The sequence below is a fragment of the Anarhichas minor genome, unplaced genomic scaffold (genome assembly GCF_050575085.1).
Source record: "Anarhichas minor isolate MPS153535 unplaced genomic scaffold, ASM5057508v1 ptg000096l, whole genome shotgun sequence".
Taxonomy (NCBI): Eukaryota; Metazoa; Chordata; class Actinopteri; order Perciformes; family Anarhichadidae; genus Anarhichas; species Anarhichas minor.
Window position 1 is genome coordinate 146,976 of NW_027466542.1, and position 104,843 is coordinate 251,818.

At 39.5% G+C, this 104,843-nt stretch overlaps 3 protein-coding genes and 2 long non-coding RNA genes across 8 annotated transcripts; 3 read left to right on the forward strand and 2 right to left on the reverse strand.

Moving 5' to 3' along the window:
• Window positions 1-19,933: 19,933 nt before the first annotated feature.
• LOC142939303 (uncharacterized) lies at window positions 19,934-30,420 on the reverse strand. The gene is made up of 4 exons (XR_012949951.1): window positions 28,899-30,420; window positions 28,659-28,779; window positions 27,493-28,461; window positions 19,934-24,198 (listed from the first exon to the last, which is right to left on the reverse strand). It is a non-coding gene; the product is annotated as an uncharacterized LOC142939303 (long non-coding RNA).
• Window positions 30,421-31,546: 1,126 nt separating this feature from the next.
• On the reverse strand, window positions 31,547-50,710 carry tut4 (terminal uridylyl transferase 4). Of its 3 annotated transcripts, none has more exons than XM_076082578.1 (31): window positions 50,554-50,703; window positions 50,338-50,441; window positions 48,727-49,286; window positions 48,499-48,641; window positions 47,604-47,720; window positions 47,297-47,474; window positions 47,086-47,174; window positions 46,922-46,973; window positions 46,071-46,140; window positions 44,740-44,866; window positions 44,170-44,289; window positions 42,090-42,272; window positions 41,743-41,917; window positions 41,124-41,629; window positions 40,407-40,557; window positions 39,186-39,272; window positions 38,614-38,717; window positions 38,460-38,517; window positions 38,258-38,361; window positions 38,075-38,164; window positions 36,769-36,882; window positions 36,590-36,667; window positions 36,239-36,416; window positions 35,957-36,004; window positions 35,682-35,764; window positions 35,458-35,573; window positions 34,308-34,462; window positions 34,050-34,147; window positions 33,018-33,492; window positions 32,173-32,343; window positions 31,547-32,076 (listed from the first exon to the last, which is right to left on the reverse strand). In XM_076082578.1, exons 3-31 carry the CDS (start codon window positions 49,208-49,210, stop codon window positions 31,988-31,990), a joined length of 4,443 nt encoding a protein of 1,480 aa, XP_075938693.1. In that variant the 5' UTR covers window positions 49,211-49,286; window positions 50,338-50,441; window positions 50,554-50,703; the 3' UTR covers window positions 31,547-31,987. The 3 variants fall into 3 exon arrangements, with proteins under 3 accessions (XP_075938693.1, XP_075938694.1, XP_075938692.1); XM_076082579.1 differs by having other exon boundaries at window positions 50,338-50,437; window positions 50,554-50,677; XM_076082577.1 differs by lacking the exon at window positions 50,338-50,441 and having other exon boundaries at window positions 50,554-50,710.
• A 1,308-nt stretch (window positions 50,711-52,018) lies between these two features.
• On the forward strand, window positions 52,019-57,219 carry gpx7 (glutathione peroxidase 7). 2 transcript variants are annotated; one of them, XM_076082620.1, is made up of 3 exons: window positions 52,019-52,191; window positions 56,084-56,345; window positions 56,749-57,219. In XM_076082620.1, exons 1-3 carry the CDS (start codon window positions 52,060-52,062, stop codon window positions 56,910-56,912), a joined length of 558 nt encoding a protein of 185 aa, XP_075938735.1. In that variant the 5' UTR covers window positions 52,019-52,059; the 3' UTR covers window positions 56,913-57,219. The 2 variants fall into 2 exon arrangements, with proteins under 2 accessions (XP_075938735.1, XP_075938737.1); XM_076082622.1 differs by lacking the exon at window positions 52,019-52,191 and adding an exon at window positions 55,798-55,978.
• A 5,690-nt stretch (window positions 57,220-62,909) lies between these two features.
• On the forward strand, window positions 62,910-66,654 carry LOC142939330 (uncharacterized). Its single transcript, XR_012949956.1, has 2 exons — window positions 62,910-63,541; window positions 65,881-66,654. It is a non-coding gene; the product is annotated as an uncharacterized LOC142939330 (long non-coding RNA).
• Window positions 66,655-80,332: 13,678 nt separating this feature from the next.
• Window positions 80,333-82,271, forward strand: LOC142939347 (glutathione peroxidase 7-like). The gene is made up of 3 exons (XM_076082625.1): window positions 80,333-81,030; window positions 81,136-81,397; window positions 81,801-82,271. Exons 1-3 carry the CDS (start codon window positions 80,989-80,991, stop codon window positions 81,962-81,964), a joined length of 468 nt encoding a protein of 155 aa, XP_075938740.1. The 5' UTR covers window positions 80,333-80,988; the 3' UTR covers window positions 81,965-82,271.
• Window positions 82,272-104,843: the final 22,572 nt, after the last annotated feature.

Below are 104,843 nucleotides of genomic sequence, written 5' to 3' on the forward strand. Positions count from 1 at the left end.
CCTCTCTGTATTCATTCCAGTGTACATTTTCATGTTGACTGTACCATGTCTACACCATGCTGTTTTGCTTTTCTGATGTTGCACCGTGTCAGAAGAGTGAATCATCTCACTGTGAGCAGGAGGCTTTACTGCTGTAAAACACGCATCCTCCACATTTAAACCTCAGAAAAAATGCCCAAGAGCCTAAACACTGCATCGCCTGTGTGTTTGTGTCAACGTGTATGTGAGTCTTCATTTGGACGGTGGGAAGGTCAGGTGAGGTGCAGGTAGAAAGACAGATGAGCTCATACCGCTGACCAGATGAAAGGGGGTCAGCATGTCTCTGTGGCAAAGCTAAGTGCTGCAGACTGTGACCCATGTAAGCTTTGGTTTTTACCTGGTTCGCTGGTTTCACCACCGTCACCTTCAGCAACCATCGACCTGCCTCCACCTACATGCAGTGAGCAAGAGAACAGGCATGTTAGTGACTCTGTCCACAACTCCATCTGTGTCTTATGAAAAGATAAAGCAATAAGGCAGAAACAGAAGTCATGTAAACACGAGAGGACAGATGATACAGATGCCCCAAGGCTCCAGCCTCTCTAGGTCCTATGCAAGATTTGATTCCCCCATGTATGTACACAGCAATTAAGCCAATCATTGTTGGTTTAACTGTTAACCAGAACAATGTATGAGGTGTCATGTTACACAGTTTTAACAGACACCCGCCAGCCTATAAGAAATTATTTTTTCATCGTAAAAGTGTAATTACACTTAAAAAGACACTCCCTAAGTTTGTTACACCCTCCCAGAACTTGGTATTTCTCATTCAATTTGGTGTAGCTCTTTAAAACTGTCATAGAATTATGTTACTCTTAATAAATCCAAAATCTGTTGCAGTGCCTCAAATCACCAAATGTGGTATTAAATGGTACTAAATTGTTCTCATAACACAACAATTCACCACAGCACCCCAAAAATGAAAAAAATGTTCACAGTATAACATCCGCCACATTTTTGGTCACGATCCCTAAATTAGTTTTTAAGGCCCATATCCCAAATGTTGCAATAACAACCACCAAAACATTTAGCATCATCACAAATTGTATTGCTGTTAAAATAAAAAGTCTAAAATCTACAAATTTGTTGTAATGATCCCAAAAATGTGTTGTCATCATCCCAAAATTTGTCTTGGTATCCTGAAGTCCATAATTGTTATATAATGTCCCCAAAAGTTTTGTAGCACCCACATATCCAAGAATGTGTTATCATGATCCAATCATTTGTTATAATGCACCCAAATACAAAGAAAATGTGTAATACCCCCCCCCCCCCCCCCCTCAATTTTGTTACCACTATCCTAAAAAGTGATTTGGTGTCATAATTCCTAAATTTGGTATAACTACCCCAAAAATTGTTCTCATAATCACAAATTATCACAAATCCCCCCACTGCTCAAAAATTAAGGGAACACTTAATCATCACTGTATAACACCAAGTCAATTCAACTTGTGGGATATCAATCTAGATAGTTAGGAAGCGTAAGCAATTGTGAATCAATTTCACCTGCTTTGGTGCAAATTAAAGCACAAGTAGATAGTTGTGGCATCAACAAGACAACCCCCCAAAAGGGAATTGTTTTGTAGGCGGTGGCCACAGACCATTTCTCTCTCCTTGTCCTTCATGGCTGATTTTCTCTAGTTTAGCATTTTGCTAGTGCCCTTGTCACTACTTGTAGCATTAGGCAGTACCTACAGTCCATTCAGGTTGCACAGGTAGTCCAGCTTCTCCAGGATTGCACATCCATAAGAGCCGTCGCAAGAAGGTTTGCTGTCTCCCAACACAGTCTCAAGACCGTGGAGGAGATACCAGGAGACGGGCCACTACATGAGGAGAACTGGACAGGGCCATAGAAGGGCAACAACCCATCAACAAGACCGGTATCTGCTCCTTTGTGGAAGGAGGAACTCAAGGAGCTACAGAAGCTACAAGATTGTCAGAAACAGACTCCATGAGGGTGGCATGAGGGCCCGACGTCCTCTAGGACCTGTGCTCACAGCCAAGCACCATGCAGCTCGATTGGCATTTGCCAGAGTACGTCAGAATAGGTAAGTTCGCCATTGGCGGCCCGTTGTCTTCACAGATGAGAACAGGTTCACAATTTGCACATATGAGAAACGTGAAAGAGTCTGGAGACTCGGTGGCTAATATTATTATTTGGCGGTGGGTCAGTGATGGTCTAGGGAGGCATATCCTTACAGGGTTGCATAAACCTCCACGTGCTAGCCAACCCTGACTGCTGTTTGGTACCAGGATGAAGTCCTCAGACCCATTGTCAGACCATGGCTGGTGCAGTGGGCCCTGGGTTCCTCATGTGGCCAGATTGTGTATGAGGTTCCTGGATGACGAAGGCATTGATGCCATTGACTGGCTTTCACGTTTCTCAGACCTCAATCCAATTGAGAACCTCTGGGACATTATGTATCGGTGCAACCGAGCCGCCAAGTATAGCGCCACAGACTGTCCAGGAGCTCACTGATGCCCTCATCCAGGTCTGGGAGGAGATTCCCTAGAACAGCATGTGCCGTCTCATCAGTATGCTCAGACTTTGCATACAGTGCATACAGGCACGTGAGGGCCATACACACTGGGCCACATTATGAGTAAGTCTATGATTTCAATTTTTCACTTTGATTTTCCCTGGGATTTTGAATCCAGCCCTCAATAGGTTAATGCTTTTGGTTTCCATTTAGCGTTCTAATGTCATTTTGTTCTTCACAAATTACATGATGAAGATATCAATATATTAATAAAGATTTATAACTTGAATATTTCGTTCATTGAGATGTGTGATTTAACTGTTCCCTTAATTTGTTTGAGCAGTGGATCAATGCCTCCAAAATTGCTGGTTACAGCCTCAAAACAGCCTCAGAATTAGTTGACTCCCTCAAATCTGATAAGTTGTCAACTTTGTTGTCACAATCACACAATTTCTTGTAATGCACCCAATTCTAATAGTATATAGTAAATGTTGCTGTCATTAACCACAAATGTTAATGACTGTAAAATCTCAACATGTGATATAACACTCACCATTAATTAGTGTCATTATTCCAAGATTTGTTGTAGCACCCCCACAATCTAAATTGTTCAGCTCCAAAATCAGCAAATAAGAATTTCTTGGAGGTCAAATTTCTCTCAGATGATATTTGATGATTGTGGGGGCAATATTGGGCCTCATAACTAATTCCAGGTGGGCTTCTTTAAATACTTAAACTATAAAAAAGGAAAATGTATCCACAGAGCACATTTTACATTCATTTTGGGGCCCCCTGCTGCTGCTTAACGTGTCCTTGTCCTGATCTGCCCCATGTGAAACATTACCGATTGAAATCTTTCATTTTGCTTTAAATCACTCGATGTAATGAGCTGACTATCAAGTCAAGTCAGCACTATGATACCTAAAAATAGACTTATTCATTCATTCATTCATTATGTATTGCCCACAGGACGCTCTTCAAAAATAGAGAAACAGCAGACCTGCTCTCCATTTCTCCCACAGACACTTGCTGATAGTGTAGTTTGTCAGGACGTCTTCCTCGCAAGGTCATTGGCTGAGAGCAGAACTACAGGGATTTTACAATTTAGGATTTTTATTTTTTGTGAGAGATGACTAAATGCTCTCCACAGTTTGTTGGTTGGGCTTTACCCAAACAACTGTCCCTGTACATATTTAATTAAGAAAGAGTCTCATAGTCTCTTAGGTCATCTATTAATTAAGATGTTTGTGTTCTGTTGTTAGTTTCAGGCAGCAATTGTTCTGTATTTAAAACAGTCTTCAATACACTACTGCAATACTTTAATACATCCAATAATATATATATATATAATATATATATAATATATATATATATATATATATAATATATATATAATATATATATATATATATATATAATATATATATATATATATATATATATATATATATATAACTCCAATTCTCTCCATGCTCGTTTTAGTAAATGTATGCACACACACACACACACACACACACACACACACACACACACACACACACACACACACACACACACACACACACACAATAGGGGTCACATACCGACAAAATCATTAACTACATCTTTGACCAGGTGTCCAACTATCGCATAGGCTACCGCCACCATCACCAGCGCTGCCATAACCAGGTAGAGAACCGCTTTCGGTAGCGGGATAGAGTCTCGTGCAGGTGTCCGGTAGTCTGTGTACAGCATGTCACTCTCGGAATAAGAGTACTGAAAGACGTGCTCCATGCCCGATGTGTGGTTGGAGTTGAGAGGCGGGTTACTTGCGCTCATAGCGCTGTCCGGCTGCAGAGCTGTCACCATGGTGGCCGTCACATCCTCCGCTTTGTCGATGTTTACCAAGCCTGTAGTTTTATTCATCAGAGGTAAAATCTGAGACAGAAAATAGCTCCAGTCCTTTATGGCACTTGTGTTACATAAAAACATTGTTTCTCTCGTGCAATCGCCACAAGGAGGTTTAAATTTGCAGGGTTACCAAAGCGCAAAAAAAATCGCTGAAGTGGCAACACAATGAGATACACCAGACTCTCCAAAATTGTCTTCTTTGAAAGTAACAGATTGATTGTTAATTCAAATCCAACAGGTTCCCTCGGATGCCAAAGTGTCCGTCTGACAGGAGCTCATCAGCGCCGCTGAAAACTTACCCAGCTTTCACTGACGAAACGCACGGCGCCTCATTCATTGGAGGCTGTACGACGTTTTACGCACCACTAAAGGAATTTTGATTTATGTCAATAAGTGAAATAAAAACAATACGGTACAGTACAATAGCCTACAATGACACCCAAGGCAAGACGCGTGCCAAAACAATGTGTCGTCAATTTCCTCCTGACCTTAAAAGCGCGTAAATCTCGGATGAAGGAGCCAGGAATCTGTGACTGCGTCCCCGCGGCTGTCACATCCAGTGATGATGATAATCACACGTGAGAAACTGCAGGTGTCACGACGCGTGTCCAGTGCTGAAATGTGCGCCTGGTGGGAGAGCGTGGACACCGGGAGACACTTGATTGCCTTTCCCGTCGACCTCACGTGAAACACTGTTCCTCTGAAGCCTGAGGTGAGTTCAAGTCTTTTTTTCAGCCAGAGGCTGGCTCAACGATGAACAAATCAAACGATGACTGTTGATGTAATTTCCAATGAGCACCAGTGGAGCAAGATGAATGAGATGGACTTTGTGGTCGGAACTTGCACAAAAGTTCAAACTATAGACTTAAGAACAATAAAAATGTACACAATGTATGAAAAGGATGTGGACAAAGTAAACTGTAAAAAACAAAAACGAAAATGAAGCCAAAGACTGAATCTGAAATGTATTCAGCTTTGATGAAAAAAATATTTATCTGATCAATAAAGCAGTGGGGCCGCTCAAAAATAGACTGATTGGAAGGAAAATTAGTTATACTGACTTGACCGATATTTATGCAGTTATTTGTTATATCCTGCTGAAGAAAAAAAAAAAAAAACTCCCTCTGAGTCTGGAGCAATATTAGATATTTAACCCATTTCCTTAGGTAGGTCTTCAATAATTAACCCAAACAAAGATGACAACCAGAAGCTGGGCCGCCATCTTTGTTTGGATTAAGGAGTTAAGATAAACGTTGTGGAATTTGTTGTCTTCAAACCCCCCCCCCCCCCCCCAAAAACAATGTTCAGTGAAAAGTCTTACCTGTAGGTGGTGCTAGAGGAAAAGTCAGGGCATCACCAAGGCTGTTAGGATTCATCCTCTGGAGATCATGAATATATGTAGAACATTGAATGGCAATCCATGCCGTAGTTGTTGAGATATTTCATTCTGAACTAAAATGGTGGTGACCTACATTGCCATCCGTAGAGCCTCGCCGCAGTACGTAATCATCTGTTACAGACAAAGTTGATTACTTCTGTGTAGCTGCAATGTTCAAGTGGTACGATGTGTAGTTCACAGTAGATCACAGTATACGTGTCATTCACTTGTCTTTTTGATTCTGTTGTCAGGCAACTGCACAACTTTAAAATAGAGATTTGGTCATCTCACAACAGCAGAACAATGTTGTTGTCCGCACAAAAAAAGAAAAATTCCCTTTGAACAGAGAACAGCTGTAAAACTATGTGAACAAACGTGCTGTCAGTTATCTCTGTTGTATTCCCTGCACCTCTGTGGATCCGAAGACTGTTTCTCCCCTCTTCCTCTTTTCCCGGGAGGACGAACTAGACTCAATTAAGATCACATCAGCCGTTCAAAGATTGGCTCAGAGGAAATATATTGGACTCACTGACCCTTAAATCAATCATGGTGAGTCCAGTGAGTCACTGCGGACGCCACCGTGGCCTTCAGAAGTTCAGCTGTCACAGCTGAAGAGGAAAGTTTTTTTAAGATTTTCTTATTCAATCAACAGTTTCAAAATGGAGGTCATTTTCTCTTAGCTTTACTTGTTCACTGTGGAAAGCATATGTGTTAACAATGCAATATAGAATAAATTAAAACAATGGTCAACTCTAAATTATGTTCATATTTACCATGAATCAGGAACACATTACATTAAATGGATCCATCACTATGTGAGATTAGGGGATTGTGGTGCCATAAATTCCTGCTGTGATTGGTCGAGGCATGTCCGACTTGTATACGTAAATCCTGACCATCACATCTCGTGATCTTCCATGACGTAAGGTAATCAGGGAGGAGTGGGCAGAGACAAACCAACCATGGCGTCCAAAATGTCTCAGACCACTTCCTTGATGTTGTGAAACTTTAGGCAGGAGATACCAAAAAAAAAAATAGAAAAATAGTCTAATTTCACAGTTTGTATGTTGTTAGGCACTCCAGATACCCTAATGCATTTGCACAAGCACTGAAAAAGTGAGTTTTTTTGTGATATGTCCCTATGAGGGATAATCCATGGTTAGGCAGTGTGTGAAATACAGGGAGTATTGGGGGGTCTGAGACCCCTTGGTTGACACTTGAGACCCCCTGAGGCAAGTGTGCTGTGCGTATTCTTGTGCAGAGCGTAGTTGTTGTGTAGGTGCGTGAGTGGCCTAGTTGTTAACGATATAAGCCTTAGTGATGTGTGTGTTTCTGTGTGTGTGTGTGTGTGTGTGTGTGTGTGTGTGTGTGTGTGTGTGTGTGTGTGTGTGTGTGTGTTAGATTCGCACACTTTGACAAGGTTGTAGTGGATTATGCCATCATTCACTCAAACCAGGGGCTGGAGTCGAGACGCCGAGAAAAACAAGTGCGAGCAGGTTCAACATGTAGTAGACAAGTCAGTAAAGTCTGTTGGATTTAAAGGGTTGTATATTACTGCACAATGTGAACGGTAACTATGAAAGTGTATCTTTCCAAAATGTTGTGCATAAAACTATACAATATAATTAATCTTAGTTTGAGGGAATAATTTATCAAATGTTTTTTCCCCCCTGCACCTACAAAGCTCTGTATGATAGAGGGAGGCACACTGGAGACTGTAAGGGAGAAGGGGGGGTAGAAAAAGAAATTTGAACAGAGAATCCTATCCATTCCTGTGTTAATCAGCAGGGATTGTGTGGAGGACACACCCCTGTGATCATGTCCTGCTGAATAACAAAGCATCTCAGTCTGTGCAGCTCTGGTTTATCTGGCTGCCTGATGAAAATTACCCCTCAAACTGGACTCATGTACTTTAATCAGATATGAACCGAGCCAGACAAATGCTCAATTCCACCTCTTTGCTCATCCACTCTCTGTATCCTCCGAACCCCCTCCCTCCATCCTGCAGGCTGAATTAAGCTCTCTTGTATCACTCTTCGCCCCTCATCCTCCCAGACGGCATGGATTGGAAGTCATTTTCTCTCCCTAAAACCATGAAGGTCACACTCTTCCTTGCTCATGTCAGATCCTGATCCTCAGAAGCCCTTAGGTGAGCTGAGTCTCAAGAAGTGGATTCGCTCTCAGTGAACACTCTCCATGATCCTTAACCCTTTGCCTTTTTGCAGGACATTGCAGGAGTCCTAGGGAGGTTTTAACATATGGAATGTCTTCCATGATAGGCCTCATCACGAGACTCCTGTTAATGTACAGTTATCCTATTGGACATTTGTTTTTATGGGTATGGAGGGAGAGGGGTGTGGAGACAGTGTCAGACTGTCTGGGAGGTTATTCCTTAAAAAGGGGGTATTACAATCCCTTTGCCTGAATATCTCCAAGTCTTGTGTGTGTGTGTGTGTGTGTGTGTGTGTGTGTGTGTGTGTGTGTGTGTGTGTGCGTGTCTGTGTGTCAAACTGCACTAATAAGTAAGCTCATCTCAATCACCTTTTTGTGCCTGAAAAGTGACTACTCAGTTACATAGGCTTTGCATTGAGTTGAGGTGCTGAGGTGCACCTGTCATACAACTTCTTTTTAAAGATAAAACAGAGCTCCTATTGCTTAGAGATTTTACGGGAGGAGTTAGGACTCCTTGATGAACAGATGAACACGTGTATCATGTATCATCACATGTGTGACATTTGTGTGTTTAGTGTTAAAAAAATTGACCGTGAAGGCAGTTTGGAAATCTGGTAAAGTTTTCTGTTTAATAAATACATGGCGAAATGCCTGTACTTTCGTGTAAATGTTCACGTTACGCCGTTAACAGGTTACGCTTGCGCATGCGCGACGGCCAAGATTCTTGGCGACTCACATGTGTAGCTTAGTGTGCTTCCCTTCGCCACATCCTACCTCTGTGAGATCGGCTTTTCTGCTGATCTAAATGCAGATCTAAGCTCAACACTGAGCATGAATTGAGAGTGGCCGTATCAAGTCTGCAACCCCGTTTTAAAAAGATTTGTAGTGGAAAGCAGGCTCATTGCAGCCACTAATACTGATACAACTTGATGGCTCACACAATTTAGTTTTGTTTTGCACAGGTAGAACTTTATTTGCATTGTTCTAACAAAGTGATTGCACATTGTATTTGTCAGAGAAGGTTGACCATAGGTTGCAGGAGCTTAGAAATTAAGTTTATATATTACTTAACAGTTTTCCCAATTACATTGTGGAAGCAAACATAATATCTGGCTGGAATATGTTCATATGTTCAATGTTTTTTGAGTTTCATCTCCTGCACCAGACTTTGACCGGTTCACATCCTGAGTCCTGTTAGTGGTAAGGTTTATGCAACATAAGCATTTTGGTGAAGGTTAGGGAAAGATCGTAACAATTGTTAAATGTTAATAAGAGCTTTGTGTCTCAGGTCACTTCAGACCTTTTCTGTATTAAAGTTTAATAACGCTGTAATCACTGGGAGAGGATATTGTATTACGACATTGGATATTTTGGCGTGAAATCAAATGAAATACGTTGTCAGTGAACATTTTATTGATATTTCAGTATCGATTTGCTACCTACGTTAAATAACATTCCCTCGTATTGTAGATAGCAAATGTGCTTCACTTTTTGCTCAAAACAAATTTGTTTGCAAATTAGGTTGATTTTTAGGAGATACTGTTGGTATTATTCATTTCACAATGACATTTTTACAGTAACTAATGTAAATAAACCAAAAAATACATCCAACACACATCTAACAAACTGCATACAAACTGAGGTCTGCATCATGTGGAAATTGAAAAGATGTTAGCTGACAGTCAGGCTGTGTGGCTGTGGAGGGATGAGGCAGGTGACATGAGGCAGTCATGTTCCTCCCTTCCTTCCTTCCTTCCTTCCTCCCTTCCTTCCTTCCTTCTCTCTTCCCTTCCCTTCAACTTCTTCTCTTTAGATGTTAATACCTGAGTAAAACTGATGAATGAATATTTTTGTCGAAACATAAATCAATCTAGATCCATATATATATATATATATAGATTTACATTTTGTAAGCTTGTCCATAATGACATTGCTTATTTGTGTCTCGGTGACGGCACATGTCGGGTCCAAACAGCTACAGGTGACACAAAATCTGGATTTAACTCTCATGATCATGATCCTCTGACATGACGAGCAGTGACTGTTGCATTGCATTAATCACATGGAAGAGATCCCCTTTCACTAGGAGATTAATTTCAAAAATGGACATCACTGTATTATCTCAATATTTCAAATGGAAGAAGTCAGGTGAGCATGAATTTAGGAAGTGAATTTGTTTTTGCAGATGAAAAGTCTATTTGGCGGATTGTTTTTATCTGCCACAGCGAGGTCAAGCTGCCTTTTGTGTTTCATTCCGTTTGCAGCAGTATTTTGAGTGTTCAGTACAATCTCTTCCCTCTGTCCTGCTTTTACTTTACTGCCAGGTGGTCTTTTTATGCGGAGGACCAGCTGACATTTGGCACAGACTAACTCCCTGTTCACCTTTGAACTTTTGTATCGCTGCGAACACCTTCAACCCCATGGCAGCTGCGGCGGATGCACACGGAGGGATCAGATAAAAAGTACCAACAGAATGACCATAACTGAGACTATTTCATATTCCAGTTATTAAACGTTCACTATCTGCGATGTGATACGTAATCCATTAAACAATGATTCAATTCAATACACATTTTAATAATCTAATCTACTGAGCCAGGATATGGTTCAAATAATATCAAATAGATGAAAATGTTATATTTCATTTTTACATTACTTCAACGAGCACATGCGAAACTGCTCATTGGCCTGTTCTTATTCATCTCTTAACTTTCTATTCACCTCAAGCTTTTTCTGAATTGTCCTGCTGTGAACAGCACATTTTTGAAACAGTTAAAACATCAGCTTTGAGATACATGGGGACAAAAAAAATCTGCAAGAAAATCAATTTTTTTTCAGCTACGTTTTTCACCGGAAAACAGTAACAACCAAAAAAATAGCTTAAAGTTAAGTTGCACAGCAAAGTTTATATACGTTTCCTCCCAGAATAGGTGGCATGGCTCTTTGAGCTAGCTGGCTGTTAACAAAGTAACTACACCTCACGAGCTCAGTCACAAATGGGACTTTAAATTAACACTGTTTATTTTATACAAGGATTTGTACCACAAACCTGGTAGGGTTTCTGGTAAGGGGATCTCTTCCATGTCTGGAACAATGTATCTTCAGGCAGAGCAGGTTTTGTAAAAAAAGTACAACACAGCTAACAAATAGTTTCCTAGTTGTTTTGAAGGGGAGATGAAAAATGACAGAGCAAGTTTTTTTAGTTTTAATGTTTTATTTCATCAGCTGGGGCTCTGGAGGTTAAAGTTGGAGCAAAACAACACTTTGATTATAAAAAAGAAAATATATGAAATATGCCTGATGAAGGTCTAAAGACTTAAATAAGAAGACTTTGTATTTGTTACCATCCCCCAAAAACGTGAAAGTACAAACATCTTTTTGTTTTTAATCCTCATATATGAAACTATCCTTTTTTTTCTGGCACTGGGTACAGAAGTGCAGGAACTACTGTTGTATTCTGGCGCTGTCTTCAGCTCGGACGTGACACCATGCAGAAACAGTTTTTTACCTGAACATTAATGGGGATTCACCCTTTTTCCTAAATGAGTTCCCAGAGGGTTTCCCAGGACGGCAGAGCTAATTACTCTCTGTGATGAGCAATAAAGAGACCCTGTCAGTGTGTGAGCTGATGTTGGGATGCGTCTGTCCCACAGCTGAACCAGAGGCACAGCACATCTGGCACAGGGAGTCCCCCTCAGCACGTCTAATGATCCAAACCACTTCTGTAGCACCAACAGTTTGTGTTTCCTCCAGTGGATGAGTGATTGTAGTTTCACAAGGCTCACAGGAGCAAGCATGACGAGCCTTTATGTCTTTCCAGCTTGACAGCAGGAACCAAAACAAGCACCAGACTCTATAGACTCCATTAAAAGCTTTGTCAAAAAGTACCACGCAAGGTCAAGATAGAATCACAAGGTTTGTCAGAAAAGACAAAGCCAACAGGATAAAAGAGGCATTCTGTCGATATCCAACCCTGTCGTATCGAACGATTCTGCAAAACCCCACCGCGCTATGCTCAGCTCAGTCTGCGCATTGCAACTAACTGCTCCAAATAATTTGATTTAGATACTGTAATTGGTTTAAACCTATGATGTGTTTAAAACTGTCTGGCAATTAAACTAGACAGTAAAGTAATAATCAATGGGATTGATGATTAAAAGTCTGAAAATAAGAGTTGTGAGAAATTGTTTGGCCTGTGAAGACATGCTATTGGAACAAGGATTTGGAGGGTACCAGACATCAGTGTGAAAAATGATAACATATTAAAAGCATACCTTAAGGATTACAATGGTAACACAACCATAGAGGTGGTGAAACGTTGTCTGACGGCTTGACACTGAGCCACAGTTGCCACAAAAGGATCGTTTTAATTCAAACTGCTCACGGGCACCTTTTTATGTGGATGTTTTTACGTCCATCTCAGTGTGGGAGAGGTGGACACACACAGTAAAGTACGAGTGAGTGACTGCAACCTTTCTGTTCGTCTCACTGATAGTAATGTCACTGTGATCAATACTGCGTTAATGCATTCCCCCCGCGCTCTCTCCTTCCAGTGGACTCAAAGGGTACCCGTCTCAGCCCGTTTAGCAAAGTCACTCTGGTTCTCTAGTCACCTCCGTCATGAATCATTAAACAGACGATCTCGCCTGTGCTGCTGCATCCGAAACATGTTGGGGGGTTTCCCTGACATCATAGTGTTCGGGTCAATTCACTGCAAAATTGATTTTGTTACTTAGTTTCGTTGTGTTTTGTTGTTAATAGACTTTGCGATTTTCTGCTTCATTCTTAGTTTACTACCTGAGAATGAATAGTAAAGAAAAGTATATCAAAAGGCTGTACTTTTAAAAGTCAACTTTTTTTGCAGGATATATTTATTGCTTCATGCAATTTTGCTCTAGAAGAGATTTATTTTTTGATGGTCCCTCCCCTCCATCTCAGATGTGATAATGGAAACCTCTGGCAAATGGAATTGTTTTGAATAGCCCTTCCAGGCTGTCTTTTCCCTGATGAAACACATTTGTTTCTGCTGCTTTCCCTCCTCAGACGTCCTCGCAGGGAAAATGGTCTTTTCACAGCTTCCCCTCGAAGTGTCAGAAAGATAAAATCTGCCCTGCAGAGAATTTAATTATCACAAATGGTGAGCTGGCTCTTGCACAGACAGGGCCGCCCTGTTCACTTACAGAGGGAGATTCCACGAACATCATACTGAACCACCTCAGTACATTTAGTCTGAAGTTTTCTAACCAGCAGGTTGAGTCTATCATAGAGGCGAGCAGGGTTTACAGTGGATCAAACTTTAGGCTTGGACTCTTACTCTGTCCCACAGAGTTGTGAATCACATGCTTGGATTGGTGCAATTAATTCAATTTTGTACGAGGTGGATTCACAGAGGATTAATCCTAATGACAGGTGATCCTCTGACCTTTCCTCTTGCACCACCAACAGTGTATATCTCAACATCTACTGTGGGTTGGCATACAATTTGGTACAGACATTCATGGTTTCCAGATCATCTTTTCCACACCATTAAGTCAAAATTTAAATTTGACTTTTGTATGACTAAATTCCGCCAAAGCTAATGGCAACCTACGTACTTAAGTTAATTTACGCAATATACTGCACTTCTTTCACGCACGTAACGTAGATGAACTTGCGTAGGTTACTTAAGTTACGTAACAAAAATACTTATTTCAAGCCAAACAATGATCTGTTCCTAAACCGAACCAAGTTTTGCTTCCGAAACCGAACCGCTTGACACCAGTAACCACGTGTTTGAAACTGCAACCGTTATGTTTAGGTATGGGGGCGTTTTGATTTGCTGCCATTGGTTGGGTCACTAGTTTAGGAAACGCTCATCTGGGTTGTAATAGAGGGGAGGAAGAAACGACTGATGTGGTTGTATTGGTTGGAGGACTTGTTGAAAATAAACTGCAAATGAACGCGTTTAGATATGGAACAATAACTTTGCGAGATCGTCTTGAGGAGAGAGGTGAGCTGCAGGAGGAAGCAGTCAATATATTCAATACATCACAAGATAAGGATTGTTGTTGCTCATAATGTGACCCCAACCCATTCTCCATAATGATGCCATTCATCAGTGTTTGTAGGATAAGGACTGTTGTTGTTGTTGTGTAGCTGTTATATAACGGTGAGAGATTAATCTCACAGTAGTTTAGATTTATGTGGATGAACATCCAACCTTCCCGCGTTCGTCATCGCGTGTCATTCAGAGCTGGGTTCCCTCGAGGTGAACACTGTACTCCTCTTCGTCTCCTGCCATTTACCGTCCCATCTCTGCAAAGTGATGCAGCATAACGATGGGAGGGACTGAAACAGCGAGAGCACACAGAGCGGGACGTCGGGACGGTAGAAAATTCTGTTCAGTTATGTGGATTTACTCACAGCAATCACATTGGTTTAATGTTATTACAGTGACACTGATGGAAATAGCTGGCAGCCTACACGAAAATGTCACTGACCTCGCATTTAGGAGTACAAGTAAAATTGGATCTCTAGCTCTGTGTTGGAGCCAGAGCCATCAATGGCAAAAATCTTCCCGACACTAATCAACATCTTAATTTAATGCATTTGGTGTTTAGTCGGAGTGCGTGTCTCATTGTGTACATCGGTGTTTGTGTGGTAATGTAGAGCCATGCACCAAAATGAATAGAGTTAATCATCTCTGTTAGCTGAGCGAAATTATGCTATGAGATGAGATTTTGCCAAATATAATAGTTGCAGTGGTGGCTAATAATTTTTTTTCGGCCCCATATTTTAAGACCAGGACTTAATTTTCTTATTATCTTGAGGTAATAAACTGGATTTTATTCCAACTACATATGGTGTTCATAATGGTAACATTACCTGTAGGTCTTTGAGGGATGCTTCTTTGTCTAAGACTGAGAGGGATGACTTCAGGATGAAGACTTGGACAGCGCATGAACAACAAAACCCATGAATACCTCTAAATTGTTTTCACAAAATGAAATATTTAAATTACGTCATAATCTATGAAAAATGGGCCTAAAAACAAACATAAGTATCACTGTAAATCCTGAAATTATATATTATTTTAAAGAAATTATTTCAATAAAAAAAATTGCTAATATCAACAATGTTTACACTAGTTGTAGATCACACACATATGTTAAGTCCTCAGCCAATGGCAGTATGTTCTGTGTTGTGACTGAATTTCAAAGCATTTATATTTTGCCTCATTGACTTATTTGCATGAATTTGCAGATTTCTTCACTCAAGTTCAAACATTTTCCAATTTTGCCTAATTTCATGGCCTCCAGAGTGAACCCATGTCCACATGAATCTTTAATTTGGCTTTGTATGAAATGGACTGATAAGATGTACTTTTTACTTTGAAACTTACCCTCAGAAAAAGGAGGGTATAACATGGAGACATGTCTGTTCTCAACATCCCCATTCTTTTGTTTTAGAGGGGAGGCTGCTGTGAGTAAGACGGAGGATATATTGATAGTGATGGAGTCAGCCGTCAGGGTTTGGCAGGGCCGGGGAGCCCTATCTCACTCTGACAAGGTCTTAAATGTCTGCTTGTCCAAAGGTTATGGATTCAATTTCCCCCCCTCTCCAATTCTACAGAGGACAAACCACAACCAGCAGCACCACCGATTCCAATCTAACTGAGGGACTTTTACAATCACTGTGTGTGTGTGTGTGTGTGTGTGTGTGTGTCCAGTACAAAAGTGAAAAGAGTTATGAATTAGTAAAAAGAACAACAAATAAAACACAGATGGAAAAAGTTAAGTTATGTAAACAGAGTCATGCTTTATGTCAGCTTTTGTTTTGAAAGATTATTTAAAAAAAAAGCTATTATGAGTCAAATGTTTATGTGCACCTTTAAAATGGTATTCTAATGGCAAGCTTTTGTCTTTAGAAAAAAAGAGACAATCCCAGTAAATTGACAATGATATCCAAAAAAAGGAAAGCAGCAAAGCAGCCCATAATTTCACTTAAAAGCTGGTGTAGGAGCCAATAATTATGTCTATGTATTTATCTCTGTTTATTTGCAGCCTATATATAAAATGCAGCTTTTAACAACTAGAGACCATCTTGCTATGGGATCACACGTGCTTTTGAGCAAAATAAGGATATCAGCATGAAAACATGCAAACGAGCAAACATGCTCATGATGACAATGTCAAAATGTTGCAGGTATAATTATTTCCATGTTCGCTATCTTAGCTATGCATGTTAGAATGCTAACATTGCTAATTAGTACTAAACACAGCATTCAGCTGAGGCTGATAAGAATGTGATTAGTTTCCAGGTACTTGATCATAAACCAACGTAGTGGACAAGTTACAATGTTGCACTGATGATGGCGCTAGAGTCAAAGTGAAGGAATCACCAAAGTTACTACGATTCATCCTGAGGAGAACTTAACTTTCGGAACAAAGGTTCATGCCAATCCATCCGATGTTTGTAGAGATTTGGACATTGCCATCCATTGAGCCACGTCGACTAATGTTTGACTAACAACAAATTAATTCAGCGTACGAGTGGAAGAAAGACATATTACAGTGCCAAAACCTAAAAGTCATACTTTAACTACACCCCACAGTATTTTCATTTAAGGTAGTTTTGTTGTTTTTAGGAAAAATATACCATATTAAAAAAGTGCTCCTCAGTTCATCAAAGGAAGGTGAGCAGTCGTGTGATACCGACACTGTTGAAGGAGAAAAGGAGCTCCTGCTGCCTGCATGGCTCACAGCTCCTGAGTGCAGTAAAAGAGAGGTATAATGTTATTGAGGACCTCCACTCATGCGCTTCATTGACTCTCACCTCCAATGCAGTCATAAAAAGTCACTTCCGCTCAGGTAAATCACTAAGTGCTGAGGTGCAGAAGTGAACAAAGCGTTGCAAATGAATGTCTCTTTTACGTGATAACACAACCAGAGAACATCAGTATGTCAACTTCAGGAAATTGGTTTGGAAACAGTCAATAAGCAAGATGTCAAAGCACAAACAAGAATCTATCGCATAACAAATGACCTATAAACCGACATGAATATCAACAAACAGGTGCAGCTAAACATGGACAGGAACCCCCGTTCATGTCCCGAAAAAATGCTCTATTCATCAGAATAAAATGTGAATTCATGAGAACAAGATCTGTTGTAGTGGGAACCAGTTGAAAGAGATCTCGCTGGCAAAACATACATATCTGGGTCTACAAAAATAACTTGTTCTAAAAATACGAGTCTTGTCCCCAGAAGAACTTCTTCCCACAAAATACAATCTTATTGTAACTAAATAAACAGTAACTTTAGTAGCAGCATAAATAAAGAGCTTATAAGGGATGAAATAAATTAACTCCTCCAACTCAATTAAAAAGTGTGCGCCATGATCAGGGGTGGACTGGGTCAAAAAAGCAGCCCTAAAATTTTACTCCAGACTTGTGTACAGTATATATACATATACACACACAGGCAATTTACATTTTTTTGAAAAGTTACTACATAGGCTAACTTCTTATCTGTCCTCTTTCTGAATTTTTCCAAAAAGGTTTATTTAAGATTAAAGAAGTAACTTTTTTTGTCCTCTACTCTTGTGTCACTCGGGGCTGATCTTGTAGATCCTTGCATCCTCGCAGCCACATAGAGATGGGAACTGTAAATTACACTTCACCGGGATTCTCATTATGTCAAAGAAGCTCCATGGCCAACTATCCCCGGGTTATTTGTTAAATTGCTGATTTGTTTGGTAATTCAGTATATTCCACTAAAGTACCAATGGAAAGGAGGGCCTGAGCTAGAGGTCTCATAGGTCTAAAATCAAGTTTTTAGACCTTAAATAGTTACGATGAAATCAGGTTCACATGGTGTACATGCCTGAACTAATGTCAATACATGGAATGATAAACCATATATTATTCTGAGATAGAAAAGACTAATTTTGTCTGTAGTGCTTGTGACTGGACTAGACTGTTTTCTTTAACTCTGGTTGCACCCTAATCTCCATTTTGTTTTCGGATTCATGGGTTCAGTCTTGTTTTTGGTGGATGGTAGAGGCGCATGGTGGACATTTACCAGATTTTTTATATACATAAAAAAGAAATTCATCACAAATTTTGACCAAGTTGATGTACAATTTGTGGTTAGACATGGAAGAGATAATGTTAGGGTGTAGCCTCCAGATAATTATTTTGGGTTAAGTGTAGTAATACTAAAGTGTGTGTGTGTGTGTGTGTGTGTGTGTGTGTGTGTGTGTGTGTGTGTGTGTGTTGACAACGATGCAAGATGCAGGTAAACTGTCCCCGTCGTTACTCTACACATGATGCAGCCCCCATTTTGATAATCTAGCTCCTACCTGAGCATTATTAATCCATTTTTAAACTCACTGGTCCAATTAATAAATACATGACATCAGATCACTGAAGTGATGAGCAGACTGACACTCACTGCACTGATTACTGATAAAAGACAATGAATATATGTGGGATAGATGAGGACACAGCATCTGGCCCTTTCACGCCTCATTGAGTTGATGGAATACTAATAAAAATCCATATGACAACAGCATACTAAGTGTTCAATTAATATTCTAAAATATTCATGCGCTGCATGTGGCAGAGACCTGTTCGAGGCGCCCTCGCAGGCAAAGTGACGGTGCTGTCTCCCCGGTAAAGAGGAGGTGACCTTACTAACCTTTTTTCCCTAAGCTGTGCGGCCGACAAACCAGCAGGCTCTGCTGGACGCTCCGAGTCCACACGGGCCACCGTTCGTTGTCCTGTCGCCTGACTGCCGTCCCGACGGCCGATAAATAATCTCTTCTGGAGCCTTTGTTCCTCCGGGCTGAGAGGCCAGAAGGAGCTAATCAATCGATTTGAAGATGAATCAAAGTCCAGAGTGGGAAAGTGATAAAAAAAACAACTAACTTTTGTTTTGTTTTGTTTTTACAGCCTTTGTATAAAGGTGAAGATGCGTTCTTTCAGATCAAGGTGTTGTCTTCAACAATAACACAATTTTTGAGCGGCGATTGTTGAAGGTGAGGTGGTATGCAAGACTGGAGATTCTATTTGTCCATGATGTTGATCCTTCCTGAATTTCAACCAAGGGGGTTTTAAGATGCCTAAACAGATGTTTTTTCTGGACAGCAGCTCTCACACATCACCAAATAAAATGAACTCTTGGTGGCAAAGAAAAGTGGCGTATCTCTGATCTCTGGATTCATGCTCACGTATATGTTCGTTAGGAGCGACTAGTTCTCCCAGCAGAATCCTCCATGCTGCTAAGAGTCTCTGTGAGCTCCCTTTAAAGAGCAGAACCTTGTCCACCAAATCTTATTCATAACCATTTGCCATAAATCATTTTTTCGGACAGGAGGAACTTTATTATACTTCGAAGAAGATTTTTCTATTGTCTGCATCGAAAGAAATAGGAACGATCGTGGTTCTTAGAAAGTCGTTTTGAGGGACTTTTTTAGCTCCTATCAGTAGAGGAAGCCTACTCTCCCAGCACAACAGGAAACGAGTGACGGAGGAGTACGGTGGTTGGTCGAACACATGAGCCAATGCAACACCTGCAACCACCACTTTTAACAAAAAAAAACTGAAGAACACTGACAAATCACCCGACAGTGATGTCCAGAAGTTAACTAGTTAATAAACATGCAACCGCTGAGAAAAAGAATGAGTGAGAGCCACAGCTCACCGAGCTCACCCAGTAGCACAAAGCACACCCACTGAGCAGAAGCTGTTTCAAACTGACATCGCAAAAGGAACTTTCATAGCGGCTATTGTGCTTGCATTTATATGATTGTGGCATGTAACACAGTTGCTTATTTATTCTTATATTCTATAAACTTTTTCAGCTGAAGATGTGTGCCGGCTTCCGTCACTTCAGCGTTCCTGTATAGGTGGTGCAAACACAGCTCCCCAGAACTGTTTGGTCCGAAAACCCCAATAGTTTCCTTGAAATAAATGTCACTGACTGAACCTTAGTTTTCTTTAAATGTTTTATTAAAAAAACAAACATTTGACAGACAGAAACGTTGGCAGAGCATCGTTTGTGTGCATCGGGGACTGAGTGATGTCAAGAAACAATTAGCAATACATGAGCAGGAGACCACAATGACAGCAACCTATCAGAGGACTGTTGCATGCGTGATAGAATCTCACTGTAATCTGGGTTTCCCTGTCGTCATTACTCTTTTACAACTCTTCTTTACAACATCTGAGGATGGAATATAGAAATAGTCTCTGGAGAGACACACACACAGGAACACACACTCAGCACTCACATTTATTAAATGTGTCTGTCTCATGGGTATCCTCCGGCAGACAGATAAGAGGCAGCAGAAGAAGCCCAGAAAGACCCTCTGCTAGATGATTGTCGATTGTTCAAAGTCGATCTACGTTAGTCTGCATGTGAACAGCAGCCTTCCTCTGGGCTCAGCCCACTAACATGTTGTGTTAGTTTAATATTTCATTGTGCAAGCTGCACCGTATTCATTTGACGAAGGTGGCTTTATTAGTACAGCGAGTGGTGGAGAAATGAGTCTAATACTGAATGCCTGAAAAGCTTTTAACACTGAGGAGTCTAAGGTAAGTTTTACAATTTTACTTAATATTAAAATGGGAATAGAACATCAATAATTATACCATAAAAAACTAAAGGTGAAGAAAAGAAAACTTTAGAAGTATTATAACCAAATTTGATCTTTCACAGATTAAAATGTTTCTTGTGCACGTGCAACTTCAACTTTTAATTTAAGGGAGACAGTGAGTATTCAATTTACTGTTGTGTACCAAACTATTTCTTGTTCTGAACGATTGTCAGGCCAAATTATTTGGCATAATAACCTCTATAAAACTGCAACATGACATTTTAATGTCATGGTTATTAGTGAGCTCGTGATGGATTTCACATTTGAGTATCTCTTCAAAATGTTTTGGAGCGCTGCAGGACCTCTCAGCGGGTCAACAAGACAACAACTCCTCCATAAAGAGCTTTAAATACCTGCTTTCATCTTCTGTTCGTGGAAGGCTCCTAGAACGTCCAACTTGTTTCATGCCTTTGATTATAAATCTATAAATGAGACAAAGATAATAAATAAAACCCAGTAACCTTTGAACATCCATCCATCTATTAACTATACCCACTTATCCTTTAGGGTCATAGAGGGGGGCCGGAGCTAATCCCATGTGACATTGGGTCGAGAGGCGGAGCCCACCCTGGACAGGTCGCCAGTCAATCACAGGACTGACACAGACTCACAGTCACATTTACGGGCAATTTAGAGTCGCCAATCAACCAAACCGGCAGACTCTGGACTGTGGGAGGAGAAGCAGCTCTTCGCGGCAGCTTAATGAGAAGTTTCTACCAGGTGTGATAAGGAACGCAGAGCCCCTTTACAGAAAGCATACCTTTCTATAAATGATTCACTGCTCTTAACGTGTAGACTCTCTGCTCTCTGCTTTTAAGAGCCCCACAAAGCCCAAGCAGTGTACAATACCAGAGCGAAACGTCCACCGTCAGAAAAGAGATTTTAAAATCTCTAAATTGCGAGTGACCCCAGGCCGCACAGGGTTAAAGATACGCTGTGCGGGACTATATATTGGTGTTTTTGTCCGAATAGCCGGCTGCTCTGTTGCCGTGGCCGATATTATCTGCTAAGCTGTCTCGCCCTGTCAGCGCCTGCTGCATCGTAGCGTGCGGCCTTTTGAAGCAAAAAAGCAGGTCACTTTGAAAGCTTACAGCCCCTCCCTGTCCACGGCAGAGGGGTCAGGAAAAAGCAATTTGCATTTTTAACACGGGGAACAGTGTGAGTGGAGTGTCGCTGCTACTCGAGCTCCCTGAAGGGCGGAGCAGAACCCTCCTATCACATTTGACACCTTCTTAATAGAGAGGCACGGCCACGCTGCAGCCTGCCTAGAACAAAAACTAGATGTATTATCCTGTACTGAAACATGCATTTGATTTAGTATGTTTCATTATTTATTTTACTGTTCAGTAGAACTGTTCTAGTTTAGAATCTGCCTCCCGACATAATTAGATTTTTGTTTACTTCAATTTGACCAAATCATTTTAGTACTTGAGGGATATATTTACACTTTGACCTCAAGCGACAGGCAGCCGTGCACTTCTGCACATCCACCGAAGACTCATTTCCTGCTGCATTGTTTGATTTTTGTCTGCCAAATTTGAAGATACACTAAATGTGCACTTGGGATACGTTTGTCTTCAGGGCTTATTTTAACCCAAACCACGATCTTTTCCTAAACCCAAGCAGATAGGTTTGTTCCCTAACAATTTTTGGCTGATAGGGTGTTGAAGGCAAACTTCTTCCATGTGCACCAAATGCTTTTCATGTTCATATAACCTGTGATATCATGGGACATAATCTTTTGATCAAATCTCATACATGCAACAACAATGATCAAACGCATTTTTGTTATTTTGAATTTGAATGAGATTCTTTAAGGTTTTTAGACTCTTAACTGTGTCGAGGGACGGAAATGTTAGTTCATGACACCAAACCAATATACTGTACATTTCCTCCCCTACTGGAATGGGTAATGGCCTAAAGACAACAAGAGTGCATTTTTCATCCATCCAAAATATGTGTTTTTTTTGGAGTGTAACGAGCATTAAAGCCTTGCAGGTTGGCAAGCGTGGCTGCAGACTTTTTTGTACATGAGGACCATTGGAGTGTTAAAGGACATTATAATGTCAAATATTTCCTGTGCTGGTATGTCGTAGCACAGGGCATTTATAAAAATGTTAAACGACGCTGCCATCCGAGCCAGAGGAGGGACTGCTGATGGATGGCTCGGAGCGCTGCAGGAGTGTTGGAGATGCTGGACGTGACGCATTGATCAATGTGTCTGTCCACACAGCCGGTCAGAAAGATGTAGTGCCTGCCATGTTCAGACCCCATTGTTTATTAACCCAACACATCATTTGCACGCAGGCGAAGGTTAACGAGACAGAGATAACCCGTTAAATGACCAATTCATCATTCAAACAAATTGTAGCTCCAATTTTGTCCTTTTCTCACATACACTTCTAGACAGACAAACATGGAGGTTCAGTCACTTACGAGCACATCTACACAAAAACGTCTGATAAAACCCTTCAGGAGCTGCTCTATTTTTTCTATACTTTCCTCCTTGTGTAATTTGTCTGCTTTATCTCAGACGAGGGATTGAGCTGGCTTTTCGGTGCATGTTTAGATAGCCCGGACATCCATTATCAGTCCGAGGCAAACCTGATTTAGGACCTCAGTAAAATAATTACTCAGGAGGAGAGGAGAGCGCCGTGATTCTGTCACCTTCTCTTCCAGCCTCGGCCCCCATTGCTGCTCTTTAATTGGGCCGCTAATCAATTAAGGCCTGCGTGCGAAAAGATCGTCTCGGCCAAGTGCATAAATGAGGGCGACAGTCGGAGCTGTGAGACACACAGAGGTGACTAAACGGAACACATTTTAAGTTCAGTTTCATACCATCCCGCTGCTCACAACTTTGCTACACAAACACATGAATCACAGAAATCACTCTTCTCTTAATGACTGCAGCTGTTTATCCTGATCTTGTTTCACTTGAGTTATTCATTTCGGGCCTGGATAGTGATCTTAAGATCACCACTGGGTCTGAATACTGAGGTTAATGTGTTGTGGTCTTTCTTTAGTCCATAGCTTTAGCTTAATAGCCTCACCAGGATCGTTAGCTCAGCGATCTTACAGAAACTACTCACCACCTTTCCAAACCCTCCAGAAATCTATTATAAAGAGACATTTTAGATGCAAATGAAGCATGAAGGCGGGTAACGCTCAAAACCAACTCGTTCGTACGGTGTGTCGTCCAAGCATGTTGGAAAGCAAAAGTGTTTACAGCTGTAAAGAACAGCCATACTTAGGTGGGTATAAAGACAGAAAACAGGCCTGCAGTTGAGCATTTTTCTAGCTATGAGACAATATGGAAATATGATCCAGGAAGTCCAGTCTGAGTGACAGATTAATGTGGTCAAACCACGGATGTATAAAGAGAACTGGATACAGCGATGGCGGCGGGGCTATGTTCATTATGAAAGTTGCTCAGTGGCGCATTAAGCAAAAACCTTTGTCTTCCGAGTACAAAATCATCCGGATCTTCTGGCCATCTCGAAATAAAGGCTATTCATGTGTTCGTACTGAGACGTCTCGAGCAGCGGTGCACATCTTCAAACGGTCTCTCCTCGAAGGCTTACGAAAAGAGACGAAGAAATTCTGCGATAACAGGAAAAAAAAGAGAGCTTGAAAGAGAAGTTGAAACCTTGCTTATTTTCTCACCTCTTCACACCATCAAAGCTAACGCAGCTGTAAACGCTGGGCTAACAGGGTCCTGGTTTAGACACGCTATGCTATGCTAGGTTAGCTCCACTTAGCAGTAACAGGCAGTTTGTTTGGCGGTTGTACTGTATGTCAGGTATTTTGAAATATCACTGTTTATATTTACACCTATGTGCATTTAAAATATGAATGTAGGCCTAACAAGGAATTGGTATATGTAAAAAAATAAAGATTGTTCATTGCTTTTGGTGATCCTGCTTCCCTGGACTGCTGTTGATATAAACAACATGTGAGCTCCAACACAGTAGACATCATTTCACAGAACCGACAGATGGACCTTTGAGGATTCTTCTGTCAGTAAACTGCTCTCCCCTCACGGCAGAAAACATCCTACAGCTGTTTTGCTGCTGCTTGCTTGATCATTAAGATCTAGATTTTGTGTTTGACTTTCACACTTTCAGCCGCAGCAGGACATTTAAAGAGGTCTGTGACGTGGAGGGACTGACAATGCCGAGAAGAACGAGCGGCCATTTCCACAGTTATTAAGACCGTTTAATAACTTGATTCTTGGAAATCAAACGGCCAAGCTGCAGGCCGTTGCTCCAGCAGCTGTGTCTGGCAGTGTGCCAGACACAGCGGTCCACCTCCTGCTTTATTCTATGAAAAGATTAGAGGGCCGCCGAACTTATTGACTCAGATTTCTCCTAAAGGTATAGAGTAATTAATGCAATTAGGCCCTCTATCTCCGCTCAGGCCTCTTATCAACGCCGTTTCCTTATCGCTTCTGGAAATTTAATTAGAAAAATCTTTCCAATTAATGATTTTGCATAATTAAAGTTAACTTCAACCAGTTGATTCCCTTGTTAATTGCTGGCCAGAGGCATATAAAGAGAAGAGTTGGACAGCTGGACGGAGGTGGAAAGGAATAACAGTATGTATATTACTTAAGTGCTGCACTTAAAGCTCCACTCATCAATATCCTTTGCCCTGTGGTGGCCAAAAGTGTATTAAAGTTTAAACTTTACTTGAGTTTCATTTCATTTCGGAGGGAAATATTGTACCTTTTACTGGAGATGTTTATGGGCCACGTCCGAAAGGGACCCGTGGAAAACCTACCGGAAACTGTATCAATTAGATTTTATTTTTAAGGGACCCATCACAAATCCGAGTCCATCTGGTTACAGTTACCAAGAACTGAGTGGACCCGTAAAGACCTCAACTACATTTATTTGACGGCTGACATTATGAGTGACTTTAAGATTCAGATTTTTACAAACAACATGAGATGAGCTCAACAACATAGGACTGTTGCCAAGTACAAATCTTTTATAATATTTCTAGCTGTGCTCTGCAGCATGGCACTGTGGGAGGCAACGTCGATGTGTCTGTCAGTGCACCACTTTTATCCAGATTGAGATTTCTCAACAACTACTTGATGTATTGACATGAATATTGAAGGTTCCTTGAGAATAAATAATTACAACTTTGGTGATCCTGTGAATTTTCTTCCAGCACCAGCAGGTTTAATTTGTAATATGTAAATTACCCTTGTTTTAGTTTAAAGCTGGGTTAGGTAACATTGGAGAAACCAGCAAGGGTACAAAAGATTTAAATAATTATCCAACCGAAAAAAAACCCCGCCTTTTGTTGCCCACTCCTTTCAAATGAAAGTAGCTAGCATCACAAGCTCCAAAAGTCGCTACATCCAGCAAGAAACACTGACAGCCCGTCCCCTTCAGACCTCCCTCCGAAGCCATTCCCTCAAAATTATCATAATGAACGTGAACAACAAACATGGCTGTTGTTAGTACTCCCAGCCGTTAAACTATCAGCTTGTGGAACACTACGGCGACATGCAAAGTGTGCACGGGGAGAGTGCGCGCAGCTAGACAGGTGGGTAGCCCGTCCAATCATTACAGTCCTGCCACAGCCACAGCCACCAGATTATATTTTCTGTCAGAACACTTGATTTGATCTTAATTATTGATTTCTGTCAAGATGTAAAGATAATTTCAACAAATATAACAAACAATAATTCCAAAATACATTGCACTTCCTCTATTGTCTGACTTTCAGAGATGTATATTTCAGGAGGATTCCCTCTGCAGAGGGGCATGAAGTCCTTATGAATCTAAAGTCACCATTTACTCCTGTCAGGGATTTTCATTTTTGATGCATTGGCCCTAAACCCTAGTTGTTTCCTGTGAAGATGGAAGTTTATTTTGAAAAGACAGTATGCATGTAACAAGCGAATACAGACTCATGTTGCTGGACTTTCGCAGGAAAAATGCACGAAAAGTGAGGAGTAATATTTCGTAAGATATCAATAAAACGGGGATGAATTTATATCATTGTATAAAGAGTGACATGAGAAGATCAATCTCATGTCTAAGTTAAATCAGCTATAATCACTATTTTAAAGTGATTAGTGACTCGTCTAAAACATTTAAAAAAGGAATAACTTCAATAGAATCATTCTATACACTGTAGCTTCTTTACATTCTATTAGAATGTAAAGAAGCTACAGTGTTGCCTTTTCTTTTCTTTCCACAAGAACGTAATTTTGTCAGGTTGATAAAAAAGTCACTTTACTTCCTGACATTGTTATTTGATTAAGGTGATCACTGAAGGTCACTTTTCACAATGAACACTTTTACTTTTTTCATTTTAATGTTAATACTTTACATTCACTTAATGAATAAATAACACTGCAGGAATCCCATTACTTTCGATGATGGATTTGAGTACTTATTCTATCTCTGCAGCGTGATACGTACACATCAGAAACAAACATGCACACAATAGAGACGGAAAGGAAAAGAGACAACAAATGCTCATAAACTGAATGCCATATTTCTTCATCTGGCATTTAGTTTCACCTTTACCTGTTAGTCACTTCTCTCCTCTGCCTTTTCACATGTTTTTAATAATGCCAGCCAACTCAAATGCAAAACACGCTCATAAATCACAAGTGTGTGTGTGTGTGTATAGGTGTGTGTGTGTGTGTTTGCTGAAGTGACTCCCAGTTCTCTGCAGAGTGCTGCAGGGCGTCAGGGGTGGGAACAGAGAGGTTACTATGGAGCGGAAAGAACAAACAGGAAGCCCGACACCTCAGGAAACTGGTTCAGACACACAGCACAAGATCCACTTGGTCATAGAAAAGTAAACTGGAAATGAAAAATGGAATAATTGAAAGTAAAGGATTATTGTAGCAAACTGAATAGAACCTACTTGTTGTGCTGTAGGTGCGTTACGGTCCTGGCTTCATCGTGTCATTGAGGTTCGAGCCCTCAATCAGCTGTGTGATTGATGCATCTCCTGCTCCTTGTCCGTCTGTCTGTCTCGTTCTCCAGGGAATCCTGATCACATCACCTGCATCTTGGCTCAGAAAAACACGTCTGGAGCAAATTCAATCCCCAGACTTGTCAAGATCATAGGCAGTAAACAAGTCAAGCAGTTTATCGAGGAGCCACAAGAGTGAGTATTAAGATGTGCAGGCATTTGGATTCAAGATACTTGATTGTTGACTTAATGTATGAATTTATTTAATGCTTAATTACTGCTTTAGTTTTTCTATCCTCCTGTATTTTTCACGGTTATCCTCCTATTGATTAAATATGGGAGCTTTTCCTTGTAGAATAGAATAGAAACCCTTTTTATTGTCATATACATATAAACAAAATTTGACTTCTGCATTTGACCCATCCCTGTATATAGGGAGCAGTGGGCTGCCAATGATAGGCGCCCGGGGAGCTGGGGGTTCAGTGTCTTGCTCAGGGACACTACGACACGTCCCAGTCGAGGATCAAACCGTTGACCCTGCGGTTACCATACAACCCTCTTAAGCCAGTGAGCCACGGTCGCCCCATGTTATCACAGAACCAATGTTACTTGCCATGTATTTTTGATAATTGTATCATTTTGAAGCCCTTTGATGCTTTAATTGTCATTATGGGATGTACAACTGGAGTTGACCTGATTCAAAAATAAAAATAAAAATCCCCAAACAGAGATTCTGGAGAGATGTCGGAGAAAGAAGAAAATCCTCCAGTTGACATATTTAATGATGATTTCCAGAAACCTCCAGGAAAAACAAGATGAGCTGGTGTCCAGGTCTCTCAGACAGCTGCAGCACACAGCAGACTCTCTGCACTTTGGGCTGTGACCAACCAGGTATATGGATGATATACAGGAGAACATCTAGAACAAGATAGAATCATTTTAAAAGGTGCTAGATCCGAGATTAGGTGCATTTCTATTGCCTCTCAACGGCTTTCAACATGGTGACAGCAGGCCGGTGTCCGTGAGTCCCAGAACTTCTAAACTGTATGTAACTTAATCTAGGTGAGTGTAAACACAGTAGACATACTGAAAGCACATGTGCATGGAGGCTTTACTTCACTGATGGTATTTGTGTTTCTCTACAGGTTGTGTGCGACAGCGCCCTCTGGTGATCGCTCCCGGTCCTACATTCACCCAAAGACTCTCCACAGCTCTGATCACAGAGCAGCTGACCCACTGGAGATAAAAGAACATGTTCTCCTGTGAAATACAGCCTTACAAATACAGCTTTCAATAACACTGTATTACAGTAAAATGGTCATGATTGAAAAATTAAATATGTCGATAAAACCTACCTCATATGCAGATTGTGATCTGTTGAAGGTCATACAGCAAGGAGAAGAATGCGAAACCTCTATTTGTGTTACTGGGAAGATCAAGGCTGTGTTTAGTTGGGATACAAATTTAGACACGTTTTGATTATTGTTTAACTTCAAAATGTTTTAAGCTTTAAGCATTTAATTTAAACTTAAAAAATACATTCCCCTTTTATTTCTCATGTTTTCCTGAATCTTTAAATGTAATCGCTCGGATTGCCTTTTATTTATAGGGGTACGATTACTTAAAACAATATCCTAAATTAAGTTCTTAAAACTCTTTATTTGAAAGCTTATTGAGGAACATATACGCAACATTACAGCTTCACTTTGCTCTGTTAAGGATTCATTTCCGTTTTAGTTTCCGATCCCAAGCACAACCTCTCTAAATAAAAGCTTTTAGAGGCTTGTTAGGTATATAGAATAAAGGTTGTTTTCATTGGGTCCTGACATCTTCCAGCTCTATGATCCACATCACAGATTCATGGTGTAGCACTGTTGTTAAACTGGACTGGACTGAAGATAAACCCTCGTATTTATTTCCCAGAAAGGTGTGTCTGAGGATGGAGATAAGACCCGGCTCTGCTCGGCTGACAGAGAGGAGCTGTCTGCTTGGCAGCTCTCCTCTCTGAGAGCAACAGAGGACGGGGTGTGGCAGCTCATGATCTCACCTTCAGTGGGACTCTCAATCGAACCGACATCTGGAAAAATTACGTTCCACTGAAATTACCGACATTTTCTCTGCTTCTGTAAATGTTTTCTGATAGAAAGGATCCGATTGAGGTGAGGTAGCAATAATAGTTTAACTGCACATGCATACAAACCTTTTCTTACAATTTCTTTTGAGTTGAGCGAAAGGAAATTGTGTTTTTCGCCACACGGGGTCGGGCTCTGAACGTGGAAATGTTAATCAGTGTGAAAATCCAACACTTTGGTAGAGTTAAATATCTTAACAACTACTGGATGGATTGCAGTTCGTTTTTGGTAAACTAGACTGGTGTTGACTAGTGTTACCACAACAAGTCAGTTCTACATGTCCAACACATGTCCAGCAGTTCCAGATAAGACCGCTCAAATTGTGATACGTCCTAAACAACATTCTGACGGACCCTGGGAGAACTCAACAAAACAGACAGACGGAAGCTCCACAATTCAAGCAGGGAGGAGGCGTTCTCTTAAATGTCATACAAACCAACGATGGGGCAGGATTTCTTCCTCGCTCACCAACTGCAGCGCTCCTCAGCAGCCCTGAGATCTGTGCTGCCACCAGTAGCCATAAAGTGCATCGCAGCAACACTACAGAGGAAAACGGTTAAAAGGGTGCTATATTCAATATTCAGAGCATTAATATAGCAGCAAACTGCTATTTGCTGCATAAAGATATAGTGGAGTAATGTCTACCTGAGCAGAAGATGAAGTCCAGTCCCGCATGCTTTTTGTGCATGCAAGCGTGTCAACACAGCTGCTCTGTCAGCACTTTTGCCACTGTTTGCGCTATTAGCACCATTAGCTGCGAGTCGTTGCCTCAGCCGTCGCCATGTTAAAAGCTATTGAGAGGCAATAAAGAACGCTCTCAATGCACCTTTAACTGTATGCATGTTAATATGCGTATGTGCTAAACAAGCGCTTGATTGTGGGCTTATGCATGTCAACAAACTTACATGTCAGGAACTTTAAACCACATCTCAAGGTCTTCCTCAGCAGATAGTTCGCCTAAGACATGACTTTGGTCACGTGATTACAGATGGTGGTAAAGTTGCGGTTAACATCTTGTAGTTAACGGCCTTGTGCAGCTGCTAGAGTGACTGTAGTCTATTTTCAGAGCCACAGCGCTGCGACACCTCAAAGCACTACAATGCATTACATGTTGTGGTAGAAATGATTGTGTATGAGTGGAAGATTTGTCTACCTATACAACATATAAGATTATTACCCTTGTAATCATTTGGCACACAAGAGTCTCAGTTAAATTTACACCTTTATAATCATTAACAACCTGATTTCAGGCGTTTAGTACCATGTCTGACTTTGTGCGTACATTAAGAGGCCATGTTAGTTAAGGGTGACATGTTAATCGCAACACACACCCGCCAAGCTGCAGAGCATTGCGCCATTTGGCGCGCAATAATTGACAACCGTAGGACACACCAGATGGGTCCATAGACACATTCGGTGAAAGTCCCCAATCTGGGGAGCAATCGAGTAAATTAAATTGGTAAACGTGACAATGGTAGCCTGATTCCAGACCTCTGAATCACCGTTCACATCTCCGATTCCTTCAGCGATTCAAATGGATGTGCTGTTGAACTCACTGACAATCGACCAATCAATGCTACGACATCATCTTCCTACGTAGCTAAAAAAACTACCTCGCAACATCCATCCGAAGTTAACAGCTCCTAGATATGGATGTTTTGTCCCACTGCGAGATGGTTCCGGTTCATCGGAATGGAAATTACTAGACTTAATGTTTGAACGGCGTCACACAAATAAGGAAAGGTTCTACAAGTAGAACCTTCCTGATGCTTCCTGAACCTTTAAAGACCTGGTTTGGTTATTGTGTTTAAAACCGCACAGTATCCAGGATCATTCACACTGAAGAGATGAACCCAAACGACACAATAAAGTTGTTTGCTTTTTTTTCTTTATTTTTTGGGGGCTTTTTGTATTTAGGATTTTTTCCCTTTTTTCTTGCTATCCCTGCTTTTGGCACTACATACTTAAGGATGACATGTTAGATTGTTTTTAAAACAAACGTCTATTCAAAGCCTTCATCTTGTGGCGATCAAAGTATGAATACAGCTAATAAAAATAAAGGTTTATATTTTTCCTCCTTACTTTACACATAAAATAAAAACACTTTTTTGGACCCCCTCAAAAATGGGGGTATTACAATATCTTACATTTGTATCACAAATCAATGTAATGAGACTGATAATAAAACATAAAAACTGTACAAAAATGAGAAATTCATTTTAAAAATTCTTGTGATCGAATGATGCAAAAGAGTACACAATTTTGCTTTGCTAGGTTACTGACCATGAACTGAATTAAAAGGAGATGCAAGTTCACTTCTTCTGTTGAATGAAATTCAAATTTACTTGATGTCGGACGTGGGGGACCAGGGGGAAGTTGGGATTCGGATGCACCACAGACCCTGGTGAAAGAAAAAAATCCAAGTCAGCACAAATGGAGAACTTGTGTTAATCTATTCCTGTCAGCGGCAGTAAAATAAATATCTGTCATGTCTGACCTTGGGCCATGAAGGGTTTTCCAGGCTGGTAGCCTCCGTTGCCCTGCTGGATGAAGTTCTGGGGCATCCGGTAGGGCCAGGATGGAGGCAGGGCGTACTGTGGTGTTTTATTGTGCTCCCATAACCGAGAGCCTTGGCTTACGCCTACAAACTGGGCTGGGTGGCTCGACTCTGTGGAGACAAAATCCGAACACAATCACTAACTCAGAAAAAAAAGACAAAGTTCAATCAAATCTAATAATGTAATATCCCAGTAATACCCTCAGTGAACACTGTTCCTTCACCAGTGATGTTGTGAACCGTTACCATCAGCCTAAAGAACTGCATCTGACAGCATTTAACCCTTCACTGTCTAAAATGATGAAGGTTCACTCATGTGTTACTGTGACCTACCTCCTATCTGTGTTACATCTGTAAACAAGAGTAACGTGTGTAACTACTGTTGACATAGTAGATAGAAAACAGTCAAATACAGTTCTACTTCTGGGTGACTGCAGGTGATGGTACAGAATACTTAAATTAATTTGAAAAATGAATCACAACTGTCCAAAGTTCTGCTGAAATGCGACGTCTGTATGTCTCGTTAAGGGGGCGTGGCCCCGATCGGAGTGAGCGTGATGTCACCTTGTATTTCAGGGGATCACAGATATATGGTATTTAAATTATTCCTTGATTTTCTCTGTAAAAAGGCAAATAACTACTGTTGCAATTAATATTATAGACTGGGGACAAAATCAGATATGTAATTGTATAATTAGGATGACATGTCAATCTGTATTTAAAGATACAGAAACAGGAAGACAAAAAGACATAGAAGGTGCCACCAAAGTTCACCCAGTGAATACCTGACTTGACCACAGTGCCATTGCCCATGAGTGACCCAGGTTGTGCCAAGTGGTTGTGCCAGTGTCCTTCCCGTCCTGGCCCGAGGCCCAGCTGTCTCCCCGCCGGCTGGGCGAAGATGATGCTGGGGTCGTTCAGGTTCATGGGGCTGGGGTTTCCCCCTGAGCCTGTGGGACTCCCGTTCCCCGACGCTGAACGCAGGGCGAATTTCAGACCGGGCGGGGAGGGGCCGTTGGGAGAGGACGTGGTGAGGACTGGTCCGTGTATGGGCCAGGAGGTGGAGGGGAGGTACTGGCCTGGATGGGAGGTAGGGAAGCTGAAGAGAGACAGGGGGACCTGGGGGTGAACAGGCTGCTTCGGGGGACCAGCGGGACCGGTCTTAATGTGGGAGGGCTGAGGGGAACTGGAGGACTTTGAGGAACTCTGAGGAACAGCTGTAGGCTGCGGGGAGTAGGGCGGAGTCTGCCGACTATCGGACTATTGACAAGAAGAAAGAAAGAGGTTTTTAAAAAACTGCGGAAAGTCATGCTTTTTATTTTTATATTCAAATATTAATTCATTCAACTGGGAAAACATAATTAGATTTCCAAATTCTGTTTCATTAACAGCTTTGCAGTATCAACAGAGGTTTAAAAGGTCAAGTTCATCCAAATTAGTTTTAATTGCCCACGTTTCAAGATATCATTGTGAACCAGTTTTATAGGGATTATTAATTATGACAAACTTCGTACACACCCAAATGTTTTGACATGTGCATAGAATTTTAAAACCAAAAAAATTCTACACAATCTCTCAATCACTTGTAATCACGTTCTCAATTACATTTCAGCTGTGAGGCCTTCATCGAGTAAGATGACACAAAACACTAATTCTCGCAAATATCATCTTTCGCTTCTATGGGCCCAACAAATTCCATTCACTTTTTTTGTATTTGGATGGAGGCAGAAATCTCTACAGGAGTGAGACATTATTTGTATATTTATTTGTAATGTGGGTGAACTGACCCCAGTGTAATGTCTCACTATTGTACTCACACATTCAGAGGGCTGTCTGGTCCGTCCAGGACAGTCTGCAGCTGTCTGGGGAATGGGGATGGACTGGGAGCTCACTACAGTTCGTACCATGTGAGGAACTGGGGAAGAATAAGAATGAGCAGTGTTATTTTCACACCCTAATGGTCTGAATATCAGCTGTGTGTCACAACAGTTAACCTTTGTTAACAAAGCGCCTCTAACATTTAGAGAAACACTTTGCGAGGTCGTCTTGAGGTTGGATGTGGATATTGTGGATACCTGGTGCTCCGGCGGTCCTCTGTTTGAGGTGGCGGTACTCAGGACAGTCCCTCCTCACGTGCCCCATGTCCCCACACTGGAAACAACGCCTGTCCTTCGGCTCCCGCTCCTCCTCTTTTATGTCCTCGTCTTTGTCGTTTTCCTTCTTCTTCATCCTGGCAGAGGACAAAGTTCAGGGCACATCAAGAAGGGAAGAATAAATCTGACACATTCAGCACAAACACATAAATGAGTGTGCAGACATTCAAACAAGAATAATAACAATAACAATGAAACAGGCTCTTATAAATATCAAATAGACCTCTGTACACCCTCTACTACCAATCCTACAAAACTCTTCCAACAAAAAAGGTTAAGATGTTAATTGAAATTCCAACAAAATTCGTATATATACACACACAACAGTTACATATTGATAGCTTCAGCTAGTTATGAGACAGTTATAAAAGAAAGTGCACCTTTACAAACACCACCTATTGAACAGTCTAACCTCACTAAGTTGGCTGAACTTAGTTGGACCGTCAGGAAACAGTCAATCTCTTCCTGTTGCTCGTCTACTCGTTTCTGAAGTTTTTCCTTCTCAATCACGTGTTTGTCTCTCGGATTTACTTTTCGCTGTCACCTGTTCTTTGTTCCCACTTTGATGGGAAAAGCTAATTTGAGCTGATTTTTATTATGGAAAAACGTATGACCTTAATCAAATGTACATGTTCTATTACAGCTAAGTATAGTAGCCTTATCACAATTAAAAAAGGAGAAAGAAAATTAAACTTGAGTTGATTTCAACATCACTAATTGTGTTTAAATTCACAGCTACTGTATGCTGGAAATGACAACACTCATTCGTTAAGAAGAGAGAGAGAGTTAGAAACAAACAACTCTCAGACCTGAAACCATAATTGGAAAGCTCCAATGACGCAGTATACTTAACATACAGATAAATAAAGAGAAACTGGCTATTTAATGTTCATTGACACTTAATGAACCTACTCGTAGATCATCTAAATATGACTCGTGCTTCTGGACATCGAAAAAAAAAAAAATCACTGTTGCTCCCTAATATGTTTTGATGTATAAAAAAAAGCTGTGGACAGTGATGCTTTGAAAAAATAAATGTAATACATTTTATATATAACAAAGAGGGGACAACCTGCGTCTCTTTGGACAGTCCTTCATGTAATGTCCAATCTTCCCGCAGATCCTGCAGCACCTGTCATTGGGCGCCAACTCGCCGTCTGTCAACACCTTTGAGTCAAAGAAGTAGTCCTGCAGCAGAACACAACGGAAACAGCAGCTGGTTTAGACAGTTTCCTCAGAACACAGAGCATTCAAATTGGCTGTTTATTCAATTCGGTTGGTTGGAGAGTGACGTACCACTTCGGTCCCCATTACGGGGCAGAACGGAGTCCCAAACAACTTTCTCCCGTTTATAAAGGCCTTCATGATGAAGTTTGTCACTAGAGGAAGCAAACAAGGAACATTTTCACACCGTCAGTAAATTGAAGCAGAAGCTGACACGAACACCTGCTTCTTCATTCAAATAGTCATAAACTGCTAGAGAGGCTGGACTGCCAGAGATCAGAAGTCTCTAGTAAAAGGAAAAAAACACATCTATGACAAGAAAACATATGATAGACTAAGGCACTTACTTTTGCGAGAAACTCCAGCACCAAGATTATGATTCAAATCAAAGGGATCTGAGGAGAAGAACAGATGAGTGAGTGGAAGAGCAGATCCTGGAGTGCCTTGGTAGCCAAATGGTTGCAGCGGATGCCAGATAACCGCAACAACCAATGTTCGATTCAGGCATTTATTGCATATCACACCCCTCTGTCTCCCCCAGTTTCCAGTCTGTCTCTACGCTGCCATCCGTCTAATAAAGTCGAAAAATGCCCCAACATAATAGTTTATAGTGTTTGTAGTGTGCGCACCTTCAATAGCGATGCATTTACTGGTCCACTGCTTCTCAAAGGTGGTGAGGCGTTTCCTTTGGCGGATGCTGATGACGTGCTCTTTGAAGTCAAATTCTTCAGTGTAAAAGCGAAGGAGACCCAACCACAGCTCTCCCACCGACTCCGTGTTCGGCTGCAGCTCTGAGAGATGCCGACGCTGTGCGGACAGAAGAAACACACTTAGTATCTATTTATATTTAATGCTGAGACAGCAGAAGATTTGTGACAGGAGAAACGGCAGATTTGGACTACATTCAGATAATGGCATTTAATGCACTACCATCTCAAATTAAAGATCATCCTTTTTAAAGTCCGTTTTATTTAACTCACCAGATCCTCAAGGTCATCACAAAAGAAAGCATTCCAGCCATCTACCATCCGCTGGGGGACAGTGTTCCCATCAAAGATCTAAAAAGACATCATACAGAGCTATTTATCATGTTTTAGTGAAGGATAAGCCCTTTATGTTTGAGTTCATTTCTTCTGAGTCATTAGTGAGGGGCCGGTACCTCCTGTAAGACCGGAATGACTGGGGGCTGCTTCTGCTGCAGGAAGTAAAGCACCATCAAGATGTAAGCGTAAGATGAGAGGCTTCCTCTGGACGCGTCCCCAATGTCGCAGCGCTGTGAGCACGGAGGGACGTTAGTTAAAAAAGCAAGAGAAAACACAGCAACACTTCAGTGGCTTGAGGTGCTCCTCAGAAACATGCCATTAGGTGTATAGTACATGAGATATGAGCAAAAAAGGACAGCTGCAGCTTTCTGGCACCTGCAACCACACCCAACAGTGATGTCACGGTGTCCTGGGCGTTCAGTTACTCTTACAGTTCAAACTTAGCCTCGTTAGTGTGGGTACCAGTACGTAAGTGTTACTAAGTGGAGATTAGTCGCCTTTTAACAGACAAATTCAAACATGATATGTTATAAAATAATTGATAAATGGTGGAGCTTTAACTGTTGACTGAAGCAATCAACAAAACAAGACACGAGCCAATGGACACATGGAAGAGAGACAAAGCTATTCAGTCGGCCTGGAGTTAAGGTTATTTTGTCATAACAATGTAGTTACGGCTTAGAGTGAGCAGAAGAGGTCATATGGAATATAGATGACATATTTGACAATGAAATGATTATTATTATTTCAAAAAGTGTAAATTGGAGTAAAAATGTACAGGCGTCACTTGGTAAATCTATGAGTGACATTATATAACATGGAGCCAATAAGGTCCGTTGGGTTGCGCGATTGTTCCCTCTCACTTTAAACTGCACTCTACTCATTCTGAAAATGTATTTTTCCATGTACACATACAAGAATGAAACGAAGTTTAAACTGGATTGGCTGTTTTATGTTTGGTACATCGCCCTTTGAAACTGTTATATTACAGCTTGTGATACTGCAGTCAAACCCAGTTAGCTTACCTTTCATTGTAATTGACTGCTTCCAATTTTTTCATCCACCGGATCTATAATTGCCATTCACGAGGGCTCGTTACAATACTCGCTGTTAACTGTCTAAACAACTGACATTTCATGGTGCACTTACATTAAGTAAACCACTAGTCAGAAGACATTCCACATAGATTTAACACTGAATTTGCAAATAGCTGGAGCGACCCAATCCAGATGTCTCAATGTTGTTGTTTTTTTTTATGTCAGGAAGCCGTAGTTATGGGATATATTCAGGCAGTGCTCTTGAATGTCAATACAATGTCGACAAACACGTTTGAAGGAGGAACTAGGACAGAAAACTACAGCGCAAACTGTCCAAAAGCAACCAGTTAAGGGTTACTGTATCAGTCAGACAGCTTTCACATACCTTTGCAAAGACCTTCATTGTGTATCCCAGGAATTGCACACGTGGATCCAGGGCTGCATACGTAGCCAGCATTCTGGTGTTGTGTTGAGCCTACACAGATAACCCGTCAAAATGGATTCATACAGCACTTCCAATAAAGAAAAGACTTTATATAACAGTGAACAAAGGTTCTGCTTCACTCACCAGAGTATTGTAAAGGCTAATATCGCCCTCCAAACCACTCTGTCTGTGTTCAAACTTCACAATAGGCACTTTAGCTGTTGTGATAGGCAAGATGTTCCTCAAACCTGTGATGTTGGGAAAAATGGGAGATCACAACCAGTCAGATTCAGTCCTTGACACATAGAAATAGATCTAAAGAGATAATTAGTACGTGTTAATTCACCTGTATGCTTCTTCAGCACTTTTGCGAGGCCTTCAATGATCTCTTTGCAGTTCAGCCTCTGTTCAGACAGATCAAAACACAAATGTAACAGTGGAAGACTATCTCTTCTCTCAATGAGGAAGCGTGAGCTACATTAAATGTTTTGTCCGCCTACCTCTGCAGTCTCGTGGCCCTCCAGAGTCATGCAGATGTCGAGGTCACTGTCGCGGAAGCCAAAGCCATTCTTGGAGGAGCCAAACAAGCAGAGCTGAGCTTTATCTGTGGATTCAGGCACAGGAAGAGTTTCACATTTCCATCCAAATGTAAAATAGACATTATGTCTATTTTAACAAACAAATAACAAACAACTGTTTCTCCAATCATAGCCAGTCTGTTAAAAGTATCTTTAACAGAAATACTGATTCATTCACTCCGATTGATTATTCTTAACTAAACTTGTGGTTTAAGCTGTTGTTATTGAAACTCAACAATTCGCCCTGACTTTTCACAATAAAGGCCTTCCAGGGAAGACATTATGTCTTGTGTACAGCTGGAAGGCCTTTTAACTTGAAATGTACAGAGCATTAACAACAACAAATGAACACAACAAAAATGGGAAAATAAATGGAGGGCTTGCAGATAAAATGACATTAGAAAAAAGGCCTGGTTCTCTCTACATTGAAGGAGTATGCATAAAGGCTGTGGTTCAATACTTGTAGTCTATAGTAGTTCATGCTTAATGCTCACCATTGTACTCCTTCCTTATGAACCTCTCCAGGCTGCAGAGGATCTGCTCCCTCTTCTGCTGCTCAGCATGTGTAGGTGACAATTCATCTAAAAAACAGAACAGAAATTCAATCAGACAGAGCTGCAATGCTTACTCGTTTAATCTCATTAGTCAATCAAAATAAAATTAATCGCAATTTTTTCGGCGATCTCAATTACAGGGAAATAGATATTTTGGAGTTCTGGTCTGACAAAATTGGACATCATTAATCATTTAAACTAATCAATAATCAATAATCAATCAAAAATGAAAATGATAATTTGCAGCACAACAACCCTTTAATACTGATTATCTAACACTGATTAAGTGATACTGGGCAGGCTTACTTGCAGTGGATAAGAGTAAACCTACTAGTTTAGGTTATAGTTGGGAAGTAAACGTAATGCAGTTTACTTTTAAATGGGTTTAAAGCAGTGGTTCTCAACTGGCCTGGCTGCGGGACCCACCATCACCCCTTAATGACAAGCTGCGACCCAAATCGAGAAAAATGTTCAACTTCTCAAATGTATTTAATGAAAAGATGGTGCAGTTCGAACCTGAGCTGAAAATCTAGTAGGGAGCTCTCTTGTGCAGAGAAATTGTTCCTGTAAGTCCCCGTCCCACACATGTTTCACGTAAACGAGTAAAACTGTTTTGTTTGTTATGTCTGTAGATTCGTCCATTTGTAATGCAAAATGACCACTTGCCTAAATTCGAGCTGTGGTCTGTTGTTTGATGTCATCCGACATGTCTTCAATTATTCTACTTATAGTGTCATTTGACAGAGGTATAGTGTTCAGTTTATCCTCTGCTGATATTATCATTACAAGGCATACAAGGCAAATATTGTTAAGGAGTGTGAATAGACGGCACTCTGCATAAAAAAAATCACCTTCAAAATAAAAGCACAGGATTTCTTTTTTTTTTGGCCAGGCAGTGGCCCGCGACCCACTGAAAACGGGTCCGCAACCCACTTTTGGGTCGCGACCCACCAGTTGAGAATCACTGGTTTAAAGTATACACGAAATAAGACACGTTCTCTGGCCCAATGGTTTTTTTTGTCGTCCTTGTTTTAGCTGCATGTCTTCTTTCTGTGTAGGTACATTGAGAGCAGCGTAAAACCGGAGTCAAATTACTTGTATGTTCATTGCTACCTTTCAGAAAAGAGTCAAGTGAAAGAAAGTGCACCGTTGACTACATACAGAAGCACAATTTGCAGAGCCCATCGAGGATATCTCTGAAGCGGTCGTTCATAGGAGGCAGAGGCTTCAGCTCGATCTTCTTGAAGTCTTCAGGACACTCGTCCTTCAGGTGACCATCTCGCTTGCACATGCTACACACAACAGTTGGGGGCTGGAACGACAAATTTCAAAGACGATAAATGTAATGATTGGCTACGCATGACGGACTCAAACAGAACAAACTGAGTGCAAGATAATGGCGTGCACGTATAGAACAGCATTGTGACAAAACATTTGTGTGGGGCAATTTCCCCATGTTGGATGTCTTAAAGGTTGCATTATGCTCCGACAACCTGAAGCCTATATATATATATATATATATATATACATAGACTATGTCATCATGTGTCAATAATCCAATAAAGACCCTCCCTAAATGTAAACATCTCACCTAAGTGACCTGAACCCATCAATGCTGACAGGATGATGCTTCTCCTAAACTGCAGCTATAAACGTGGGAAAGGTTGAAATCTACAATTTATGTCTTTTTCTTCTTCTTTTTTTTACAGTTCAGAAGCTATATTAAATAGTATTAAATACACAATTTAGGATTTTTGGCAGTACAATGGGTTACAATATTTTACCATTGTCAAAGAAATTTTTTTATTTATACTCAAATCAACATCAACAAATACTTGATTTTATGCTGGATTACAAACGGTGAATGGTGATAATTACCTTCCCACTAGTGAAAATCATCTTATCAAACACATAGTGAAGATCCTCTGACGTAACAGGCCCGTCCTTATCTGAAATACTGCTTCCCTCCACCTCTTCCTCTTCCTTGTCACTGTCCGGCAGGCCGTTGGGGCAGAAGGACGGTTTGTTCCCCTCATGGAGAGCCATGTCCATGAGGCTTGCATCTAAAGTCTTCTCATTACTTTTTCTGGACGGATCTGATGCATCTTCATCATCACTGTCAGGCTCCTCATCCTCCTTAAACCCTTGCTGCCCCCCCTGAGAGCCTAGGCCTTTTCCATCATCCTCTTCTTCGTCTTCTTTCTCAAGCTCTTTCAGTTTTGCACCTTGCTTGTCTGCCTTCTTGGCTCTCTGGCGCCCCCCAGGGCTCCTTCTCTGAGGGCAAGCAAAGTATTTGTAAGCCGTACGTAAACGCTCCTGGATGTACTCAAACACCATTTGGCTGTTCAAGCTTCGCGCGACATTCCTCTTCAAGGCAAAAGGATCTAAAATGTAAAAACAATAATACAGAGTGAATTTCTGATATTTCTCCAGACCAGTCAAACCATTCAATTTTTTAATTTTTTTTTTTTTTTTTTACAATGAAGTAGTCTCTCACCTTCAATGGCGAGCCTGCGGCGAGGCCAGTTCTTCGCTTCTCTAGAGAGGAGCTCCTTTAGGCGGATGCTGATGATGTATTCTTCAAGAGCAAACTCCAGTGTGTAGAAACGTAAGAGCTCCAACCACAACTGGCCCAACGACACACCTTTACCCAGGTCCAAAGTTAGGCGAGTCTTTAAGGGACAGTAAAAGAGGCATAGTAAAAAGCAGGGTGACACAGCAAGAATATCAACACTGCCCGCCATTTTTCCACTTTTGCTCTCCAAAAGCATGATTTGAAATCTGAATCAAAGTCAGTCTAAATTGCTCTCTTATGACATGACTGTGTGCTGCAGAGAGACTCACCAAGCCTTCTGAGTAATAAGTATCAGCAGCTTTTTTCTGCTCTGGTTTGGGTCTGCCTTCTCCTCTGGCATCGTTTCGGTTGTCCGTGGAGCTTGGAGGTCTGCGCTCCCACCGGACGAACGCGTCCAGCGAGATTCCAGTTAGATGATACTCGTCCACATGTTTCACATCAAAGTCCTCGATCTGAAAGAGGAGAATTAAGTCAAACAGAGAAGACAATTAACATTAAAACAAAGAGGTGACTTTAAAATAAAAAATAAAAAAAAGAAGTTTAAACTCTGCATCTCCTTGGCAGGCAGGTTTTCATGCTATATCGTGATGCTACTGGTGAAGGCTTGGGGCCTTGCTACACTACACTCCTAGTGGTCATCTCACAGCTCGTGTTGCTGCCTATATCAGCATTTAACTTGACAAGTTAAATGATTTCATATCCAAACTGTACAATGCCCAAAGAATATGATGTTGTTAAGAAATACGCAAACATCATTTTATTCTTTACAAAAGGAATATTTGCCAATATATTAATTATCAACAAATATTGATTGTGTATAATGTCTGAAGGCATCAAGGTTAGAAATCTGAATTCATATTGTTGTGTGCAGACTTACAGTGTAATGAAAATATCCACAGGAGGAAGAAGACTACAGAAGACTGTCTGTGCTTTTTGTAACCTAAGCAGGAAAGTGATAGTCGCCCTCTGATGTTAGCATTTCTATCTCAGTGAGAAGTGGTTCAAATGTCCCCACTTTTAAAATAATTATTTCTATTTCTTTCACAACTTTAGCCTTTATTGAGACAGACAGAGGACAGACTGTCTGAGGAGACAGAGGAGGAAGTCATGTTGTAACAAAATTCCCCTACCAACGACTTTGCGATTGCACACGCTGCATCTTAACAAGTAGGATACACGGAAGCCTCGCATTTTCATCCACCCAGCCCACCGTGCATTTTTTGAGGAAAGCGCAAAAGCCCTCCAGTTTTAGAAAGTTCAGCTCTAAGTGAATAAATGCCCTCCATCACTGCATTATGTCCTCTGCCGTGCAAGCAGAAAAGCACATGTCGAGCACGAAGAAGTGAACTACAACTACAAAAGTGAAGGAAAGCCTACTGTTGCCGTCTGATCTCACAGAACAGGAAAGCAAACATTTGGGTCACTTGAGAGATTCAGGATAAGTTTTAGATTGGATTGTTATGTTAGGTTATAACTATTACAGTATAGATTTGTGACGTATTTATTTTGGACCTGTTGATGTGACTGTTTGATGGGGTAGCAGAGTGTTTCTGGCACAACTTCACCTACATTAAAAGTGCATGGAGAAAGGAGTTGGGTGTAGTTACAGGTTCACGGGCACATACCACACCAAGCAGTGATACCAGGTGTGGAATGTTGTTGGAATGAGGGCTTGAAACTTTCAAACATGGCGAGAAGCAAAACACTGGTTTTCAGGCTGGTTTTCTTCTCTTTAACATGCAACTTCAGAAAACCTTTGTTTAAGTGTGTGTCCATTATCTATTTGTATTTGTTTAGGTTTCCATATCATTCTGTAGCTTCCCACTGCTGTTCTTGATGTATTCAAATCTGAACATTCAATTTTGTATGTTTAGCATCACAATGCAATATATCAGATTCAGTTTTCTGTCAGAAATGGCTGTCTGATGGCAAGGTTAAGCGGTGAAAGTGGAAATCTGGCAGACACGGACACACCTTCACATCTAAATCTTGTGTTCGACCCAGGTTTCCCAACACAGACCTGAGACCTGTCAGACATGTCATGTACATGACGCAGACTAAGAATGCGGATCATAGTATGAATTCCAGTGAATGGGTGGACAATGTCTACATTACACCTGGGACACTTACACTATCAATTGTGTTTTCAGAGAACTGTATTAAATTGCAGCTTGTTTCCCAGAAATATATTTAAATAAATAATATATTTTAGTTTGTGCTCTATTTAAAAAAAGAAAAAAAAAAGGGGGGGGGGGGGGGTAGGCAGGATGGCACTTACAAATAAGTACAACTGTCTTCCCTGAGTGGAAAGGTGGACTAAGACCTGAAAAAACCCAACACTTCACATACCCAGCGGCCCAGGTAGACGGGGAGGATAGGCTCCTTCTTCTGCTGCAGGAAAAAGATGACCATGAGGGCTAAGGAGTACGAGGGGATGCCCCCCTCAGCCTGGCAGTCAACATGACACAGCTGTGGAGATAAACATACAGGGGGGAAAAAATGCTTTAGTCTGCATTTTAGCCTTATTCCATTTTCTATAATTGGCATTAGGACATATAGGTAATATAGATTGTTTCATAAAATTAAATTAAAATAAATACTAAAGCATTGCCATCACAAAGCGTTTATGTTCTGTCTGCTTTAAAGTCCAAGAACAGTATACTATTTGTGTGTGTCATCTAATTAACATACTAATTAGTAAAAAAAAAAAAAAAGGATTTATAAGAATTGCGTTAAGCAAACTATTCTTTTTAATTTCCAACCTGCTGACACATGTGTTTGTACTTCAAAGGGAATATCAGTTTTTGCTGAAACGTGTAGGAAAATGCATACAAATAAAAATGACTGAACACACTGAAACCCATCAGAAGCTATTTATCGCTTCTTCTTTCAGCCGAAGAGAGTCGGTCACAGCCTTACCCTTGCCCAGTAGCGGAAGGCCAGCACCAGGGGGATTAGTCTGGGTTCCAGTTTAGACAGGGCTGCCAGGTGATTGGTGGTGAGACAAGCAACGTCATTACCTGCACTCACTTTACACATCAGGCCGCTGCACAGGCACAGAAGTGAGGGAAGACCACCATGAAAAGTTGGATGAAATTCTTAAAATCGACATTGAACAGAACCTCAGTCTAACTGCTGCAACGGCTCATTGAGGGGATAAGATATAGATTATGTTTTAACCGAGAATATATGAGAGACACAAGTACGCAAGACTGAAAGCTTTACTGTGATGTATTACTCTTTCTTTTTCGAAAACATATTCGGAAGGCACCAAAGTGGTGCCAGACTATAAATTAGTGTTGGAACTGCAAACCTCAAAGGTAAGTGGGAGTCAATATCTACTGTAACAATGTGCAGTTTCATAAGTACACGGAAATGAGATCATCTAACACAACTAAGTGAAATGACACAATCTAAAAGGTACCATGTTGCAATGCTTTCCTCTAATCATCAATGTTAAGACAAAAACAAATATAAAACATGAGAACTACATACTATAAACTATCACTAAAGTAACCATGAACTCCATTTCTAGACATGTATGACAAATTATTCAAACCTCAACGACAGTAAACTGACAGAAATATACAAAGTGAACTTAAAAGTGGTGAGAGGGTGCCTGACACAGAAAACCCTGAAAATGCTTATTTTTGGTGTAATCAAGCCAGGGATGAGATCTGTTGTGTGTATTTATAGCTTCAGAGACCAATCGGTAGAGAGTGCACTCCAGGTGACGGAGGTTTTCCTCTAAAAAAAAGTTAAAATCTCAACTGCTGATTGAGAAAAGATAAGAACATAGTAGAAGAGAATGGAGACCTTCTGATGGTGCTGCAGTGTTTATTGATGTATATATGCATGCTGCAAATATGGCTACTGATTTTAATATTATATTATTATACAGCGGGTTTTATTTTCCCTCTAACTTTCCCTGTTTTTATGTTCATACGTCTTTTTTTCCCTTATTGTAAAGCACTTTGTGCTGCATTCATTGTATGAAAAATGCTACACAATTAAACCTTAAAATACATTTCTACTAATATATATATATATATATATATATATATATATATATATATATATATATATATATATATATATATATATATATATATATATATATATATATATATATATATATATATATATATATATATATATATATATATATATATATATATATATATATATATATATATATATATATATATATAAATAAATACCTGCATCAATGCATTTGATGATACACTTACTTGCTAACATCCCGACAGAAAATGGCAGGAACTTTGGCATGAAAATCTGACTCAACCTCGGAAAATTCAGCTATAGAAGAGACAGGAAAAAATAAAAAGTGTTAAATTACCTGGAGAAGAGTTGCACAAACTCAAATTCATTGCAGGACTTTTACATAAAACTGGAACCACCTGAATGAGGTCATGAGGACAAACATATTATCGTAACTCAAGACCAAAGCAGATAATGAATTTCAAAACAATGTGCTTCTTGACAACGTTCCGCTTGGTCTAATTTGCACATGCTATCAGACATATGAACCAACAAGACAAAGCCAAGAATTCCAGACGAACAAAAACAGTGGGGTTATACTACTTGGTAAAAATTAGAGCTGGGCAATCATTTTGATTAATTAATGAATTTAAATTCATGGTTTAGGACCTATAAATGGTTTAATTATGGTACAGAACTGCCATCACTTCCCTCAGCTCCTGTAGTTCATAGTTAGCATGCGAGTTCTCTTCAGACACTGTTCAACATGGCACTAGCGCTAATAAAAAGGGAGGAGTTGGTTCCCTAAAAGAGTTGGTAACGTGCCACAGGGCATGCACAATAACATGTTTACGAACAGCTTTTTTTCTTCAGGGAAACATTTTTTCCAAGAGGCATCTTTATTTGTTTTTGTTTTTAAAGTGAAGATTGGAGAAAGTTAATAATTCCTTTGTCTTTTGTCGGCCTAGTTTGATTTTAGGAAAAAAATCGTTAATCGGATGTAATGTGAACAAATCTGAGATTGTATTTTTAGGCCCTAATAACAAATCATCATGTCTCAACTCGTGTAAAAAGTGAACATGCACTGAGCAAAACTTACGGCTTTTCTTAAGGATTTCCAGCACTTGAATCAAGACCTCCGGTTGTGTCATCTGAACGGAGGAAAGGAATGAGAGAACTATTAGACCAAATGTCACTGCTGACGTATAATGTCATTATTGAAAATGCACATCATATTTTTTTATATAGCAAGAGCCGACTTACTGAGGGGGGGTGGGTGACATCGATGTTGATATCACTCGTCTTGAAGGCAAATCGGGTAAGACATGAACCATAGAGACGGAGAGCACAAGCTGGAAAACCAAAGAAAAGATATTGGAAGGATTAATAAAGACTTATATAAATACAGAATAAACTGGGCACTGAGGACCAGCAAAGTCTAATTTTCTAAGGACATATGATGACGGCATACAACCTGAGAGGTGCCTCTTGATGATCTCTTCCATCCTGATGACCACGGCTTTCCGAACCTCAAAGTCCTCCTCTGAGATCCCGTGCTGCCTCACTGTATCCAGGACGGCCGTGTCCACGGCCTTCAGCTGGGCAGCAGAGGCGGGCGGCAGGGCACGCAGCTCATTCTCCTCCTGTTTCTCCTGAAACACCAGAACCAGAGTATGTTAAAGACTTCATTCTAAACCCTTACTTTGTGCCAATTCAGAAGAATTGCATTACTCAAGCAGGTCCTGGAATGAGTGACGATACGAACTTAAATGTTCCCGTACCATTATGTTCTTCTTGTGTCTCTTCTCCTTGATGTGTTTGTGGGCTCCTTGAATGTTCTCAATGTGCACAGAACAGAGCTTGCATAAGTATTGATAGTTTGGGTACTCGGGGGACTGCTGTGAAAACAGGGAGAGAAGCAAAAGCAATCAGTTCATGCATGTTCTCTTGCAGTTTTTCCAGCTGGAAATTTGGGGATCACATGATCACAATCACAAATCCCACCTGCTCGTACTAGTTGGAGATAAAAAACAAACAAATCACAAGCACAGGGAAAAAAACAAGCTGGTGATGATTCCATGGGACAAAGTGAAAGAATGGACAGGTTGGGTTTTCATTATTATCTTTATTTATCAAAGTAAGTCAAACTTCTCCAGTGCGTCAGCCTTTTTTTTTGTCTCAACACAAAAACAGCTGTGCAGGAACTCTGGCTCCAAAAAATACAGTCTCAGTTGGAATGGTATGAAACATAAGTAGTTGTCGCTTTTGTGTGCAGTTATTTTCCGTCCCAAAATATTTTAGCTGTAATTAAGTAAGTTAAGTTCTGGGCGACACTTATATAATGAGCTCTACGAAAGTTTAAACATCCCCCATTTTTATGAATTATGGGAATAATAAGAGTTAAATTACCTCGCTTTCATTATTACTCCTTCTTTGTCATTGAAAAACACAGAAAGTATGAATTTACAATAACAGGGTCGTTATGTTTGAAGACTTCATAGTGTATTTGGACTTGGAGCAGTTGTTTGATTTAGATTTTATGACGAATACATGTCTTGAGCTATTTATCAATCTATCCATTGCAGATGTATACTGGCTGAACCCATAATGCAGCAGCTGAGATTAGCTGAACCACACATTTCCTGTATATCAGGCATGACTGGATTGTTGCCTTACTTTCAACAGTCGGTGGATGTAGTCTCTGTAGAGGCGCTCCTCTGCCTGTCGGAGGCCCAGCTGTTGCTCTGTCAGCGGCCCATCCTCCAGGGTGGGCCTCACCTCTTTAATAGACCGATGCATCAATGATGTTGCTTTCACCCCTACAAGCAACAACGACAAGGCAGTTACATACAAAGATACATTTTGGTGGAGAGACATCTCAGGAAAAACATTGTCCAAACTCACCATGGGACTTTTCTTTTGCTTGAACTACAATGGAGCTACAATGGAGCTCTGTGAGGCCTTTCTCAGGTGTACCAGGCACTACAGGAGAGCTGATCTCTCTGTTTGCCGAGGGGCTGCTGTCTGCAGAAACAGACACCCTGGTGTCGGGATCCTGTGCCACCAGCTTCTGTTGTGAGCTTGCCACCTTTCCTGTCCCCCTCTCCCCAGAACTCGTTCTTCCAGTCAGTCTAGTGAGCCTGGAGGGCCGCCCTCTTCTCTTGTCCTGGGGGACGTCTGTGAAAGTCTTGCCTGGCCCGCGGCTTCCTTGACTGACTATATTATGTTCATCCTTTGCAGTGGTGAGGTTTTCTTTGCTGCGGGTTGCAGACTTGGTACCCTCTCTCTGCGCAGGAGCCTCTTTATTGGACTTCTCACTGGACAAAGCTTTGGGTCCTCTGGGTTGAGACTGTTTGACTGATTTGACTGGACTTTTGGACTCATCCATCCCTGTCCTGCTGTTCTTGTCCCTGGTGGAGTCAACACCACGCTAAGGATGAGCAGGTAGGCAGGCCACCTAAAGTCTAGGAAATAAGAAGAGAGGAAATCATAGCAATCAGTCTAACTACAAGATTACTCTACATTGTGATAGCCTGCTGTGTCTCTTGTTTTACCAGTTCAGGTGAAGCTAACTGATCCAACACATGTGTAAACTTACAGGGCGTATGTACATTTCTTTAACTACAGAAATGTACAGAATCTCCAAAGAGGAGGCTACATTCTTCAACAGTCACATGAGGTTTGACTATGGTCAACTAAAAGGTAATTTGTTCTAAGTGCAATAAAAATAAAATTATTTTGACTCACATGGTGTGGTAAAATAAATTAATAAATAAAACAAGGTAAAGATGACAAGAAGTGTTGGGGTTGTTTTCCATCGTGAAGCTACAATAAGTAAAGGCTTTCTACCTTTTGTATTTTAACTTTAATTAAGTTGTGCGACTTGATTTTTAGGGGAATTCATTCCTTTTCTTGTGTACAAAACATGGAAGAGTTTCATTCAAACAACATTATCAAGTTGGCAAGTCTGCCAAATCATTCCAAAATATCTTGGTGTGAATTCACTTACAGAAGCAGTGGGGGTGATTTCCTGGATCAATCCACACACACAAAAAAAGATGCAACTTTTTATCCATTTAAATCTTACTAGTGCATTTCTAACACGACACAAGTCTATATCGTATCCTAAACTAAATTAGTTTTATAACTTCAGTTGCTAAAACTTTGTATATTTAGATTACTGATACAACATGTAAATCAACTGATACATTATTGTGTTATGATAGAGATTGACTATTTGATAAAGAGTGATTCCGTATGCCCTTGTGAGTAATCTGGGGCGAATGTTAGGTTGCAGTTACACGTCGCATACGTAACTGGTTGGGCTGACTTTTGTTTCAGGTAACGTTACTGTTGGTTCAGGGGAAACGAAACTGATGAGGAAACAGACTGAGACACAACACTGGGACAGTTTTAGCTCCACTTCCAAATCAGAAATGAAAAGAGGGGGCACCTCCCGCTCGCATACATTATTGACAAAAGTAAATACACACCATTAAAACCAAAAGGTGTCACCTGTGTTATGGGAATGATTCACGTTGACTTGACTTTCCTGTTAGCGGTCTTTGTAGGCTAAATAACGTTAGCTGCTGTGCCCCCGGGTCGTCCGTCTGAGCTAGCTAACGGGGAATAAATAACATTGGCACCCAGTTGGCATACAGCAGCAAGTCATTAAAAACAGAAAATAACGACTTCGACCCGAACAACACAGAAGAGCGCATACAAACTTACTTTCGGGCTCTAGGGTTGATTTCGGATTATTGTTTAGCTGTCTCCATAGTGTTGTTTTACATCCTATTTTTCAAATCCCACGGCCCTGGTCAAAACAGCAACCGTTGACGCCATGTTAATACATTACCCCGCTGCATTGTGGGAGTGTCAGTGATGATGAAGAGGGGCGTGAAGCGTGCTGCGTTCAAATACCGCTCGGAAACGCTTTACTGTAACTGCACTGCAAGCATTAACTGTGGATAAATCTTTCTTTCCTCAAAAAAAAAATCAATAAAAGTAGCCTACAGGCACACAATATAAAAATTCACAATATTTTCAGATACATTGGACGAGTGGGTACAATTTTTGAAATGTTTTGAATTTATTTATGATGTTATCCAAAGTTAGAGATATTTTGGATGTTTTTCGAATAGTATGAGTATGAATATGCCTTGATCGGAAAATATTGTTATCCTCCTTGTAGTCTATTTCTTCTTTAATTTTTGTTTGTTTGTCTAAAATGCCAAACACAATACACAATGAAAAATGTCTGTCCTTACTTGGTGTAAAATTCATACATTTAGCGTGAATGTTACTCCCAAGGGAAAATGAAGGCCGCTCAGAATGTCTTGAATCAGAGCTGTCATCTCTTTTCTCTTCAGAAACACGTTAAAGCATTACCTACTCCAAAGATATCATGTAAACCTGAATGATTGAAAATGTAACAGAGTTATTGTATCTTTCACCCTTTCCATTTCCATGATATTGATTTATCTAACAAAGAATCGCTAGTCGTTTTACTCTGTGTACACAAAGATAGACACAGCTAGTTGTAAGAAGTTCACCCATTTAGATACTCTTTTTCGACATATATAAAAAAAAAAAAAATCGGCATACTCGATACTGCAATACAACAACAAAAAATGTATGAGCCCTCTTCAGGTTATTTATTTTTGTATGCATTTGTTTTGGCATACAGTGTATGGCTGTATGCCATTCAAACCAAAACCAAATTTAGCACAGGTTATAATATATTCTCATATAGTCTCAAGTCTAGGTATCCCCTGGTTTACGAATGAGACAGAGCATAAATTCCAACACAAATGAGACCCATTTTGTGAACACTGCTCTTACGGAAGAACAACAAGTCTGTAATTAATATGCAGAGTTTAGATTTTCTTCTGTATTTTTGGCTTGTGTTCATTTGTTTTCCTTCAGAAAAAAAGTTGGCCATGTTATTTTGTCTTCTTATAATTTTAACAAAATCGCAAAAATGTGCAAGAAACAAGAAATCAAAATCAAAAAACCCAATGTGCATACTTTATTTGCAGCACTTGAGTTAGTCAAAATCTAAATTCCTTTGGCTGCAACACAAATTCGTCAACACAGCTTTTATTTTGTCATTTATGGCCGGAAGATCCAGGAAGTGTTGTCCTCTCCATCTGTAGCTTCACCGCCCGAACCAAGAAGAGCCGTAGGACTTCGAAGAAGCTTCCTCTCTATTGCGTTGGCAGTTTGACTGTAAAGATGCTTCCAGGAGCACTCACTGTGTTGCTGACTCTATTCAGCCTCATTGAGACCAAACAGAAAGACTTTTATACTTTTAAAGTTGTGAACATCAGGGGGAAGTTAGTGTCCCTGGAAAAATACCGGGGTTCGGTAAGTTTGAGGTAACATTATACATACAGTATATCGGTGATGTTAGAGTCTCACTGTAACCGGTCTCTGCATGTCAACCGGTGGCATGAATGCATTTTGCATGGAAATGTTTATTTATAATTTCTCCCAGTTAGCATTGTGTTAGTAGACGTAACTAACACAGTAGTGCAGTTTGACTGCTGTAGCCTGCTCGGGATGTCCCATCATGTAGCCCCGCTAGCCTACGTGGCAAGAGGCCTGCAGAGCCCCTGCAGCTGCAGGAGCTTCATAGAGTTTTCATTCAAAGCAGGTAGACTAGATTCGCCGTTATCCGTCTATAATGAGTTGATACAATGTAACCTGTATGCACTTCAGATTTTATTTAAATTTGGCTGGGTTAATAAATGAGACTGAACATAAGCCATTTTATTTGTAGTTAGGTTTCTTCTTCATGATGGCTTTATTTGTTGTTTATTGCAATTAGTCAACCAGGCTTTGTTCAACACATGTCAAAAGACACCACATGACAGCGAAAGTAGAACAGAATAATTTGTCGGCCGCATAGTATTTGTATCACTGTAGTAGGAAAATTCAATACATTCTATTTTAGTTTTTAATATAATCTTTAAATTGTTCGCTTAAACAGAACTTCAAAGGATGCTCCCTTAAACACCGTAAAACAAATATAAAGTATGTATCCTCCCCAATGTCCCTATTGAAGGTCTCTTTCACGGATGATTCCATGTTATTACCATACCTAGTTATCACTGTACAGTGTTTCAAATACATATATAATTTATATATAATGCACCGTTGCTGTTTTAAGAAGGTTGCCGTTGTGAAGGATTTGGTTTGTATATAGGGTCTACTCTATAATGCACATAGCCCCATGAGGTTTTCAGATGCATCACACTTGAATTGCTTCATTGTGACACTAGATGTCAGCACTATGGGAACAAAAAGAACGCATGTGCTTACTTATCCAGTGATGAGAAACTGCCTGACTGTGACCTGAAGCACGAGGCTTTAACACGTATTAACCTGCACGAACATACTCAACTTTTTCCATGACGTTTATCTGTACAGGTCCACCCATGACCACGTCACTTACACTTAGCATGAAAAGGTAAACAACAGGCATTGATCTCGTCAGACATGGAACTCTCATTCAGTGAAAGAAGTATTCAGATCCTTTACCAAAGTAAGATTACCAGTACAGCAACATAACAATACACCATGACAAGTAACAGTCCTGCATGAAAAATCGTTCATTCACTAATATCTACTTTTTTTATTTATTTATTCTTGAGAAAGTTCATTAGAAGTCTACATTTGATTCATGACGAGTTCTTAATAAACAGCTGAATTTTCTGTTAATATTTAATTATTATTATTATTAAATTGTTGTTATAATAATGAATCCCATTGTAATAGTTATAAAAATAGTTCTGAAATGGAGGTGCTTCTGCAGGAAGTGAACGCAAAACGAGCTGTCACATTAGAGTCAGTTGTGGATATTAAGTAACATAAAAAATGTATGGAATGTCAGTACTCATTGAGGTATTTACTGTCATGCAAATTACTACTATTATTTATTATATGAATATAAAGTTATGAAACGGACAGTTTCGCTATTTACACAATTTGATTGACTGTTTCAAAAATGTTTATATTTCAAATACACTATAATACAGTACAGTACTGTATATAGAATAAAGCTTACTGTAGTTCAAATTATAATTAGGCTATAGCCTAAAACATAAACAAATATTGAAATATGAATCCTATGTATTACAACTGTAGAATTGAGGAAATGCAATAACAAATTATTTTGAACAAACATGTCACCACTCAAATGTGCTCTTGAGTGTCAGTAGATGTTGTTCTTATACCTGAGAACAAATCCCAAATAAGAAAACATTGGTGGATGTCAGAGTCTTCATCAAAACTATGTAGGTGAGTTTTATGAAGAAATTACATATAACAGTTGGTGAATGATGCCCATTTATTGTTAATACTGATGCACCCAATTATAATAAGCATTTAACTGTTGTAGCTGGTGGAGGTGGGGCTAGTTAAAATGCTCCATACTGTATATGCAGTTAGGTATTGTTTACTGTTAGCACCAATAGCTCAAAGATGCCAGATTAGGCACTGCCACGTTGACAGCCGTTGACAGGCAATCAAAATGCTCCCGATCTTGTATTATGCAACTTAAATGGAGTAAGAAGAGGACAAAACAAAGTTCTGATGAACATTTGTAGTCATATGTTGGGCTTTCGACTGAATTATTGCTACATGATGGGAAAGCTATTTAAATGAGAGATTTTGCATGAGAGAAATTTAATGGGGAAGTCACTTGGTGGAACTGCTAACATGCATTTTGTAAGCGAATCATATTTGCTTAGATATAGAATCTTTCACTGCAAAGTAATCAACAACTGCAGCTGTCAGGTAAATGCACTGGCGTAAAAGTACAATATTTCCGTATGAGATGTAGTGAAGTGAAGAAATACTCGAGTAAGTTAAAGGTACCTAAGAATTGTTGTTAATTACAGTACTTGAGTAAATGTAGTTACTTTCCACTGCTTTGCTAAACTACTCACGGTGCTGCAGGGTTGTAAGCCTGGGTGTGCCAGTACACCGTGACATCACTATAGGGTGCGGTCAATTGTGCAACAAAACAACCACACCCTGAGGTGAAACAGCCATGAAACAATCAACCAGAAAGGTCAGTCAGTCTGCATTTTCAGTACAAGCTGCACTACAATGGAAGTCCATCCCAGTGACCATTAGAGAACTACAAACATACAGTTCATTTAAAGCTCAATTAAATAAATGGTTAGTTAGTACCCAGCTCTGTCAGCACTAGAATGTAACTGCACCTCTGTCTGTGTTGAACTTTCCCTCGATCTGTCTGTTGTCACCTGTCTGTCCGTCTTGAAATTACCGGTCGACCCTCATCACCTGCATGCATGTCTTTTATTGTTGTTTAGCTGTGTCTGACTGATTTATGTATTTCACATACTCTGCATGCTTTTATGTTTTGTGCCTCTGACATTGATGTTTTTTAGTGTCTTAACAAGTGCAGCATAATACATTTCTTGAGTGCATGTTTCTATTTAACATAATTATCCCTTATTTTATTTCCTTTGTGTGTGTTGACTTTGAGAGCCTCCGTGTTGCATGTCTTGTTAGTACTTGACAATGTATGAGTCTCCTGAGTGATGATACTACGTATATTAATATTCTCACTTTTTGTCATCGTTTGTGCACGCATTGTAAAGCGTCAATATTGTATAACCTTTTAAAACCAATCTTATATTCTGTTTTTAGGTTTATTTTGTAACATCTGCCTCTTGGCACTACAGATGAAAAATAGCCTTTTGGCTAACTCTGGTGCATTTACAAAAATGTTTTTATTAATGTGCACTGTCCCTTATCAAATAAACCAATAAATAAAATAAAGGGTTCAGAGGTCAGAGTTTTCTTTTGGCTTGTGTTAAAGCTGCTAAATTTGATTTTCAGAGCATTAATATAGAAGCAAAAAACTTTTTTCCTCTGTAAATATATCGTGGATGAATAGTATGTCATGTAGTAAAAATTCCTCATAGTCATAAAAATAAAATGATCTTTCCAAGCTCCATTTATTGTGTACTTATTGTTAAACTAAGATCAACCCTGGTATGAAACTAGAAAACACTTTTTCTCCTTCCTTTCACATATAGTCCTTTCTGAGATGAACACAAGCTAACAAAACTAACAGATGATGTGCACAGAGCATGTTCAGTGCATCTACACTCAGCAGGTACGTGAACAGCTGTTTACAATTCCTCTGTTGCTGTTAATTGTTGTTTTGTGACTGTCAGGACTGTTAGTGTAGTGTCTTCACGGTGTGATCCTTTGGCTTTAGGTGTCCCTGGTGGTGAATGTAGCCAGTGAATGTGGCTTCACTGAAGAGCACTACGAAGACCTGCAGCAGCTCCAGCGGGACTTTGGGCCGTATCACTTCAATGTGCTGGCCTTCCCCTGCAACCAGTTTGGTCAGCAGGAGCCCGGCAGCGACAAGGAGATCGACAGTTTTGTTCGCAGAGTTTACGGAGTCTCCTTCCCCCTGTTCAGTAAAATCGCTGTCGTCGGAACCGGAGCCAACAATGTCTACAAGTACCTTGTTGGTGAGTGAGATGTGATGGTGTTGGTGTGAGTTTGTTCTTGCATCATTTGAAGATGTTTCCTTTATTAAGCAAATGAGCCCGAGACAACCATGGTCCACTGTGTTAATTAGAAACCTGCAGGTTTCTAATTAACACAGTGGAATCTGGAGGATCACTCCATTAAAGGGCAAATGTTAGATATTCAGAAATGACAAATGACACAAATAACAAAACATGGACAGTACAGTAAGCATATACGATACTGAAATCATGTGAACAGAGGAGAAGGATAGGAAGACATTAAAATAAAGGTAAACATGTAGGTCAGAATAAATAAAAGAGGGCAGCAATGAAATGAAGGAACAAAGGAAGATGACAATAACTGATACATATTAACTCGTTTTCCTTCCCTCATTCTCTGCAGAGTCTTCTGGAAATGAGCCTGACTGGAATTTCTGGAAGTATCTTGTTGATGTAAATGGCAACGTGTTGGATGCATGGGGACCAAAAGTTTCTGTCAAAGAAATCAGACCCAAGGTAGCTGAAATGGTGCGGCAGATAATCCTAAAGAAGAAAGAAGAGCTTTAACCTGTTAAACGACACTTTGGAGTTCGGATTTAAAGAGATAAGCTGAACACATTCATTTTGCTTGTACAATCAGAATTTGTCAGACTAAACCATTACCAAGTCACATAGCAAAAGCAAGTTTTCCTTGCTTACTGAAAGCACTGATGAAACACCACTATTTTTTTCAATTTCAATATCAAGTTTTATATCAGGTGGATGTCATTTGAAGCTGCAGCTTTGAGCCAAAGAGCTCCTGTTTTCCTATTTGTTTGTCACGTGGATTATGTGTTTTCTGATTTGTTGAATAAACTTTTACTGTGATGAGAGAGAGGTATACCTGGCTACTAAGTTTTTGTAATCTTGTTTTATTTACTAGACATTTTCAGCACAACAACTTTAACTTATATAAAACAACTATTTCTTTGTGATTTCACTACATTGGGTGCAGTGAAGACGACATGACATTTTCAACCAGGTTCTGTTTTGATTTTTTTGCTGAATCACCTTATTTACAGTAAAGATAAGGTCTTATAGCAGACTATAATGTAGTTGAAGGTCTTTTCAGTTTGTATAGGTGTAGTTTTAAATAACTTGAACTCCTCCTGTGAAGCTTTCAGAATTGGATGCTGGTATGTAAACAGAAAATGAATGACATGTAACACAGTTGTAATAATGTATAATAACTCTTCATGGGAGAAGTTAGAATTGTTGATTATATACTACGCATTATTAAACACTTAAAATATCTTTATATTTGCTTAAAACTTATAATGTGTAAAACAATGTATTATAAAGTCAATGATGAGTAGGGTGGGTTTATTTTGGAAACATCTTTTGTTATATTTGCCGAAATTCTCATTACATCCCCAAAAATCTGGTATCTGTGGCTGTCACAGGACTGTAATAAGCCTGTGAAAGGATTGGATTGCATACCTGCCTTGCACTCATTGCGCATCACGGAGTCTTCCACAAGCTGCTATAGCTTCACAGCTTTCAGTACTGACAATAGCCATGTTTGTGTGAGAGAGAGGGAGGCCTAATTGTAGTGACTTTTTGAGATATTGCTGGTTGTTGCTTTCATTGTTTACCCAAGCTGTAAACACTTAATTAATAAGGCATTTTTGGTATTAAAAAAAAAAATACATTTTACATTCTACATGTCTTTTATACCCATGTTTAAGATATCATCTCAAATCGCGTGAAAAGTTGAAAAAAAAAATCTTGATTCAATATCCAGTTAGATTTCTTCAAATTGTACAGTTGCTCCAGGACCGTGAGAACATTGCCACACCTGCTTTTGCTGAATTGCCACTACATACCACCACTAAACAATAGTTGTCCTATTATGAACACAATAATGATTCAACAAGTAAGACAGTATGACGGGTTCAACATTGTCACTACCTCTGCTTCTCGGCCATTCCTTTCTGCTGTTCCCACTTCCCCAGGCCCTTACATTTCTTTAACACCTTGCAGTCATTGCCATTCCATAACTGTCCACCAGATGTTCTTTGACTTTTCCACCTGTTGTAGTCACCTGCCATTCACATTCACCTGTGGATTTTCTTTAACTTCTCTTTGTACTTGCTCCCTATTTCAGTAAGCCTACCTTAATTTTTTCAATAAATCACTGAGCTGTTCTTGTCCGCCTGGATTGACGGCATTTAGGCCCTTTCCATGCTGCCTCGCACTCACCTGCCTCATGAAAGCCATACCACCAGTCCCATTATTTACGGTTTTGGGGCAGCCCAATTTTCATCATTATCCTAATGCCATGGTTAGTTATAATAGTGAAAACAGGGGAAGCTGTATTTAATAACATTCATGGATAACTTTTAATTGCTTTGAGACAAAATGCATTCGATGACAGTGACATGACTCAACCACCACCAAAACTGTATTTACAGTCCATTTTGCACATATTTACATACTAATCCACACAAAATTACTAAAAAGTCATTTGCGACACTCTGCTTCATCTCAAAAATTAAAAAAATTAAAATTAAAAAGACCACATCCCAGCATGATATTACTTTTCCTTCCGGCTGTTGCAATTCATTAACCAGAATAATTATTTTCCTCATGGAGGAAAGTTCAGAGACAAGAGGGCTACCGGTTGTGTGGCATTTAGGTTGCATTAGTGCATTTTGGATGTGAGATGAAGTGTTGCCTTGAGAGGCATGTTGATAAAGATAACTTTGTAAAGAGTTTGAAACAAGAACTCAGGATTTAGAAATGTGTGTAACCACAGTCCTAGTAGTGAGGAGAATAGTGGAATGAACTGAGGCTAAATATTTTCGGGGCCCAGACATTTGTGGTATGCCACTGAGTGTAACCAATTATATAACAAAACATATTATATTTTTTATTAAAGTGGCTTCACATTTGTCTTTAGTTCATTATTCTTGGCCTTTTGGATAAAAACACCACAGAAGCTATACACTGTTCTCAAACATCAGAAAAGCTTTATTAAACAGGTTTTAATATACATAGAGAGTAGTCACATTACATTACACCACTGCAATATATATTCATATTACATGTAAATATTTGAAAAAGTGCAAAAAACAAAACAAAAAGAGTAGAGTGCAGATCAAGGTTATACTTTTCAATTGTTTTTAATTTTATATTTTAGCTTTTAATTTAAGATTTCATTTTACTTTAGTTAATGTCAGCTTTGTTCCAGTTTTTCATAAAGGATTAGCTTTACTTTTAATATCTTTAGTTTTACAGAATCTTTTGATGTTTTTGTGCCAGAGATGATGTCTCAGATGGAGCTATATTCACAAACAAAATAAATTATGGAAGAACTGTGTTGGAATGGCTATTATGTTTTAATCTTGTGATCTGGGAATCAACTTAAATACTCTTTCACAATCACACTCACAAGAAAACTTTTCACCTGCAATTGTATTCCGCCTCAAACAATAACTCTGAGCTGAACAGCTTCGATAAATGGCATTTGATCTACTTAAATATTTAAATCATGTTATTTAATCTCCTTTTCTCTTTTTTAGTCATCTTATTTTGGTAGTGATATAGTATAGCTCAAACACTAAAACTCAAATTATTTATTTTTATTTTTCTTTTGCTCTCATTTGTTTGTTTTAGTTTAGTTTTAGTTTTTTTTATAGGTTATCGTTTTTATTTTGTTTCAGCTGAAAACACTATTCTTCACTGCTTATTTTCATTTTTATTTTACGATAATAATCCTGTTTCAGAGTCCTTCTGGTAGCTTCATAGGTGCTTTGTCGAAGCGCCCTTGTTCTAACAGACAGCAAAGATAATGAGTCCGAGCAGCAGATGGATCATACTCAGTTTGAAACAGCAGGCGTCACTGGTGGTAGTTGTGACTGATTGGGCTGCTGTTGCTATTGGGGCTGCAGTTGTTGTTGGGGGAGCAGTTGTTGTTGGGGCTGCTGTTGTTGTTGGGGGAGCAGTTGTTGTTGGGGCTGCTGTTGTTGTTGGGGGAGCAGTTGTTGTTGGGGCTGCAGTTGTCGTTGGAGAAATGGTTGTTGTCGTCGTCGGCGCAGCAGTTGTAGTTACCAGTATTGCGGTTGTTGTTGGAGACGAAACACTCCATTTAATGACTGTATCCATTTTCAATTCAAGTTAAATTTACAACTGTTTTGAGAATTATTTCTTGTTTGGGTGTCTTTGATAATCATTACCCTCTTCTGCTTTCTGAAAATATTTCTTTTCCATTTTTTTCACCAGTTATTTTCTAGTAACACATTATTTCTTTATTTTAGAGATTGAATGTCTAGGTCTTAATAAAGGATGGTGGATTGTGTAATTCCAAGGGACAACAATGAAAATAAGTCCATGATCATATAATGTAATTTAAGTGCCTTCTAAGAATTCTTACAAAGTAGAAGTAGCCGGCCCGCCACGTAAAAAAAAACAAACAATTAAGTTGGACTTGATAATAAAAGTATCCCCATAGTCGAAATTATGAGATAGAAAGTCATAACTATGATAGAAAGTCATAATTCTGAGATAGAAAGTCAAAATTATTATAGAAAGTCAAAATTATGAGATAGAAAGTCATAATTCTGAGATAGAAAGTCAAAATTATGAGATAGAAAGTTGAAGTTATGAGATAGAAAGTCAGAATGATGAGATACTTAAACACACAGTCATAGAAGCAGCTCTTTGGCTGGTTACTGTACACTTGAAATGGAAATGTATTGTGAGTACATTGAAGACTACTTTAAACGTGGCTTTAAAACACAAGAAATACTTCACGTGGGATTGTGCAAACGCACCCTTGAAAGGATTTTAAGCTTTGAACAAAGTTATTGTAATAACTTGTTTGATATTTGTCGTTGCTATTTTCTTTAAAAGTTTGATCTTTGATAGAGTAATGTGGGTTTCTTAACCCTAAATTAAAAGGATTTAAGTTATAATAACAGAAATGTGCTTAAATATATTTTTACATTTATATAACTGCATGTACAATATGTTTACACTTGAATAAACAATAATCAAATGCAGAGACAGTTATTTACCAATAAGTTAGGAGTAGATACATTTACACAGTCTTACATTTACAACCGGCCCTTTGAGGGAAACTATGATGCTGATGTGGCCCAGAGTGAAAATGAGTTTGAGACCCCTGGTCTAAGGTTAGAGGGAGCCCGTATGGCTCTACAGATCATAAAGCCCCCTGAGATAAATTTGTGATTTGTGATATTGCACTATATAAATACAATTTACTTGATTTGAAATGAAACACAGCCTACTTTGCCTTTCCTTTGCTAATACACTGTGAGGTGTCCGGACACAGAAAATAGAGGAGTTAGAAATGAACAAGGCAGACAAGGCCCAACCCACTTGATGAATCAGGTAACGTGATTTTCAATGTTCTATTATTGAAGTAAAAATAGACAGAGTCAGTGATGTCAATTCAACAAGAGCAGGTGTGGCAATGTCGTCATAGAACATCAACAACACTGCACTGCCAACAAAAACAAGAAAGTGCATTCAGTAGAGTATATATATATATATATATATATATATATATATATACAAACAGTAAATAAGACACAAATATGATTCATAATTTTTTAAAGAAATAAGATACAACAGGACAAACCAGGGTAGAATCCAAATTACAGTGCAATGCAAGATATAAATAAATAGTTCTAAATTTAAATTACAAAGGAATACAATGCAGTCCATTTAATTGAACAGAATGTCAAGTTGCCAGTTTTACAACATTCAAAATGAAAAAATACAATAAGAACATGCAAAACTACCTGTGTAATAATAAAGTGTTCGTTTAGAACAGGGGTCACCAACCTTTTTGAAACAGAGAGCTACTTCAAGGGTACTGAGTAGTAGGAAGGGCTACTTGTTTGATACAAACTTCCTGAATAACAAAGTTGCACAGATCACCTTAATAATAATAATATATGTGAAGAGACTGATCACATGTCAATGTTAATTATTCCTCACAATAATTATTAACAATGATTGTGTATTTTGTTCAAAATCACACCTGTTATATTGTTGTACAAATTATCACTTCTAACATTTTTTAGGAAATCATTAACTGTTATATCTTCAAATCATGTCTCGTTTGTACTAACCACTACCTTTGTAACATGTTTGAACAAATCATGAACTCTGTCCCATGTTTATTCAAATTATCAGTTATGTATGATAAAAAAAATCAACTTTCACATTTTTAAATTAATCCTATTACATTAGTACTAATCACCACATTTTGGGAAGTCTGGGTCAACTTTGCATTGCGCAATGAAGCCTGCATGCCGGCCTGTAGTCTGTAGTCACTGACACCAGCTTTTTTTTGGGTACCTTTTTCTCCACGAAGAAACTAGTAAAAAGTCTTGTCTATAGCCGAGGGGGGGATCCAACCCTCCGAGGCACGCGAGTGTCTTTGGTCGCCTGCGTTCAAACCTCTAGTCTGGGCCTTTTCGATCGTACTGCGTTGCCTCGCCTCTACCCCCGCCACCCACGAGTTGTTGCCCCGCGGCCTGTTACGAGGGCGGCGGTGCGTCCGGTGCCAACGGGAAGCGTCCGCCATTCAAAACCTGAAAACCTAGTGCGGTGCGGCGGCCCCTTCCTTTTAAAATCTACATGAATGCAAGCGTTTTTGATTCAAAAATAACAGAAACTACAATTTTTAGACGGAGCTCCATGGGGACTAGTGCTCTTTTTAGAACATGTCATAGTATATATATATCACAATGAGTACATTTTAAGTCTTAAATCTTTTAAGATTTATGCTTAATATGTCTTTTGTAAATTAGCGCTATGTGTCTGCTTTCACAACTTGAAACAGCAAACGCTGTGAATTTAATTAAGAACTTTTTCCTTTTCTTTTTTCTTTTTTCTTTACACAGCAGGCGACTCACATGGTCCCTGCGGGCGACCAGGTGCCCGCGGGCACCGTGTTGGCTACCTCTGGTTTAGAACATTCCATTACACAGTATGTCAGACTGTTTCCACCCTGTCAGAACAACGCCTATCACAGCAACACCATCATTGTTTTTGCATCAAGAAAATTCTTGTTTTTCTTTCGTCTGAGGCTCACTGACGCATGACACCAAACAACAAACCAGTTGTTTATGAAAAAAGTGCTGTGCATTCCTGCACTTTCTTTCTGAAAGCAAGGTGGGAAGGTGAGTTGACAGGATGCTATTCTATGTGACAACATATTTGTTGTAGCTTGGGATAAAACCCTTCCTAACTGCACTTTATCAATGGGCTCACAGTTACTGTGGCATATATGTGAAGAATACACTATTCCAAATGGCTGCGCTGCGTGAGCAACACTACATCTTTCAGTGACATGAATTAACATATTTAGCATTAAACGACCTACTAGAACATAAAGAGTTGATTCGCTTCATTATAAGCAAAAAGTACGAGCCAGAAAAAACTAGGGAATGTAATGCAAGGCTACTATCAGTTTAGCTAGCACTCGTCAGTCAGTCTTAAAACAATACTCACGTAGCTACCAAACCACTACAGGAAACACAAAATAATCTATAAAAACTCCAGTTTATTCTGGGTCTTGTGCATTGAGTATCACCGGGTCACACTCATAAATGCCTAAATGTGAACAAGGTTAAAGAAGTGTCCTTCAAGAATATTCATAAATATTACCCTGCCAATCACTACAAGCAGAAGATTTTTTTTGTGATGAATATTCAGAAACTATTTTTGCATTGCTCTCTCACCAAGAAATTCTACAAAGACCTTTGCAGATTTGTTATCGATCATATCTTTAAAAACGTAATATTATGGGGAAATGAGGTTCTCTAAATGCTTACCATCTGTATCTTATTTATATGTTTATCATTTTGACAAATATGATATACCCCTGGCTCTTTAGTTATTGTTGTATATGTGTATACTATCCCCGGAATACAAAATCTGTGTTCTTTTGTTCAATAGAAAAAAAAACAGAGATTAGTAGCCAATTAGTGTGAAATAACATGACCCTGTGGGTTGTTGTCTTCTTGTCCTCACTAACTTTTTGAGTCACCAGCTGGCACAGATATGTAAACCTATCGCTAAGCAAATGACAAACTGAACTGAGCACTGACCACAATGGAGCACGTCGTCTCGTGTCGATATGAGGAGAGCTTGTTATCTGTTAGCAGCCGGTGCACAACAGAGTCCTGCCATGTGTTTGGCTAACAGCTAACAGGGCTAATACAGTTAGAGCTAACAGCTAATGGGGCTATTTCAGGAATTTCTTAGAAAAGTTGTCTGCAGACAGGCACTCTCTTCTTGGGTTGGGGAAGGCCCCGATGGTTGCCCTGATGGTAAAACACAACATTTCAGAAAACACATTTTACATAACAATATTTTTGGCAAAACAAAACATTTCACAAAGCTTAACGGCATAAGGAACAATTCACAACCCAAAGCAATAAGAACACACATAACAAGAAGCACATAACACAAAACACAGCATAACATCATAGCTCTTCCATCAGCCACACTTGTAGACCACAAGGTGACAGAAGAGCTCCTTTTTTTTTAAAGAGCCACTGCCTGATCGTCTAACTTGCAAAGATTTCTGAAACTCCGAATCACTGATTATTATTCGTATTACATGACAATTTCCATAATATAGCATGACCATCCCATCCATCTGTGACAAATAACAATGGATAACAAAAAGCATACATTAGACAAAGACCTCATGTACCTCATGAAGCAGTAAGGCTGGTGACACAACTTACTGACACTAAAGAAGGTAAATAACCACATATTTCAAAGATTAATCTATTTGTGCTTACTTCTATCTTTATATATTTTTTATAAGAAAGCAATACAATTTATCAATATCATAATGCAACTGACTTGTTTTGCTTTGGCTTGTGAAAGCACCTGAATAAGATTACAATAAGATCAAATGCAACAAACTAAATTAAACAGTAAAATAAAAATGGCAGTGCTGCTACAGTGCAGTGCAAGATATGAAGAAATAGCTCTAAACCCAACTTGCGATATAAAACAGTACAGTCACCTCAATGAATTGTCATTGAATGTTTGGCTGCCCGTTCCACAACATTCCAGATGATGAAAAAGTAAAGGACTTAACACAGTATGTCAGACTATTTCATCCATGTTAAAACTATTTCTATCACAGTGACACCGTCATTGGTTTGTTGTCAAGGACATCTTTATCTTGTTTTCCTTTCATTATGAGCTCACTGACACATGACACAAAACAGCAAAACAATTATCACTACTACATTTATATGACCATAATAGTGACTCTTTACTTAATCTCCAACAAATTCAGCCAATAAATAGATAAAGATGTTAAAGTTAGCTCCACCTCAATCAGTTACAACTACAGAGCACTGTGATAGAGGAAGTACTTTTACTTTTGATTGTTGTATTACTCGTTTTAATTCAGCAAAGTATCTGAAAATGTATTTCAGAAAATTGCTAACTGACAACAAAAGAAGCTGCGTCATAATATATTTTTCATCTACAGTGACAAATGGGTCAAGCACTTCTCCAACCTCTGGCATCTACAAACCTGTGTGCAGTTGCTGCAAGCCTGACCTACCTTTCATACAAAATGTTGGTAACATAAGCAGTGGACAGTCCTGTACGTTTGCCTGCTCTTTCCAGGTTGCATGCTGGAGAGGAAGTTGTGTGGCTCGGGCTCCAGCTGCTTGACATCTTGGATCCATCTTTTTCACTTATGTTCACATTCTATGTATCATTTTGTCTTATGGTTGTCTATACTGTAATTTTATAATGTGGGTCTATTCAGTACATACGACATCTATTGCTTGTCTGTCCATCCGGAGAGAGAGATCCCTCCTCAGTTGTTCTTCCTGAGTATTTTAATCATCTTTTAATTTGTTCCCTATCGGGAGGGTGTAAAGGAATGCCCTCGCTCACACATTATTATACTCTGACTGGCTTTGCGTGTGCTTCTTGTTTTTCATCAGTTGAAATTTTGTGGAACTGGCAACCCGACAAAACATTCCATTTAATTCCATTTTCAACTCAAATTAAAGTTACAACTCTTTTATCTTGCACAGCACTGTAGCTACACTGTAATGTTTTCTTCTTACTGTTCAATCTGGTTTGTTTTTATTTCATTCTATCTTTCACAAGCCATAACAAAAAAGTCAGTTGCAATATGATTTTGTTTTCCTAAAAAAATATTATGGCAGCAATAAGTACAAATAAATGTATCTTTGAAATATCTGTTACTTTACCTCAAGAGTCAGTAAAATATCTTGAAAATATGTCACCAGTTTGTCAGCTTCTTACAGTCTTTGTCTAATGTATGATATTTGTAAATCATTGTAATGTAGTTTCATACACTGATGGGATGTTTTTGTTGAATTCAGAAAATCAGAAAAAAGTGAATCAGAGTTTCAGAAGTCTTTGCAGGTTAGAAGATCAGCCATTGATATGAAAAAAATGAAAGAAATAAGCTCTTCTGCCACCTTGTGGTCTACATGGTGCTATGTTTTCTGTTTTGTAATACGTGTTATGTGTGTTGTCAGTGCTCTGTGCTGTTTATTGTTCCTTTGAGATTGTGAGATCTTATAAGTACCTGGGTGTTCACTTGAACAATAAACTGGACTGGACTGACCACACACACGCACTTTATAAAAAGGGTCAGAGCAGACTCTATCTGCTGAGGAGACTGAGGTCTTTTGGAGTGTAGGGAGCACTCCTGAGAACCTTCTTCGACTCTGTGGTAACATCAGCCATCTTTTATGGAGTGGACTGCTGGGGCAGCAGCATCTCGACAGCCGACAGGAAGAGACTAAACAAACTCATCAAGAAGGCCAGCAGTGTGCTGGGGTGTCCACTGGATACGGTGGAGGTGGTGGGAGACAGGAGGAGGATGGCTAAGCTATCATCCCTGATGGACAACACCTCCCACCCCATGCGGCATGCCCTGGCAGCTCTGTGTAGCTCCTTCAGCCACCGGCTGATTCACCCCCGGTGTGTGAATTTATTATATTACTAATATGCAAAGCTCCTGGTTAGCTCCAGTTGTACATTTACAAATGTTTTATATCCAGCCATGTTCTCCTGAAGGAGAATTTCTTTGTTTGTTTGTTTCTTACATGAATGAATGCCTGAGAGGTTTGTATTTAACAGTATATTATTTGCATCTTGCAAAAACTATTGATATGTTCTTGATCACTTTGTGTTGTGACTATTTGCCTTTTCTGAAAAAATGGCACTGATGGCCTTTCAATGTCATTTATAAATGCTTTGTAAGGCATAGATAGTCCCCACTTTAGATGAGGTCACGCAAAACACTTTACTAACGAGTATCAGCTACTGAATTAATCATTAATTAATCATGAATTGCAGTATTAATACGCGTTTATAAAGCATTTATTAACATAGTCCCATAGTTATATCAGACAAAAAATATTACAAACATAAAAAACATACAGATGTTAAGATTCTTGATAGCCTTTTTGTTATTCAAATTTGAAAGTAGTTTCACATATTGCTCAACATCCTTCAAACAAAAAGGTATGTTTTTTTAATTGTTAAATTCATATTCATGAATACATGATTTTCCCAACATCATTACCAAATGTATTATAAAAAAATGTATATTTGGGTTAGGGTTAGCGTAGCACCCAGTATGTGTGGCAGCTTCCTATATACCGTACAGTTGGCCTAACTGGGATCCAGTTTCGGGTGAGCGGCGTACAGCTGTACGGTTGTCCGCCTCACGCCACTGTTTCCAGCTGTGGGTCAAACCAGACGGCTGAGGTAGCATGGCCGAGGCTGCCCCAGCAGAGCAGAGCTCTCCATTCTCTCCACCTCCATCCTGCCAACATTCAAACCATCATTCCAATCTGAATTTCAAGGTAAATCAGCTGATATATGAGATTTTAAAGACCTTTAATTCAAAAAAAATTGTATATACGTAGATTGTCCTGATATTGTCAGTGACACTCAACATCCTGGAGTTAATTCTGAAGGGAAATTAGTGTGTTGTAAAACCACACAACCGTTTCATTTAAATTATGATCCCAATTTAGAGGGAGGATAGCTCATATAAGATTCAAAGGGCTTTAATTGAAAGGGCTTTAATATCCACATCAGGGATTAACGTGAAGCGTTGAAGGAAATGGCTGCCTAGCTGAGTCTTGCGTGGTGGTGTCTTTAAATTAACACCTACATTTGGAGTTGGCATCTTTTCACCTAAAACTAGTCAGACTTCAGGTCAATGTTGAACAAGCTGAAGACTGCATGCTGGTCAAACATTGTCAGGAGTTCTGCATGCGCTACCAAAGTTGGTAATGCTAAATCACCAACACACCAGAAAGGGGTCAGGAAATGTTGCAGAAGAATGGAACATTTTCACAGTTCTGAAACAAATATCAGATGAGCTGCAATGCCCTGAAGAAATACACACAGCAACAAATGCAGGACAAATTGATGAGGATTAGAGATGTTGAAAGGAGACTGTACTTTTTGGAAGACTCTTCGTAATGGGTGAATGACACGGAAGACCCCAGTTGGTTAACATTAGACCACAGCTCAGTTGCTCCTCGGTGCTTTGGCAGCAGTTGTTGTTGAGGCATCAGTTGCTGGGTTGGCAGTCGTTTAGTGCTGGAGTTATTGATGATGGGGGAGCAGTTGTAAGGCATTTTTGGTATTAAAAAAAATACAATTTACATTCTACATTACATTTCATATCAAATCGCATGAAAAATTGAAACCTTAAAAACAAAATATTGATTTGATATCCAGTTAGTCAATGTTAACCCTTTAGATTTCCTCAAAATGTACAGTCACTCCAGGACCGTGAGGAAATTGCCACACCTGCGTTTGCTGAATTGCCACTCCTACATACTACATATTTTGAACACAATAATGATTCAACAAGTAAGACAGTATGACGGGTTCAACATTGTCACTACCTCTGCTTCTCTGCCACTCCATTCTGCTGTTCCCACTTCCACAGGCCCTTACATTTCTTTAACACCTTGCAGTCATTGCCATTCCATAACTGTCCACCAGATGCTCTTTGACCTTTCCACCTGTTGTAGTCACCTGCCATTCACATTCACCTGTGGATTCTCTTTCACGTCTCTTCGTACTTGCTCCCAATGCCAGTAAGCCTACATTCATTTTTTCAATAAATCACTGAGCTGTTCTTGTCCGCCTGGATTGTCGGCATTTAGGCCCTTTCCATGCTGCCTCACACTCACCTGCCTCATAAAAGCCATACCATCAGTCCCATTATTTACGGTTTTCGTGAAGCTATATTTTCATCATTATCTTCATGCCATGGTTATTTATCATAGTGAAAACAGGGGAAGCTGTATTTAATGCAATTCATGGATAAATTGAATTGCTTTGACACAAAATGCATTTGATGACAGTGACATGACATGAACAAAACTGTATTTACAGTCCATTTTGTACATATTTACATACTAATTCACAACACAAAATAGTAACACAAAATTACTATAAAGTAATTTGCTTATTTAAAAAAATCTGTTTCAGAGGCCTTGTGGTGGCTTCAGGAGCTTTGACCCAGCCCCCCTGTTCTAACAGATAGTAAAAAAAATTGTTGAAGCATCAGTTGCTGGGTTGGCAGTCTGCGTTGGGGCAACAGTTCTTGTCGATTGGGCTGCAGTTGTTGTGGCGCCAACAGTTGGTGTTGGGGCAATTTGTTGTTGTTTTCGCGGCAATTGTTGTTGGGTTGGCAGACGTTTGCATTGGGGCAACAGTTGTCGTCAAAGGGGCAGTTTTTGTCATTTTGCCCGCTGTTGTTGTCGTTGGGGCAACAGTTGTTGTTTGGCTGTATTTGTTGTTATTGTGGCGGCAATTGTTGTTGGGTTGGCAGTCGTTTGGTCTACTCTATAATGCACATAGCCCCATGAGGTTTTCAGATGCATCACACTTGAATTGCTTGATTGTGACACTAGATGTCAGCACTAGATGATGGGAACAAAAAGAGCGCATGTGCTTGAGAAGTGATGAGGAACTGCCTGATTGACTGTGACCTGAAGCACGAGGCTTTAACACGTATTAACCTGCACGAACATACTCAACTTTTTCCATGACGTGTATCTGTACAGGTCCACCCATAACCACGTCACTTACACTTAGCATGAAAAGGTAAACAACAAAGGCATTGATCTCGTCAGACATGGAACTCTCATTCAGTGAAAGAAGTATTCAGATCCTTTACCAAAGTAAAATTACTAGTACAGCAACATAACAATACTCCATGACAAGTAACAGTCCTGCATGAAAAATCGTTCATTCACTAATATCTACTTTTTTATTTTTTTATTCTTGAGAAAGTTCATTAGCAGTCTACGTTTGATTCATGACGAGTTCTTAAACAGCTGAATTTTCTGTTAATATTAAATTATTATTATTCAATTGTTGTTATAATTAAATTATTAATTATTAATATTATTCAATTGTAAAACACAAAACGAGCTGTCACATTAACTAGAGTCAGTTGTGGATATTAAGTAACACAAAAAATGTATGGAATGTTAGTACTCGAGGTATTTACTGTCATGCAAATTACTACTATTATTTATTATATGAATATAAAGTTATGAAACGGACAGTTTCACTATTTACACAATTGTATTGACTGTTTCAAAAATGTTGTGTATATTTCAAATACACTATAATACAGTACAGTACTGTATATAGAATAAAGCTTACTGTAGTTCAAATTATAATTAGGCTATAGCCTAAAACACAATTTTGCTGTTTACAAATAAAGTAACATCAGTAGTGCAAATTGGTTACTAAGCTGGTTGACTGGCGTTTTCTAAATTTCTAAATATTTAATAGGCCTAATAAAAACTGTAGGCTATCACTGCCTAGTATAAAAATCGAATATGAACTATTTAAATTTGTTTTTCATATGTGTCATGTATAAAAAGACCCAAAATGAACACTCAAAGCGGACTATTGATTACCATAAGGACATTATTTATTCATATAGTAATGATTCTCTCCTAAACGTTTTGATCCATATATGTGACAAATCACTGTGATCACTATCAGCAGTTTCCACTGTAATGGAAATTCTTATTAAAACCTATCATGAATGAAAAAATATTGAAATATGAATCCTATGTATTACAACTGTAGAATTGAGGAAATGCAATAACAAATTATTTTGAACAAACATGTCACCACTCAAATGTGCTCTTGAGTGTCAGTAGATGTTGTTCTTATACCTGAGAACAAATCCCAAATAAGAAAACATTGGAGGATGTCAGAGTCTTCATCAAAACTATGTAGGTGAGTTTTAGGAAGAAATTACATGTAACACTTGGTGAATGATGCCCATTTATTGTTAATACTGATGCACCCAATTATAATAAGCATTTAACTGTTGTAGCTGGTGGAGGTGGGGCAAGTTAAAATGCTCCATACTGTATATGCAGTTATGTAGTTTAGTGTTTACTGTTAGCACCAATAGCTCAAAGATGCCAGATTAGGCACTGCCACGTTGACAGCCGTTGACAGGCAATCAAAAATGCTCCCGATCTTGTATTATGCAACTTAAATGGAGTAAGAAGAGGACAAAACAAAGTTCTGATGAACATTTGTAGTCATATGTTGGGCTTTCGACTGAATTATTGCTACATGATGGGAAAGCTATTTAAATGAGAGATTTTTCATGAGAGAAATTTAATGGGGAAGTCACTTGGTGGAACTGCTAACATGCATTTTGTAAGCGAATCATATTTGCTTAGATATATAATCTTTCACCGCAAAGTAATCAACAACTGCAGCTGTCAGGTAAATGCACTGGCGTAAAAGTACAATATTTCCGTATGAGATGTAGTGAAGTGAAGAAATACTCGAGTAAGTTAAAGGTACCTAAGAATTGTTGTTAATTACAGTACTTGAGTAAATGTAGTTACTTTCCACTGCTTTGCTAAACTACTCACGGTGCTGCAGGGTTGTAAGCCTGGGTGTGCCAGTACACCGTGACATCACTATAGGGTGCGGTTAATTGTGCAACAAAACAACCACACCCTGAGGTGAAACAGCCATGACTTTATCACAAGAACAACTGGATATCGGCTCACAAGAGGCACAGCAAGAGGGGATTGCATTATCCCACTCAGGAAAAGTGCTTTCAGTCAGTCTGCATTTTCAGTACAAGCTGCACTACAATGGAACTCCATCCCAGTGACCATTAGAGAACTACAAACATACAGTTCATTTAAAGCTCAATTAAATAAATGGTTAGTTAGTACCCAGCTCTGTCAGCACTAGAATGTAACTGCACCTCTGTCTGTGTTGAACTTTCCCTCGATCTGTCTGTTGTCACCTGTCTGTCCGTCTTGAAATTACCGGTCGACCCTCATCTACCTGCATGCATGTCTTTTATTGTTGTTTAGCTGTGTCTGACTGATTTATGTATTTCACATACTCTGCATGCTTTTATGTTTTGTGCCTCTGACATGGATGTTTTTTAGTGTCGAATATCAGCCAGATCTCAACACATGAAAGATTCAGTCAAACCCTCAACAATAATAAGTGCTGGAGGGGGGGAGGGGGGGGGAATCCCAGGACGATTCGAGGGTCCTGGGACAGAAGATGTCACGTGTACAGATTATAAAGCCCTCTGAGGCAAATTTGTGATATTGAGCTATACAAAATAAATTTAATTGAATATTGGGATACAATTTACTAACAACCTGATCTTAGTGGACTTGTTTAAGTCAGCATTTCCACTGCAGGTGAACAACACTTATCAATACAATAAGCATTTTGTTACATATATGGTTTTATGGAACAGAAATATGAGTAAACATGGTCCATTTATACTATTTATTATAGTGGGAATTCAAATTAAAGACAAGACTTGTCATATATTATCATATTATTTCCAAACGTTGCCGCTCAACAAGACTAGTTTTGGGGAATATGATGCAGAATTTGACCAATTTGACCGACATACTGTTATGCAGAGGGGGTGGTATAGCGCATCAGCTGGTGCTAACTGCTGTTCAACAACACAAAGAAGAAGAAATGCTCCATTCATGAAACAGGACTTGTGTAGTGACAGTCCACCGACCCTTCTGTACTGTGTTGTATGTCACTAGCTGGCATTGCTAATTTAAGCGCTCTGTAGCTTTTCTATCTTTTTACAACAACCAAATGAACCGAACAGCTTAAAGTGGTCCTGTGGACAGAAACTCAAATCCTCTCTGTGGACGTTTCCAGCTCTTTAACGGTGATCTTTGGACTCTTCATTGCCTCTCTGATTAATGTCCTCCTTGTCTGGCCCTTAGGTTTTGGCCCTCTCTTTAAGGTTTGTTTTGTTTTCATGTTCTTTATTTTGTAATAATTGAAACTGATGTTGAGCAGCTAGGATTTTGACCACCAGTTAGTTTCAATTAAAATGTTGCACGGTGTTTAATTTAATTCCTGAACTCCAGAGTAGTAGAAGTTGGGTTCATTTCATTCTCTTTACAGATGATGAACCATTTGATCCGAGCCACTGTATTGGAGTCAGTAGCTGTGTCTCAGTTCAGGGGCTGCATCCTTCGGAGGACCCAGCCTTCGCGGTCTACGTGGGCCGCGTCCTTTGAGGACCGCGAAGGCTGGACCATGCGGTCTCTGAAATGAGATGGCCTACGCTACAGAGGACTTCCTGTTTCCTGCCTAGAATGCCTGATCAGAAGGATTATACTGTATATACAGATATTAATATACTGTAAAGGTTTTAGTTTTAATCAGTTTTTCATTCATAGTTCTTTTTCATAATATAGTTTTTCTAAATTAATAATCAGTTAATAATTCAATCAGTTTCTATGATAACTAATTTTCAATCATTTATAGTTCTTGTAAATAAAATAATGTATTTATCAATAACTTTTTTATTTCATTCACACATATATACACCTATATACATACATATATATATTCATAAATGTATATATAAATTATAATAATGATGTGAATTAATTAAGTTCCCACATTGTTTCCCCCTTATTCATTAACGTCACATCTTGTTCCCTTGCACCTACATGTATGTGTCATCAGTTCTGTACTAGTTAACAATCAGTAAAGATTTCAATTATTTATGATTTAGTTATAATTAAATTGGGAAGAATAATGCTGCACGTTGGGGCTGTAATCTAAAGCTTTCCCTTTTTTATTTATATCAACATGTAATATTATGATTATCAATACTTAACAGTACTAACAGTAATACCTTTGAGTCAAATGAAAATCAAAAAGATATTAAATTATCACTTGCACAATATTTATTGTATATTAATTGTCGTACATTGTCAGATTTTTGAATTACATCAGAAATATATTGTTTCTAATATAAAGACATATTTAGAAAGTTTGTCATACATTGATTTTTATTGTGCTACTCTGTAAATAAACAGTATACATACAGTACATACAGTTTACATCAACATACTGTGTTCTATGTGACAAACGCATCTGTCTCCTTGACTTCTGAGCAGATGCAAAGAGCTGCTGACGGCTTCCTGTGTGTGTGTGAGGAGCTTCCCAAACCCACCAGCACAGAAGAAGCAGACGGAGACAAACTACGTCCTCTGTGCCGGTGGGGACGGGACGCTCCTCGTCCTCTCGGCTGGTGGGTGGAGCGGGTGGTGTCGGAGGGGGGAGGGGCAGGGAGGACGTAACCGTACTCACTGGGTCTCGGACTCACTGGGGTGCTGAGAGTGGTTCAGTGGTCTGTGGTGGGTCTGGGTCTTCCTGGGATGATGGTTTGGAAGACGTCTACTCTCAGTTGCCCCAGGAGTGAGAAAAAAGCACAGAGGAGTCCTGCCCTGTGAGACACAAACACAAGAGATGAATACTTTTAACTCAACTATACGACCTTTACATTGTTCAATGATGGAATCTTATTACTGATACTTCTGTAGTCTTAGTGAGGGATTACTTACTCAGCCCACTGAAAGAAAGGAGACCGCCGCTCTCCATCTGGTCCTGTAGTCCTCCATCCTTCTCATCTGGTCCTGTGGTCATCCATCCTTCTCATCTGGTCCTGTGGTCATCCATCCTTCTCATCTGGTCCTGTAGTCCTCCATCTTTCTCATCTGGTCCTGTGGTCATCCATCCTTCTCATCTGGTCCAGAGTGAACACATCTTCTCTGTTGTCTAGGAGATCCAGGATGTTGCTTCCTGTGTTACAGCCATCGATACCTGAGTAAAAGAGACTTGGAAAACTTTTCTTAACGTTAGTAATTTTTACCATACCTCTGTCTGATACAAGCCAACATATGGAGGTCACAGCAGTACACCATCAAGACCATACTTAAATTGTATCAGAGCTGTGTTTTATCCACCCTATTGTACGGTTCTGAATGCTGGAGAATGACACAAGAAGACCTCAACAGACTATCAACCTTCCACACCAAGAGTTTAAGACAAATACTGCACATTTTCTGGCCAAACACCATTTCAAATGAAGAACTGTATGACAAATGCCAACAAGAATGCATGGAGACCATCCTAATGAGCAGAAGATGGGGATGGATAGGACATGTGTTGAGAAAAGATCCTGCTGATATTACAAGAACAGCCTTACATTGGACACCAGAAGGGAAAAGAAAAAGAGGCCGACCAAGAAACGCATGGAGAAGAACTGTGGAGAAGGAGATGCAGAGCCTAAACCACTCATGGGCCACCATCCAGCGACTCGCCCAGGACAGACAGGAGTGGAAGACTTTTGTTGCTGATCTTCAACTCCCGTGACAGAATCTTTGAATAACTGTTAAGTGAGACTTTGAGGCAACTTGTGTTGAGTTACCTTTGTCTGGTGACGACATCTAGACTTTACAAAGAAAAATACACAACAGAATAACAACCATTCACTGCTAACTTACCTTTGGTTTCTGCGTCGAGCATCAACCATTTTTCAAACGGAAAATCAACAAAGAAGAGATATTTAAAAGCTCTGCTGCAGGATGCTGCCTATCGCCAACCCCGCCAGATGCGAGGGAAGGCTGTCTGGTGCTTTATCAGTCCTGCCAGACGCAAAGGTTTTACAATCCTGCAGCAAACATGCTGTCGGTCTCAATCCGAGTTGTGAGTAAAGTGAACAACCTGTCAGGATCCCTGTCTGACCCGTGTTTCACCTGCTCTCCTCTCTGGTGTCGATCCATGGGACATCACACCGTCGATCTGTCTGTCCTCCGGTGTCGATCCACGGGACATCACACCGTCGATCCACGGGACATCACACCGTCGATCTGTCTGTCCTCTGGTGTCGATCCACGGGACATCACACCGTCGATCCACGGGACATCACACCGTCGATCTGTCTGTCCTCTGGTGTCGATCCACGGGCTCCACACATTCCTGTCCTTTATGGTGGTGAAATAAAATCAGTTTGACCAGATTCTGTCTCCTGTGGTCTTGCTATTGGGTCCTGATCTTGAACTCCCATGACAGAATCTTCACTACTAACTTACCTTTGGTTTCTGCGTCGAGCATCAACCATTTTTCAAACGGAAAATCAACAAAGAAGAGATATTTAAAAGCTCTGCTGCAGGATGCTGCCTATCGCCAACCCCGCCAGATGCGAGGGAAGGCTGTCTGGTGCTTTATCAGTCCTGCCAGACGCAAAGGTTTTACAATCCTGCAGCAAACATGCTGTCAGTCTCAATCCGAGTTGTGAGTAAAGTGAACAACCTGTCAGGATCCCTGTCTGACCCGTGTTTCACCTGCTCTCCTCTCTGGTGTCGATCCATGGGACATCACACCGTCGATCTGTCTGTCCTCCGGTGTCGATCCACGGGACATCACAACGTCGATCCACGGGACATCACACCGTCGATCTGTCTGTCCTCTGGTGTCGATCCACGGGCTCCACACATTCCTGTCCTTTATGATGGTGAAATAAAATCAGTTTGACCAGATTCTGTCTCCTGTGGTCTTGCTATTGGGTCCTGATCTTGAACTCCCATGACAGAATCTTCACTACTAACTTACCTTTGGTTTCTGCGTCGAGCATCAACCATTTTTCAAACGGAAAATCAACAAAGAAGAGATATTTAAAAGCTCTGCTGCAGGATGCTGCCTATCGCCAACCCCGCCAGACGCAAGGGAAGGCTGTCTGGTGCTTTATCAGTCCTGCCAGACGCAAAGGTTTTACAATCCTGCAGCAAACAGGCGGTCGGTCTCAATCCGAGTCGCTGTCTTCAGCCGACTGCCAGTATCTTCTGTGTGGGGGGAAGCGGAGGCCTGAAGTGGAGGGTGGAGACCATCTGTAGTCATCTGCCCGGCTCTTCTTTGTGGAGGGACCGAGGCCTGAAGTGGAGGGCGCCGACTCCCTGTAGTCCTCTTCTCTGGTCCTCTTCATGGAGGATCCGAGGCCTGAAGTGGAGGGCGTCGCGTCCTCGTGGTCGTCCTCACCGTTCCTCTGCCTCTTCACACTCGCCTGCTCTGTGCGGTCCTCTTCCCTGCTCCTCTTCATGGAGGATCCGAGGCCTGAAGTGGAGGGCGTCGCGTCCTCGTGGTCGTCCTCACCGTTCCTCTGCCTCTTCACACTCGCCTGCTCCGTGAGGTCCTCTTCCCTGCTCCTGTTGGTGGGCTCTTCTGCCCTCTGGGGGACTGGGGGCGGATCATCTTCCGGCACGTCATCCATGGAGTAGTACCCGGAATCTTCGCTCTCGTCGTCCTCGTCGTCAGCGAAGATCACCTGAAGCAACCCACGCACATAGTTGAGCTCCATCGGACCTGCAACCACGAGGAGCTCCACCTGACCTGGACCCACAACGATGAAGTCCACCTGACCTGCACCCACAACGCCTGGCTCCACCTGACCTCCACCCACCACGCCTGGCTCCACCTGACCTACACCCACCACGCCTGGCTCCACCTGACCTACACCCACCTCGCCTGGCTCCACCTGAAATCCACCCACAACGCAAGAGATAAGGATCGGGAGGTTACCTTCGTCGTCGTCGAGGATCCTGATGACTTCAGGGAGGCCGTCTTGTGCAGGACGTTCGACGACGTAGTCGACACCAGCTGAGAGGGAAACATTTAAACTGTCAGGATTTCTCATAACATGAAATATTTCTGGATTACATGAAGCAATAATCAAAGTTCAAATTAGAAAAGACGACAGCAGAGCCATAAAGTAACTGGACAGCACTACACAACTCACATAAAGTCCCCAACGCACAAGAGGGTTCACCTTTAAACATTTATAGCAAACATAGTGCAGCTCTGCGTCTGTTAGTTTGAACACATAACACAACTATATTAATAATGTCGAGTACTCGTGAGCTCTGGACAAAGACGTTTATTTTGCATTTGTGTGGACGAAACGGTCACTGGCTTGCAATAAACAGCGTGAACGTATTTGTTGAACTAGCGACGCACAGTGAAACGTGTCTACATTAATCCAACATGACTAACCTCTTTAGTTTATAATTCATTATTCTCCCGGTTTATGAGTTGCATATCACAGCGCGTGGAGGAGATGCAGCACGCGCACCTGCAGCCCCGTACAGTTACTTAACGGATCGCTCTCTTGTCCCTCGAAAACCAAATACCACAACAACGAGCAAAGCGCATGTCAATGCTAAATGTTAGAGACATAGTTTATGTACTATGATGACGTAAAAGGATCAGATGTTTGTTCAATAACTCAAGTTTCAACAGTCAAACCCACTCAGGGTCGCATCGTGCCCTGGTTTGACGACGTAGGCTACGTCCTTACGCAGGATACGTCCTTACGCAGGATACGTCCTTACGCAAGCTACGTCCGGACGCTCGCCTCTAATCGTTCCATATGGTTACCATGGTGCACAACTTCAGCATTTATTAAAACTTTTATGAAAGTGTTCTATTTTCAGAAATATACATTCTAATGTTAAAATAGGAAGATTGGATGCCTTCAAACCAAAATAACTGTGTTTAATTAAACATCTATACTATTGTGAACACATTCCACACTCAAATAATCAGTTTACAGAGTGTCTGTTTCCGACAGGCCTGATAATATAGTGTCAACTGTTCACCTTTCACTGATTTCTAAACTGAGAATGCTTTAAATGCTTTGAAGGGGATGAATCAAAAACAAAAATGCTAAAATAAATGTAAACGTTGTCTTACCAGCACAGGTATGGGCCATCTCTCACAGCACACTCCCCGCAGGTGCTCCTCCTTCAGCCGAAGATCTTCAGGCGCTTCTGTTGTCCACGATAGTAGCGATCTAGTAGTTTCTCCAACAAGTTTCGTATCAAGTAGCTTTTCTCAAGAAGTTAAAAACTCAAAGAGTCAGCTCTCCACGGTATGGATATCCAAGAGGTGTTCAGCTCAAGAGTTGTTCCGCTCAAGAAGTGTTCCGCTCAGTTTCCAAGTGCAGAGTGAGCGATCAGAAAGTTCTGAGGCCTTAAGTAACCTCGGTCGGGTCCGTTTCCATGGCATTCAGTGGCTCGTGCGTGTGTGAGTGCGTGCATGTGATTAGCCAAGACAGAAAGAGAGAAATATTTTATCTTATATATAATATATATTTTTATTTGATTTATACTAGTTATTTTTATTTTATCTTTTAGTGCTCTATTACCATTCAGTACAGCTATGAGTTGTAAACATTATACAACCTGTCTCTGCTTATTCTAATACAACAAATCTTTATTGGAAACGAAATTGAGAGAGAGAGAGAGAGAGAGAGAGAGAGAGAGAGAGAGAGAGAGATTAAGTAAATATATATACATATACATTTATTTATATTTATTTATCTCTCAATGAATCTTTCTAAAAGAGCCTGGATACTTGCAATCCTAAGGCAGAGGACAGTTAACAAAAACAACAGCAGCAAAAAAAATGTCAGCAAACGTGTTTATTAACTTGCAGTAACACATATGCACATACTTTATATTTTTTTGCTTGCAAGGCAGTCACCCTCCCCTGCAGGACTATTAAGTGCAGCATAATATTGTCTTTAGTGCATGTTTCTATTTAACATAATTATCCCTTATTTTATTTCCTTTGTGTGTGTTGACTTTGAGAGCCTCCGTGTTGCATGTCTTGTTAGTACTTGACAATGTATGAGTCTCCTGAGTGATGATACTACGTATATTAATATTCTCACTTTTTGTCATTGTTTGTGCACGCATTGTAAAGCGTCAATATTGTATAACCTTTTAAATTCAATCTTATATTCTGTTTTTAGGTTTATTTTGTAACATCTGCCTCTTGGCTCTACAGATGAAAAATAGCCTTTTGGCTAACTCTGGCGCATTTACAGAAATGTTTTTATTAATGTGCACTGTCCCTTATCAAATAAACCAATAAATAAAATAAAGGGCTCAGAGGTTAGAGTTTTCTTTTGGCTTGTGTTAAAGCTGCTAAATTTGATATTCAGAGCATTAATATAGAAGCAAAAAACTTTTTTGCTCTGTAAATATATCGTGGATGAATAGTATGTCATGTAGTAAAAATTCCTCATAGTCATGAAAATAAAATGATCTTTCCAAGCTCCATCTATTGTGTACTTATTGATCAACCCTGGTATGAAACTAGAAAACACTTTTTCTCCTTCCTTTCACATATAGTCCTTTCTGAGATGAACACAAGCTAACAAAACTAACAGATGATGTGCACAGAGCATGTTCAGTGCATCTACACTCAGCAGGTACGTGAACAGCTGTTTACAATTCCTCTGTTGCTGTTAATTGTTGTTTTGTGACTGTCAGGACTGTTAGTGTAGTGTCTTCACGGTGTGATCCTTTGGCTTTAGGTGTCCCTGGTGGTGAATGTAGCCAGTGAATGTGGCTTCACTGAAGAGCACTACGAAGACCTGCAGCAGCTCCAGCGGGACTTTGGGCCGTATCACTTCAATGTGCTGGCCTTCCCCTGCAACCAGTTTGGTCAGCAGGAGCCCGGCAGCGACAAGGAGATCGACAGTTTTGTTCGCAGAGTTTACGGAGTCTCCTTCCCCCTGTTCAGTAAAATCGCTGTCGTCGGAACCGGAGCCAACAATGTCTACAAGTACCTTGTTGGTGAGTGAGATGTGATGGTGTTGGTGTGAGTTTGTTCTTGCATCATTTGAAGATGTTTTCTTTATTAAGCAAATGAGCCCGAGACAACCATGGTCCACTGTGTTAATTAGAAACCTGCAGGTTTCTAATTAACACAGTGGAATCTGGAGGATCACTCCATTAAAGGGCAAATGTTAGATATTCAGAAATGACAAATGACACAAATAACAAAACATGGACAGTACAGTAAGCATATACGATACTGAAATCATGTGAACAGAGGAGAAGGATAGGAAGACATTAAAATAAAGGTAAACATGTAGGTCAGAATAAATAAAAGAGGGCAGCAATGAAATGAAGGAACAAAGGAAGATGACAATAACTGATACATATTAACTCGTTTTCCTTCCCTCATTCTCTGCAGAGTCTTCTGGAAATGAGCCTGACTGGAATTTCTGGAAGTATCTTGTTGATGTAAATGGCAACGTGTTGGATGCATGGGGACCAAAAGTTTCTGTCAAAGAAATCAGACCCAAGGTAGCTGAAATGGTGCGGCAGATAATCCTAAAGAAGAAAGAAGAGCTTTAACCTGTTAAACGACACTTTGGAGTTCGGATTTAAAGAGATAAGCTGAACACATTCATTTTGCTTGTACAATCAGAATTTGTCAGACTAAACCATTACCAAGTCACATAGCAAAAGCAAGTTTTCCTTGCTTACTGAAAGCACTGATGAAACACCACTATTTTTTTCAATTTCAATATCAAGTTTTATATCAGGTGGATGTCATTTGAAGCTGCAGCTTTGAGCCAAAGAGCTCCTGTTTTCCTATTTGTTTGTCACGTGGATTATGTGTTTTCTGATTTGTTGAATAAACTTTTACTGTGATGAGAGAGAGGTATACCTGGCTACTAAGTTTTTGTAATCTTGTTTTATTTACTAGACATTTTCAGCACAACAACTTTAACTTATATAAAACAACTATTTCTTTGTGATTTCACTACATTGGGTGCAGTGAAGACGACATGACATTTTCAACCAGGTTCTGTTTTGATTTTTTTGCTGAATCACCTTATTTACAGTAAAGATAAGGTCTTATAGCAGACTATAATGTAGTTGAAGGTCTTTTCAGTTTGTATAGGTGTAGTTTTAAATAACTTGAACTCCTCCTGTGAAGCTTTCAGAATTGGATGCTGGTATGTAAACAGAAAATGAATGACATGTAACACAGTTGTAATAATGTATAATAACTCTTCATGGGAGAAGTTAGAATTGTTGATTATATACTACGCATTATTAAACACTTAAAATATCTTTATATTTGCTTAAAACTTATAATGTGTAAAACAATGTATTATAAAGTCAATGATGAGTAGGGTGGGTTTATTTTGGAAACATCTTTTGTTATATTTGCCGAAATTCTCATTACATCCCCAAAAATCTGGTATCTGTGGCTGTCACAGGACTGTAATAAGCCTGTGAAAGGATTGGATTGCATACCTGCCTTGCACTCATTGCGCATCACGGAGTCTTCCACAAGCTGCTATAGCTTCACAGCTTTCAGTACTGACAATAGCCATGTTTGTGTGAGAGAGAGGGAGGCCTAATTGTAGTGACTTTTTGAGATATTGCTGGTTGTTGCTTTCATTGTTTACCCAAGCTTTAAACACTTAATTAATAAGGCATTTTTGGTATTAAAAAAAAAAATACATTTTACATTCTACATGTCTTTTATACCCATGTTTAAGATATCATCTCAAATCGCGTGAAAAGTTGAAAAAAAAAATCTTGATTCAATATCCAGTTAGATTTCTTCAAATTGTACAGTTGCTCCAGGACCGTGAGAACATTGCCACACCTGCTTTTGCTGAATTGCCACTACATACCACCACTAAACAATAGTTGTCCTATTATGAACACAATAATGATTCAACAAGTAAGACAGTATGACGGGTTCAACATTGTCACTACCTCTGCTTCTCGGCCATTCCTTTCTGCTGTTCCCACTTCCCCAGGCCCTTACATTTCTTTAACACCTTGCAGTCATTGCCATTCCATAACTGTCCACCAGATGTTCTTTGACTTTTCCACCTGTTGTAGTCACCTGCCATTCACATTCACCTGTGGATTTTCTTTAACTTCTCTTTGTACTTGCTCCCTATTTCAGTAAGCCTACCTTAATTTTTTCAATAAATCACTGAGCTGTTCTTGTCCGCCTGGATTGACGGCATTTAGGCCCTTTCCATGCTGCCTCGCACTCACCTGCCTCATGAAAGCCATACCACCAGTCCCATTATTTACGGTTTTGGGGCAGCCCAATTTTCATCATTATCCTAATGCCATGGTTAGTTATAATAGTGAAAACAGGGGAAGCTGTATTTAATAACATTCATGGATAACTTTTAATTGCTTTGAGACAAAATGCATTCGATGACAGTGACATGACTCAACCACCACCAAAACTGTATTTACAGTCCATTTTGCACATATTTACATACTAATCCACACAAAATTACTAAAAAGTCATTTGCGACACTCTGCTTCATCTCAAAAATTAAAAAAATTAAAATAAAAAAGACCACATCCCAGCATGATATTACTTTTCCTTCCGGCTGTTGCAATTCATTAACCAGAATAATTATTTTCCTCATGGAGGAAAGTTCAGAGACAAGAGGGCTACCGGTTGTGTGGCATTTAGGTTGCATTAGTGCATTTTGGATGTGAGATGAACTGTTGTGTTGAGAGGCATGTTGATAAAGATAACTTTGTAAAGAGTTTGAAACAAGAACTCAGGATTTAGAAATGTGTGTAACCACAGTCCTAGTAGTGAGGAGAATAGTGGAATGAACTGAGGCTAAATATTTTCGGGGCCCAGACATTTGTGGTATGCCACTGAGTGTAACCAATTATATAACAAAACATATTATATTTTTTATTAAAGTGGCTTCACATTTGTCTTTAGTTCATTATTCTTGGCCTTTTGGATAAAAACACCACAGAAGCTATACACTGTTCTCAAACATCAGAAAAGCTTTATTAAACAGGTTTTAATATACATAGAGAGTAGTCACATTACATTACACCACTGCAATATATATTCATATTACATGTAAATATTTGAAAAAGTGCAAAAAACAAAACAAAAAGAGTAGAGTGCAGATCAAGGTTATACTTTTCAATTGTTTTTAATTTTATATTTTAGCTTTTAATTTAAGATTTCATTTTACTTTAGTTAATGTCAGTTTTCAGAGTGAGTTTGCTAGCTTTAGCTTTGTTCCAGTTTTTCATAAAGGATTAGCTTTACTTTTAATATCTTTAGTTTTACAGAATCTTTTGATGTTTTTGTGCCAGAGATGATGTCTCAGATGGAGCTATATTCACAAACAAAATAAATTATGGAAGAACTGTGTTGGAATGGCTATTATGTTTTAATCTTGTGATCTGGGAATACATTTAAGTACTCTTTCACAATCACACTCACAAGAAAACTTTTCACCTGCAATTGTATTCCGCCTCAAACAATAACTCTGAGCTGAACAGCTTCGATAAATGGCATTTGATCTACTTAAATATTTAAATCATGTTATTTAATCTCCTTTTCTCTTTTTTAGTCATCTTATTTTGGTAGTGATATAGTATAGCTCAAACACTAAAACTCAAATTATTTATTTTTATTTTTCTTTTGCTCTCATTTGTTTGTTTTAGTTTAGTTTTAGTTTTTTTTATAGGTTATCGTTTTTATTTTGTTTCAGCTGAAAACACTATTCTTCACTGCTTATTTTCATTTTTATTTTACGATAATAATCCTGTTTCAGAGTCCTTCTGGTAGCTCCATAGGTGCTTTGTCGAAGCGCCCTTGTTCTAACAGACAGCAAAGATAATGAGTCCGAGCAGCAGATGGATCATACTCAGTTTGAAACAGCAGGCGTCACTGGTGGTAGTTGTGACTGATTGGGCTGCTGTTGCTATTGGGGCTGCAGTTGTTGTTGGGGGAGCAGTTGTTGTTGGGGCTGCTGTTGTTGTTGGGGGAGCAGTTGTTGTTGGGGCTGCAGTTGTTGTTGGGGGAGCAGTTGTTGTTGGGGGAGCAGTTGTTGTTGGGGCTGCTGTTGTTGTTGGGGGAGCAGTTGTTGTTGGGGCTGCAGTTGTCGTTGGAGAAATGGTTGTTGTCGTCGTCGGCGCAGCAGTTGTAGTTACCAGTATTGCGGTTGTTGTTGGAGTGGCAGTTGTTGTGGCAGTATTACAGAAACTGGTTCCACAACAGGATGGTCCACTTATGCTTCCAACGCTTTGCAGTAATGGAAGGCTACCCAGGCTTGCAGCAGCTGCACACAGGTTTGCAGACGCACAGCCAAAAGCTGGAGAAGTGCTGGTCCCACTTGTCACTGTAGATGAAAAATCAGTTTTATTACAGAGCATCTATTGTTGTCAGTCAGCTAATTTTAGGAATAAATATTCAGATCCACTGCTTGATTAAAATGAGTATTGCCACAATGTAAAATATACTTTCAGTGTTTAAAAAGTACTGCCCCTGTCACAGTATTCTATTGTCATGTATACTTTTTGTTATTGTATTTTGACATGCAACTTGTTTAATTTCAACATCTTTACCTACTGTGGGCAGAATTTGTGGGAGATGATGATAAATTCTTAATCCGTTAAGTAACAAGTCATTATAATGGTCATTTAAATGTAGTAATGCAGGTATTGTGATCTATAAGTACTGTGGTGCAGAAAAAAGTACAATATATACCTCTGATATGTAATATAATTAACAAATGATAAAACATACATGAACAACGTTCAGTACATGTACTGCATCACTTTCCTCCATTGGTTTCATTTTCTAGATCTTGCAGATCAGATACTTTAGTAAAACACATTTTGGAAACCACGTATGACTCACCACTCGCTTGAAAGCAGAGGTCCTCCACCCCCCTACATTGTACTTGAGAAGTACATTGAGAGGTGAAGGGGTTACAACTGAAACACTGTAGGGCGTTAGCTGTCTGAGCAGCAGGGACTGAAAGAGAAAAAAACATAATTAGTTTGAGGAAGAGAGAACATTTAAGCTTCACAAAATGAAAATGTAACTTCTCAGAAGATGCCAGGATGTCAATGTACTTTTTTTAAAATCAATTTCTATCTTTTCTCATCTTAAATGAGCTACTTATCCGTCTGTACTTACACGGTAGACTGGCTGCATTACAATCATCTGTGTCGCAGCACATAGCAGATGCAACTGCATCCGAAAAACCCAAGTTGGCTGAAAATGTGTGAGAGCCTGTGACTGGACACAGGGAGGATGATGCACATGCCTTGAATATTTGCTGTGCTGGAATTCCAGGTGAAGAGGCTACAAAATAAAAAGTGCAGTTCGTCAATATTGACGGAAAGAACACATAACTTTGCAGTACATTTATTTCACTCAAAAGTAGAACATGGTATAAAGAAATGCCTACCTTGAATGGAAGCTGTTACACACATCGTCTCTGAGGAACATGTGGCTAGCACTGGGTTTGAACACTGCTGATCTGTGCAAGTCTGACACTGAAGTGCCCGAGCTGCATTTGGGAGAAAAACAGTCAATGAGTGACGATCACATCTCAAATGTCAAATCAAATATCTGAAGTTCATTGATTTTCTGTAAAGGCTGAAAACTGTTCTTCATCTTGTGTGAATGGATTTTAAATGACATGAGGTTGTTATGGTTAAAAGTCTTTTAAGTGTCTAATTTACACCACAAGACTCTTCTGCACTACTTGCACAGCCAAGTCTTGTGATGTGTATTGCACAAGTATTGTATTATGAACAATAGAAGTTGAAGTACATTTTGTAATTTACTTATTTTTCATATTTTGTTGTATTTATTATTTTAAATTGCCTTTATTTGTTTCCTACATCTGTAGACTTTTTCTTCTGCTGTTCTATAATTTACCCCCTGTGGATCAATTAAGTCTTATCCATATTCATCTTCTCTAGAATATTTGTACGGATTTAAAAAGATTAAGATTAAGAAAAAGTAAAGTTACCTGTGCTGGAGAGTACCACGTAGAGGGTCAGAGAAAAGATCAGCTTCATCATGATGAACAGGTAAGTACTGCAGATTATTTTTACTGGATACTACGCCTTCATATCCACAATACTTTATATACTGCAAAGGTGTTCCATAAATGAACAACGCATGCAGAAAAACCTTGAGGTTTGGGTGTGTTCTCATATCTTCTTTTGTTACTTGGAAAAGCATCACGTCAACAAACTCTCCCACACCCTTTTTCATTTTCAATGTTTACTCAGATAGTAAAGTATAAATACTTAATTCTTAAGTTCTACATTTAAATGAGAATTATTTCTTGTTTGGGTGTCTTTGATAATCATTACCCTCTTCTGCTTTCTGAAAATATTTCTCATCCATTTTTTTCACCAGTTCTTTTCTAGTAACACATTATTTCTTTATTTTAGAGATTGAATGTCTAGGTCTTAATAAAGGATGGTGGAATGTGTAATTCCAAGGGACAACATTGAAAATAAGTCCATGATCATGTAATGTAATTTAAGTGCCTTTTAATAGTTTTTTTCAAAGTAGCAGGAATGCACAGCAGAAAGGTTTTCTTTATTTTTAATTGGTTTGTTGTTGTGTGTCATGCGTCAGTGAGCCAAAGAGAAAAGAAAAACTAGATTTCCTTGATGCCAAAACCAGTAATAGAGTCAATGTGATTGACGTTGTTCTGACAGGGAGGAAATAGTCTGACGTACTATGTAAAGGAATGCCCTTACTCACACATTATTATGCTCTTACTGGCTTCGCGTGTGCTTCTTGTTTTTCATCAGTTGAAATGTTGTGGAACTGGCAACCCGACGAAACATTCCATTTAATGACTGTATCCATTTTCAATTCAAGTTAAATTTACAACTGTTTTGAGAATTATTTCTTGTTTGGGTGTATTTGATAATCATTACCCTCTTCTGCTTTCTGAAAATATTTCTTTTCCATTTTTTTCACCAGTTATTTTCTAGTAACACATTATTTCTTTATTTTAGAGATTGAATGTCTAGGTCTTAATAAAGGATGGTGGATTGTGTAATTCCAAGGGACAACAATGAAAATAAGTCCATGATCATATAATGTAATTTAAGTGCCTTCTAAGAATTCTTACAAAGTAGAAGTAGCCGGCCCGCCACGTAAAAAAAAAAAAATAAAAGTAAAAAAAAAATAAATTAAGTTGGACTTGATAATAAAAGTATCCCCATAGTCGAAATTATGAGATAGAAAGTCATAACTATGATAGAAAGTCATAATTCTGAGATAGAAAGTCAAAATTATTATAGAAAGTCAAAATTATGAGATAGAAAGTCGAAGTTATGAGATAGAAAGTCAGAATGATGAGATACTTAAACACACAGTCATAGAAGCAGCTCTTTGGCTGGTTACTGTACACTTGAAATGGAAATGTATTGTGAGTACATTGAAGACTACTTTAAACGTGGCTTTAAAACACAAGAAATACTTCACGTGGGATTGTGCAAACGCACCCTTGAAAGGATTTTAAGCTTTGAACAAAGTTATTGTAATAATTTGTGTTTGATATTTTCTTTAATAGTTTGATCTTTGATAGAGTAATGTGGGTTTCTTAACCCTAAATTAAAAGGATTTAAGTTATAATAACAGAAATGTGCTTAAATATATTTTTACATTTATATAACTGCATGTACAATATGTTTACACTTGAATAAACAATAATCAAATGCAGAGACAGTTATTTACCAATAAGTTAGGAGTAGTTACATTTACACAGTCTTACATTTACAACCGGCCCTTTGAGGGAAACTATGATGCTGATGTGGCCCAGAGTGAAAATGAGTTTGAGACCCCTGGTCTAAGGTTAGAGGGAGCCCGTATGGCTCTACAGATCATAAAGCCCCCTGAGATAAATTTGTGATTTGTGATATTGCACTATATAAATACAATTTACTTGATTTGAAATGAAACACAGCCTACTTTGCCTTTCCTTTGCTAATACACTGTGAGGTGTCCGGACACAGAAAATAGAGGAGTTAGAAATGAACAAGGCAGACAAGGCCCAACCCACTTGATGAATCAGGTAACGTGATTTTCAATGTTCTATTATTGAAGTAAAAATAGACAGAGTCAGTGACGTCAATTCAACAAGAGCAGGTGTGGCAATGTCGTTATAGAACATCAACAACACTGCACTGCCAACAAAAACAAGAAAGTTCATTCAGTAGAGTACAGATCTCCACCCAGTGCTGCAACGACTACTGCTGTAATGTTTGATCGAATGAATACAAACCCAAATTGCATCCCGTCTAAACTGTAAGCGTATCAGACACATTTCCACTCGCACATCTCATGTAACAGACACTATCATTTAAGAAAAAAAGGGTCAATAAAATAAATATATAAACAAACAAAGATTACACTAATATTAGACGGAAACTAACAGTCCTGCTGTGTGTTTAGTTCTGCTAGCTGTATTAGCCCCGTCAGCTGTAGCAATGGGTGCTGAAACCCAGAAGCCTCTTACAGTTTTTTGCATTTGCTTATACACTTTGGCTCATCGTGTCAAAAGTATGAATTTCTGAAACAACATTAGATTTTGTGCACACAGTCATGAATGAGCACAAAACATATTAGGCTGATGGGTTCAGTAGTATGCGAGATTAGCCATGGGCAGAAAGACAGACACAGAGATGAAGAAACAAGGACACTCACACACACACACACACACACACACACACACACACACACACACACACACACACATTTAAATTATATGAAAACCAAAGGCTATGTAAATCATATGCAAAAATACAAGACCACAGTGTATATCTATACTATATTTATTTATGATTCAATTCATGATCAATCTTTGATTAATTTTTCCATTTTACAATAGGACCCCGTTGTACTAGTATATATATATATATATATATATATATATATATATATATATATATATCAGGGCTGGGCAAGTTAATGCGTTATTATCGCCCAGACAACCAGCCCTTAGACAAACTGGTATAGGCAAAAACTACAGGGGGACTTCCTTAGGATACACTGAGCACCTCTCTCCTCCTCTTCTTCACCTCTGTCTGTATGCATTGATGTCCCATTAATGCTCATTACTAACTTTACTTCTTCCCCGGAGTATTTGTGCTTTCTCGCCTCACAGGTTCCCATGACCGCAGTTTTATCTGGACACTGGTCCTTCAACCATCCATGGCCCTGCTGACACCTACTACGATCTTCATTATTAACCCTATTACCGATACCATTAATGCACAGTACTGACCTTCTGGTGACGAGCGGCCCCCATTTGGGGGCTCCCGGGCTCAGAACCCCTCAAAATCAAATGCGGAAAATAGAATGATTATTAGCCAGTAGTGTGGACGTGGCCACTTTTTTTTTTGGATGAAACAGCAAAGTATGGACAACAACATCATATAAGTCACTTCTTACACACTCCAAACACAACTATAGGCTACTCATATAAGCAAAAAAATATCGTGGCATAAAAGCACCAAATCCGGGCCAGAAATCGGCGTTATGAGTACAGTAAATCAATGTTTGTACCCTCATGCTAACGGCTACCCAGTCATGCAATGCATTTAATAGCATTAGCACACGTGGCGGAACACGTAACTAACTTCTGTTTTCCGATCCGTATAAACACTAAACAGTTGTGAGTGATCAAACGTACCTTCATGCTGAACTCCGCCGAAAAAAATCGTAGGTATGCGCCCAAGTTTTATGAAAAATATGGATAATAACGCCGCAGAATTTCCGATCCAAAGCTGTAGTCCTTGTTGCCAACTGCATACTGTTGACTTCCGACTTGTTTCCAGAATAAGAGCGGTCAAGCAGGCTTGGGCGAGTGGTCAGACTGCCTGCGACCGGAAATTTCCGCCGGGGTACACTCGTCACTTCTGGCAACTTGATTGCTTGAAACTTTTGCCGATCACCACCAAACTCGACAGAGGTCTTCCTGAGACTCGGACGCGTCGAAGGAGGGGTTGTTTTTTGAAATCGACCGAGGATAGGCTGAGATCCAGCCACATACACACACATGAACTGAGAAAATCCTACAGATGACAGCCAAAACTGGCTCTGATGATGTTATGAATATGAATATGATTCCTATTATCTGTATTTGGATGTATTGAATCATATGAGTGATAAAGAAAGTGAAATATATAGTTATATAGTGTATAAAAGTACAATGTAAGAGCTGCAACAGCTGGTTCGAAAATGATGACCTCGCCTGACTAAAACCTCTTATTATTCACTTTATTCCACTTTATTCCACTTTAACCTTTTTTTAATAACTACTGATCAGTTATGCTATGACTTGGGAAAGTTTTAGGGAGCTAGCTGCATTATTTCAATAACCTTTTATCAATGAAAGTGCATTTTTTCCAGGCGAAGCTGAATATTTTCAATTTCAGCTGTGTAATGTCTTATTTTGCTATATTAACCAGTAACATATACAAAATATTTACACAATTCAACACATCTCACAAGTGTTACCAGTATTCTAGCATCAAAATTATTAAAATAGACCTTGTAGTTAGAGCTGGAGACTCTCTTTAGTATGGGTATGCAATTTTCAAGCAGAGGGCTAAAAATAGGGCTCGTGGGCTGTCGTCACCAGAAGGTTAATTAATGCACAGTACTGATTAATGCACAGTACTGATTTTGTCTCTTCCCCGGAGTCCTTGTGCTTTCTCTCCTCACAGGTTTCCATGGAGCCTGGTTTCATCTGGACCCTGTCCTTCCTCCTACCATGGCCCTGCTGACTCCAACTGCTAATATCACTTTTATTATTACTCGCATTACTATTTCATATTACCGATACCATTAATGCACATTATTGACCTGCTTCTTCACCAGAGTCTCTGTGCTTTCTCGCCTCACAGGTTCCTGTGTATCCGGGTTATACCTGGACCAGGTCTTGCCTCCTGCCGTGGTTCTGTCATACATTGAATGTGCTGAAATTACATTGAATGTGTTGTAATTCACTATCCTGTTCTACACATGACATCTATTGCACTTCTGTCCATCCTGGGAGAGGGATCCCTCCTCTATTGCTCTCCCACAGGTTTCTTCCTCTTTTCTTCCCGTTAAAGGTTTTTTTTGGGGGAGTTTTTCCTGTTCCGATGTGAGGGTCCTGGGACAAGAGGATGTCAAATGTGTACATATTGTAAAGCCCTCTGAGGCAAATTTGTAATTTGTGATTTTGGGCTATACAAAAATAAATTCAATTGAATTGAATTTAATTAACGAATTCGTTAATTAACGCCGACAATTATTTTATCGCGCGTTAACGCAGTTTTTTTTTAAATTATTATTTTGAAAGTCCGTTGCTCACTGCCAGCGGTGGAAGGAGGCTTCGGCAGACTACGTTGGATGCAGCGTGTGGGAGAAGTATAGATAAACAAAAGCAAGACAAGCTAACAAATGCCACAGAGAAGTGGATACAAACTGCAGGCCGACTAGTATTGTGGAAGATGTCTGTCTGAGGAACGTTCTCAAGGTGCGTTTGGTGTGAACGCACCTTTAGAATCGTAGCGAATGACGGCACGTATGAGCCTAAAGACACACCGTCACAAGAAGAATACACGAGTTGTATGAAAAGGTGAGGACTACAAAAGCGAAGGCGTTACAACGTGCACCAGCTGTTGCTCTCACTGGAGACTACTGGACATCACTGGGTAATCATCATCACCTCAGAGTTACAGCATTATATTGATGCACAGTGGGAGCTGCATTCACATGCTCTGAATGTCATGAAGACAGAAGACAGACATTTTGCTGAAACGTGCAACATTTTATTAATGTTGCACAGCAGTGGAACGTTTCACATAAAGTCAGCACACTTAGCACAGATAGTGCAAGAAACATAACTGCTACTGTGTAAAGGGAATACTGCTGTTAAAAAGCACCTTATTTGTTTAAAGTGCAAACCAAATGTTATTGCACTTTTGTTCATATAGCAGTACTTTTAAAACATAAGTGCGCAATACACTACTTTTGAATTCATTATTGAACTTTGCACATAACAATGCGATTAATCGTGATTAATCGCAGAAAAATCATGCGATTAATCTCGATAATTAATTGTAATTGTTGCCCAGCACTAATCTATATATATATATATATATATATATATATATATACAAACAGTAAATAAGACACAAATATGATTTATAATTGTTTTAAAGAAATAAGATACAACAGGACAAACCAGGGTAGAATCTAAATTACAGTGCAATGCAAGATATAAATAAATAGTTCTAAATTTAAATTACAAAGGAATACAATGCAGTCCATTTAATTGAACAGAATGTCAAGTTGCCAGTTTTACAACATTCAAAATGAAAAAATACAATAAGAACATGCACAACTACCTGTGTAATAATAAAGTGTTCGTTTAGAACAGGGGTCACCAACCTTTTTGAAACAGAGAGCTACTTCAAGGGTACTGAGTAGTACGAAGGGCTACTTGTTTGATACAAACTTCCTGAATAACAAAGTTGCACAGATCACCTTAATAATAATAATATATGTGAAGAGACTGTCTGATCACATGTCAATATTAATTATTCCTCACAATAATTATTAACAATGATTGTGTATTTTGTTCAAAATCACACCTGTTATATTTTTGTACAAATTATCACTTCTAACATTTTTTAGGAAATCATTAACTGTTATATCTTCAAATCATGTCTCGTTTGTACTAACCACTACCTTTGTAACATGTTTGAACAAATCATGAACTCTGTCCCATGTTTATTCAAATTATCAGTTATGTATGATAAAAAAATCAACTCTTTCACATTTTTAAATGAATCCTATTACATTAGTACTAATCACCACATTTTGGGAAGTCTGGGTCAACTTTGCATTGCGCAATGAAGCCTGCATGCCGGCCTGTAGTCTGTAGTCACTGACACCAGCTTTTTTTTGGGTACCTTTTTCTCCACGAAGAAACTAGTAAAAAGTCTTGTCTATAGCCGAGGGGGGGATCCAACCCTCCGAGGCACGCGAGCGTCTTTGGTCGCCTGCGTTCAAACCTCTAGTCTGGGCCTTTTCGATCGTACTGCGTTGCCTCGCCTCTACCCCCGCCACCCACGAGTTGTTGCCCCGCGGCCTGTTACGACCTGTAACAGGCCGCGGGGCACCTGCGGACCTGTGCGTCCGGTGCCGACGGGAAGCGCCCGCCATTCAAAACCTGAAAACCTGGTGTGGTGCGGCGGCCTCTTCCTTTTAAAATCTACATGAATGCAACCGTTTTTGATTCAAAAAGAACAGAAACTACAATTTTTAGACGGAGCTCCATGGGGACTAGTGCTATTTTTAGAACATGTCATAGTATATATATATATCACAATGAGTACATTTTAAGTCTTAAATCTTTTAAGATTTATGCTTAATATGTCTTTTGTAAATTAGCGCTATGTGTCTGCTTTCACAACTTGAAACAGCAAATGCTGTGAATTTAATTAAGAACTTTTTCCTTTTCTTTTCTTTTTTTTTCTTTACACAGCAGGCGACTCACATGGTGCCTGCGGGCGACCAGGTGCCCGCGGGCACCGTGTTGGCTACCTCTGGTTTAGAACATTCCATTACACAGTATGTCAGACTGTTTCCACCCTGTCAGAACAACGCCTATCACCACAACACCATCATTGTTTTTGCATCAAGAAAATTCTTGTTTTTCTTTCGTCTGAGGCTCACTGACTGACGCATGACACCAAACAACAAACCCATTGTTTATGAAAAAAGTGCTGTGCATTCCTGCACTTTCTTTCTGAAAGCAAGGTGGGAAGGTGAGTTGACAGGATGCTATTCTATGTGACAACATATTTGTTGTAGCTTGGGATAAAACCCTTCCTAACTGCACTTTATCAATGGGCTCACAGTTAATGTGGCGTATATGTGAAGAATACACTATTCCAAATGGCTGCGCTGCGTGAGCAACACTACATCTTTCAGTGACATGAATTAACATATTTAGCATTAAACGACCTACTAGAACATAAAGAGTTGATTCACTTCATTATAAACAAAAAGTACGAGCCAGAAAAAACTAGGGAATGTAATGCAAGGCTACTATCAGTTTAGCTAGCACTCGTCAGTCAGTCTTAAAACAATACTCACGTAGCTATCAAACCACTACAGGAAACACAAAATAATCTATAAAAACTCCAGTTTATTCTGGGTCTTGTGCATTGAGTATCACCGGGTCACACTCATAAATGCCTAAATGTGAACAAGGTTAAGGAAGTGTCCTTCAAGAATATTCATAAATATTACCCTGCCAATCACTACAAGCAGAAGGTTTTTTTTGTGATGAATATTCAGAAACTATTTTTGCATTGCTCTCTCACCAAGAAATTCTACAAAGACCTTTGCAGATTTGTTATCGATCATATCTTTAAAAACGTAATATTATGGGGAAATGAGGTTCTCTAAATGCTTACCATCTGTATCTTATTTATATGTTTATCATTTTGACAAATATGATATACCCCTGGCTCTTTAGTTATTGTTGTATATACTATCCCCGGAATACAAAATCTGTGTTCTTTTGTTCAATAGAAAAAAAAACAGAGATTAGTAGCCAATTAGTGTGAAATAACATGACCCTGTGGGTTGTTGTCTTCTTGTCCTCACTAACTTTTTGAGTCACCAGCTGGCACAGATATGTAAACCTATCACTAAGCAAATGACAAACTGAACTGAGCACTGACCACAATGGAGCACGTCGTCTCGTGTCGATATGAGGAGAGCTTGTTATCTGTTAGCAGCCGGTGCACAGCAGAGTCCTGCCATGTGTTTGGCTAACAGCTAACAGGGCTAATACAGTTAGAGCTAACAGCTAATGGGGCTATTTCAGGAGTTTCTTAGAAAAGTTGGCTGCAGACAGGAACTCTCTTCTTGGGTTGGGGAAGGCCCCGATGGTTGCCCTGATGGTAAAACACAACATTTCAGAAAACACATTTTACATAACAATATATTTGACTAAACAAAACAACATTTCAAAAAGCATAATGGCATAAGGAACAATTCACAACCCAAAGCAATAAGAACACACATAACAAGAAGCACATAACACAAAACACAGCATAACATCATAGCTCTTCCATCAGCCACACTTGTAGACCACAAGGAGGCAGAAGAGCTCCTTTTTTTTTAAAGAGCCACTGCCTGATCGTCTAACTTGCAAAGATTTCTGAAACTCCGAATCACTGATTATTATGCGTATTACATGACAATTTCCATAATATAGCATGACCATCCCATCCATCTGTGACAAATAACAATGGATAACAAAAAGCATACATTAGACAAAGACCTCATGTACCTCATGAAGCAGTAAGGCTGGTGACACAACTTACTGACACTAAAGAAGGTAAATAACCACATATTTCAAAGATTAATCTATTTGTGCTTACTTCTATCTTTATATATTTTTTATAAGAAAGCAATATAATTTATCAATATCATAATGCAACTGACTTGTTTTGCTTTGGCTTGTGAAAGCACCTGAATAAGATTACAATAAGATCAAATGCAACAAACTAAATTAAACAGTAAAATAAAAATGACAGTGCTGCTACAGTGCAGTGCAAGATATGAATAAATAGCTCTAAACCCAACTTGCAATAGAAAACAGTACAGTCACCTCAATGAATTGTCATTGAACGTTTGGCTGCCCGTTCCACAACATTCCAGATGATGAAAAAGTAAAGGACTTAACACAGTATGTCAGACTATTTCATCCATGTTAAAACTATTTCTATCACAGTGACACCGTCACTGGTTTGTTGTCAAGGACATCTTTATCTTGTTTTCCTTTCGTTATGAGCTCACTGACACATGACACAAAACAGCAAAACAATTATTACTACTACATTTATATGACCATAATAGTGACTCTTTACTTAATCTCCAACAAATTTAGCCAATAAATATAAAGATGTTAAAGTTAGCGCCACCTCAATCAGTTACAACTACAGAGCACTGTGATAGAGGAAGTACTTTTACTTTTGATTGTTGTATTACTCGTTTTAATTCAGCAAAGTATCTGAAAATGTATTTCAGAAAATTGCTAACTGACAACAAAAGAAGCTGCGTCATAATATATTTTTCATCTACAGTGACAAATGGGTCAAGCACTTCTCCAACCTCTGGCATCTACAAACCTGTGTGCAGTTGCTGCAAGCCTGACCTACCTTTCATACACAATGTTGGTAACATAAGCAGTGGACAGTCCTGTACGTTTGCCTGCTCTTTCCAGGTTGCATGCTGGAGAGGAAGTTGTGTGGCTCGGGCTCCAGTTGCTTGGTATCTTGGATCCATCTTTTTCACTTATGTTTACATTCTATGTATCATTTTGTCATATGGTTGTCTATACTGTAATTTTATAATGTGGGTCTATTCAGTACATACGACATCTATTGCTTGTCTGTCCATCCGGAGAGAGAGATCCCTCCTCAGTTGTTCTTCCTGAGTATTTTAACCATCTTTTAATTTGTTCCCTATCGGGAGGGTGTAAAGGAATGCCCTCGCTCACACATTATTATACTCTGACTGGCTTTGCGTGTGCTTCTTGTTTTTCATCAGTTGAAATTTTGTGGAACTGGCAACCCGACAAAACATTCCATTTAATTCCATTTTCAACTCAAGTTAAAGTTACAACTGTTTTATCTTGCACAGCACTGTAGCTACACTGTAATGTTTTCTTCTTACTGTTCAATCTGGTTTGTTTTTATTTCATTCTATCTTTCACAAGCCATAACAAAAAAGTCAGTTGCAATATGATTTTGTTTTCCTAAAAAAAGTATTATGGCAGCAATAAGTACAAATAAATGTATCTTTGAAATATCTGTTACTTTACCTCAAGAGTCAGTAAAATATCTTGAAAATATGTCACCAGTTTGTCAGCTTCTTACAGTCTTTGTCTAATGTATGATATTTGTAAATCATTGTAATGTAGTTTCATACACTGATGGGATGTTTTTGTTGAATTCAGAAAATTGTAATTTAATACGTATATTAAAAAGTGAATCAGAGTTTCAGAAGTCTTTGCAGGTAAGATGATCATGAAAAAAATGATAGAAATAAGCTCTTCTGCCACCTTGTGGTCTACATGGTGCTATGTTTTCTGTTTTGTAATACGTGTTATGTGTGTTGTCAGTGCTCTGTGCTGTTTATTGTTCCTTTGAGATTGTGAGATCTTATAAGTACCTGGGTGTTCACTTGAACAATAAACTGGACTGGACTGACCACACACACGCACTTTATAAAAAGGGTCAGAGCAGACTCTATCTGCTGAGGAGACTGAGGTCTTTTGGAGTGTAGGGAGCACTCCTGAGAACTTCTTCGACTCTGTGGTGACATCAGCCATCTTTTATGGCGTGGACTGCTGGGGCAGCAGCATCTCGACAGCTGCCAGGAACAGACTAAACAAACTCATCAAGAAGGCCAGCAGTGTGCTGGGGTGTCCACTGGATACGGTGGAGGTGGTGGGAGACAGGAGGAGGATGGCTAAGCTTTCATCCCTGATGGACAACACCTCCCACCCCATGCGGGACACCTTGGCAGCTCTGTGCTCTCCGTCAGCCACCGGCTGATTTACCCCCGGTGTGTGAAGGAGAGGTACCGCAGGTCCTTCCTTCCTGCCGCTGTCAGGCTGCACAACCAGCTCTGCTCCCAGTACACCACCCAACACTAAAAATCTGTGCATTATAAATACACAGTGCATACAACAATTATCCTGTCTGTATATAGAATATTTTTTAGTTTTTAGTTACAGTTATACTTTAGTTATTGTGGATTTTTTACTCTTTTGTTCCTACATTAACACATTAGTATGCAATTCATAACAACAGTTATGAATGTTTTTTTCTTCATTAATAAGCTCGTCTATTATGTGTTTCATGATTGTGTTTTCATACTTTATAAATGATGGATTCCCCATTTGTAAATGAAGTATTATATATATTACAAACCAATTATTAAGGAGTTGTAGAAGATTAATACGATCATTTAAAGTGTTAGTATATGATTAAGAACGTTTTTATATGTAGTAGTGAACAATGCTTTATAAAGGATGAATTAAGTGTTTACTCATACTTAACTAATGCTTCATAGTGTGTAGTTATTATAAAGTGTTACCGGATTATCTTATCTCATCTTTGCTTATTTATTTGTTAATTGATTAATTTTATATATGTTGGCAATTTGGGGACAGTTGAAACAAGTTGTGAACACAATTCACATATCATTAACTTTGTAAGTTGATGTGGTGAACATGTTACCAAACATTAGCTTATTAATGCATGTATGCAGACCATTACCATACAGTTAGTTGTGTTTTTGTCCACATACTGAATGAATTCCAATACCCATCTACCCATTACGATTTGAGCTCACCTGATGCCGATGCGTTTATTGAATTTGTTTTGTGAAAACTTTGAGAGAAAAGTAGGGAAACCAATCCACAGCATCATGTTGTTTTACACTAATTGGCTACTAATCTCTGCATTTTGTTTTTATTGTAGATCAATTCATTTAGCTGAATTTCAGGAGCAGGACCACGCCTCAGCCACTCGCTCACTTCCGGCCACACTCCTACAAATACCTACCCACTCTAAGCCTCAGCTGGCTCGTGCTTTCTGCATCCCACCCTCCCACCCTCTTGTTAAACCATTCCAGCCAAGGTTATCTCCCCCCATAGTCCATCCTCCTATCCCACATGGAGACCGGGGGATCTGCAAGGCCCAGGAGCTGCAGTGGATCCTCAACTAAGCCTTCCCCAAACTGCTACTGGCTAATCTCCACCAACCATTCCTCAACGCTCCAAATAATCGACGTAGGTTCACCCTCGGCTGAGGCGGGGTCCTAAGCTAGTGAATTACCCAATGGAACAGATTCCTTATACAGGGGATAGTATACAAATACCACAATAACGTGAGCCAGAGGTATATCAGACAAAAAATATGACAAACATAAATAACATAGAGTTTCTTGATAGCCTTTTTGTTATTCAAATTTGAAAGTAGTTTCACATATTGCTCAACATCCTTCAAACAAAAAGGTACGCTTTTTTATTGTTAAATTCATATTCATGAATACATGATTTTCCCAACATCATTACCAAATGTATTATAAAAAAATGTCTTTTTGGGTTAGGGTTAGGGTTAGCGTAGCATCCAGTATGTAGCATGGCAGCTTCCTATATACCGTTTAGATTATTTAGAGGAAGGATAGCTCATATAAGATTCAAAGGGCTTTAATTCCGAATATCCACATCAGGGATTAACGTGAAGCGTTGAAGGAAATGGCTGCCTAGCTGAGTCTTGCGTCGTGGTGTCTTTAACACCTACATTTGGAGTTGGCATCTTTTCACCTAAAACTAGTCAGATTACAGGTCAATGTTGAACAAGCTGAAGACTGCATGCTGGTCAAACATTGTCAGGAGTTGTGCATGTGCAACCAAAATTGGTAATGCTAAATCACCAACACACCAGAAAGGGGTCAGGAAATATTGCAGAAGAATGGAAAATGGAAACATTTTCACAGTTCTGAAACACATATCAGATGAGCTGCAATGCCCGGAAGAAATACACACAGCAACAAATGCAGGACAAATTGTTGAGGATTAGAGATGTTGAAAGGAGACTGTACTTTTTGGAAGGCTCTTCGTAATGGGTGAATGACACGGAAGACCCCAGTTGGTTAACATTAGACCACAGCTCAGTTGCTCCTCGGTGCTTTGGCAGCAGTTGTTGTTGAGGCATCAGTTGCTGGGTTGGCAGTCGTTTAGTGCTGGAGTTATTGATGCTGGGGGAGCAGTTGTAAGGCATTTTTGGTATTAAAAAAAAATACTTTTTACATTCCACATTACATTTCATCTCAAATTGCATGAAAAATTTGAAACCTTAAAAACAAAATATTGATTTGATATCCAGTTAGTCAATGTTAACCCTTTAGATTTCCTCAAAATGTACAGTCACTCCAGGACCGTGAGGAAATTGCAACACCTGCGTTTGCTGAATTGCCACTCCTACATACCACCACTAAACAATACTAAGTACAAGTAAGACAGTATGATGGGTTCAACATTGTCACTACCTCTGCTTCTCTGCCATTCCATTCTGCTGTTCGCACTTCCCTATGCCCTTACATTTCTTTGACACCTTGCAGTCATTGCCAAATTTATACCTGTCCACCAGATGCTCTTTCACCTTTCCACCTGTCGTAGTCACCTGCCATTCACATTCACCTCTTTCACTTCTCTTCGTACTTGCTCCCTATTTCAGTAAGCCTACATTAATTTTTTCAATAAATCACTGAACTGTTCTTGTTCGCCTGGATTGTCGGCATTTAGGCCCTTTCCATGCTGCCTCACACTCACCTGCCTCATAAAAGCCATACCACCAGTCCCATTATTTACGGTTTTGGTGAAGCTATATTTTCATCATTATCTTCATGCCATGGTTATTTATCATAGTGAAAACAGGGGAAGCTGTATTTAATGCAATTCATGGATAAATTGAATTGCTTTGACACAAAATGCATTTGATGACAGTGACATGACATGAACAAAACTGTATTTACAGTTCATTTTGTATATATTTACATACTAATTCACAACACAACACAAAATTACTATAAAGTAATTTACTTATTTTAAAAAACCTGTTTCAGAGGTCTTGTGGTGGCTTCATAGGAGCTTTGACCCAGCCCCCCTGTTCTAACAGGTAGTAAAAAAAGGAGTCCGAGCAACACATGAATAACACCCAATCTGATAATGCAGGCGTCACTGGCAGTAGTTGTTGGGAACAAAAAGAGCGCATGTGCTTGAGAAGTGATGAGAAACTGCCTGACTGTGACCTGAAGCACGAGGCTTTAACACGTATTAACCTGCACGAACATACTCAACTTTTTCCATGACGTGTATCTGTACAGGTCCACCCATGACCACGTCAAAAGTCGTGTATTGCGCACTTATGTTTTAAAAGTACTGCTTTATGAACAAAAGTGCAATAACATTTGGTTTGCACTTTAAACAAATAAGGTGCTTTTTAACAGCAGTATTCCCTTAACACAGTAGCAGTTATGTTTCTTGCACTATCTGTGCTAAGTGTGCTGACTTTATGTGAAACGTTCCACTGCTGTGCAACATTAATAAAATGTTGCACGTTTCAGCAAAATGTCTGTCTTCTGTCTTCATGACAGTCAGAGCATGTGAATGCAGCTCCCACTGTGCATCAATATAATGCTGTAACTCCAAGGTGATGATGATTACCCAGCGATGTCCAGTAGTCTCCAGTGAGAGCAACAGCTGGTGCACGTTGTAACGGCGTCGCTTTTGTAGTCCTCTTCTTTTCATACAACTCATGTATTCTTCTTGTGATGGTACGTCTTGAGGCTCATATGTGCTGTCATTCGCTGCGATTCTTCACACCAAACGCACCTTGAGAACGTTCCTCAGACCGACATCTTCCACAATACTAGTCGGCCTGCAGTTTGTATCCACTTCTCTGTAGCATTTGTTAGCTTGTCTTGCTTTTGTTTATCTATACTTCTCCCACACGCTGCATCCAACGTAGTCTGCCGAAGCCTCCTTCCACCGCTGGCAGTGAGCAACGGACTTTCAAAATAATAATAAAAAACAAAAAACTGCATTAACACGCAATAAAATAATTGTCAGCGTTAATTAATTAATGCGTTAACGCGATAATAACGCGTTAACTTGCCCAGCCCTAATATATATATATATATATATATATAAAACAGGTAACTAGTGCAACCAACATGTTAAACCCACACATACAATGGGGTCCTATTGTAAATTGGAAAAATCAATCAAAGATTGATCATAAATTGAATCATAAATAAATATATTATAGATATATACTGTGGTCTTGAATATTTGCATATGCTTTACATAGCCTTTTGTTTTCATATAATTTAAACGTGTGTTCGACGTGTGTGCTCGTGTGTGTGTGTGTGTGTGTGTGTGTGTGTGTGTGTGTGTGTGTGTGTGTGTGTGAGTGTCCTTGTTTCTTCATCTCTGTGTCTGTCTCTCTGCCCATGGCTAATCTCGCATACTACTGAACCCATCAGCCTAATATGTTTTGTGCTCATTCATGACTGTGTACACAACACCTAACATTGTTTCAGAAATTCATACTTTTGACACGATGAGCCAAAGTGTATAAGCAAACGCAAAAAACTGTAAGAGGCTTCCGGGTTTCAGTACACATCGCTACAGCTGACGGGGCTAATACAGCTAGCAGAACTAAACACAGGACTGTTAGTTTCCGTCTAATATTAGTGTAATCTTTGTTTGTTTATATATTTATTTTATTGACCCTTTTTTTCTTAAATGATAGTGTCTGTTACATGAGATGTGCGAGTGGAAATGTGTCTGATACGCTTACAGTTTAGACGGGATGCAATTTGGGTTTGTATTCATTCGATCAAACATTACAGCAGTAGTCGTTGCAGCACTGGGTGGAGATCTGCACTCTACTGAATGCACTTTCTTGTTTTTGTTGGCAGTGCAGTGTTGTTGATGTTCTATGACGACATTGCCACACCTGCTCTTGTTGAATTGACATCACTGACTCTGTCTAGTTTTACTTCAATAATAGAACATTGAAAATCACGTTACCTGATTCATCAAGTGGGTTGGGCCTTGTCTGCCTTGTTCATTTCTAACTCCTCTATTTTCTGTGTCCGGACACCTCACAGTGTATTAGCAAAGGAAAGGCAAAGTAGGCTGTGTTTAAATAATAGGGAACAAATTAAATGATGGTTAAAATACTCAGGAAGAACAACTGAGGAGGGATTCCTCTATCACAGTGCTCTGTAGTTGTAACTGATTGAGGTGGAGCTAACTTTAACATCTTTATCTATTTATTGGCTGAATTTGTTGGAGATTAAGTAAAGAGTCACTATTATGGTCATATAAATGTAGTAGTGATAATTGTTTTGTTGTTTTGTGTTATGTGTCAGTGAGCTCATAGCGAAAGGAAAACAAGATAAAGATTTCCTTGACAACAAACCAGTGACGGTGTCACTGTGATAGAAATAGTTTTAACATGGATGAAATAGTCTGACATACTGTGTTAAGTCCTTTACTTTTTCATCATCTGGAATGTTGTGGAACGGGCAGCCAAACGTTCAATGACAATTCATTGAGGTGACTGTACTGTTTTATATTGCAAGTTGGGTTTAGAGCTATTTCTTCATATCTTGCACTGCACTGTAGCAGCACTGTCATTTTTATTTTACTGCTTAATTTAGTTTGTTGCATTTGATCTTATTGTAATCTTATTCAGGTGCTTTCACAAGCCAAAGCAAAACAAGTCAGTTGCATTATGATATTGATAAATTATATTGCTTTCTTATAAAAAATATATAAAG

What these genes read in the sequence shown, in the direction of transcription:
- tut4 (XM_076082577.1), bottom strand. Translation starts at nt 49,210, where the DNA reads ATGGATGAGTCCAAAAGTCCAGTCAAATCAGTCAAACAGTCTCAACCC. An exon ending in TCATTCCGGTCTTACAGGAG is followed by an intron (nt 36,668 to 36,768) that starts GTACCGGCCCCT and finishes ATGTCTTTTTAG; the next exon opens with ATCTTTGATGGGAACACTGT. An exon ending in GACTGTCCAAAGAGACGCAG is followed by an intron (nt 34,463 to 35,457) that starts GTTGTCCCCTCT and finishes GTCCTCTGCCAG; the next exon opens with GATGAAGAAGAAGGAAAACG.
- gpx7 (XM_076082620.1), top strand. Translation starts at nt 52,060, where the DNA reads ATGCTTCCAGGAGCACTCACTGTGTTGCTGACTCTATTCAGCCTCATT. An exon ending in TGGAAAAATACCGGGGTTCG is followed by an intron (nt 52,192 to 56,083) that starts GTAAGTTTGAGG and finishes CTTTGGCTTTAG; the next exon opens with GTGTCCCTGGTGGTGAATGT. An exon ending in TGTCTACAAGTACCTTGTTG is followed by an intron (nt 56,346 to 56,748) that starts GTGAGTGAGATG and finishes CATTCTCTGCAG; the next exon opens with AGTCTTCTGGAAATGAGCCT.
- LOC142939347 (XM_076082625.1), top strand. Translation starts at nt 80,989, where the DNA reads ATGATGTGCACAGAGCATGTTCAGTGCATCTACACTCAGCAG. An exon ending in AGTGCATCTACACTCAGCAG is followed by an intron (nt 81,031 to 81,135) that starts GTACGTGAACAG and finishes CTTTGGCTTTAG; the next exon opens with GTGTCCCTGGTGGTGAATGT. An exon ending in TGTCTACAAGTACCTTGTTG is followed by an intron (nt 81,398 to 81,800) that starts GTGAGTGAGATG and finishes CATTCTCTGCAG; the next exon opens with AGTCTTCTGGAAATGAGCCT.